The sequence below is a fragment of the Spinacia oleracea genome, chromosome 1 (genome assembly GCF_020520425.1).
Source record: "Spinacia oleracea cultivar Varoflay chromosome 1, BTI_SOV_V1, whole genome shotgun sequence".
NCBI classification, from domain to species: domain Eukaryota; kingdom Viridiplantae; phylum Streptophyta; class Magnoliopsida; order Caryophyllales; family Amaranthaceae; genus Spinacia; species Spinacia oleracea.
In genome coordinates, this window is record NC_079487.1 from 131,702,200 (window position 1) to 131,844,364 (window position 142,165).

The 142,165-nt window shown below is 35.0% G+C and overlaps 15 protein-coding genes, 1 long non-coding RNA gene and 1 other non-coding gene across 36 annotated transcripts in view; 7 read left to right on the top strand and 10 right to left on the bottom strand.

The window, feature by feature from the left end:
- Window positions 1-12,257: 12,257 nt before the first annotated feature.
- LOC110787211 (subtilisin-like protease SBT1.5) lies at window positions 12,258-15,015 on the bottom strand. The gene has a single exon (XM_021991796.2). The coding sequence runs from the start codon at window positions 14,897-14,899 to the stop codon at window positions 12,539-12,541; it is 2,361 nt and encodes a 786-aa protein (XP_021847488.2). The 5' UTR covers window positions 14,900-15,015; the 3' UTR covers window positions 12,258-12,538.
- Window positions 15,016-23,028: 8,013 nt separating this feature from the next.
- LOC110787147 (E3 ubiquitin-protein ligase RSL1-like) lies at window positions 23,029-24,321 on the top strand. The gene is made up of 2 exons (XM_056834539.1): window positions 23,029-23,816; window positions 24,136-24,321. Exons 1-2 carry the CDS (start codon window positions 23,029-23,031, stop codon window positions 24,194-24,196), a joined length of 849 nt encoding a protein of 282 aa, XP_056690517.1. The 3' UTR covers window positions 24,197-24,321.
- Window positions 24,322-25,900: 1,579 nt separating this feature from the next.
- Window positions 25,901-28,566, top strand: LOC110787146 (NAC domain-containing protein 1-like). The gene is made up of 3 exons (XM_056834920.1): window positions 25,901-26,166; window positions 27,199-27,554; window positions 27,934-28,566. Exons 1-3 carry the CDS (start codon window positions 25,971-25,973, stop codon window positions 28,297-28,299), a joined length of 918 nt encoding a protein of 305 aa, XP_056690898.1. The 5' UTR covers window positions 25,901-25,970; the 3' UTR covers window positions 28,300-28,566.
- Window positions 28,567-28,951: 385 nt separating this feature from the next.
- Window positions 28,952-30,765, bottom strand: LOC110787145 (uncharacterized). Its single transcript, XR_008926238.1, has 3 exons — window positions 30,528-30,765; window positions 29,400-29,737; window positions 28,952-29,234 (listed from the first exon to the last, which is right to left on the bottom strand). It is a non-coding gene; the product is annotated as an uncharacterized lncRNA (long non-coding RNA).
- Window positions 30,766-32,310: 1,545 nt separating this feature from the next.
- LOC110787210 (AT-rich interactive domain-containing protein 4) lies at window positions 32,311-43,294 on the bottom strand. The gene is made up of 15 exons (XM_021991794.2): window positions 41,155-43,294; window positions 40,872-41,060; window positions 40,143-40,196; window positions 39,921-40,009; window positions 38,496-38,772; window positions 38,368-38,424; window positions 37,693-37,724; window positions 37,351-37,486; window positions 37,090-37,263; window positions 35,783-36,403; window positions 35,205-35,342; window positions 34,955-35,053; window positions 33,284-33,384; window positions 33,087-33,177; window positions 32,311-32,975 (listed from the first exon to the last, which is right to left on the bottom strand). Exons 1-15 carry the CDS (start codon window positions 41,314-41,316, stop codon window positions 32,850-32,852), a joined length of 2,346 nt encoding a protein of 781 aa, XP_021847486.1. The 5' UTR covers window positions 41,317-43,294; the 3' UTR covers window positions 32,311-32,849.
- A 455-nt stretch (window positions 43,295-43,749) lies between these two features.
- Window positions 43,750-43,831, top strand: TRNAS-GCU (transfer RNA serine (anticodon GCU)). Its single transcript has one exon. It is a non-coding gene; the product is annotated as a tRNA-Ser (tRNA).
- Window positions 43,832-44,009: 178 nt separating this feature from the next.
- Window positions 44,010-45,883, bottom strand: LOC110787209 (FCS-Like Zinc finger 17). The gene is made up of 2 exons (XM_021991793.2): window positions 45,458-45,883; window positions 44,010-44,353 (listed from the first exon to the last, which is right to left on the bottom strand). The coding sequence occupies exons 1-2, from the start codon at window positions 45,712-45,714 to the stop codon at window positions 44,104-44,106; spliced, it is 507 nt and encodes a 168-aa protein (XP_021847485.2). The 5' UTR covers window positions 45,715-45,883; the 3' UTR covers window positions 44,010-44,103.
- A 5,486-nt stretch (window positions 45,884-51,369) lies between these two features.
- LOC110787165 (uncharacterized) lies at window positions 51,370-54,608 on the top strand. 4 transcript variants are annotated; one of them, XM_056834922.1, is made up of 6 exons: window positions 51,370-51,800; window positions 51,956-52,134; window positions 52,357-52,473; window positions 53,390-53,642; window positions 53,767-53,961; window positions 54,409-54,608. In XM_056834922.1, exons 1-4 carry the CDS (start codon window positions 51,788-51,790, stop codon window positions 53,516-53,518), a joined length of 438 nt encoding a protein of 145 aa, XP_056690900.1. In that variant the 5' UTR covers window positions 51,370-51,787; the 3' UTR covers window positions 53,519-53,642; window positions 53,767-53,961; window positions 54,409-54,608. The 4 variants fall into 4 exon arrangements, 3 of the variants coding, with proteins under 3 accessions (XP_056690900.1, XP_056690899.1, XP_021847431.1); XM_056834921.1 differs by lacking the exon at window positions 54,409-54,608 and having other exon boundaries at window positions 53,767-54,383; XR_008926240.1 differs by lacking the exon at window positions 54,409-54,608 and having other exon boundaries at window positions 51,373-51,856; window positions 52,357-52,480; window positions 53,767-54,380.
- Window positions 54,609-55,641: 1,033 nt separating this feature from the next.
- Window positions 55,642-58,388, top strand: LOC130466225 (uncharacterized). The gene is made up of 2 exons (XM_056834923.1): window positions 55,642-55,919; window positions 58,058-58,388. Exons 1-2 carry the CDS (start codon window positions 55,870-55,872, stop codon window positions 58,314-58,316), a joined length of 309 nt encoding a protein of 102 aa, XP_056690901.1. The 5' UTR covers window positions 55,642-55,869; the 3' UTR covers window positions 58,317-58,388.
- A 927-nt stretch (window positions 58,389-59,315) lies between these two features.
- On the bottom strand, window positions 59,316-63,540 carry LOC110787206 (uncharacterized). Its single transcript, XM_021991791.2, has 5 exons — window positions 62,685-63,540; window positions 61,635-61,787; window positions 61,411-61,552; window positions 60,340-60,581; window positions 59,316-59,756 (listed from the first exon to the last, which is right to left on the bottom strand). The coding sequence occupies exons 1-5, from the start codon at window positions 63,144-63,146 to the stop codon at window positions 59,550-59,552; spliced, it is 1,206 nt and encodes a 401-aa protein (XP_021847483.1). The 5' UTR covers window positions 63,147-63,540; the 3' UTR covers window positions 59,316-59,549.
- A 7,104-nt stretch (window positions 63,541-70,644) lies between these two features.
- On the bottom strand, window positions 70,645-72,305 carry LOC110787208 (protein LURP-one-related 11). The gene is made up of 3 exons (XM_021991792.2): window positions 71,785-72,305; window positions 71,211-71,441; window positions 70,645-71,077 (listed from the first exon to the last, which is right to left on the bottom strand). Exons 1-3 carry the CDS (start codon window positions 72,079-72,081, stop codon window positions 70,943-70,945), a joined length of 663 nt encoding a protein of 220 aa, XP_021847484.1. The 5' UTR covers window positions 72,082-72,305; the 3' UTR covers window positions 70,645-70,942.
- Window positions 72,306-82,613: 10,308 nt separating this feature from the next.
- On the bottom strand, window positions 82,614-86,485 carry LOC130465679 (uncharacterized). The gene is made up of 10 exons (XM_056834540.1): window positions 86,079-86,485; window positions 85,979-85,992; window positions 85,817-85,885; window positions 85,487-85,716; window positions 85,199-85,405; window positions 85,033-85,125; window positions 84,774-84,910; window positions 84,256-84,672; window positions 84,105-84,156; window positions 82,614-82,914 (listed from the first exon to the last, which is right to left on the bottom strand). The coding sequence occupies exons 1-10, from the start codon at window positions 86,483-86,485 to the stop codon at window positions 82,834-82,836; spliced, it is 1,707 nt and encodes a 568-aa protein (XP_056690518.1). The 3' UTR covers window positions 82,614-82,833.
- A 20,399-nt stretch (window positions 86,486-106,884) lies between these two features.
- LOC110787204 (1-phosphatidylinositol-3-phosphate 5-kinase FAB1B) lies at window positions 106,885-120,072 on the top strand. Of its 14 annotated transcripts, XR_008921437.1 has the most exons (15): window positions 107,006-107,272; window positions 107,607-108,606; window positions 109,092-109,838; window positions 109,950-110,103; window positions 110,201-110,545; window positions 112,395-113,273; window positions 113,362-113,693; window positions 115,555-115,678; window positions 115,756-115,914; window positions 116,311-117,876; window positions 118,018-118,284; window positions 118,417-118,780; window positions 119,373-119,439; window positions 119,513-119,625; window positions 119,737-120,072. XR_008921437.1 is itself a non-coding variant. In XM_021991783.2 (13 exons), the coding sequence occupies exons 2-12, from the start codon at window positions 108,014-108,016 to the stop codon at window positions 118,735-118,737; spliced, it is 5,487 nt and encodes a 1,828-aa protein (XP_021847475.1). In that variant the 5' UTR covers window positions 107,006-107,272; window positions 107,607-108,013; the 3' UTR covers window positions 118,738-118,780; window positions 119,513-120,072. The 14 variants fall into 14 exon arrangements, 1 of the variants encoding a protein (XP_021847475.1); XR_008921445.1 differs by having other exon boundaries at window positions 118,417-119,439; window positions 119,529-119,625; XR_008921438.1 differs by having other exon boundaries at window positions 119,364-119,439; window positions 119,513-120,072.
- Window positions 120,073-120,518: 446 nt separating this feature from the next.
- On the bottom strand, window positions 120,519-121,093 carry LOC110787205 (uncharacterized). The gene is made up of 3 exons (XM_021991790.2): window positions 120,938-121,093; window positions 120,727-120,851; window positions 120,519-120,642 (listed from the first exon to the last, which is right to left on the bottom strand). Exons 1-3 carry the CDS (start codon window positions 121,091-121,093, stop codon window positions 120,519-120,521), a joined length of 405 nt encoding a protein of 134 aa, XP_021847482.1.
- On the bottom strand, window positions 120,722-127,588 carry LOC110787203 (putative pentatricopeptide repeat-containing protein At1g77010, mitochondrial). Of its 3 annotated transcripts, none has more exons than XM_056829054.1 (4): window positions 125,077-127,588; window positions 124,666-124,768; window positions 120,938-123,966; window positions 120,722-120,851 (listed from the first exon to the last, which is right to left on the bottom strand). In XM_056829054.1, exon 1 carries the CDS (start codon window positions 127,273-127,275, stop codon window positions 125,239-125,241), a length of 2,037 nt encoding a protein of 678 aa, XP_056685032.1. In that variant the 5' UTR covers window positions 127,276-127,588; the 3' UTR covers window positions 120,722-120,851; window positions 120,938-123,966; window positions 124,666-124,768; window positions 125,077-125,238. The 3 variants fall into 3 exon arrangements, with proteins under 3 accessions (XP_056685032.1, XP_056685028.1, XP_021847470.2); XM_056829050.1 differs by having other exon boundaries at window positions 124,605-124,768; XM_021991778.2 differs by lacking the exons at window positions 120,722-120,851; window positions 120,938-123,966 and having other exon boundaries at window positions 124,531-124,768.
- A 2,694-nt stretch (window positions 127,589-130,282) lies between these two features.
- On the top strand, window positions 130,283-137,261 carry LOC110787201 (uncharacterized). Of its 2 annotated transcripts, none has more exons than XM_021991777.2 (5): window positions 130,283-130,591; window positions 133,881-134,532; window positions 134,943-135,468; window positions 135,561-135,642; window positions 136,918-137,222. In XM_021991777.2, exons 2-5 carry the CDS (start codon window positions 134,010-134,012, stop codon window positions 137,146-137,148), a joined length of 1,362 nt encoding a protein of 453 aa, XP_021847469.2. In that variant the 5' UTR covers window positions 130,283-130,591; window positions 133,881-134,009; the 3' UTR covers window positions 137,149-137,222. The 2 variants fall into 2 exon arrangements, with proteins under 2 accessions (XP_021847469.2, XP_021847468.2); XM_021991776.2 differs by lacking the exon at window positions 130,283-130,591 and adding an exon at window positions 133,285-133,734 and having other exon boundaries at window positions 136,918-137,261.
- A 3,157-nt stretch (window positions 137,262-140,418) lies between these two features.
- LOC110787200 (alanine aminotransferase 2) overlaps window positions 140,419-142,165 on the bottom strand; it is a 6,577-nt gene continuing 4,830 nt past the window's right edge. Inside the window, exons 13-15 of the mRNA XM_021991775.2 lie at window positions 141,571-141,645; window positions 141,284-141,487; window positions 140,419-140,814 (exon numbers count right to left, since the gene is read on the bottom strand). Coding sequence (XP_021847467.1) covers window positions 140,698-140,814; window positions 141,284-141,487; window positions 141,571-141,645 — 396 coding nt within the window. The 3' untranslated portion in view covers window positions 140,419-140,697. The remainder of the gene's footprint in view (window positions 140,815-141,283; window positions 141,488-141,570; window positions 141,646-142,165) is intronic.

A 142,165-nucleotide genomic window follows, 5' to 3' on the forward strand; every position in this document is an offset into this window, starting at 1 on the left:
TTTCCTTTAACCATGAGCAACCCTGTATATAGGCATAAAGTTTCAACTTACTAAACAAGGTCCTCCGCCCTTATAAAGTAGTGAAAAGATAGAAAGGGAACGACAACCAATTGATCCAACCCAATCATATAGAATAATCTAGTGTTCCCAACCAACATGTTTGTATCAAACATCCATACCAACATGTTACAGTTCTTATAGTGCAAAATAAGTTCAATAAGTTTGTCCAACAATATTAAACATGCACATTCAATATAACCCAGTTCGTCCATAATATCAACATCACCAAGTTCAACAATAATATCAACATAACCAAGTTCAACAATAATATCAACATAACCAAGTTCAACAACAAGATTCAACATGGTTTCATCAATTAGCACACATTCCAAGCACACAGGTATGTACGTACCTTGTGTAAACAAACTGATAGGCCACCTTAACACTTTCAAAAGTCGCCTAAAGAGAATTCTCCGCCTAAAACAACCAACGAGTAATACCAATCAATTTCTAATCATTGGTAACCATAATAAAGCATTCTAAATGCATCCTAAACATATTTAGAGCTCTCCCCAATATCAAAACTTAAACATTTGATTTCCTAGCATCATAGTTATTGAACCAGTGATTGAAATTCGTTGAAAACTTTGCAAACATCGTACTCTAAATTTTCAGCAACATTAATTCATTTGAAAAGCTTCACCAAGGTCAATCTACGTTCCTAGTATCTCAAAACAACCAATTCAATAATCCATACTCAACCTATCATGATTAAAACTCATAAAAACCTTGAATTTCGTACTTTAAACAATCCAAATTAATATTTCAAAGTAATTTGATAATCTGAAAATTAATAACTTTATTATATAATTTGCAAAAATCTGAAATTTATAACTTAAACCACAAGACTCCTAACTTTAATTCAAGAAACTTAATTCAAACTAATACATCATGAATAAACCCTAACTCAATATTTAATTAATCAAAACTGAAAATTAATTCGTTTTTTAATCTCAACATCAAATCTGAAAATCATATTTACCATAAAAATTACAAATTTAATTTAAGAACATAATCTAAATTAACAAGCTTTAATTTAAAATAATTAGTTACTTAGGGTTTAAGAAATAACCAAGGATTAAGGAGAGAGAGAAGGGCTGGACGGCGGTGGCTCACGGCAGGGGTGTTCGCCGGCGACGGTGGCTGGGCGCGGCAGAAATTCACGGCGACGGTGGCTGGGCGCGGTGGTGCTGCGAAATTGACAAGGCTAAGCTACGAAACAGAGGGAAAAGGAACGAAAAGAAAAGAAAGAAAGAACAAGGGGAGGAGAGATCGAATGAGAGGGAGAAGGACTCACCGGCGTCGAGGGAGGAGCCGCGGCGAGGAGGTGGTTGCTGGGGCTGCTGTGTCGAAGAGCAGAGCTTTGTTTCTTTTTTTTCTTTTTTTTTTGTTGATGTTTCACGTGAATGAGGAAGGAGAAAGAGAATAGGGTTTTATTTTTGTTTTACATGAATTAGAAAAGAGAAAGGAGTATGGTCACATGGGTTTTGTTGGTTTGGGCTTTGCCCAATTGGGCTAGGAATAGTATTTAGGATTTGCTTTCTAATTCCAATAGAACGTGATTTCAAAATCCGAATTCGTTTCAACGTAAAATTCAAAAATACATTTGATTTCGTAAATCATTTAAAATATTCAAAATGTAATAACATAATTATATTTCAATTACATATTCATTTCTAAAATTCGTAAATTTACATTTAAATATATTAAATATACGTTAAAGTATATAATTAAAATATAATAAAATTACGGGGGATTACAATCTACCCCTCTTAAAAGAAGTTTCGTCCCGAAACTTGACACGAAAATTCACATTTTTTTTTTTTTTTTTCCAAACTTCACAACTTATTCTAATTGTACTCGTACTTTGTGCCACTCTTGTGCACTCTTTTGCCAACCAAGCGTTACTTGCAATACTCAAGAACACATTTTCTTATGCGGAAGGTCTATTTACTGGCATCAACATGTAAAGGTTGCTAGAAATAAGCATAAAATGCATAAAATATCATAAAAATAGGTAAAAAGCGCGAATTTCTATCGCATTCTACCCCCTTAAAGAAAACGAGTTACGCCCTCGTAACTCACCTCAGAAAATAACTCTGGATACTTGATCTTCATGTCATCTTCGGCTTCCCACGTTGCCTCTTCGTACTCGTGGTTCGACCAAAGCACTTTCACTATGCTGACGTCCTTATTGCGTGTACTACGCACTTTTCTATCAAGAATTTTCACAGGCCTTTCTTCGTATGTGAGGCTACTATCAATCTGGATTCTCTCAGGCTCTAAGATATGACGCTCGTCATGGATATAGCGCTTTAGTTGGGAAATGTGAAACACGTCGTGCATCTTTTCAAATTCCATTGGCAAGGCTAACTTGTATGCTACTTTCCCTATTCGTTGCAGGATCTCATATGGGCCTACATACTTGGCACTTAGTTTGCCCTTTTTCCCAAATCTCATCACACCCTTGGTTGGTGATACTTTCAAGAACACTTTATCACCTACTGCAAACTCATCATCTCTTCTTTTCAAATCAGCATAACTCTTTTGCCTATCCTGGGCAGCTTGAATTCTAGCCTGAATTATTTTCACATTCTTGACAGTCTCTTCAATGAATTCCGTTCCCAAGACTAAATTTTCACTGAAATCATTCCAGCAGGTGGGACTTCTACATTTTCTCCCATATAGTGCCTCAAAAGGTGCCATCTTAATGCTTGCGTGGTAGCTATTGTTGTATGAAAATTCGATCAAGTCTAGATGGTCTTCCCAACTACCGTTAAAGTCAATTGCACAAGCCCTCAACATATCTTCCATAGTTTGGTTAGTTCTCTCAGTCTGACCATCGGTTGCAGGGTGGAAAGCAGTGCTCATTTTCAAAGTTGTCCCAAGGTTCAACTGGACTTTTTGCCAAAATTTCGAGAGGAATCTTGAGTCACGGTCTGAGATAATATCGGTTGGGACCCCATGCAACCTCACTACATGCTTAATGTATGTCCTTGCAAGCTGTTTCTTTTTCCAAGTCTCTTTAATCGGAATAAACACGGCTGATTTTGTTAGACGATCCACAATCACCCAAATGGTATCATTTCCGTTCTTTGATCTAGGCAAGGCAGTAACAAAATCCATAGAAATGGAATCCCACTTCCATCCAGGCACTTCTAAAGGTTGAACTTTCCCCATGGGTCTTTTGTGGTCTATTTTGACTTTCTGACAGGTTAGGCATCTAGACACAAACTCAGCAACTTCCCGTTTCATATTAGGCCACCAATAGATTTGTTTCAGGTCTTTGTACAACTTGTCACCCCCAGGGTGCACAGAATATGGAGTATTATGCCCCTCATCCATAAGACGTCTCTTGAGTTCTTCACACTTTTGTGGTACGCACCATCTCCCTTTGAACCTCAAACTACCATCTTCATGAATCTTGAAATCTACTTCTTTCCCTTGACCCATCTTTTCTTTGATTCTCTCTAGGCACTCATCCCCAGCTTGACTTTCTCTAATCTCCTCGAATATAGACAACCCCAATGATAATGCACTCAGTTTTGCTTTGGTTTCCCCAGGGTTTACTATTTCCAGGCTAAGTCTCTGCATGTCTCGACACAACTCTTCAGGCACTATCAAGACATTCATACTATGGCTAGATTTCCTACTCAATGCATCGGCAACTACGTTTGCTTTCCCCTCATGGTACTGGATGTTCAAATCATAGTCCTTGATCAACTCTAACCATCTTCTTTGTCTCATGTTGAGATCTTTCTGGGTGAAAATGTATTTTAGGCTTTTGTGGTCTGTGAAGATCTTACATGTTGCCCCATAGAGGTAATGTCTCCAAATTTTCAAAGCGAAAACAATCGCAGCTAGCTCTAGATCGTGGGTAGGGTAATTAGCCTCATATGGTTTTAATTGACGCGACGCATACGCAATCACCTTCCCATTTTGCTGTAATACACACCCCAACCCATTCTTCGACGCATCACTATATACCTCAAACCCTTCATTCCCATCAGGCAAGGTTAAAACAGGTGCTGAGGTTAAACGTTCTTTGAGAATTTGGAAGGCTTCCTCACATTTTTCGCTCCACTCAAATTTTGATTCTTTCTTCATCAAGTTGGTCATGGGTCTTGCTATTTTTGAGAAATCTCTCACAAATCTCCTATAATACCCAGCTAGACCTAAGAAACTCCGAATATCAGACACATTCTTCGGGGTAGGCCACTCACTCACAGCTTGAATCTTGGCAGGATCTACAGAGACTCCTTCCTTTGACACATAATGCCCCAAAAATGCTACCTTTTCCAGACGGAACTCGCACTTAGAGAACTTTGCATACAACTGGTTCTTCCTAAGCGTCTCCAAGATAACCCTCAAATGTTCGTCATGTTCCTTTTCATTCCTCGAATAGATCAGAATATCATCAATGAATACCACCACAAACTTATCTAGGAACTCATGGAAAATCCTATTCATCAGATCCATAAAGATGGCGGGTGCATTGGTTAACCCAAAAGGCATTACTGTAAACTCGTAATGACCATAACGAGTCCTAAATGCAGTCTTAGGAATGTCTTTTTCAGCTACCCTCAATTGGTGATATCCCGAACGCAAATCAATCTTTGAGAATACACTTGCCCCGTTCAACTGGTCAAACAGGTCATCTATCCTAGGCAAAGGATATTTGTTTTTGATTGTTACGTTGTTCAACTCCCTATAATCAATACATAGCCGCATACTCCCATCTTTCTTTTTGACAAACAATACTGGAGCTCCCCATGGTGATGCACTAGGCCTAATGTACCCCTTGTCGAACAAATCCTGCAATTGTGTCTTTAACTCACTCATTTCTGGGGGTGCCATCCTATAAGGTGCTTTGGATATAGGTGCAGTTCCGGGATTTAACTCTATGGTAAATTCAAGGGTTCTAGCCGGTGGCATACCCGGAATCTCATCCGGGAATACATCTACAAATTCTCTTACGATTGGGACATCCTCTATCTTTACCCCAACTTTCTTACTCACATCTTGGACACTACAGAAAAATAGTTCACACCCCTTATTGATCAGTTTCCTCACTTGTAATGCGGAGATCACCCCAAAGTTCCTAGACTTCCCAAAACGTCTATATGATATTGATTTCCCAGTAGGGTTCTTTAGGCTTACTTTCTGAATCTCGCAATCTATCCTGGCCTTGTATAAGCTTAGCCAATCCATCCCCAGAATCACATCTAGGTCCCCCAAACTAAATTCTATCAAATTAGATGGAAAAGTGCAATCTTTTATCTTCAAAGGCAAGTTCTTAAATAATTTCGTACACCTTATTGTTGCACCATTAGGCATACTAACAGGTAAATCAATTGCCTCAAAATCTACTAACTTCAAATTTTTAACAATAGAGGTAGAAATAAAAGAATATGTTGCCCCTGAATCAAACAATGTTTTAACAGGTAAGGAGTTGATAGAGAAAGTACCCGAAACTACGTCTGCAGAACGTTCAGCTTCATTTCTACTCATTACGAACAGCTTTCCGGGAGCCTTGTTGTTATTGTTGCTTCCATTGGCAGGTTTGTTTTGGTTTCCCTGGTTGTTTGGTGCTCCAGCAGGCTTCGAACTTTGGTTCCCTGAATGGTTAAAGCCTGGTTTCCCTTGGTTACTACTCCCACTACCATTCTGCTCTCTCTTCTGCTTTGTGAAGCACTCAAACTCCCTATGTCCCTTCTTATGACAATAGTTGCAAATTACCAATTCCCCCTTACAATCCTTCCCAGGGTGGTTGTTGTTGCACCTCTTGCAGTGGTACACTCTGTCAGTTTGGTTTCTGTTGTTATAGTTATTCCCCTGGTTGTTTCTTCCCTGGAACTTACCATTACCATTACCATTTCTATTCCTTTTGAAGTTCCCCTGACTTCCCCCAGCATTAAACTCTTTCCTTTTATCCCCAACAACAATATTCTTTTTGTCTCTCCTGGTCTGAAGGCCATAGATATGAGCAGCTCTCCCATAAACAATGTCTAAGGACGTAAAGGTTTCCCCGCCTAATCCCAGTTGGATCTCATCGGTTAACCCTTGCTCAAACCTCTGAGCCTTTAGTTCCTCAGTAGCTACCACCTCAGGTGCAAACCTCGACAAGGCTATAAACTTACTGTAGTATTCAGCAATGGTCAAATTCCCCATCCTAAGGTTGATAAATTCCTGGGCTTTCTGTTTCCTCATAAAAGGAGGGTAAAACTTCCCCCTCAAAGCAACAATAAAAGAATCCCAATTGAATCCCTCAGCAGCGCTTAGTCTAGTCCCATTTTCCCTCCACCAAAGGTCGGCCTCATCTTTCAAGTAGAGGACAGCTTGGCCTACTTTCATATGCTCGGGACAGTTTACCGCCCCAAATAGTTTCTCAAATTCCCTGATCCAGTTTTCAAGGAAGGTGGGGTCTGCCTGCCCCTTAAAGTATGGTGGCTTAACTTTCGCAAGCCTTTCAAACATGTCCCCTGCAGAATCGGGACGCTCAGTTCTTTCCTGGGTTAGTTTTTCCGCCAAGAGGCGAATAGCAGCAGCTAGGTCACTATTATTGGCCATCCTAGAGCGCGACCTGAAATTTATATGCTCTAATTCAGGTTCCAAACTTTACTTACATTGTCCTCTAGCAATGCAATATCACATTAACATTCAAAATGCACACGAAATGAACAATCATGCAAAACATTCAACTGAGAGACAAGGAATAACTTCAATCATCACGAATAATAAGTTAGAATAAAAGAAAACATTCCCCTTGCGTGCCCGTAAAACTCTGATCTTTTAGATAGTCAATAATCTAGCTTTTATTCCTCAGAAGAATGTCAATAACAATCCTAAATATTAACACACACCTGTTCTCAAAATAAAGTAAAAAGGTTCTACGATATAAACATAACTATGGTTGGGCGGATTGACCAACATTTTCTCACACACAACTAAATATGTAAGCAAAGCTAAAGGGAAACATCATCAGACTTGTCCTTTGACTCGCTATAACCTTCTAGGGTGAATAGCTCATATTTAAGTTCATCATCGTCATCCATATCAAAATAATAAGCTTCTTTTCTTGGCCTAGAGGATCTTCGTAGAGCTTGAAATTGATGATTAGCTTCCTCTGGCTCAGGCTCAGGTTCAGGTTCATGTTCGGGCTCAAACTCAAACTCAGGTTCAACCTCTAATTCATGTTCGAACTCAAACTCAAATTCTTGTTCGAACTCAAACCCAAATTCATGCTCAAACTCAGGCTCCGAATCGCTTTCAGGTCTCAAAACAGCTTGATAAATATCGACCCTAGTTTGCCCTCTAGCACGATCAAATTCACGAAGGGCTTCATCATCACTATCAGGTTCTCCTGCTCTTAAAACTCGACGCAGAACAAGTTCATGGCTGGTGTAACTGTTAATGTCAGACTCGTAATCCATTTCATTTTCATCATCGCTTAGAACAATAGGGTTAGAATTGCTCCCTATTCTATTTCCTTGTATGCCAGACATGATTAGTGATCTATAACAATTAAACATAGTTTCTATGTTAGTAATTAGTACTCTCACTTACCGTATGATCCCACAATACACGATAAGTAAGAATATATATCAATCGCAATGCATAGGAAAGACACAACAGTTAGCAGGTAGAGAAATTGCAATCATGTTGACATAATGCATGCACAATGCTTCTATTCTATATGCCCTTTCCTATACTACCCAACTCTCAAAATAATCATAGTATATGAAACATTGAAGCATAAAAGGATAAACAAGAATGATTTATAAGAATTAGATTGATTAAAAGAATAATTATTAAACGATAAATAATTAAATCATTTTTTTTTTTTTTTTTTTTTTTTTTTTTTTTTTTTTTTTACGGTACTGTAGCAGCAGCAGCAGTAAATTTTTTTTTTTTTTTTTTTTTTTTTTTTTTTTTTTTTTTTTTTTTTGAAATATTAATTTAAATTTCAAAAGAATCGAAATACATTTATTCGCATAAAAACGTATTTCAAAGCACGATTCAAGAGTCAATATTAAAATAAATTCAAACATTTCTAGCTAATAACTTTAAATTTATTCACTAGTGTGAAATTACTTTTACATAACTAATTAGTTGGTTAGGCGCCTAAGATATAAAAGGTAGACACGAAATGTCAGTGAAACCTTTAGCTCTGATACCACTTTGTAACACCCCGACAATTCCCATTTTCTAAAATAACCTCTTTTTAAATATAACTGTAGGGAATTATCAAAGTATTATCGCCCGTGTGAAAACGTTACGGCTTATTCAGAATTTTGCAGCGGAAAACATAAAACTAACTTTTAGGTTCATAAATAGTCTATTACATATTAGGTCCAAACCAATTAACTGAATTAAGGAAATACGAATAGTGCGACAAATTTCAAATCCAAGTTAACAAATTAAATCACTTAATTAAACGAACAGAACTACAAGCTCTCTAATCCCGATCCCAATGATGCATCATCTTCAAACCTGTAGATGGGCAACGCTTATTGATCCTTAGAGACTGCTCACCAAAGATGGGTCATCACAGGATCAATAAGGCATAGCCATGATCAACACACACAAACAAAGCACGTAATCAGCAAAGCTGAGTACTACATACTAAAACAACAACAATCCTAGCATGATACTATCAAACCAACAACCCTAACATGATACTAATAAGTATAAGTAAGGACAGACGAAACATAATAAATTGACGATTATACTTGACTAGACTAAGCTAGGCTTAATAACCATAATATTATTTTAGTTGAAATAGACAATGGACCGAGTTGACCATCCAGAAGTCTTCACTAAGGAAGACGAGGTACGGGCGCGACTCCGTAACCTCAGTGACCTGCGATATCGAGGAACGTTTAAATAAAAATAGGACACGGTGATCAATCCGGTCCCAGAAAAGGCCATGGGCTACCACCATGAACCCCAACTCCTGTTTGTCCGTCACTTCAGACGTGCACAGTCTAAAGCTATTGCTATTCAGTTTCACTTTACATGATTTACAAATTGAGATTCCGTTATGACTCAACCATTACATAAGACAGACAATTCACATTTGTTCACAACTGTTTTTATCTTGGAATTAAGTAAGTGATCATAAAAAGCATCAATCAAGACTCATTCCAACTTAACCAACCTTTCCTTTAACCATGAGCAACCCTGTATATAGGCATAAAGTTTCAACTTACTAAACAAGGTCCTCCGCCCTTATAAAGTAGTGAAAAGATAGAAAGGGAACGACAACCAATTGATCCAACCCAATCATATAGAATAATCTAGTGTTCCCAACCAACATGTTTGTATCAAACATCCATACCAACATGTTACAGTTCTTATAGTGCAAAATAAGTTCAATAAGTTTGTCCAACAATATTAAACATGCACATTCAATATAACCCAGTTCGTCCATAATATCAACATCACCAAGTTCAACAATAATATCAACATAACCAAGTTCAACAATAATATCAACATAACCAAGTTCAACAACAAGATTCAACATGGTTTCATCAATTAGCACACATTCCAAGCACACAGGTATGTACGTACCTTGTGTAAACAAACTGATAGGCCACCTTAACACTTTCAAAAGTCGCCTAAAGAGAATTCTCCGCCTAAAACAACCAACGAGTAATACCAATCAATTTCTAATCATTGGTAACCATAATAAAGCATTCTAAATGCATCCTAAACATATTTAGAGCTCTCCCCAATATCAAAACTTAAACATTTGATTTCCTAGCATCATAGTTATTGAACCAGTGATTGAAATTCGTTGAAAACTTTGCAAACATCGTACTCTAAATTTTCAGCAACATTAATTCATTTGAAAAGCTTCACCAAGGTCAATCTACGTTCCTAGTATCTCAAAACAACCAATTCAATAATCCATACTCAACCTATCATGATTAAAACTCATAAAAACCTTGAATTTCGTACTTTAAACAATCCAAATTAATATTTCAAAGTAATTTGATAATCTGAAAATTAATAACTTTATTATATAATTTGCAAAAATCTGAAATTTATAACTTAAACCACAAGACTCCTAACTTTAATTCAAGAAACTTAATTCAAACTAATACATCATGAATAAACCCTAACTCAATATTTAATTAATCAAAACTGAAAATTAATTCGTTTTTTAATCTCAACATCAAATCTGAAAATCATATTTACCATAAAAATTACAAATTTAATTTAAGAACATAATCTAAATTAACAAGCTTTAATTTAAAATAATTAGTTACTTAGGGTTTAAGAAATAACCAAGGATTAAGGAGAGAGAGAAGGGCTGGACGGCGGTGGCTCACGGCAGGGGTGTTCGCCGGCGACGGTGGCTGGGCGCGGCAGAAATTCACGGCGACGGTGGCTGGGCGCGGTGGTGCTGCGAAATTGACAAGGCTAAGCTACGAAACAGAGGGAAAAGGAACGAAAAGAAAAGAAAGAAAGAACAAGGGGAGGAGAGATCGAATGAGAGGGAGAAGGACTCACCGGCGTCGAGGGAGGAGCCGCGGCGAGGAGGTGGTTGCTGGGGCTGCTGTGTCGAAGAGCAGAGCTTTGTTTCTTTTTTTTTTTTTTTTTTTGTTGATGTTTCACGTGAATGAGGAAGGAGAAAGAGAATAGGGTTTTATTTTTGTTTTACATGAATTAGAAAAGAGAAAGGAGTATGGTCACATGGGTTTTGTTGGTTTGGGCTTTGCCCAATTGGGCTAGGAATAGTATTTAGGATTTGCTTTCTAATTCCAATAGAACGTGATTTCAAAATCCGAATTCGTTTCAACGTAAAATTCAAAAATACATTTGATTTCGTAAATCATTTAAAATATTCAAAATGTAATAACATAATTATATTTCAATTACATATTCATTTCTAAAATTCGTAAATTTACATTTAAATATATTAAATATACGTTAAAGTATATAATTAAAATATAATAAAATTACGGGGGATTACATTTTTAATGGTATATACACCATTTGTATCAAAGACCAATCACCCGTTGGCCTAATGATCAATATAGAGGGTCTTTAGGATATGTCATAATTTCAAATTTTAGTATTTTTTTCGTTCCAGTTATTTACGCTCCACTTTATTCCAATTTGGCACATAAAAGTTTACATTTACACCTTCATTTGAACCACCACAACATACAACTTGTAATAATTTATTACGGAGTATGAGAGTCCAACAAACTTACCCACTCATAATACTTTAATATTAATTTTCATTCACTTACATTGTTGGAAAATTTATAGCCACTTATTTTTCTACTTGTTACTCCCATCATCACATCCCAATAAAATTTCTTAATTACAGTGCAAATAATAATCGTAAAAATCATATGGAAACGGAACATTGAATATTCAAACTTCATTTTTCTGATGCTTTTGGTTCAATGGACATTCTATTGTCTTCTCAATTGAACCAAAAATATGATGAGGCTTGCTTCCAAAGTCCCACCATATACAGTTCAAGTAGACAACCGACTAACAAAGTTAATAATTCCTTCAACTCATGTCTACATACAATTTTCTCTATAAGCCCGGATATAATTAACATTTCATCGAGTTCAGATACTCTAAAGTTTTAATAAAACTTTACAAGGTACAGTTATATCTAAATCATACATTTTAAAATCAATGGCTCATATTGATGATAAAAAAATAGGGGAGATTTTGAAAAGGAGTATATGAGCCATTGATTTTTCATACAATGGTTAATATTACTCAAACTCTGCCTTGTAAAATTATTTTAGAACTCTAGAAGATCTAAACCCATTTCACCCATTATAACCTTGTTAGTCGCGGATTTGCGAAAGCAAAACAAACCCAACTACACAAGTCACTAAGTAGTAATGTTATTATTTTGGTCCCTAACCTAATGGTGTTGCATATTAATGTTAGTGGAGTACTCGTACTAGTTACTCACATGCAATGTTAAGCCAAATGATATGTTTTCCTCTTAACAGATGCAGCCAACCAACACAACACAACCTTCCACCAAACTCATTATTGTTAGCTTGCTACACAAAAAACAAGGCTGCTCCATATACACATAAAAATTTAAAAAACCACAGTACTTTGTTTTTTTCTATGTTTGTTTTTGCTATCTCTTCTAATATGCTTTCATACACCAAAAACAGAACTTTGCATAATTTTACACCAAATAATAATAAAAATACTACTCCATATACTCCATACGGAGTAGTAAATAATTATTGTTATAATTCTAGATTCTGTTACAAGTTACAACAACCAAGATACAGATAGAAACTCCTCTTCATTCACTTGTTTTCTGAAGTGGAAAACACCCTGCAGAGATTCTCATAATTATACTCACACTCACACTTACACTTGAAACTCCCATTTTTTTTTTATACATCAAACTTCTATGATTCTGACTTTCTGAGACCAAAAAATAAATACTCAACTAGAAATGGTACATATATACCTAAAGTGGCTCCTGCATTGTTACAACTATTGGACTTGTCACACTGTGTTTACCATCAGACCATATTATTGCACCACTTATTGTGCTAGATGATCCTGCTGATAGTTTCATCGCCTCCACTTGAACCCGAACCAAGAAGTTCAGTTTCTGACCCACGCGTCTGAAACTGAGCTGTTCGGGTTCTACTGTCACGTTTGTGCCTGTTGGTGGGATGATTTTGACACGATAAACCGAGTCTGGGTCGCCGACATTAGTGGCGATCCTTATTGAATGACTAGACATCTTATGTTTTCCATATTGTACGAAAACGTATGATAATGAAGGGTAATTTAAGTTACCCACATGACCCGCCCGTTTCGCGCCACGGCAATTGGCCTTTTTTGGGGCTATGAGTTCTATGTTGCTGGTTGTGTAATTGGAGTTGCAAAGGAAATCTATGTAGTCATAGGTTGTAAGGTCATAGATTAAACCCGGGTCCATTGCCTTTTGTGGGTGGACATGACCTGCCCCGATATCCATTACCGTGGACTCGTTTCCGGTCGACTCGTCTTTCATGATGCCTCCCTGGTTGTCGAGAGTGTATGCCGTCGTCATCAAGGCGGACCGTACGGCAGCCGGGCTCCAATCGGGATGAGCTGCTTTTAGCAACGCTGCGAGGCCCGATACGTGTGGACAAGCCATTGATGTCCCTGACAATATATTAAACTTCGCCTTCCGTCGGTCTGTGATTAAGCCCGACGGGCCAACCCGTTCGGTCCATGAGGCTAAGATATTCAAGCCCGGGGCAATTAAGTCCGGCTTGAGTATCTCAGGAGTTTCCGGGTTAGGACCACGAGCAGAGAATGCGGCCACTACCGGAGCGGGTCGGATTCCGATACGTGTCCCTCGGAACACGATTGTCGCTGTCGGCGTAGATAATTTCTTAGATTTATTTGAAATGTATTTTCGGATTATATCCCCATTGGCGGAGCCGACGGAGGTTGCGGGTACCACGTGGCAGTCAGCCACCAACCCTTCACCATCAAACACAGCATTAGCAATAATCATACCAATTCCACCAGCTTCTTTCACCACCTCTCCTTTAGCAACTCTAGAATTAATCCCTCTATCACACAACACTATCTTCCCTCTCACCAAAATCGGATCCAACGAACCATCCAAACACAACGAAGCAGAATATCCCTCCCCACCGCCGCCACCATCACCACTCTCCCTGTTACCCGCATACACTAACGGGTACAACTTTCCGGGCTCAAGCCCGGGTCCGCTATAAACACTCACCCCAGGAATCCTCCTTCCATTTCCTAACACTACCTCAGCAGGAAAATCCCTATCAATTGAACCTGCACCAACTGTAGTCACCCAAGGTGCTACATTCGTCACTGAAGAGCCCCCGGGCCCACCATTTCCGGCCGACGCCGACACGAAAACCCCGTTTTGAACAGCCCTAAAAGCAGCGATTGCAATAGAATCTAGATAATATGGCACAACTACACCTCCAACCGACAAAGAGATAACATCTACTCCATCTTTGACAGCTTCATCAAATGCTTTTAGAATGTCAGAGTCATAACACCCTGAAGTCCAGCATACTTTGTACACTGCCAACCTCGCCTTGGGAGCCATCCCCGCGGCCACCCCTTTAGCATAACCTAAAGTGTCTGCCGGAAAGACGTACCTACCGGCGGCGATAGAGGCAGTGTGAGTCCCATGCCCATCCGAGTCCCGCGGGGAACGGAACTCCGACGAGGCATTCATTCTACCATTGGTAGCTTCATACCCCTCTGAGAATAACTTAGCCCCAACAATCTTTCTATTACAAGGAAAATCACTAGGGCAAGAACCACGCCATTTTGAAGGAATAGCGTTAAGATTACGGTCATTAAAGCTCTGGTGTTCGGGCCATATACCGGTATCGATGACACCAATAACAAGGTCCGATCCGAAATCGGATTCTTCGAGTAGCGAGGAGGTGTTCAACGATGTCGTTTCGAGACCGAGGAAGAGAGGCGAGCGGGTAGTATGGAGAGACCGGACTTGTTCAGGAATAAGTGAAAGAATGTGAGATTGTTTGGACAGAAGGTTAGCTTCATAATTCGTAAGGTGAGCGGAGAAGCCATGGAAAACAGTATCATACGTATGAAGGACTTGTTTGGAAGGGGGGTTGGAGGTAAGGGAGTTCAAGGAGGATTGATACCAGTGATAGTGGGTAAGGAAAATAGATGGTTTAGCATTGTGATTAACACTAATGATGAAGGTTCTTTCCTCTAGTTTCGAAGAGGTTGGAAATGAGTGTACTGGAAGTGAGTTATGGAGGAGGGAAAAGAGGAGAGAGAAAATGGAGAAAAGAAAAATTGTCATTTTTTTTTGTTAGAGAGAAGATAATTTTGGGGTTATACGGAAGTTTTGGGTTAATTTAGAGTAGAATGTGTGGAGACTGTGGAATGGGGTGAATGTGAGTGTGTTTACTTAGAGACGACATTAGAATTTGTAAAGAGATGGTGGGTGGGATCCTCTGTTTCTTTTTATTTTACTTTGGCTCCAACAAATTTCATTTTCAAATTATTCTTTTGTGTAACTACTCTGTATTTGACTTAAGTTGGAGTGATTGAATATCTATACCTAGCATTTAAAAACCGAAACCACTATGTCCACGTGTCACACTCTAATTTCCTCCCTCCATTTCTTCCTTTCTTTTTCCAATTTCAACCAAGCTTTGGTTACTGATCTAATCCCTTCTTCTTCATTCCCCTTCTTCTACCTTACAAATCAATACTCTATTTAATTCTTGTATTAAGTACGTAAATCTCTTCAGCTTTATTTTAAGTTTAACCCCCTCATTAAATATTGTATTAAGTTTTACCCCAAATAATATAAAACGGTTATAATTTATAGGTTTAATTACTACGTGCTTATTTTTCTTAATAAGTCATATCATTGGTATTCCTAATCTTTTCATCTTTCACATTTCTTGATAACTTTATTGTCCTATATAAGATGAGTATTTGTTGATTTAATCATTCATGTTCAATGTATCAATCCACTTTTTAACTGATGGAATGACTATAAAATTTTGTGATTTCCTTCTTACTTTTGGTTTGTTTTATTCCTAAAATATAGGTTGTTCTTTATGAGGTAATGTTTTTTGTTGATTCTATCATCGTGATCGATAAACTTTATCGGTCAATTTTTTTTCAATTGCATACATGGTTATAAATGCGGGGGTGAGGAGACTTTTATAGGCTTGCAATTACTTTCGCAGCGATCTACATTTTCCTAACATTGAGGTGATGTATAATTGCTAGATTTTAATATTGCAAGTTAGGTCGACAACTCTTTTAGGATTTGCAAGAACATATGAGGTTATGAAGGAATGTTAAAGGATTTGATTAGATGGGTTGAGAAGGGTGTCATAATGTACATTTCATGGCATTAGCAGTTAGGTTGCGAAAAGTAAGAAGTATTGACATTGAAAAAATTGGGAATCAAATTGAAGACGATATTTTGTGATTGTTTCAAAGGATACTTTAACCGGTTGCAACATCGGGCTCGGAGATGACAAAGGATCGAAAATCGGTAGCCTCCAAACTCTAGCTTGCTTAATAGAGAGTATTGATGCATTGTATATTTGCATTTAGTACAATACCAAAAAAAGAGAGATTAAAATGGCAGCTTTTGGTACTACTCGTAGCATTTATTTCTTTAATTTCATAATCGGAAATGCATATGCTTTTGTAATTCACAAAGTAGTACTCCGTATATGTTACTCCGGAGTAAATATAATAATAGTAATTGTTTCTATTTTTCCTATTTTTTTAAAGAGATTCATTGTTCCTTTTATTTTCTTACAAGGAAAATATTGAGATTTAATATGAAGATCAATTCACTTAATTTTAGGATTGATCTTCTCGTATTGTGATATAATAGAGGAGTATGTTGTTTACTAATTCATCGCAAGTCCATGTAATTCTCCGTGTCATTCATTGTGTTATGTTGAAATTATAATTATAATTATAATAGGACAATTTATCATTTTTCTTTAGATAATTTTCCATAGAAAAAGCACGTGCGTAGAACGGAAAAAAAAAAACTAGTTTTACTTAAATGGAGTGTTACACTTTTACTCTCGTTCACCCAAATTATCATAGCGTATAATTTGAGTTGCTAATTTGATAACTTAATAGTCATCTTGATATAGCTTTTATGGCTTTTCTGAAGGGTCACTTAGCTTAATTTATTGTACAAAAGTGATAACTAAATTCAAATTAAATTACGAGTATATATACTACGAAATACTTACTTTAGCGTTGTACGGAATATATATTTCTAACAAGGTAATCATGTTATCCATCTAACCTTGTAAGCTTGTTGATCATTGTTGGTATACTCCGTATGTGTCAACTAGAAATTTAGAGATTAGGGATGTACATGGTCCAAGACCATTCTACTCAAATTTAGAAGTTCTTATTTGCTAGATTTTGATAGCCCGTTATGTTTGCTAGATTTTGATAGCCCGTACGTTATGTTTGCTAGATTTTGATAGCCCGTACGTTATGTTTGCTAGATTAGGAATGAAAATGAATCTAAGTGTAATTTTGCTGGGAATGTATCATCAATATATTGTACATGGTAAATTGGTAATGGAATCTCATCCAAAACTTGTGTTTTTCTTCATAAATTTTAATTTTCACGCATTTCCGCCCTCCAACTGAACAGTTAAGTTTATTTTTATTAGCATCATTTACCGTTGAATACCAAACAAACCGTAAACACTTTGGAAAATATGTTATTACTCAAAGTATAATATTACGTTGTTAATTGTTACGAAATGTTGATACAAGTAGAGCCTGGAATACAATACTAGCTAATATTTGATTCTTGAATGAACCTTTGATATAACTAGCAATTTGATTCTTGAATGAACCTTTGATATAACTCTGGCTAACTTTCTGTGAGAATATTCCGGTGTGAAAGAAATACACGGGTGCAATATAATTATCTGTACCCACAATTATTATGTTTGTTTATATGTCAACATGTGAAGTTCAAAAAACCAATTTACTATTCTAGATACCATACCTCATTACCTCATCTCCAAAAAAGGGAAGGCCAAAAGAAAAACCCAATGATTATTCACTACTCCTTTAATTTTCTTCCTCAAAATATATTTTTTTGGTCACATTTAGCTTGTTTCAAATTTGATAAATATTCCATCTATATATAAATATATTTTTTGGTTACATTTAGCTTGTTTCAAAATTGATAAATATTTTATCTATATATAAATATATGTTTTGGTTACATTTAGCTTGTTGTTGCGAACTGTACATACCTATAATCAGGTATGTATGAAACTATGAGCCATACAATAATCTTTCTCAACCGCATGTTAGAGTGATTATAAAAGCATGAAAATCATAAATCCGATACCTGATGCATTGTTCATAAACCAAAATTATGGTAAAAAAAAGAACTTTGTACTTGAAAATCACAAATCCGATACCTAATGCATTATCCACGTGAGGAACAACAGTAAAAAAAACTCTTATGGTTTTGATTAGTGGCTGCCAAATAAAGGAACAACTCGTACTCCATTAAAGTTAGAGGTTGACGACGACTACGCAAAAAAAATGCGCCAACCTCAAGAAACAGCTCACGTGTGCATAATGGACTTTCTTTAGTGACTGACTAACTGTGGACTGTGGACTGGTAGTGTGGTTAGGTTACTGCCATTGCCTATTACTCTCACGTGGAATTATACAACAAAAATCCAGTAAAAACTAAAAACCAGTTGTTTTGGGATCACACATTTTGGCTCTTCCCCGATTACAATCGAGGTTGTTTTTTCGGATATCAGATATGTGTGGCAACACACATATCAGCTAAAAGACAAATAGCTAAAAGACAAAAAAGGAAGTACCATTTATGTTAAAAAAGTACAATTCTGTAAAAAAAAGTACCATTCAGTTAAAAAAAATTACCATTTTTGTTTAAAAAAGTACAATTTAATTTCTTTTTTGTCATTTTTCTTATTTTGTCTTTTGCTATGATATGCATTTGTCCACACATATCTAATATCCGAAAATACTTCCCCATTACAATTCCCATTACCAAAATAAATAAACAAAGAAATATTTGTTGTAGCTTCTCCTTTTTGGCCCTAGCTTGTGCAGTTGTGCCTTAATAATTTAATTTCACAAGTATACGGATGTTCGTTAGCTTTATTATAATTAGTTTAGACAATACTTAAAACTTGGGCTGGATTAGATTGATTTGTCTATATTGATTAGTGTTTGGTCTTTATGATCGACAATCTATACATGCACCATTGAATTGCATGTATTAGTAACTTAGAAATAAGGTCCATGGTGCCAGCCTTGCTTTAAATTCACATATTGAATTGCATGCGTTAGAAACTTATTTTTACATCCACCATTAAATTGCATGTGTTAGAGCATCTTTAATGGTAAGCTAATTTCTAAATTAGCTTGTCATGTCACATAATATATCAAGCTATTTCTCTTTTTAACTAGTTGGTACCCCAATGGTTAGCTAATAGCTACTGACTTGATATTAATATAGTCATATTTGTCAATCAATATTTTAAATATAATTTTATTTAATATTATTTCTTTGGCCAATTTTTTTCAAGCAAATTAGTTAATTTGCTTGGCCAAGCTAATTCATCATTTGAACCCCAATGGTGAAGTTAGTAGCTTGGAATTTTTAAAAATTGCAAGATAATCCCTAGCTACAACGATTGGAGATGCTCTTAGAGCATCTCTAATAGTAAGCTAATTTGACAATTAATTTGTTATGCCACATAAGATTTCAAGCTATTACATTGTCTAGCTAATTTGTACTCCAATTGTTAGCAATTGGCTTGTTATTTAAATTGGTCTCATTTGTCCCACTTGTCAATTAATTATTTGGTAATCAATGGAGTAGTTGTCAAGCAAATTAGCTTAAACGGCCAAGCTAATTTATTTATTTCACTCCAATGGTCTAGCTATTAGCTTGAAACTTTTATAAATTTCAAGCTAGTCCCTAGCTACAACCATTGGAGATGCTCAACCATTGGAGATGCTCTAAGAGCATCTCCAATGGTTGTAGCTAGGGATCGACTTGCTTGTAATTTTTAGAAATTTCAAGCTTGACCATTGGAGTTGAAATGATAAATTAGCTTGACCAAACAAATTAGCTTATTTAAGCTAGCTAATTTGCTTCAAAAAACTTGGACAATGAAATAATATTAAATTAAATAAAATTAAAATATTAATTGACAAACATGACTACATTAAATATCAAGCTAGTAGCTAACTATTAGGGTATTAACTAGCTAGAAAGGGAAGTAGCTTGAAATATTATGTGGCATGACAAGCTAATTTAGAAATTAGCTTACCGTTGAAGATGTTAGAAACTTTTTTTTACCGACTACTTTTTAGTCGGAATTTGGCAAAACGCCGACCAGAATATCACCGACAATTCTTTACCGACTACTTTTGGCCGGTAAATTTTTTAACGACAAAAAACGCCATTTTACCATCTTTTGCGGTCGAAATTTTGACGCTTTCTTGAGTGTTTAGTTCATTTCATAATAGATCCAGTGGCGGAGCTAGATAGGTGCATGGGGGGTCCACCGAACCCCAAAAAAAACAGGGAAAAAAAAACTTATAGCTGAGAGCTAAGAGACCTGTTGTTATAGAGAACCGATCTCTTAGCTTATACATAAAAACACCCGCTCCCTACGTAAGAGCTGAGTTTACTATAGAGATAATCCTAAGAGAACTGTCTTTAGAAACTACCGTTCTGTTAGAATTTTGAATAACTACAGGGGAATTATCTTAAGGGAGCAGTATTTAGAAACAACTGGTCTCTTATAGTTTTGAATTTAAACCCCTCCCTTTAATTAAGTTATTCTTTTCAGTTTTCACCACACATATGAATATTGATTAATTTAAGGACGATACTTTTTTTAGTAATATATTGTGTGTTGTGGAGGAACCCGACACAATACTCTAAAAATCCTGGGAACGTCACTGCCGACACCCCAAAAAAAAATTCCTGGCTCCGCCACTGAATAGATCAGGTTGACGTCGGGTACTCTATTTCAGTTTCGATCTAATTTCATATAGTATACGGAAGCATAAAACAGCTTGTTGAATATTGACCATACTTTACCATGATAAGATAGTAAGATACATACCTATTAGTCGGAGGGAAACCATTAATCAGTAATGATGTAAAACATTGGTGGTAGGCCATGCGATATAGTATGGACGGACATATAAAGACCCCATCATGCAATCATAATATTCCTCCCATCATAATTCATAGGTATCCCACATATATTGTATTGCAACTTCAACCTTCCAATTCAGTTTCACATCACGCCTTACTATCGATAGATCTATTTGATCATTATTGATGACAACCCCTTTCAACTAGAGGCCCGATTGCATTCAAAATAAAGCACTATCTTTAAAGTTCTTGTACTAATTAAGTCCTACTAATTTATATACGTAGTACGTAGTGTCTAGGCTTTCGAGTTTAAAGTTTTAGGGAAGAATTTTTTTTATGTCGGTAAAACATCTTTAGTTACTACTCCGTAGCCCGTAGGTTCGGAGGCTATGAAGGGAGAAGATTGAAGAAACGTTTGCTTAAAATATAGGTTATAAACTTACAATTGATTTTAGATTCAACATTTTAAAAAGAACTAGTGAAGTACATACAATATACTCCCTCCTGTTACACTTTCTTTTTTCGTCCGTTCCAGATTAGTTGTTACACTTTTAAATTTGGAATGACCCTACAATTATTATATTGTCTCTCTCTTCCCACTAATTTTTTTTTGTCCCCACACCCCCTCTCATCAATTAAAATAATACCCCAGTAACTCCTATCACATCTACTTTTTCAATAAAATAACAATTGATAACCACACTACTACTTATCGCATTAAACTGTGTGCCCAGGAGAGTGTAACAACTATTTTGGGACGGAGGGAGTAAGAAAGATAGACGAAAATTATACTGACATATTAGGATGAGAGTTTTCTTTTGCCCGCCAAGAAAGTAGTTGTTTGATTGGATTCCCGGTGACAATGAATGATCGAAATGAATCTAAATTCGATATATTCCGGCTAGCGTCCTCGACGAGCCCCCTAAATCCCTAATCTCTCACGGGAACTGTCAAATCCGGTTTATCGAGTTGAAAACCACCCAATTATCCCCTTCAATTCAATAATATGATTTTTGCAACCCATCACCATGACACTTTTGGATCCTTCTCAGAGTGCCAAAGTTCTGCAAATATAGGGGAATTCTCCGGGTAAAGAGCCTTGACTCCCGACCTCCGTCAGTTAAGACGCTCCTTTGAGATAACGACAAATAACAAACTCCAAACTTGTGGCGGAGCTTCCTCTTTTAACACCATCAAATGAAAATTTAATTCGAAGAAACTAGAAGGGGATGAATTCGCAATGACGTGTTTATAAATGATAAATAAACTACCATCTAACTCTTTTACTTCTCGTTCCAAGTTTGAAGTAAAATGCTAGGCTTTGTAATGTGGACCGGCCCATATCCGGTATACAGTTAAACAAAATAATTCAACTAATCATTTTCTCCCTTTCTGCATTTTCCGCCTTAATGTGTTAATTTTATAATTTTTTATTAGGAGTAATCTATACCTAGTACTTCTAATAAAAGAAACACCATAAATTATTAGAAGCCATGTGACATCTTTCCTTTTATTCATCATTTTGTTTTTGTTTTTTTTTTTTTTCAATTTTTCTTTATTGTTTCTATGGTTTACAACTTTTATTGCCTCTTCCACTCTATTTTCCTTATTCAACATCAAATTCATTAGTCTCTTCCAGTCCACCCCTTTAACATCCAATATTTATTCAACATATAATTTTTATATTTTTCCAACTTTCAAATTATACCTTTATTTAATTCATATATTACCAAAAATCAAATGTACTCGCTAATTAAAACTTCAAAAGACAACTGAACAACTACTATATAACCGCCCGTTCTATGAACGGGCTCAAAAGCTAGTTCAACTAAACTAGATAGTTCTTGTCCCAAAAAAGGAAAAAGTATGCTAACGGTTTTGGGCGGGATATTTATATGAAAAACTTAAGCACAAATGAGTAAGTGAACAAAACACTAGCATAACGTTCATGAAGATTGAAGACTGAACATCTTATCTTCACCTATTCTCATTCTCCAAAAATCTCGGGTAGACAAATTTAAAATTGGAAGTGCCAGACATATTAAAAGCTGAAATTTGGAAGGTCACAAAAAACGTTTAGTGACCCTTTGATTCTTTGAATTGAATTTAAACAACCCTTTCCAAAAAATACTAGTCAATACAGAATTAATTACTCACTATGGAGTACATGGAAAATTGTACTACTCGTAATATTTATATATGTTTTTATATATTCTTTGAATTGGAAGTTAAAAACAAGGAAATCATCAATGGCTTCTTCATCAAATATGGATTTGTTTGTTGATGAAGCTTATCTTTTAGCATTACTCAACGATGAACCCCTTCCGATATCGGATGAGAAATACGCTGAAGAATTACACCTTCAAGAAGCTCTTTTCTCCTCTTCTTCAATTCCTTCAATTCATGAGAACTTTCTGTTTCCAACCACAAAAACAGAGGATGAGAATTATGAAAACAGAGAGAGGGGTGAATCGTCTGAATCCCAACTCATTTTCTGTGGAATTTGCATGGATTACAAGCAAAATTCAGATATTTTCAACGGATTAACAAATTGTAATCATTCATTTTGCACTGATTGCATAATCAAGTACGTCGCATCGAAGATTAGGGAAAACTGTGATATGGTAAAATGCCCTGATCCCAACTGCAAGCTATCTATAGAACCAGAAAATTGCAGGTCAATTTTAGCCAAGGAAGTGTTTGTGAGGTGGGAAAATGCTCTTTTTGAAGCAATGATTCCTGGGGGTCAGAAATTTTACTGTCCATACAAGAATTGCTCTGTTTTAATGGTGGATGATGGTGGGGTGGAGGTGAGAGAATCCGAGTGTCCCAATTGCAGGAGGTTGTTTTGTGCAAGGTGCAAAGTTCCGTGGCATGACGGCGTAACTTGCGAAGAGTTTGATGTGTTGGGGAAAGATGAGAGAGAGAAGGAGGATATAATGGTGATGAAGCTTGCTAAGGGTAAACAATGGAGGAGATGCCCTAATTGTAGGATTTACGTGGAGAAGACTGATGGTTGTCTTCATATTACTTGCAGGTTAGGTTTTCTAATCCATTTTGTAAAGTTGTTTTAGAAAATGTTATGTTGTTAAATGTCAATTTTATACTCCATGCTCTATATGAAATTAAGGTCTTGGTCTAATTAATAGTATTTGTTTGGTGATAATTTATAAGCAGTAGTAAGATTGAGGTATCTATCTATTTGATAGAATCATTTTATATACAAGGTCAATCACAAACGCACATCCTCTAAATTATTAATGTATTGCTATAGATTAACTTAATAGTCAGTATTTACTACGGAGTATGATCAAAACGGTTAATAAACAATTTTATTTTTCGTCTTTGTGATTCAGGTGTCGTAATGAATTTTGCTATCAATGTGGAGATAAGTGGAGCAGCAGTCATGCACATTGATGAATACACCTTGCAAAAAGAGGAAAATGGAAGAAATTAACTTTTTCTTGGGAGCTCTATCTCCATTATGGGGAGAGGGAGAATGGGTCATTCAAAATTTTATTGCAATTATTTACATGTATTTCTTTGTCTTCTTTTCAACTTCTTTTAACATTTGAGGCTTGATTTACTCTTGGAAAATACTATGCAAATTGATGGGACTTTTTTTTTTTTTTTTTTAAATTTTTTTTTATGGTTGATTAAAATAGATTGAAAATGAAGCATTTCAAGTTAAAATTTGCAATTTTGTTTAATTTCAAAGACATTGGAACATTGCATAAGGCCGGATTCTATTTTGGAAATTGGGTTTTTTAATCATCTCTATTTTCCTCGAGCCTATTTGTCGTTATAGTTGAAACTCAAACGATGCGACTATGCGAGTATGCGGCATTTACTTTTCTTTTCTTTTCATTTTTACAATTTTTTTATTTATTGACAAATGAGGATGCATTTCTAATAATAAAACAATAAGGTGGTAAGTAATGAGAGTTTGGAGAAAAATGAGTTTTTTTTGGGGTGAATTAAAGATTTGACCATTTAAAAATAATAATCTAATATGAGGTTAGGTTAGGAGAAGTTTGGAAGATAGTTAAGTAATGTTAGGTTAGGAGAAGTTTGGAAGAGAGTTTTGAGTTGAAAAACTAATTTTGAAAGCTTTTTGAACTAGAGAGTTGAAGAAGCGAGTGTAAAATAAAAATTTGTTTTAGTTTTGTCTAAAATTACAACCCTAATAACAACCTGCATCACCTTATTTTAATGTCCTTAATTGTCATTTTAGACATTAAACATCCAACAGTTAGTTAAACTAGCTAATATAAATAGCTAACAACTAATCCAACTACTTAAAAGCTTACAACTAACCTGCCAAAAAGGACCAATAGTTTTTTGAATGCAACATGTTACATACTTACCTGTGTACATTATTTAAACTTTAAGGCAATACATGTTTTAAAAAATGTATTATGCGACTTACATACATGTGAACCATTGCTTTAAGCTTGGTGGCTTCTTTTTACACTACAAGAAATTATACTATTAACGACGGGAAATCCCGTCGCTAAAGGTCAATAATTGTTGATTAACGATGAGATTCTCCGTCGCGAACCCGTCATAAGAGGGGGCCGTCGTTAATGGAAAATCCCGTCGCTAACCCGTCGTAAAAGACATTTGCGACGGTTGTTCCCGTTTTTGTTGGGTTGTTATCTCTGTCGCAAAAGCCCTTTTACGACGGGATTTTTACCGGTCGTTATTAGGTTGTCATAAAAGATATAAATTTTTGTAGTGTTATTTTATTTTATTTTGCTTTTTTTTTTTTGCGGAGTTTCTATTACTCCCTTCGTTTCTTAATAATCCTCACGTTTTCCCTTATTAAAAAATTTCAGTTTGTGTTCCTATATAAAACTTTATAGTTTCAATTTTTACCCAAAGTGTCACATTATACGATTTCTGCCGGTTCATTAATATTAAGTGCTTAAAGTTTTCCTTACAAGAAAAATAATTGTAATAATTAAATTATATCTCATAAATTAAATTATTAATGGTAGCCAAAGAATTTTATCTAAAACGTTGTCTCTTTCAAACCCTCAAATCCTAATCCGACTGTAACGCGAATAAATAATCCTTGCACATATAGGGAAAAAAAACAAATAAAACCTGGAGAACTCGCTCTATATGTGTATTTACCACTTTTCCTCAATCATATTCTGCTAAGTTTCGCATTAATTAGGCAAGTCATATGATCATGGCTGCATCTTCGATAAACGAAGAACAAGATTACTGGAATTCGATTCCTAGAGGTTTTCATTTTGAACCACTAGATGAAGAATTGATTACTCATTACCTAATGCCTAAAGTTAAAGGCCACCCATTGCCGCCAAATAAAATACACACCGTTCACCTGTACGGAGAACACGATCCCTGGGTGCTTGGAGGTAATTTCTATCCAGTATTCCGTGTTAGATATTAGAGATACAGAAAAATATACTATGTCATATACTTCATCCGTTCTTTGGCACACGATACAATTTGAGTTTTGACACTATTTACATATTTTATTTTGACTATCAATTGCGATTTTTATACTTGAGAATGCTATAATTGTATCATTACATAGATTTATTATATCAACCATAACTTTTACTCATTGATGATAAAAGATATTAATGATTGAAATTTTGAATCGGCAAAAGTGATAGAAAAATTGTGTCATCTTAAAAAGATCGGATGAAGCATTCTCCAATGTTTCTATACGAGTATCTCACATCTTTAGTAACCCGTATCCGTTTCTTTAATTAGCATATATCATCAATATCTTGATTTTTTACGACCCAATAAATTAAAGGGATAAGTATAGCAAAGGAATAAAGGTGGCAACTTGCTATATATAAATTATTTAGGTCTCCACTATTTTTTAATTACTTAAAAAATATTGTTAGCTTGTATTTTTTTATTTTTTATTTTTAATTTATAATTACAAGCTAGGAAATATATTTACTATAACTATAATAAAAAATTGTGAACCATCATCTATGAATGAGAATTTTTCTTCAAGAACCCTAATTCCCCCTCCAATAAAAAGTCAAATTCCGTAACTATTCCGAACCTTAATTTTGTTACGAATTTTCTACTTCATGAAAGTCAATCATGAACCATTTCAAAATACTTTAATGAATAGTCTGTCTTTATTACTTGAATCGTTTTAGACTTTTAACATTATGTGAAAAAGAGTTGTATTATGTCTAAATATTTTATTCTTGAATATGTGAATACAAATATAGCTGACCTTCTGGCTAATTCGCACCAAAAAGCCAAAAATACTTACAACTTCTCTTGGATATATAATTGTAGAGGGTAGTTTGATCAATACTCCGTACATTTGATAAAATTTGTTATTTCAAACTTATGAATTGAATCTAATCAAATTTTCATTATTTAACATTTATAAATTGCTGATTTGCATGCAGAGTTTTACGCAGAAGAAAGTGAAAATACCTGGTATTACTTTACACAACGAGAAAGGAAATATGAAAATGGAAAGAGGCCAAGTAGATCAGCAGGTAATGGTTATTGGAAGATCGTTGGAAAGGATGCACAAATCAAGAATACACAAGGAAATGTTATTGGTTTTAGGAATTCTTTAACATTCTGTATTGGGAAACAACCTCATGGTAAGACAACATCTTGGCATATGCAAGAGTTTAGACTGTGTGATACTTCAGATCAACAAGATAAGATCGTAGTGACGAAGCCGAAACCGAAAAAACCTAAAAGAGATGCTAGCCATAGTAATGAAACCGTCAAGTCCAGTCCCAAAAATATGGTAAGAAATCATCAAGTATATAATTTCGTAATCTAGTTCATGTAGTATAATATTTTCTCTGTTTTTATCTACATGACACAATTGGGTTTTGAACATTATTCACACAAGCTTATTTGACTTACTTTTGTGATATATACTTAATTAAGATAAAACATAGTCGTGTAAGGTCTTATTAGATTCGTCCCAATAAATATTTATTTTTTAAATAATAAACTTTTTTTAAAAAAATCTTATCCATAATTGAAAATACATTAACGTTTGAAATCGTGTACTGGGAAACATGCCTAAATAATTGTGTCAATTTAAAAAAGAACGGATCGGAGGAAGTAATTAATAAAATGCATATATAGGGTATAATTTGTTGTTGTGTTTTTGGCAGTTGGATGGTTGGGTGGTATGCAAAGTTTATTACCTGGAAAAAGATAAGAGGAGTACGAATTCGAGCCCGGTTATTGAAGAGGAGCACCAAGGGGTACAAATTTCAAGTGAAGAACATACTCAATATAATGAAGAAACTCCCGAATTAAACCATGAAATTGAAGATACAATTACAAGTTATTTTCCCACTAGTATAAGCAACCAAAACAATATGTTTCTCCAACAACCAGACATATCGCAGGTAACACCTTTTAATTTGATAAATGAACAAGATATGTCATATGTGTGTGGGTACATTGTTAAGTCCGAGACTGGAAGAAATTCCCAGGCAAAACATTCAACAACCAGAATTAACAAATTTGGCTAGTAATTATACGGCGTTGTTAAGTTCGACACTCGAGTATCTTCATGAAGATGAAGATGAAGATGAATCTGCATTCGGAAAGTTTTTTTGATGAAATTTTCCAATCCGGTCAAATTTGTGTATGGTTTTGATGAACTCTCTGCCATTTTTAAGAAGAATTAATAAGTATTGTTGAAGTTTATGACTATCCGACCACACCACCCGATTCTGATAGCGGAACTAGGGGTGAAAGTTTGGTAGAAAAAAATCGAAAACGGAACAGTACCAAATCGAATAAGAAATTCGGTTTGGTTTTTTTCTATTCGGTTCGGTTTGGATTGAGATTTTTAAAAAATTTGGTTTTATGGTTTGGATTGGACTGAAAAGTCTGAAACCGAATAAACCAAACTAAAACCAAATAAATCGAACTTGGCTAAAAAGTAAAAAAAGGGCCAGAAAATTGGCTAAAAGTAGGTATAATATAGGCCCAAGTGAAAGGCCTATGAAAATTCGGTTTTATGGTTTGGATTGGATTGAAAATTAAAAATCCGGTTTGATTTGGTTTGGATTAAAATGTTATTTGGTTTGAATTCGATTTCAAAAAATGAAAACCGAATTACTTCGGTTTGGATTCGGTTTGGGCCTTAATCCAAACCGAAAACTGAACTTTCACCCCCTAAGCGGAACACTTGGAAATTTGAGTTATGAGACTCCTTTACAACAAAGGCCTAAATATAAGATTACGGAGTAATAAATTAAAATCTCTTGAAGAAAGGAAAAAACTAATCATGGAACAAGTTTAATTAGATTTCTTAATCACGCTCCAACTCGATCAATCATCTTGTAAGTTGTAGTAATAATAGCTTTCAAGAGTCATCCTCTCCGGCCCCTAACCACATGCTCCATAACTGCATATCTGAAAGTCTAATCCACAACCATAGCAAAATTCAAAACGACACCTGTAATTTCCATAACAAAGAAAAAAGTTACAAAAATCACGTTACGTTGATATTTCACGTACCATAACAATAATAGGAATAGGAATGTATGTCGAATAATTTTACAATAGCTATAATAAAATTAAAATTAAAATTAAAATTAAAATTGTATGCTAAACAACGTACCTACAGACGATATGTCGACAACCTTGGGTTCTTTCGACGTAAAACTTACAATTAGGGCATCTTGCCCAAAGCTTATCCTTAGCGAGGTTTCTAAGCATAACATCTTCATTAGCCTTCTCATTATCGCCTAATTTCTGAAATTCTGCGCATTCCATCCCATCCCATTATGCCATGCAACGTTGCATTTTGTACAAAAGTTCCTTTTGCAATGCGGACACTCTGCTTTCGACGACGTCGTTTCACATGCTGCAGATAGGAGTGCAGCAGAGCACTCTTTGAAAGGGCAATATAAACCCGTAATTGATGAAATCTTAGCTTTCGATAATACTTCCTCCCATCTACATAAACAAACCAAGAAATGAGATTTAATTCAAAGTTAGGTACAATTTTCTCTCTAAATAGTGGTGGAATAGAAACAGTATTTAGTGACGTGGGATCAAAATGAGATTGTTATTTTTAGGCAAAGTTTATGAGAAAAAACTACCAAAATCTAAAAATTGTATTGATAAATTTCAAAATTGGCAAATTCAATCAAGTGGGGTCAGTTGACCCCCTACACTTCTCTATGTGGCTCCGCCTCTACTCTAAATACTAAATAGGCTAGAGCGGACTATACTTTATATGGACATTTTGATTGTTACACTATAATTCTATAAATAAATTCAATACTTCTTCCGTTCTTAAATATTAATCATGTTTTGACTTTTTAATTCGTTTCAATTCAATATTTAAACGTAAATAACTCCAAATACGTATGTTAGAAAAATATAAAAATTTGATATTGTTAAACTACATGTTAAAACGAATAAATTAAAATCTCACATGAATATATTTTGAAGTACGTGTTGGAAAGAAATGAGAAAATTGTCTTCAATTGTGAATAGTATTAAGAATCCAAAAGGAATTAATATTCGAGAACAGAGGGAGTATTTTAGTTGTAATTTGGTGGCACATAAAAAGTTACACTATTTATCTATTTCCCATGACATTAGACGATAAAAATTAAATTTACATGCAATCCTTGATGTATAAGTTCAAAAAACTACAAGTACACATTTGATTAACTATACAATATAACATAAAATGAAAGATTAGGCCACATAGATCGTGATACTAATTTTAACTAACCTTTCCAAAATTTGGTTGGGGATGATGGTAATGCAAGAATCAAAATCGATAACCTCCTGGCAATCGACATCTGGGCATTCAACAATAGGGATGTTATCGTCGACCTTTGCAATAATGTGTTTAGAAATGCAATCAGTGCAACAAGAATGTGAACATGTCGTAGTAGTTGACTTGTTTGTTTGGAAGATGTCCATAATTGGTTTGGAATCCAAACAAATAAGGCAGTTAAAAGCTTCAACCTTCCTTCTCTTTCCATTATAACCCCTTCCTCTTCCTCTACCTCTTCCTCTTCCTCTTCCTCTTCCTCTTCCTCTTCCTCTAGCCATTTTGACAGAAATGTAATACCGGCTAAAGTCAAGGAGAGATCAATAATATGTAAAAGCTTTTCCAAAGAAAGACTTTTGAACTTCTTTTTGATTTTCCTATTTTCTAGATTGAAGGTTTTCCAAAAAAATATTCAGGGAAAGAACAAAATAATTAAAGAGCCGGAGAGATTAGATACCCTTCCAATACGAAGTTATATCAACTCCAACAATGGTACCTAGGAACTTGTTGTGAAAATATTAAACTACTAGAGTTAGTTACGTTCAGTATCATGGTCAGTTTTCAATTTTTAATTATTTTTTTTAATCTTGAAATTCATATGATTAGATTAATTGGATGAACAAAAAAATAATCATACCTATACTAATCGTGTTAATTTAAAAATCTGGCAATACAAAACTGAAAACCTTTGTGGTTTACATATTTTGGTTTTTAGTTTTTTATAAAAATTAGAAAACTGAATTAAAAAAACGAAGCAAATTAAAGTGATTTTGGTAAATAAGTTTGACCAAGCAAATTAGCCTTGTCAAACTAATTTGCTTAGGACAAAAAAAAAAAAGTCCAATTGAGAAATGAGTTATAATTAGAATAAATTTAAAAACAGTCCATTAGGGGTGCTTACCCGGTTCAAACACAGACTGAATTAGACTGACCTATAGCTGTCAAAACTGACCCAACCTGAAGCGACTGAACCCTAGGCCATAACCAACCATGATCCGAAATTTTGGTAAAACATGTAAACCAAAACCCAACTTGTATGCGACCCAAAAAAGTCAATAACCGATTTTAACCCCGTATTGATTGACCCGACACCCGATCAAAAGATAACAGATAACTGAACTTACCCGATCGAACAATGATCTGAAACCCAATTCAATACTCGACCCGACAATGACCTTAACCCGATTTTTGCCACATAACCTATTAGTGACTCGACTTGTGGAGTAAATATTTACGCTTTAATATTTTGAGATGACCAAAATAGTTATTGACTCAATCTTGATTCATGTCTGAGAGTGAACCTGACCTGAATTTTAACCGACCTGAAAATTATCGATCGCACTTGACCCCAAACCCGGGGTTAACTGCTACAAACCCAATTTAAACCCGATTATATGAGACCCAAACCCGAAATTGAACCCCTCTCGAACATGACTCGACTTGTACCCCAAATGGTAAAAAAAAACCAACATGACCAGACATAATATAGTGACTCAAGACGACCCGACCTGATCATGGCCCAAAATGAACCGACACAGACCCAACCCGATGACATGTTTTAACAGCTCTGCACCGGACTGAAGATCTGTAAGTAAGAGAATACAAAATGACTACCTTAACTTAAGCAACTTGTTACAAGTTCACAATAGCTACTCATTACAAAATCAGCAAAATTTAAAGGAGCTATAATATCAAAACACTAATAAATTCCTTCACATCAAGGAGGGAAGAAGAAAAGGGAAGCAAGGAAGTAACAAAAATGGTAAAAATGACAATAAGGCGCTTTACAATGTTGTTAGGCACAGCCCGGACAGGGACAACAATGTCAAACTCCTTCTAAGAATTGAATGATCCATCTCTTTGATAATGCTGCTACCATCTACCTAAATACAAATCTCATATGCTCTAATTATTTTACACTACACCTTTTCTCCTGGGATCCATTTCCTATACCTGTAGTAAGTAAACTCTGCTATCAATCATTTCACCTCCCTTGATAAGGAAAAAAGGACTGCTAAAAGGAACATAAAAAAGCATAAGTTATGTCACAATTAAGCTTTCGTGTTTCACCTCGAAACTGTTTCTCCATCCGTTATCTGCCTGCCTGCAGAAACACCCTCAATTGGTGTATCCTCCGTTTCCAAATATCAGCAGAAACGCCCTCAATCGTTAAACTCCTCCCGCCAGGAATTATCAAAATAAATTTTCAACCATGGTAGCAAATATACTACCCGGGGTAGAAAGGAAGAAAAGAAATGGGAAAAGTAAAGACTATTATCACACATGTCTTGAATATGCAAGATTCTCTGAAAAACCGTTTGAAGTCTTCTGCAACTTCTTTCTGAAATTTGTGACACTGCAATGAGGACAAATATACTCTAATCCGTCTGTTTTTGCATAATCCTGCAAAACCAAAGCAAAACATACATTGTGGTGAAACTAAATAATAATCCAACACATTTTTCCACTTTTAACAGACTTGTACAAGTACTTTATTAGACACTTTTAGTTTACCTTAAAGGCGCCAAGACCTTGCCGTCTATCACAACCAAAGTGGGCCCACTCCCCGCATATGCTACAGTTGACCCAGTCACCAGCTGCGCTACTGTTAAAGGTGGCAGGGAACAAGTGAAAAACTTGTCAAAAAAGAGAAAAGAAAAAAAAATAACACGTATGGTCGTGATGGGCACTAATGGAATTCAAGCACAAACCTGTGGCATAGCAAGCAACATTCTCCATCTACATCTTCGTGAGATAATTCGTATTCCAGCAAGTATGTTTCGTAATGTCGTTTAAGAGTGTTTCCAACACCCTGCAACATTTGCAAGCAAACATCAATACAATCTTACAATTTCAAGTCAGCAATGGATAATTATGCATATGAAGTCATAGCAACTACTCAGGTAATAGGTTCAACTATGCAGTTAAGGTAAAGGAAATGACCTAAATAGAAAGGATGGCTAAGCATTATACATAAAGCACAACTGGTAACACTTCAACAAGATAATAGCCACATGCCCACCTCCAATCGACAAAGAGATCGGAATCAAGGGAGATGGTGATCAAACAAAGTTCACAAGGAATATGTTGGACAAAAAGAGTGAGTTGTTCGGTCAGAAGAGCAAATTCACAGGAACAGAAATGGGTTGCAGGAGCAATGATTCACATAGATCAATGAATATATGATAAGAACAATGACGGTGCTGATAGAGCAAAAACTGCATACACGCTAATAGTTTTGTACTTCGTCCGTTTTTTTATTGCACCATTTCCTTTTCTGTTATTCTTTCACATGCTATTTGCCTTTTTGGTGTGTTCACACACCAGATACCTATTATACCTTATACATGTTTTATATTTATCATTCTTAGATTTCTTACCTAATGTTTTGGAAAGGAAATTGACGACCTAAGAGAAGGCAGTGGATATTTTACCTAAGGGCTGCAGAACGAGGAGGAAAAAGGAAGATAAGGAAAGAATGAGACAAAGAGGAGAGAAAAAGAGAGAGAATCAAAGAACTCGGAGGGAAATTTGAGCCAGACTTCAGACAAGGGTTGTCAACGATTTCTGTCAAAATAGAATAGCAGAAGCCACCATTTTGCATATTCTCAAATTCGGGTTTTTGTGATTAGAGATTTTAATTTAGGGTTCAAATTGCAACTGACTAAGGGATGTTTGCTTAAATTTGAATCTTAGAGCCTCTGTTATTTGATTGAAGAAATTTTGATTTATTTTGGTTTTAAGGTCAAATATCCTCCCTCTAGCACAGTGGTTGCATACTTGCACACATCTCTACCCTAATGGCGCCCTGCGCCTCTCCAGAGCATCCCATCGTCGGTCGAAGGTTGCCACCCCTCTCACATTGATGTTTCCAAAAACTAAGTTTACATGACACATTGTAAAAATGTTTCAAAAGCTGATAAACACAATTCTGGAGAAAGAAGCATTTCTTAACCGGACTATCTCAATTTGGAGAAGTTCTGCGATTCTCATTTTGGAAACTGAAATGTTAAAGAAACTTTAAAAAGGCAGGGTTTTTTATGGCTTCAGGGAAGAGATAGGGTGGAACAAAGTCATTATGCCACCAATGAGAGAGAGGTAAGGTGCTTGAAATTCCCAACCACAAGCCAAGGAAGTAGGCAAAAACCCAACAAAAGAGGATAGCCAACTAATAAAAGACAGAGAGATGACAAAAAGCACAGTAAAATCCCATCTGCAGGGTACTGTAGGTAAACATATTTTCTATCAATTCCAACTCAAAATTATGCTGTACAAATATAGTGAACCTCACAGAGTCAAACTGTTCCCTAAAAGTTCATATGCTATGGGAAAAGATAAGCCACAAACTAGAAGCAAGAGAGAAATGTAATCAGAGAACATACAGTCATTTTATTGGTTGCGGTGTAATTTCGCATCTTCGAAAAAACTTGTCCTTTCCAGTTGATTCCATTACCCACATGAAAACCTCCTCTTGAAACAACCTGAAAGAGGAAAAATTCAGCTTATTCTGTAATGAGAAAAAGATTCAATCAAAGTAAGATAACCCCTATTAAAAGGTTTTTACCACATCTGCATACTGCATTGATAGCATCAGATTACCAAATTACAGAAACAAAAGAAACTGCAAAGTACCTCTCTGTACAAGTTGTATAGATCCAGACGCTTGGAGTTGAGAATGGCATCAGGGAACTCTGCTAGCCCACCTTGAGGGATGAGCCGACTGTGTCCGCGATGCATAAGAAATTGCATTACATCCTTTAAGAACTCGTCCTGAAAATGAATGTATTTAGCCTAATGTGACCCGAGAATCAGAGTAAATAGTGAGGCAGGAATGAACTGGAACAAACAAGTGATTTAATATACATCAGATTGCTGAAAAACTTTCAACCCTGGACAAAACTAACAACATTCTTTCAACTTTGAACTGTCAATTTAAATAATCTAATTTCCAAGTTCGCTTCACAGACCCAGCTACGAAAAAGTAATATGGTATTCACAGTAATGCTTTTGTCTGACAGTATTGCATCTTCTTACTTCTACAGATTTAACAGCCAAAAGATGCAACACAGACCACCTGATGGATATAATCTAAGCTGATACGTTGAAAATTGCTAATATCAATCCATATGTGCCTCAAAATTTAGGATATCGAGGAGAATAAGAAAAGCTGGGTGAAATAGTTGTGATTTTGAGAAAACGGGAAATGTTACCTCTGAGCATAACTGGATAGGTGATCTGCCACAACCATGCTTCTTCATAGGTATTGGATTTAAGGAAATGATCTGCTTAGCCTGAAAAGTGTTAGATGACCTTCTATTTGGTGCAGGATTTGATGCCAAAACACTATGCTTGGTTGATGGAAGAGCTGGCGAGCTGAGCTTCAGTTGGCCAGTATCGTAGTTATCTGCTTGCACTATCCCCACAAAAGGCATCATTTTTCGAATATTAGTTTGAGGTATGGGCCTCATTGCTGCTACTTTTAGCTTCTGCAGGATGGGAAAAACTGGACTATTACTCCCATTAAAGAATCTAGTTTCTTTATCTTCTTGTTCAGCTTTTGTTGTAGACAGGTGACAGTCATGTGAACAAGGGCTTGATCCTTGACCTATTCCAGAAATCTTTCTGCTTGGAGGAGGTGGTCTAAGCCACCTAGGTGGAGCAGAGAGATCATCATTATGTGGATGCCTATCTTTCTCCTGTCTTGTGCAGAAAAAAAGAAGACGATCAGCGTCATCTCTCTGAAACGAAGCAACTGCCAGTCCTTGAATGCTTGCAATTCCAAGGGCTACTAGACTACGGTAAGATGTCTCCGGCGCCAGCTGCCGCAATACCTATGACCATACAAGAATTAAACAAAGAATGAAATCAGGAAAGCAATAGTAAAAACAAAATAGGCGAGGCAACCAAGATATTGTAAAATCTTTGGACGAAATTACAACATCAATCTCAAAGAGAAATAACGAAGCACACTTCAACGAAGAGATATTCAATGCTACACTCCACGAACCAATTATTACTCCATTGATATCCACATCAAGTTGTTAACCATGTTAAAAGCCTATCTATCATATATAGCAGCCAGAAGCACTTCATTTAAAAGTCTTTTTCGATACATCACCATCAAAAACACAAATTCCTGTATCTAAGCGCGAAAATTTGTAACCAAAATTTCCAAAATTGGAAACAGAACCAGTGATATTTTCTTGGACCTCAAGCTATATGACGGATGGAAACTCGGGAACAAATGCCTAAAATATATAACAGCTTCTTGCATAAAAATTAACAGAAACTGAATGCGCTCTCTCCTCTCAGTAAATAAATAGAATTAAATGATTTAAGTTAAAACATAAGGAGTACATTTTAAAAACACAATAAGGCAAAAGGAAAATAGGCAGTCATTCCAAAAGTTCACATACCAAAAAAACGTGTGTTCTCCTTAATACCTAATCAGTACAATACTATACTAACATCAATTCCAATAGAAAGGGATATCTGAGCAAGGGTCTGAATCAAGAACCTGCAAAGCCCATGACGGTGCTTTCAAGCATACTTCAAAAACTGTTGCTCCGCAAGCAATTGAGACAGATGTCCGAGGCTCTGATGAAGGCATTTTATTTTCTTCTGAAGAGGGCAGTGCCTGTATGAGCTGACTTCTTTCAATGGCCTCCTTCTTTATATGATTTTCCAATTGCTGAGCATTAATTTAAACAGAGTATTAATACATTATCCTACTCAAGAACTATCAAGAGAGCCAAAAATAGCAAAGAAAATAGATCACCTGATCATCGAAGCACGTTTGCGCACTCCCAGATACCAGGACAGAAATATGGGCAGCAGTACAGGTAGATATATCACATCTCATGGTCACAACACCACGTGAGAATGTACCTGCTTGCAGTGGTGGTGGTGGGGCACTGCAACACATTGAAGTAGCAAAATTCATTGATCCATCAAAGGTTCGAAGGTTATCTATAACTAAATTATGAGAATAAAAAGCAACATTTCTTAATAGAACTCAATCAGCCTTATCCCACCCCCCCCCTACCCCTCTACCAAAAGTTCTGTTTTTTTTAGCCTTCACCAGGGAAAAATAAACAACAACATTAGCAACAGACAATACCTGAACCGGTTCTGAAGCTTGCTCCCTCGCATCTAAAAGAAAGAAAGTAAAGAACTCATTAGACACTATGCTGAGAAAAAAATATACCATAACTGAAAATAAGAAAGAACAGTCATGTCATTGGATTCAGCATCATTCAGTGCGTAACTGCTAATTTAGTCACAATGAAACCACCAAACTTTAGGACAATCTTCTTATCTACAGGCATCAATTATAAGTAAAGAGGCATGACATGCAAAGAGCCATGAAAACTTGCAAACACTTATTGCTTAACCAAGTGCCTATATGCAAAAGAGTATAAATGTTGGATGACTGGAGACTGAATCTTAAAAAGTTCACCATACATTAGAACTAAAAATGAGCTCCATGCTTATACAAGAAAAATGCAGGGAAACAAGGTTAATTTAGCTTACATAGAGAAAAAAAGGGGTAGTCAATATACAAGAACAATAACAACAACAAGGCCTTAGTCCCAATATGATTTGGGTCAGGCGTCAGGCCCTCAGCTAACATGAACCATTATAAGGAAATTTCCGCAAAACGTGAAGCAAGAAAAGTAAAAGGTTATTTTAAAGAGAGTAAAAACGCAAAATTGAGAAAGTGAAGGTGAGGGACTGGGGTATTCGGAACAAAATATACATTATCTATAAATAATAACAAAACAAAAACACTTACTTCTATACCCAAAAGTGCGTTCAGTCCATCCTCCAAACATCCCAACAAATATGCATCCTGAAAAAGGGTTCTCTATATAAGCACATGTCCTTTTTAAAACCGTGAAACAAGAAGGTTTGATAACTCACCAACGAGCATGCCACCCCACATATCAAAAATCTCACGCTCACTTCATCATCATGGATCTTAACAGCAGAAACATTACTCCCGGAGCCTTCTTCATCATCACCCTCATCAACCTCGGGCAGAGCAACTTCAATAACAGGAGCCTCGCCAAGAAGAGATGGACCCAGCTTACCACCAGCCTTTTGGCTGTTCCTTGGAACCACTGCATCGTTCCGAATGCAATAAAGCCCAAATGATGCATGAGCCAGTTGGAAAGCATCCCAGGTATGGCATGGCGTACTGCATGGAAAAAACGTTACATCATCGTTTCTCAACACAGCAACATGCATAAGCAAGGAGCACCACACTATCCGGTATTCTCCATCCATTAATTCAGTAAAACAGTGACACAGGCCATGATAATCTTCATAGATATACTTAAATAAGTGAGTCTCCCTGAAGCCCATTGCGAAATTTGCATTTCTCTGAGTTGTACTGATAGTTCCTTAAATTCCTTTGGTTCCTTAAATTCCTTTTCAATGGACTTATGGACTACTATCTCCATTTTCATATAGTTCAGCATGATGCTATAAATATCTCCCTCGAGACGGAGGTGAGACCACCCATATGGGGTATTTCAACTTTTTAGAGAAGAGAGAAAGACAAAGGTACATTTAAGGGTTTAAATGGTTTCATAAAGTGGATCAACGGAGGGAAAAAAGGAATAAAGTAAAAGTAAGTAAAACAAAAAGAAACCGACGTACGGAACGTGGGGAAAACATTAATATACAGTATTTTTTTCTTTATCCTTCAAATTTCAGCCACACTAAACTTGAGACAATTTTTTTAATGTAAGGACTGTTACCTAATTCTCTAAGCACCCCACGAACCGCGAACCAAAATAAGCGAATTATAACATGAAAGTAGCACAATTTTATCCCAGCTCAACAAATTAGGTAGCGAACTGCGACCTTGTACCCAGTCTCATACTAGCGAATCAAGTAACTATATCACATCCTAATTACTTCAATACACGCACATGATATAGCTGACGCCTGACGGATAGGAATATGCAATGTAATCATGTCAAATTCCAAACTTACGGGCTCATCGCATACTTAAAGGATCTCGTTCACTTTATCTAAAGTAATTAGGTACCTTGTTCTAATACTATATCTGGGAATTAATATGGTAAAATGGGTATGGAGAGAACTCAAGACAATCTAAAAAGGGAAAAAGATCACTTATTACATTAAAGGAAGCAAATCTATGGGAAGAGTTCAAAATGGATTAATAATCAGAATTCCAATAACAAGAAAAGAGAAAGCAATAGCCTAAACAGCTTGTTCACAGCTAAAACAGCTTCCTTGTCTCACAACACAATTATTCTCCAAACCACATAGGGCTATGTACCAAAAAATAATAATTGCTGCTGGTGAAAGTAATACCTCTGTACAACTGAAAATAATGCATATCGGAAATGATCAGCAGCATAGCAAGAAAATGGATTCCGCCAAAATATAACATAGGGTACCCCCTGCCAAAAAGAGGAGAACAAGCCTTAGTCAATAAAAAAAATTATAAATAAGACCGATAGTGGCGAAGTTACATTAGCCAGCTCTCTGGACAGACAACAATAACAAAATGATGAAATTGGGCTTTTCTCTCACCTTAGAATGAATAGCATCTGCCAAATTTTCACCATTTGGGATCTCCAAATAAACCTGAAAATTACATTAATCACTATCAAATTTTCTGCAATGACATAATTCCTGTTTCACAAACTCGGGTACATTACATGACACAATGCGCAATAAAAGCCCTGAAGGAGACATCATTTACTTTCCAACTTAGAGCAATAGTTTCCTAAGCTACAAACCACGCAGGAGAAAAAGAAGTACATCATCAACAACAACAAGAACTCATAGTTCATCAAGGACCAAGGGAGTCTAAACGCGTATAACCTTTTCCATGAACTGCTAGGGTCGTAGTTAGACTGTTTCCAAAACTACAAGCAGAACATAACTTGCTACTATAATTACCGAAATTTGATAATTCTCACACAGCTTCCAAGTGAAAACACTACTTCTTGGTACTTTCATGATTACACTCGACACTACGTAGCTGCTTTTTCTATATATACTCCGCGCTAGCATAATCAATCAATGCCTCTCCCTAATTTACCCAGCTTTATGACTCAACATGCATAATAGTATAATACTGATTCAATCATCAAAATCAAGCTCCCCATAGGTCTTTTGGTTAGTTAATTGAGAACTCTCTCTTCATCCTCATCCACAATAAATATCATCACAGCAATTCAGTATACAATCATAAACAACAATGCATTCACATAGGAGCACCACATAAAAAACTACAAAACCGGGCAATTCACTTACCGTGGTAGGCAATACATGATTAAAAAGCTCAGATATCACTTCAGCATCAGATAAATCAACACCATCCCACACTATAGACCCGATTTCATCATTTGGCAACAACTGCCCTTGCAGGTACACAATATTCGGCTTCAACAACTCAAGGGTCCTCCCAAACTCATCCAAGCTCGGATTTCTAAGTGTCCTAACCTGCAAATTATTTTTAAAAAAAAAAATCAACCTTTCGTCCCATGAATACATAATTGCACAAACTGCCCACATGAAGTATGAATTCAGTACATACCTCTAAGCGGCTAAAAGATTCAAGCTCAGTGAAAGGGTATTGCAGCCGATCCTCAGTTTCCCACTCTCTAAGCTTACTACTATCACATAAAACTGCTAGAACACTACAACTTTGCTTCAAACTTCCCTGAATATTACCATTGCTACTGTTATGCAACATCATTCTTTTTATACAATTATATGACACCCAATTAAAAAACTTCTCTATCTGCAAAATTACAGCAACTTCACAAAACCCTTCTTCCCCAAAAAATTCGTTCCCTTTGCATACTGCCAGTAAAAACGCAAAACTCCTCCATTACCCAGCTTAAATTAAACAAAACCCGGAAAATTCCAACTTGATCCAACCCCAGAAATTCTTCTTTTAGTATTGATCAAATTGGGGGAAATCACAATTTATCAACCTAGGGTTTGCAAAACTCGCAACTTGGAAACAAATTGGAGGGAACAAATAACAGAAACAAAGCCGGTGAACGGTTGCCGGCGATTAAATCCGGCGGCAAAGACGGTGGTATCGAAGAAAGGGAGAAATTAGGGAGATTTGAGGAGAGAGAAACTAGAGGAAAAAGGAAATTGAGATTAGGGATGGTGGATTGGAATTGAAGAAGAGGGGATTTGAGTATTGCGATTTTTTGTTTGTGTGCTTTTGATACCCGAACCCGATTAAGAAAACCCACTTGATAATGATTTTGATTGATAGAATTTTGATTAAATTGTTGTAAGTAGCATCTTTTTTTGGGTAATTTTGATTTGATTTTGACCGAATTTAATTTAAATTTAAGATTATTTGATCCTGTGTAGTGTAGGAGTAGAATTTGTTGGAATTTCATTGATTCGTCTGCTCTTCTTTTCCTTTTTTCTTTTCTGTTTTTTTGTCATCAAACCCTATGCATTATGCAATCCTTTGATGACTTGGACAAGTCCGTACCTTTTGTTTCATAGTTTTAAGGTTTTTAACTAGCTTCTTCAACCTCATTAACTTAAGTATACAAAAACTATCTAATTATGTTATTGGGAAGTTTAAACACACTTTTAGAAGTGATCAAGTGAAGAAATTGATCCATTTTCATTTCTTCTTACAAAAATTTGAAACTTTGCTAGTATATTGACTAAAATACCCCTATAATTACTAAATTTGTGAATTTTTATTTCTGCATGTTGTAAGGTGCAATTTAAACTATAAGTTTGCTTAAATCGTGATCTCGTTACAAAACAATGTCGTTCTTGGTGCACGGATTCTTTTAATATTATTCTCTCCGTTCCAATTTAGAGTGTCATTTTCCTTTCTTTTTTTTTTTGATTCAAATGAGGATTACATCCAAAGAATGTCATTTTCCTTTCTAATCCATTCCAATTTAGTTTTACCATTTTTTGTTTTTTGCAGTACTCCCTCCGAATTGTTTTAGAAGCCACAATTACTACTTGCGGACATTTTTTTTTTTTTTTAGTCACAAATTCCATTTTTTTTTTTAACTTGTACACCCACTCCGCAATTATTTATTATTTTTACTTCCCTAAGAGCCCACTTAACTCATAAATAATTTCATTTTGGGTAACTTTTACACCGCCCTTATTTTTTTTATATTTCTTTATTGTTAACTACCCCCATTTACATCATTAGTATATCAAATTCAATTATGATCCCTTAATACTTGTGTCGGTTAACATTGACTCCTAAAAAAATACGGAGGGAGTAATTTAATATTTTATTACTTCTCTGAGTTCTCTCTTCCAAATACTATCGTTCATTCTACCTATTTTTCAATAAAATAACTAGTGTGTGGCCCGGGCGTTGCCCCAGATTTTTAATTTTATTCGGGTTTATTTTTCGTAAATATGTGCCCATAGAAATGGTGTCATCGTCGAATTGCGATGAGGACACAAGATTAGCTTTCAATCAACAAACTTCCCAATCTAAAACCTTACCTTCGAAAATCAAAACAAAGTCAAATCCTCTTCTTCATCATCAATTGATTAATTACTCAATCTCCGTCAATGTTTCCTCTCTTACGCATTGTTACACTTGATTACTCATAACTTTTTTTTAGGCTTAAGCTAGGAAAGTAATAATTATACATTTATAAATTAAGTAATCATTCACTTTTATTCAATTTATTATTTATTGTAGAAAGAATAAATAGAAAGATATAACATAGTTTGTAGTCGGCTAAGACGGTAGGATGTGTAACTTTTAACAAATGAGGTTTGGTGTTCGATCTTTGCTATACCCGTTACCCAAAAAGAAACAAAAAAATAAATAAAAAGACTTTCATTACCAAAAGTATCAAATCAAAAGTGAATAACAAAACATATATAGTACGTATATTAATGAAGTAGCTCATTTCATGACAAAGTCATCTCATTCTTTCTTAAGATGTGAAGTAGTTTATATGGAGGATGGTTCTCCAGATATTTTACCACTTATCTGGCCAACAAGGAGCAAATTGAATAATGAATAGAACTGTAGTGAAAATCATTTAGGGGTCGGGGGGACACCTTAATGACATTAATTACACATTTATATTGTTGTTGTTTCAAAGAGTATGAATGACATTCTAAAATGATGCCTGTTTTATAATTATAAAAAGATGAAATAGTCGCTTTGGCCGAGTGGTTAAGGCGTGTGCCTGCTAAGTACATGGGGTTTCCCCGCGAGAGTTCGAATCTCTCAGGCGACGTTTTTAATAGGTTTTGTCATATAACAGATTGTCAATGTATAGTTTTGTGTTGTATAATTATAACAAGGAAGCTGCAGTAGCGCATTGGTTAAATCTTACATGACATTAGATTCCAGATTCAACTCCTGGCTGCAGCATTTTTTATTTTTTATTTCTTAATTTTTTTGTATTTCCAAAGTAATCCATACTTAAAACCATACTTCTCGTATATAACCACCAAACATCTACATCACCAAAAACCTAAAATATCATACGGATTACTACTATGTAAGCTATGAAAAAGAGAGTAAAGGTTGTTGGTGTCTAGTAGAAGAGATTAATGGTTTAAGGTTATTACTACGGTGTTGTCGACGCCGTCGAAGATCCTCTAATAGCCTACAAGTCTCACATCCAACACAATCTATAGTAGGAGTTGGACCCGCAATGAGCCTCTTGTTGGTGATCTTGGCATCGATCTCTTTCATCTCGTCAACCATTATCTGCCTGCTCCTACATTCTATGCTACAAAATCCCTGCTCACCCCTGCGTACATATAATTACATCACAATAATTTCAATTGCTACTACTGATAATATATGGGACACTTAAATCAAACTAAATATAAGTACTCGTATATAATAATAATTAGAGTAGGTATTTTATATGACTTTTATAAATTAAATACCAGTATTACATCTAGGTGTATCATGCACACGTTTAGTGCATTCACATAAATTATTATAGTTTCTAATTTGGAGCTTTCTCAATTGAGTAAATGTCTCAATTGATTGGTCTTATGTGGGATATGTGGCCTATGTTTATGTGGCGGTGGACTTTTATAATGGGCATGATTCACATGCTCCTATTTCATATTTTTGTTGATTTTTGCTAGTCCTCAAACTTAAAAGGTTGTTTTCCTTGTTTAAAGCATTGGATCTTAAACAAAAAAGTTATGGTGCGTTTTATTTATCTGATTTTATCTAAACTTATCACATTTTATTTTAGTTATAAATTATATTTAGATAGATTTTTTTTCTCACTAACTTTGAACTGAAATAAGTGAAAATTAGATGAATAAAACAAACTATAGATTAAAACTTCTACTACTAATTATCTACTCCATACCATATATTGTGGTAAAATGTTTGATTTATTACCAAGAATTAATAACCAATATTATTGCAGAAGCAGGCGTAATCCAAACTTACCAAATTTCACTTGATTTTGTTTTGGATATTTTTGATACTTTATGGATAAGCATCATTTATAGCATATTTGATCCATGTGACATTAACCACTACTAGCCCATGACCAACTTTATTAATTGCCGAGGTACAGAGATTATTCAACGGGCTAATTAATTCACTAAGCCAATTAAAAACTCCCAAACCCAATAACAATTATACAAATCATACATTTTTAAAAAAAAAAAAATTAAACAGCTTATACACAAATTTACTTAATTATTGCTTGAAAATGACATAGATATATACACAATGGTATCATAACCGCACCAAGATCATCCAAAGTGGTATATTGGATGTACCATTTTAGGTAGTCGCGTGATCTCAGGTGCATGAAATAATTTACACGCATAAAACCGGACATAAAACTAGAATCAAATTTGTGTTGTACGGAGTATATTACCTGTACATGTAAACATCTTTATCAAGGGAAAGAGGCTTCTTGCATAAATGGCATGATTTGAGAAAACCATGATCAAAATCACTATATGATGAACTGGTGATGGGTGATGATGAACTGATGGGAGTTCTAGTTAACGACCTTAATCCAGATTTAACCACAATATTAGAATACTCAATCTCTGAAACTTGCAGCATTACAATTCGTAGCCCTGATGAAATTTCACCCTCTTTTTTTCTTCCTACTGATGATAAAACCATTTTTTGGGTCTTGATTTAATTTTCCTTTAATTTCTCTCTCTGTTTTTGTTTTTGTTTTTTCCCCTCTTTCTGCTCTAGTATTTTCTGTTTATTTAGAGAGTGATAGTAAGAGAGAAAGAAAAAGGATGAGGTGTTAGATGTTGAGGTAGGAATGATGTGGGGAAATGAAATCAATGTTGATGGATATATAAACCAACAAAACATGTTGGATACTTTTTAAATAAAAAATTATTGTAGTAATATGTACTCCCTTGTCTCTTTTTATTCTTACGTTTTCCGTTTTGGGTGTCCCTAAATGTTCTTTACATTTCCTTTTATATTATCACATAAATATTTTAATATTCTATCAAAATTCATGTCCAATGATTTTTTTAACCAATTAAATTTATTGGGTCATTTAATTTCTCACACCTTTTCATTGGAACATTAAATTTTTCTCATTTTCTAAATATCAAAATTTTGATAAAAGTGAAATATTATAAATAAACGTAATTTGACTTATTTAAATAAAAAAAAATAGATGAATCTCAATACACTTTAATTAGTCGTCAAAACGCGTGCAAAATACAAACGTAAAGAACAAAAAGAGAACGGAGTAATCTCTTTGTTTCTATTTGTTTGTCCGATATTTTATTTATGGGCTTGCCTTGCAAAGATTTTTAATTTATGTTTTTACATTTGGTCCCACTTGTTAAATAATTCGAAGACTTGCGAGTGAGAGGTCACGTACATATTAAGTCCAATTCTTAAAGGCTAAACAACTTATAAGCCCAAATGAGAAATTTACTACTTCCTCTGTTCCACAATAGATGCATCATTTCTCATTTGCGCATTATTTATCAATCATTTTTTCACTGTTGTGTAAGAAAAAACATAGTTAAGTGAGATCTTGTTAAATTCGTATTAATGCAAGGATTCCAAATATCAACTTTTTATAATTTGTACTTATACGCATTTAGAGATATTAATGTTCAAAGAAGCGTATTGGCATACGTGCAAATAGAAATGATTCATCCTTTGCGGAACGGAGGAAGTATGTAGTACTCCGTACTTAGCTTGACATGCTTATATGAGTTCAATTTTTCTTTCATTTTTCTTTAATGTGAGGCAGGTAAAGTTGGTCATGACTGGACACGATCTTGATACGACACGATTTTCTATCGACCGGCCTGATAAGATATGTACGTACCCAACTCTAAGAACATTTCACATATAGCTAACAATTGGGTTTAAACATAATTACACACAGAGTAGTAAAATACGAAGTACTTACTCCGTTACGGAAATATCGCACCATTTATTTTTTACACTATTCACATTACGATTTTGGCCATTTTATGTGATCCGTACGTAAAGAAATTTTAGTCATGTAGTGGTCATGTTAGATTCAAATCGATATATATTTTCTAAATATTAACTTTTTATAATATTACTTGCACACACCGTGAGACATTAAGAGTCAAATTAAAACTTAGATGAGTAAAAGTCAACAATGATACTATATTTTCAAAACGGATGAAGTATTTGTTTTGTTTATTTTGTTTTGACTATGTGGTAAATAAATGTGGTTTGTTTTCTTCTACCAAGTACCGACCCACGTGTTTAACTAGTACGTGTGTTTAGTATTTAGCTATTGGAATGTGTTACTCCATAAAAGGTACCGCGTTTGTTCCCTTTGGAGTTTGGACTGATAAAAAAAAACATGAATCCGTACAATGTTGTTTCTTTGGTTAATTTTTAAAGTGACTTATAAGGGAATACTCCGTATATGCCAATGGTTTACACCAAAATAATAATAATATGCCAATGGTGATGTAGTGGTAATACTTTTATGTCCACACTAGAAAGTGACTACTTAATTGGTGCGTTGGTGGTCCTCAACATTTTCAAGGGATATTTACTTATTACTCCCTAATTTTTCTTCTTTGAAAGATAAATAAATTTATCATAAATGAGTTAAATAATAAATTTTAAGGAGATGATGATAGTACTAAGTGCAATTTATATTACTAAATGATTTTTTAACACATGTTTTTTTTTAAAGAAAAAAAAGAGTCTATACAAATTGTTTATTTAATCTAAGTAATTTAATTTATAACTGAATTGAAGATCAAAATCAGAAAATGTACACAATATAATCAATGTTTTATAATGGAGAAAACAGAGAGCAGTGAACTGGTGGAGAGCTGCAATGCATCAGTGTTGAACTCAATATATGCTCAAACTACGCAACATACATTTTGGAGTAGATAGAGATAAGTAGGGATGTCAATGGGTTGGATCCTACTGGATTCAAATCCGTTTTCCACGCATGGATCCAAATTCAGATCCGGATCCGCGGGTCCAAAATTTTGGATCCAGATTCATATCCGCCGAATCCGACATGTAATTTTTTTCTTTCAAAAAAATATTATTTTTATGCTACTTTTTACAAAAAAATAAAATAAAATTATGCATTCACCCTATGATGCAAAATATCTTCTAACGGAGTAAAGAAAATAAACATCAAAATTATGAAAAAAAATTAAATTCATATTATTTTATACATATTTTTTAATAAAAGTAAAAATTTTATATTTAAATGGATCCATGGGCAGGATCTGGATCTCAAAAAAGGGATCCAGATCCAGATCCTATCAGCCAAAAACGAATCCGGATCCACCGGATCCAGATAGGGTCCAAATCCATTGCAATCTCTAGAGATAAGACATCGATCACTAGCTAGTATGTTTAGCTTCAAATTATTACTTGACACTCTACTGCGTAATCCAAAAACTCTTCATTTTTCAGTTAGGGCCATATTTGGATTGAGAGTAATGCATTAAGGGTGAAGATAATGAAGAGGGATGAAGTGGTGACAAATAGAATAAGTTAGGGTTGGTAAGAACAAAAAAGAGAGGAATAAATACCCTCATTGTGGGGGTAATAGTTACCCACCATTTTACTAGGGTGCTTATTACTCTCAATTGTAGGGTAATAGCCACCACTTCGATCTCATCTTAATACCACTCATAATCCTTTTACAATCACCTCAATTCACCTTTATTTTCCTTTTGTTAATGTGGTTTGTAACTTTTATTATTTCTAAATCCATTACACTAAATCCAAGTATATCCTTAGTGTACGTTTTTTATTTGATGATTTCATATGAATACTTTTTTGTTAAGCATATAGATCATAAAAATAAAAAAATGAAAGAAAAGTTTACAAAATAGTGGACCAAACCGACCAATGGCACCAAACAATGGGCGGAACACATAGGTTAAGAGTTTGTAAGTTAAGTAAACCGAATTAATTATTGTATCAAAAGCATGGTTGCATTACTATATAATTGTGTCCATGTAATTAAGCATGTGCTAACATAATAACCCTTTGTGTCTCACTGTATTTCGCAAGATAAATGACACAAAATTGTAATATTAGGTACAGCTTGGAGAATCCTATTTTGGGTTTATATCTCCGTCCTTTTCTTGTGTCCCACATTAGTAGATTTAGTACTGTAGTACACATTGATAACGTGATATTTCGTAATTTTTGAAGATAATGTTTCCTTTTCTCGTTTTGAATCACTAGTTTTTCACTTTTCATTTGGCATTCGCACAATTATAAATATCTCTAGTGTACGTGATATTTATGATACAACTAGATCTCTTCTTTGAAAGAAAACTACTACGTATGATATACGGAGTACTCATATACAACCCTTATATATACTTGTACTACGTACGGAGTATATTGCTAGCCTATTTGTAAGTTTGATTTGTACCCTAGCCTATGATTGTTACATCAAACCATTAGGATGAACACATTTGGAGTGGACCGGAGATTTCCTAACGTACCCTCCCCGAACTTCACATAACCTTTCTTACTATCCCGGGGTGGGTTGACCGGTGACGGGTTTAGCCATAGGAGGACCTTTAGCTCCTTACAAATAAAAATAAAAATATAAATTGAATGCATGTGCCTTTAGCTAGTGTAGATGTCTTATATGGGATACGATCCAAATTTTATGTTTGAAATGGATTTTTTAAAAAAAGCAATAACTTAGATCTGCATCATTAATTAATTAAGATAAGAAGTTCACTTCATAACTGCAAGGAGGTCCCACAATTAAGAAACCATATGTAAATAAGGGGAGTGACGCAACTCCTTAGCTGTATAAAGTGATGGACGTAGACTCTCTCATTTTTTAAATGTGGGTTATGCACGTGTTATTTAAAAAGGCTATGCTTCAACCGACGAGAAAAAAACGAAACTGTTATTTCATGTCAAGAAGTTTATAACAAAGAAAGATTGGTAGCACTTTAAGAGTCATGCAACAAACAAGTCACTTATTCAATGTACTATGGGGGTGTTTGGCAATTGGCTGTTGGCGGTTAGCTGTCGGCTGTTTTACTTGGCTGGTTTGACTGGCTGTTGGTTGTGGCTTTTAAGTTGGTTGTTTGACTTATAAATTAAGATGTTTGGTAAACTCATTTGTTGACGGTTGGTTGTGACTATGTAACATGATATTTATGGACACTATTATGTTTTATTAACCATTTATTACATTCTTAGTAATTAATTAACCAAATTAATTAACCAAATTAATTAACCAAGTTAATTAGTATTTAAATAAATTATTTAATAAATTATTACATTATCTAATTATAAATAATAAAATCAGTAATAAAATAAATGAATAATAAAAATAACTATTAATTATTTCTAGTTAAAAGAATTATTAACTTAAATATTAATTAATTAGTATTAATTATAATTATAAGTTATTAGTTAATCATTTTTAATGCATGGTTAATCATTGAATACTCTATATTCATTATTTAATAAATTATTAAATAATTTAATTAGTAATAAAAAATATATTAATTAACATTACTATTTAAATAAATAAATTAATTAGTTGTATTTTAAATAATCCCACTGTAAAAAAATTAGTAGTAATTAAAAATATGAGTTAGTAATTAGTAGTTCCAATGCATAATTTAATATTTGATTAGTCCGTATTAATTTTTTAATTACTAAATAAATAATAATATCATTATTCATTGTTATTAGTGAAAAGTTAAGGATAAAAAAGTATTGAAGATTTAAAAGCTAAAAGCCATACAAAAAAGTTAGTAAGACTAGCTTTTCATTTTTGGCGAATAAGCTGGCTTTTCAGCTAACCAAAAAGCCACTTTACTAAACACTTTTTTTGGCAGTTTGACCAACATAAAAAGCCAACAACTAAAAGTTAGTGAAAAAGCCACCAAAAATCCATTTGCCAAACATCCCCTATATCTTTACAATTTGTAAGTTAACATCCATAAATATTTCCCTAATTATATTTCTTAATTTACCAGGATCGAGTCGAGGAACTCATGTTACAATGGAACAATAAAGATCAGCGGTGGATCTTGAACAGACGAGGCGGTCAATAGAAAAATTAAGCAATTTAGTATGGAATATATACAACTTTACACAAATTGTAGGGGGGATCGGACGAGGTGGAACTGGAAAAACACATGTATTTTTTCGCTCAGGGGTGTCGGACCCACCCAGGCCACAAGGAAGATAACACCACTGATAAAAACAATATGTTTTAAAGCAAATTATGAATGGTGCAAATGAAGCCTTGACCTTATGATTAAGATCGAGGATATGTATGTGTACAATAAATATCAGGTTTGAACTCCCCTCTCATTTGTAACTTATATTGTGGATCGATGTGCCTCATTTATACCAAAAAAAAATTATGAACGAACTGTGATGCTATCACTTGGTCCGACACATATACATAGTCATGTAGATCAAAAACCTCAAAACCTAATGGTCATTCGATCAAAACTCAAAAGTGAACGTACAATGTTAGTTTGTTTGCCGTGAACTCCAAGTCCAATGCCCTTTGGAATTTAAAAAATCAAAAAGAAAAAGAAAAAGAAAAAGAAAAAGAAAAAGAAAAAGATGTGCCCACCGATTTAAATACCTTGTGAAATACGGAGTATAAATACCAATTATTCCCATTATCTAACTAAGAAGGCGGCTAGGTCATTGACAAGGTATTGGGACGACATTTCAACAGATCGATCAAATGGAGTTGCAAGGTATCGTACCTCGATCACGATTACGATTCATCATTTTGTCCGAATAAACCACACGGGTATTACAAATTATAAATCGGGAATGGGTAAAATGATTTTAGATTTAATTATCATGATAATTACATTTTTCAATTTTGTTGCATAAAATGAAAATTCAGGTAATGTAGATGATGATGATCAACCGCCAAGTACGCTAGTTCGTCAATTTTATTTTCCCAAAGTCGATATGTTTTACCCAGATCCTGATTTGCTAGCAAAGCTAAACAAGGCCAAGGAGTTAAAGAAACAACTTCTTGCGGAGAAAACAAGTTTGTCCCGAAAAATACGATCTTTAAAGGTATTCTTTGTGTTTTTTTTTTTTTTGTTATCGTATTCTATGTCGTCTCTAACAACGCATCCAAATTTGATTAGGTTTTAAATAAAATAAATTCGTAGAATTTATACTCGTAAATTATCAAACCATTTTTTCTAAAAAGAAAAATTGATCGGAAGGAGCCGAGTATGTTGTTTAAGATGCGCCTTTAGTTTGAAATGGGTTTATGTTTTTAATTATTTGCAGCATAATATAGAAGTATTGTATCTGGGCGATAATGGTCGTCAATATTGGTACCAAGATGAAATCCGCACGATTAAAGAATGCCGAAGTTTACTTTTCAAGCATTGGCCTGAAACCATGGTAACTGGTAAGAACGTAGTAATATTGTTCTTTACACTTTGCATTTTGCATATTTATGACTTTTGCATTTTGTTAGACATGAAAATCGCTCGTAACCCCCACAATATTTATAAATTTACACTCACTTTTTATTCGTTTATTAATTTTTTTTCTTACCCCATCCAATTTTCCATGCATATAGCTCACTTTATTCACATTTATTATGTTTACGTAATATTCATATAAATAGTAACGGTAAAAATCATTTTGAAACATAGGTTGTGCGGGTGATTTGTTAAGATTTTATTTAGACTTCATTTGGAATAGTGTTTTTCAATAAAAAAATGTTTTTGATCTACGAGAAAATATTTTAATTTCAAAGAAAAACACTATTCCAAACTAAAATTGGCGAAGAGTAGCATATCGAGCCATGGTGGAGTTATCTTTTACGTATGAAGTGTTTGATATGGCATAAAAAGTTTTCGATTTTCTATCATTTTACTTTGTTATTGGTTCGATAACCATTTCAAAAGTGGAAAATTTGTTTTCATTTGAAAAGAACGGAAACACTACAAGAATTTGTATCTTTAACGACAACCTAATTACGACGGGTTAAAAATCTCGTCGCAAAAGCCTTTTGCGACGGGGCTAACAACCAAACAATGACAGGAATAACCGTCGCAAATGTCTTTTACGACGGGTTTACGACGGATTTACGACGGGATTTTCATTAACGACGCCCCCTTTTATGACGGGTTTGCGACAGGAAATCCCGTCGTTAATCAACGATTATTGGCTTTTCGCGACGGGATTTCCCGTCGTTAATAGTACAATTTCTTGTAGTGAAACCACTTTTCCAAAGTAGTAGTACGTGTTCGATCTACTATTTAATCCTTACCATTGATTATTGTTTATGGCTATATGAAAACGAGTACAGAACGAAGACCTCGAGGAAGAATCAGATCCGGCAATAGAGTGGGGTGAAATCTCAGAGAGAATTGAGTCTCCAATTAGGTCATGGGAAGACCAATTGGGCAGAGGAGAAACGAATTCTGAAAGAGTTTGAACCTCTTCAAACAAGGAGGGTTGTTATTGAGCCCAAAGCTAAACAATCGGAAACCACATTTTATTTGAAAGGAAAACGTTTTCGTTGGCATTATTCTAAGTCTGATATGAAACGCATGTATCGTGTAAGATTAACAATAATTAATTTCATTCCTTTTCTTTCACTAATTAATTAATTAATTAATTAATTAATTAATTGTATACTACGAGTGAGTAATTACTGTTTTTTCTTGAATTGTCTGGACGCAGGAATCTTTGAAGCGTATCCGAAAACATGATCCATATTTTTGGGATGAACAAAAACAGGAAGAACGCGAAAAACAAGTCAATAAAATTCAGAAGCAACTTACATATTTCACGAAGTTGCACGACATTGTCATGGAAAAGGAACAAAGGGCTACTACATCCATTTCCAAACTTAAAAGTCAAATAAAATCAAATCAGGTTTAGGTTACATTTAATTGTTAATTGTTATTAATTCATAGATTTATATACTTCATAGGAAATGAAATCAGGTTTCTCTGTTGATACCGTTAGATAATAGTCTTTCAATTTTTACTTGTGGGACACATGGAAGAAATATGTTATTTTGTATATCCTTAAATATACCCATGTGCATCATATAATGAATATGTGGTGGCTTGAGTTATTAGGCCAAGCGGGGCTTTGGGCTTGAGATTAACGTTTAATATTTTGCAATATGGTTATTTTGGTATTTGCCTATTATTTTCCTATTTAACCAAAGACATGAGATTAACGTTTGAGTAAGTTTTATCATATTTTTCACAATGTCAGTTTTCTTCAAAAACACATGTTCATGGAAATGGTATTTAACATATACTATGAGATTTATATATGTTGTACTTAATTAGATGATTTTGTTTACGACAGAGTGTTCTTAAAGATAATTATTGCAAATTACAAGAGAAGGTCCAGGAGCTCATTATTGATCCCTCGGAAGTGATACTAGCATCTACGTAGATAATTATGGAGAACTTTGTGCGATTCTAGTTGCATTTTCTTGTATAATTAGGTACTCTGTATGTTTTTTTCCTGTGAATTTATGATATGCACGGGACATCCGTACACGTGATGTGATATTGGGATGGGTGAAATGAAAATGACAAAACATTTTTATTAACCTCAAAAAAGTAAGTTTCTGCAAAATTATGACGTAGTATGATGCATATTTTCACGACGTTTGGATCATACGTAGTATATTAGTAAACTTTAATCATGAGGAATTTGGTGTCCACCTAAAATACATTAAGTTCTCTTACTTTTATGCGGTCTCTTAAAATAATTGCTGTTCATGTTACTCTAAAATAGTAGTATAAAACATGCATCACGTATATTTACATCCAACTATTACTGCATAGCGAGAAAGGGCTAAATGATAAAGCAAAGATATGCTTGGCATATCCAATTAATGTTCCACCAAAGTAGTGTTGAAAAGCATAGAAATGGAATGAGCTGAGATTATGTTGTAGTACTACGTAAGAGAACTACTAATCCATATTTAGGAATTGTGACAAGATACAATATCGAATATTCTAGAATATCTTGTGAGGCTTCTGGCGTTATTCGATCTCTCAAATTTCTACGATAATGCATGCATGGAGATCCATTAATCATAAACCAAATAGCCAATTTGAATTACGTGTATCATAAGTAGGTATATGGCATATGTCTCCAAATTATTATTCCATTTTAATTCTTATTTTTATTAATTGGATTGTAGACAAAATTTACATGAATTCAATTTACAATTAGCCGACCAAAATACAACATCTTCACTAAGTTCTTGAAACATTAATCTAATATACATTCAAAAGGTGTGGGATAATCAAATAAATCAGCTCATGATCTTCAAATTTGTTAATTCATTAAAGATATGATGTGATTAAAAAACTGTTGAGAAAAATAACCCACATGGAAGATGGGATTAATTATCCCACATGGAAGATGGGATTAATATGGGCCGAAGAGCGACTAACATATCACTAATTTATTTTACAATAGAACCCTGACAGACTTATATTATCTTGCCAGAGTTTTATTTTTTGTAGCAGATTTTGCGCGAGATATTTTCCTAAACACTTGCAACTTCCCTAATGCAAAATATATCCTCTACCGCAAGAAAAAAACTAAAAATTAAACAAAATAAATAACAAGAAACCCTCTTGACAGAAATTATTATCATATATTCATATGGTATAATAACAGAATAACCGGGTTTCAAAGGCCTATAAATATACAAGTGTCCCAAGCCCTTTTTTAATTTGTCTAAAGACGACTACCTTACGGCCTTCTTAAACCTCTCAAATCGGAAAAACTCCGGTGTATTCAACTATGTCTATGGCTAGGTTTTCTGTCATCAACAAGAATCTTCTGCTTTTAAGGTGAGTATCATATTTAATCTAGGTGCTTAAACCTCTAGATATCGATTTTACATTATTTTACTCCTTCCGTCTCAACTAGGACCTGAATTGTTATTTGGAAAATTTGTCAAAAACTACCTTATAAAATCGTATTTTGCGAAATACTACCTTGTAAACAAAACAAGTGTTGTAGTTAATTACTTACATAACATAAAAAATTTATTTTGTAAAATTATTAAGAGCATCTCCAATCAACGGCGGATCGGCCGAAAAATTTTGTAGTGTATTTTAGTTACGGCCCCCCTAAAATTTGTGCATAATTGTATAATTAAATAGCATATTGCTTAATTTTTTTTCTACCGGCCCCCTCATAAAACCGTTCAAGGTCCGCCGATGTCTCCAATGGTTACATATAGGGACTAGCTTGCAATTTTCTTAAATTTTCTAGCTACTAGCCAACTATTGGAGTACATATGAACAATTAGCCAAGTTAAGCAAATTAGCTCTACAAAGCTAATTAGCTTAGGAAAAAAAGAACGGAAGAGAAAATTTGTTTATTTGATAAACATGCGAATTGTAATATAGATAAATTAAAAAAAATGGTTTAAAAACTCAAGCAACTTGCTAACCATTGGAGCAAAATACACATGAAAAAATAGTAGCTTGAAAATCTGATGTGGCAAATACCAATTAGCTTACCATTAAAGATGATCTAAGATACTACCTTTTCCATGTTAATGATTCCTAGCATAAATCCTTGTTATTATGATCGATAATTTAAACCGCTAACGCCATAGCTAAATCTAAACTTATACTTCCTCCGTCTTTTAATACTCGCAACGTTTCCGTCTTTTAATACTCGCAACGTTTGTTAGTTTCACGCATGCCGATGCACAACTTTGATCATTTATATCTAAAATTCTCTTTATGCAAAAATTATAAAAAGTTAATATTTTGAAAATACACATTGACACGAATCTAATAAGATACCACATGACGTACTATGTTTTATTTTGTATAAAAAACACTACGAATAGTCAAAGTAGATTATATGAATAGTGCCAAAAGTCCAAAATTGCGAGTATTAAAAGACGGAGGAAGTATATATTTATTTTACGTACGCATAGTAGTAATAAATAAATATTATTTTTTTGGGGTTAAATGTTTTTAATTGTTTTTATTTATTTATTTATAAAAGATAGACAATGGAATTTTTTTTAAAGCTTTTTTGGGGGCTAGCTAAGTCAATCAAATTACTCCCTTATCGGGCCGTCCCTTAATACTTGACCTGTTTCTAAAAATGAAAATATTCTAACAATATTATATTATTTCTCACTCCACCCTTATTAACCCACCTACCCCTACTCCATACAAAAAATAATTAAAAATTCAACCTCTACTCTCCCCCAACCCCACCTCTTAACCCACCTCCCACTAACTACATTAAAATAATACACCACTATCAACTACTACCTATTAAATTGAAACTTTGTGCCGGTCAAACCGGGTCGAGTATTCCGGGACGAAGGGAGTATAATTTACTCCTCGAAAATAGTAAACATATATATGTATCAAGTATGTACAATTGTAACTTTAGACGTATTGTGTATAATTGTAAACCGGTTAATTGTTGGATCGCGTCAAATTTGGATAAAATCATATTCAAGCAGTCAATAAATCGTTAATTGAATAATTTTTGAAAAAACGATCAATTTTAATTATATTTATAACCGGGTTGAATTTGATTAGGTTAATCTAAATCCGGTATAATCGTCTATTCATTCACAATTGACTAACGCATACTCCATCCGTTTCGAAATAAATAATAGGGACAGTGTTCCTTTTTTACGTTTGCCAATGTAAATGTTTGGACATTAATATCTCTAAATTTGTATTCGTAAAAATTATAAAAAATTATTCCGGGAGTACATATCGAGACGAATCAAACCAGACTCACACGACTATATTTTTCTTTACCCATAGATTACAAATGATAGTCAAATTGAAATTTGTAAATAGTGTCAAAAGTTAAAATGTCTCTATTATTTCGAAGCGGAGTTAGTATATACTTGCATGGTTGCACCATATGTCCAATTACGTCGATGTCATGTACGTTGTAGTTTCTTGTATTCGTATTAATTTGTGTTTGTGGGTGCTAGAAAATGCAGTAGACAAACATATGCGTCAATTGCAAGTGATGGTATGAAAATTCAAACTACAACTAGTTCTACATTAAAGAACAAGGCATCTGAAGCAAGCGAGAAAATAGCTGAAAATAATAATAATAATATGCCGAAAAAAGAACAAGTATATTGGATGAGAGATCCTAGAAGTGGAAACTGGGTTCCAGAGACTCACTTTGATGAAGTTGATGTGGTTGAGCTTAGGCACAAACTCCTTTTCAACAAACAAGGATAGCTCGAGCTTCGAGTTGCTTGTTTCAGCTCGTTTATTACTCCTTCGTTCCATAATGATGTTTCAATTTCTATTTTTCACGTTTGTTAATACATATTTTACTCATTGAGACGAATCAACTAAGATCCTACATGAATATGTTTTTTTATTTCTTATGTGTTGGAAATGATTTAGAAGAATTCTTTCAACTGCGAAAAGTGTCAATTAGTTCTAAATTAGAATATAACTATAGAACGGAGGGAATATTTCAATAATGATCAACTTATTTAGGTCGGATATGTAACAAAATTTTTGCAGTACATATTTATAACCTAAAGTCTTATATGTGACCACTTGTAAATAAGCGCGTGTTTAAAAAGGGTATTCGAGTGGGTCTTCTTCTACAAAGATTGAGAAAGAGAACGAGATTGAGAAATGGGAGGACAAACATTGAGAAAGAGAAGTAGAGAACAGAGACCCACAAATGGAGAACCCTCTTGGTATGAGAATCCATTCCAAAAAAGCCTAACCAAACAATAAAATGGATGGAATGGGTTCTAACTCTATTCCAACCCATTCCAAAATGCCCAACCAAACGACCCTTTAACGTTTTTTGTTACAAGGTGGTGTTAAAAAGTTTTATAAGATAATAATTCACAAAACGTCCAAATATTAAGGTAGTATTTCATAAAATTTCCCTAGTTTTATTGTTGGGAAAGTTGATACCAGTAGTCCCAATTGTAGATGGTCCGCTTTAAAGGTTCCATTTTTTGGGATATCATCTCAGAATAGTCCTCAATCCTCATCCATAATTAAGCTCAATCAGTTAATATATCCATTTGAAGGTGGGCAAGAGTGCAAGATGGTTGAGTGAAGAAAGAAATGAGGGTGGACATGTTTTTAGAATGACGTACAATGGGAGTTTCTTGTATGTACAGTGTACATTTATACATCCACTTATGTTTCAATGACCCTTTTTTTCTATTCAACATTGAACTCAAACAAACTGCAGCCGCACCAGAATTCTCTACACAAACATTGACATTGTATAATGCAAGCAGTAACAACAATGCTTATGACTCTAAGCATCAGTTGATGACCAAAGTTAAGATACAAGCTTTTTTAATATAAACTTCCAACCAAAATATTTCAAAAATTGATCCCCTATATGGGATTTCATCATTACAGTAACAGTCATGCAGCTGTATACCGCAGATACATCATTTGCCGGATAATCAAAATCCAATCTAGGCACCACTACAAGTAAAGCTGAATGAGCTCATCACTGACCACAGATGGTGTTAAAACACCAAGATCTGTGAACAGAAGAGTCAGATATTGTGGAGGTGTATAATCACGGGCTGATTTTTCAATCTCCACCTTGGACGGAACAGGCACACCGAAGTCGATAGGGCGCAAGGCAGGAGCCATATCTTTCTGATCCAGAGGATAGAGACGTGCAAACTGCGACGGCCGGAAAAATGTCAGTTGATGCCAACCCAAACATATAATTGTCCAGTTACAAGTAGCCAGTGAATTTCATAATTTTACTCAATGTTGTTGTATTACAGAGCTTAAAACATTTAGAATAGGAATACTTTCACATATAAGGAAACAGGAAAAGAAAAGATTGAAACATGAGAGTCTGCAACTATCCACTGATTTTCACATACACGGGAATTATATTTGAACATTTAAAAAAGACCGAACCAATAAAAAGAAAATTCATCTTCAACTTACTCATATCAAAGAAAGTAAGAAATACATAAGAGACCTTTTGACCTTGATTTCTAGCCTATATTACTCAATACTAGTATATACCTCCCAAGTTCTAAAAAGCCTCTGGTACTCTGGATATTCAATTAGCATTGCAAGCTTTGCTTAACTACGCGACTACAGCAGATACTTCTAGCAAGTCAGAGATTTCTTAAGTCTCAAGAGTCTGTGACTCTGAGTAACACAGACAGACAGCACATTTCTTTGTTTCTGCAACTCCGCCAGCGTACAGACAGACAAAACAAGTTAAAGAGATGGAGATGGGACATACCTTGTAACTTTCAGCAGCAACATAAACTGGTTTGTTCAAGCTGTGAGCAACCAATGCAATCTGGTAAGTTCCCATCATGTTAATTATGCCACCACTTTCAACCACTCCATCTGCCCCAACAAAAACCATGTCAACCTCATCCATAGAATATGCAACTGCTGAGTCAATTAGGAGTTTCACAGGAACATCAAGCTTGGCCATTTCATTAGAGAAACGTAATCCAGTCCTGTCGGGTCTTCCCTCTGTAAATTTAACACAATAGAAGTTGAAAGATATTAACAAAAGAAAACAAAATCAAGCAAACAACGGAAAATCACCAACAAAAATGTAATCATATGCACACATACAAAACCAGAGAGAAAAACTCCACAAAGGTTCTTATTTTGAGGAAGAGAAGTAGTTACTTCCAGTATATAAAAAAAAAAGTATTATCCAAGTTCACAATTTTTAATGAAAATCCAGTCCACAGAACAAACAAATCCCAAAGGAGTTTAATAACAGTTTTCCACTCACTTTTAGCACATTCAAACCTCCCAAGAACTCTAACCTAAGGCCGTCTACAATATGAATCAACACTGAAGCCTCTCGGTGATACAGGGGACAACTACTTCCACCAGCGTGAACTCATGGGCAATTTACAACAGATTTAGCTATTTGAGGTTGACTCCATAAAGTTAAGCACAAAAATGAAGAACCCTTATAATCAAAACTTGCCACAAGTTAATAATTGCACACATTCTGAAGAGGACCTGAAAGATGGAAGTCATGGAACAATACTACAATACCACAGCAAACAACAAAAAAGAAAAGTAGATAACCACACGGCAATTGACAAGTACGTAGTATGATTCCCATTTGGCTCCATATTAACAATGTTCTATCCAAAATAGTCCCAGGCATGACATTTGAATGAAAAAATTGTTGAAAGACTTGCATCAATACAACTTAATAGGTAAGTTTGGCCATTAATTACACGTCAGCAGTTCGGCTCGTGCACTTGTTTGAAAATGAAGAGTAGATGGTGCCCAAGGAAAGATGAGTTAATTCTAAAGAGTAGCTCGAGAAGAAAACCTGTGCAGAAAACACGAAATGATTTTTTATTTTGCGCTGCTGTCTTCAACACCTCCAGTACAACTCGAGAGAAACCGTGAACCAAAATGGTGCATCCATCAAATATAAAATCTTGGCTAAGCATTGAGATAATTCTACGTGCCTGCAAGATTGAACTTGATTGAGTTTTCTAGATTTGCCACCTTATGACCTTAAAATATCAACTCATTGATAGTTGTACACACCTTGTAAGATATCTCCCCAAACTTCTCTGCACGCTCCATCAGACGAGACCTGGCGGAATTAAAATCTTCATACTCTAAGGCTGAAGTTCTGGTCACATATCGCATAAACAGATCACAAGCAGCAGTTAATGAGATGGACGTTGCATCCCATGACTGAAAATTTGTGATCAGAAATGGATAGAATTAGAAAATATGATGAAGAAGGAAGTTGGCAATCTCAAATCCTATTTCTGTTAACAAGCACCGGAAAGTAACAACTAAAACAAACAACTCTACACCTAGCAGGCTAGCAGTCTAGCACAACCATAGCAAGGTTCATAAACAACTTCACATCACATAAAACAGGAAACAAAACATCACTTCAAACAAGGGCAAAAGCAACACTAACATTTGTACTTGATCAAGTTACTACGGCAATCCAGCATAATAACCTGTGATGCACTGATGCACAATCACTTCAAACAAGGGCAAAAGCAACACTAACATTTGTACTTGATCAAGTTACTCCGGCATAATACCATGTGATGCACTGATGCACAATCACTTCAAACAAGGGCAACGCTACACTAACATTTGTACTTGATCAAGTTACTCCCAGCATAACACCCTGTGATGCACTGATGCACCTGTACATGAACCTACCTTCCCTCCATGTTCAAATGGCGCCGTTAATCGATAATCACCCCAGTAATACAATATTTCATTACAAGCCATTGTGAATCAAAATCACCCATATGAGGGTCCCTATTCCATAACAAATTCTTAAGCTATACAATCATTTGAAAGATACAATTCGCACTTGCTTCACACTACCTTACCTTAAGCTATACAATCATTTGAAAGATACAATTCGCACTTGCTTCACACTACATTACCTAATTAGACAATAATTCCCAAAATTCAGAGATTGAAATGATATATGCATGCCCTTTTTTCATTAACAGAATCATCTAATATCAACCTAGCAGAAAGGTAAGGGGTACATGATCATCATAAAAGAGAATTTCACCCCAAATTTTTAAAATAATTGAAATATTAATCAAAAAATACCTTCAGAGAATCGGAAGCCTTCTTAAGCTCAATCTCAAGTTCCATCATAGTAGTAGCTTTACTGGACCTAATCACAGAAGCCAAAGCCCTAATTGCCGCAACCGCCTCTGCCAAATCAGGTTGTTTCCTCCAACTATTAAACTCCTCAATCACACTCTCCCCTTTCTCCACCACACGATCATCCTCCTCCACCTTTTCCACCGTATCCTCGCCGGTAACTCCACCAGAAACGGCGGCCTGAGCTTGCGCAAGCCAGTCGCTCGTAACAACAGCATGGTGGGCCGCCCTTGTTTGGTAATACGCCGAAATATTAGGGTTAGGGTTTTGGATGGATATTTCCGACATTGAAGGCGGAGGTGGTGGGTTTAAAACGTCGTCGTTTTGTTGGTCCAGTTGTTGTCGTAGTAAGAATTTCTCTTGCTCTTGGTTATCAAGGATGAAGGAAGGAGATCTATACCACATTTATTCTCTATTTTTTTTTTACACTTTTTTTTTTTTTTTTTAATTATTTTTGGGTTTCTTTCGACAAAGTAATATGAAGAACAAATTCGAAATTTGTCGGAATAATAGAATTTTCAGGCGCCGGATTATCGGGTTCGACGGGATGAAGAAAAAAAATGAAATGGAGACAAATGAAAATTGCAGATTCTGGGAATATGAAAATGCATTACCAGATTAATCACGCAAGATTGGGCTTCAGCTTCTGTTTTTTTGGGGGCTTTTTAGAGATTTGGGCTGGCTTATTGAAAACTGTATACGGCCCATTTATTTTTGGATAGTACTACTCCGTAGTTTACTAGACTACTAGATATATCAAAATTGACCCAAGGTTTTCAGATAATAATCGAAGTGAAATGGATAATATTTTACGCATTCAATGTGTATGTATAGGATATATGATATTTATATTTATCTTTTTTATTTTTACAAAAGTTTGTTAGTGAGTTTGTTGCAAGTTAGTTAGGGTTAGTTGCTTGCTTGTATATAAAGCAATGTTGGCTTCTCTTCCAAGCCAAGAAACTTAATCAGTAAATTCAAGTTTTCTTCAACTATTTTCTCTCTAGCATTCTGAAACTCTCTTAGATTCTTCATGGTATCAGAGCTGAATCTCATTTTCGAGATTTAGGTTTTCGATTTAGTGAATCAATACTGCACGAATTGCTTGGATTGCTGCGAAACTTCTTGCAATTGCGAAGTTTCTTGCACAATTTTGCGATTTCAAATCTGCGATTGTGATTGTATTTGATTGATTGTTGATATAATGGCGACTGATAGCTTTGAAACTCATCAAGATTCTTACCAAAACAATGGTGAAAATGGAGGTAATCTTGATCCTTATTTCATAGCTAATTCAGACAGTCCAACTTCTTCTTTAGTTTCTGCTGTTTTCAATGGTTCGAATTTCTTGCGATGGAAAAGGAATGTTATGAGAGCATTGATAGCTAAAAACAAAGAAGGTTTTGTGAATGGAGGAATTATCAAACCTGCTGTGAATCACAAAGATTATTGTAAGTGGAAACGTGCTGATTTCATGGTAGTGAGTTGGATTTTAAGCTCTATGAACAATGAGTTAGCAGATGATTTTGGATACATTGATAATGCTGGAGAATTATGGAAGGAATTAAATGAGAGGTTTGGACAGTCCAATGGACCTTTGATCTATCAACTGAAGAAGGAAATTGATAGTTTAAAACAAGATAATATGACTATTGTTACCTATTATGGTAAGTTGAAGAAGCTGTGGGAAGAAATGCAGAGTTTGAGGGCATTTCCTACTTGTATTTGTGGTGCTTTGAACAGCTGTAGTTGCCAAATCTTGAAGAAAATAGCCGAGTTTGAAGAAGAAGATAGAATGATGAAGTTTTTGTTAGGGTTAAATGGAGGATTTGAAGGAACTGTGACAAATGTGCTATCCATGGATCCTTTACCAAGTATAAACAGAGTTTTTGCTATCACTCAACAAATAGAGAAGCAGAAAGAAGTCAGTGGTGCAGCTGTTGAGGCTAGTGCTATGAGTAGCAGTGCTATGGGTGCTCAATCATACAAAGGTGATCAATCTCAGAGGTTTGCTGGTGTAAAGAAAGACTGGAAAGAGATAAAGAAAGAAAAAATGCACAAGATATGCACACATTGCAAAGGTAAGGGGCATACTGTGGATCAATGTTTCAAGCTCATAGGCTATCTTGATTGGTACAACACAATTAAGGCCTCAAAAGGGTCACAATATCAAGCAAATGGAAGCAGACTTGTTGCTAATGTAAACTCAGCTGCTGATGTTAGAGATAATCCTCTTGATGATCAGTTGAATGGTTCTGTTGGTTCTGTGAACAATGAAATGATCAATACAATTTGCCAAGAGGTTTTGAAAGCAATGAAAGGCAAGCAAGTTCAGTATGGTGATACTTCTGGAGTTTCTGGTTCTTATGCAAACTATGCAGGTATCATTTCTCACTCTTTTAACTGCACTGTGAATAAAATGCTTAATTGTGGATTATGGATTGTGGACTCTGGAGCTTGTGATCATGTGACATATGATGAGAGTATTTTGATAAACAAGAGACCACTTCAAAAGACAATTAAAGTTGGCTTGCCTGATGGAACACAATTGAATGTTGACACAGTTGGTGATGTTGTTCTTAGTGATAAACTGGTTTTGTCAAATGTGTTATTGGTCAAAGGTTTCAAACACAATCTGATGTCTGTTGGTAGGTTGATTGAACAAACTGGCATTCATGTTATATTTACTGGTGATGGGTATTCTTTCCAGGACCCTTCTAGTTCAGCTATGCTTGGTGCTGGAAACAAGACTCAAGGTCTTTACTACTTTGCTAAACACACAGATCTTCAAGATCTTAAGTGTAGTGGAAACACAGCTGCTACTGTAGTACAGGATGGTAATACTCATGTAAATACTGGTGTTTTGCCAAATAAGACTGCTACTAGTATGTTTCAGTCTAAAATGGATAACATGAATAAATTAGATCTTTTACATGCCAGATTAGGACATCCTTCTCTGTCAAAAATGAAGTATGTTGATGAAACATATTGTAAAGGATTTACTGAATATAATTGTGATGTTTGTTTTCATTCAAAGCATCATAGATTTCCATTCAAAAAGAGTGACAGTAGAGCATCTGAATGTTTTGAACTGATTCATCTGGATTTATGGGGGTCATATAGGGTCAGAAATTTAGATGGTTCAGCTTATTTCTTGACTGTGTTGGATGATCATAGTAGAGTTACATGGACCTTTTTGCTTCACAACAAGATGCAAGTAGAAAAGGTGGTGGCAGATTTTATCTCTATGGTTGACACTCAATATCACAAAAGAATAAAAAGAATAAGGTCTGACAATGGAACTGAAGTAGTGAAAGGTTCTTGCAGAGTTTTGTTTGCTAGTAAAGGTATCATACATGAAAAAAGTGTTCCTTATGTTCCTCAACAAAATGGTAGGGTTGAGAGGAAACACAGAAGTCTTCTTGAAATAGCTAGAGCCTTAAGATTTCATGCTGGATTGCCTAAGTTTTGGGGAGAATGTGTACTTACAGCCACACATTTGATAAACAAAATTCCAGTTAAGGTGTTGAATTGGAAAACTCCATTTGAGGTTATGTTTCAGAGTGTTCCTGTATATGACACACTAAGGGTCTTTGGCTGTTTATGTTTTGCTCACAACACTCAAGTCAAAAAAGATAAGTTTGATTCTAGAACTAGGAAGTGTATTTTCCTAGGCTATCCTGCTGGTTATAGGGCTTTCAAGCTTTATGATATGGATACACACACTGTCTTTGTTTCTAGAGATGTCATCTTCTTTGAGGATGTATTTCCATACAAATCTCAACCTACACATAATCCTGATCTTTTGAAACCTGTTCAAACAGTTCATTTTGGTTCTGAAGCCAATTCTCATTCTGTTGATCTTTCTTCTGATATACAGAATCATACTCCCACTGAATCTCCACTTTTATCCTTAAACACTTCTCCACCACTTTCATCTCAAAATTCTTTACATTTTGCTCCCAATTCTTCTTCTTCTTCTCATAGTTCTGGTTCAACACACAATACTGAACCTGAAATTCACATTACTTCTCCTAATACTCAACTTAATCAGTCTCCTAATATCATACAACCTATTGTTCCAACTCTTGTTACCAGACAAAGTTCCAGAACAATTAAACCTTCCACTGCTCTCAAAGACTTTGTTGGAGCATATATTCCACACAGACATGACACTTCTTCTTCTGAATCTGTTTCTTTTGCTGTAAAAGACTGCTCTCTTGACAATGATTGTGATGATCTTTGGTTAACTGATTTGGCCCTCAATAGCTTTGACACTTGGGAGTTGGGAATCATTAGCTTTTACTGTGTTTCAGTCTCCCAATGATCCCAAGCATTACAATCAAGCTAAACATGATGCTAACTGGTTAACTGCTATGGATAAAGAAATCCAAGCCTTGGAGAGTAATGATACTTGGGAACTTACTCAGTTACCCAAAGATAAGAAAGCAATTGGCTCTAAGTGGGTTTACAGAACCAAACTCAATCCTGATTACACTATAGATAGGCATAAAGCTAGATTAGTGGCAATTGGTTATCAGCAAGTGGAAGGAAAGGATTTTACTCAGACTTTTTCCCCTGTTGCTAAATTAGCTACTATGAGAATTGTCATTGCAATTGCTGCTGTAAGAGGTTGGCCACTATATCAGCTGGATGTCAATAATGCCTTTTTACATGGCTATATTGATGAGGAGGTTTACATGAAGCCACCTCCTGGTTATCTTAAAGCTCAGCCTGGACAAGTTTGTAAACTCAAGAGATCCTTATATGGTTTGAGACAAGCATCTAGGCAATGGAACAAGGAATTGAACAAATTTCTGATTTCTCTCAACTTTCAGCAATCTAAGCAGGATTATTCTCTGTTTACAAGGACTTATGATGCAGAATTTCTTGTGATTTTGGTTTATGTGGATGATATATTGATTACTGGTACTTCAAAGGCTCAAATTGAAGAAGTGAAAGTTGCTTTAGACACTGCTTTTACAATCAAGGATCTTGGTCTGCTTGCTTATTTCCTTGGTATTGAAATCCACAGAACTGACAATGGTATTTTTCTTTCTCAAAGAAAATACATTCAGGACATTCTAATTGATGCTGGTATGGAAGAATGTACTCCTGCACCAGCTCCTCTTTCATGTGGTCTAAAATTGTCCATTGCTGATGGGGTTTTGCTTGATGATCCTGATGTATATAGAAGGCTTGTTGGTAGATTGCTTTACCTAGGCATCACAAGACCTGATTTGTCCTACTGTGTGCAGCATCTCAGTCAATTTGTTCATTCTCCAAGAGTTCCTCATCTCAAGGCTGCTCTTCATGTCTTAAAGTACTTAAAGGGTGCAATAGATAATGGTTTATGGTATACAACTGATTCTAATACAGAGTTAAGTGCATATAGTGATGCTGACTGGAGTGCCTGTCAATACAGCAGCAGATCTTTAAGTGCATATGCTGTCTTCCTTGGCAACAATTTGGTTTCTTGGAAGACTAAAAAGCAGCGTAGTGTGAGTAAATCTTCAGCTGAGGCAGAGTACAGAAGCATGTCTGCAACTGCCAGTGAGCTTGTTTGGATTCAGGGATTACTTGAAGACCTTCAAGTTCACATTTCATTGCCTGTTAAGTTATTGTGTGATAATACTTATGCTGAACATCTTGCCAAGAATCCCATGTTTCATGACAAGACCAAACACTTGAAAAGGGATATGCATTACGTTCGTGAGCAAGTAGAGGATGGTTTCATTGAAACTGCTCATGTTTCTGGTGCCCTACAACTTGCAGATTTGTTAACTAAACCACTTGCTTCTTCTCGACATCAGTTTCTATCTGCCAAGCTTGGACTTGTGTCTAAAGTCCAGCTTGAAGGGGGAGTATAGGATATATGATATTTATATTTATCTTTTTTATTTTTACAAAAGTTTGTTAGTGAGTTTGTTGCAAGTTAGTTAGGGTTAGTTGCTTGCTTGTATATAAAGCAATGTTGGCTTCTCTTCCAAGCCAAGAAACTTAATCAGTAAATTCAAGTTTTCTTCAACTATTTTCTCTCTAGCATTCTGAAACTCTCTTAGATTCTTCAGTATGGATACATTTACCTCGCAAAAAATATCACGGAGTATTGAATATGACTAGAACTTATTATCAATTTGATAACCTTACGTATATTCGGTCCGTCGTACTCCTTTAAACACTTTGTTGTCGGAATGAAAATTAAGCGGCGATTAATGAGGAAATTAGTGTGTGGCCCGGGCGTTGCTCCGGGTTTTACTTTTAGTCGGAATTACGTTTTCGAAAAATGTGCCCAATTTTAATAGATTGTATTTTACATTTATATGTGAAAATATGACAAACATTGTAGCTAGTTGAGATGGTAGGAAGTGAAACTTTTAATCCATGAGGTTTGATGTTCGATCCTTGCTACATGTTTTTTGGGTTGTCAATAACATACCATGATGTTTATGATGTTTATTAGTGGTGAATGGCGTAATACGGAGGGAGTATACGTGACACATATACGTTTTCATAAACGTCTTTTAATATATTAGTATAGATTAAAACATAAATCATGTTTTTGGACAAAAAACATATTTTTGAATTCCTACAATGATAAAGTTTGCAAAACGCTAATTCAAATGCCAAATGTTTCCTCAAATTGTCGTTTGTCGAACACTTATTTGTTGTGAAAAAAGTAGAATTATTTTAAAAGTTACTATCAAACACGTCCTATATAAAGCTAGTCATACAATTATTTCAAAAGTTATTGTCAAACACGCACTACACTCTATGTACCCCATAAATAAATTGAAGAGACCTTTTCTTAGCCCGACAAAAGGGGCAAACAAATCCTTGAAAGAGAAAGCCACCCAAAACTAAACTATAACTACAAAACAAACCAGCCAAAACTCTCATTTTTAATTTAGCTTAAGCCACCTTTTATAATTAAACTCGGTGGAAAGGGCATATACCTTATCAGCTTTGATGATATTGTTGAATGAAAATTATCTAATTGGGACATTCATCTTCTTATGGAATCAGTCTTCGCGAACTATCCCATTTAATCCTTAATTACTTCGTGTCATGTTTGATGGTTTAGTTCATGAGTTACTTAGTTGTGTCGTTTTTGTGCATTAAATTATTTGTTCGAGTCCATATATGTTTCTTTTTTGTGTGAATAAACCACAAGGGTAATATAAATTATAAATTGGGGTGGAGGATTTGAAGTTGAGACCTATTATACGCAGACCCTCAATCTTAACCACTAGGCCAAGACATCTTTGGTTTCAAGTCTATATCATTGTATAATCTTGTTCATCAAAAAACTCAAATAAAAAACATAATATTTTCATAGAAAACAAAATTCTTGCATCCTTTCTAGCTGAATGAATCAACATCTTAAATAAAGGCAGATTTGGGGCATATACATACTCATATTAGAGAAGAGATTAACCATATATAAACATTGCGATCAATTGATGATAGATACAGTAGCCAACCAAGTTTATATACTCCGTATTAATTAAATCTCTCTCAATTTCTTCAATGTAGGATAACTAGTCTAATATTCATGTGTGGGGTATAATCTTCACTCTTGACATCGATCATTTAGATTTTCATTAAAGTAGTGCATGAGTAGGTAGTGGTACTATAGGAGATCTTGATATGCGTACCAATATAATTGATATTGGATCTAAATCAAATTAGAGTTTTAAATAATACAAGTGACAAGTCTTCTATGCACTTGTTGTTTGTTTCAATTGGTAACATAATGCAATTTCACTTTGAGATCGATAAGTAAACAAGACGGAACAAGGTTACAAGATTGTACCATGGAAGTGTATTTCTTGATTTCAATAATTTTACGAAACACAAAAACAAACAGAAATTAGTAAGGGAACAAAAATGGAAACGAGAATTAATCAAAGAGAAAGGAAATCTTTAAAAACTAGGAGTACATATATACACGGACATTAGTTTTCTTTTTTTGTTTTTTTAGGAGACGAACAATAGTCATTTTTACAAATCGAGTCCAATAAACCCGTGTCATTTACATCTCAGTATCATTTTTGACAGCATCGAGTTGTAAATTAAACAACTTGTCCAAGAAAGGGGGAAAAAAGGTAAAGCAAGATAGATTATCTACAATCGGATCAAAATCCCAAAAACATTGGGCACTCTAAGTACGTACAAAAAGAAAAAAGGAAAAAAAGTCTTCACATTCTACAGTGAATAAGGTTGTATGCAACCATTAATCCCATGATTAGAGAATGATCAATATTAGGCGCAACCACTAACGTAAGCACGTCATTTCCCAATACTACCCCTCCTAACGATTGCTTTTGTTTCATCTGCATGATAAAAACAACACATATAAGACAACGCCATTGTGTAATAATCTTTTTAATAATTAACAAATAATAATATTTTTTGAAAATTAATTAAATTTATGAACAATTTGATCTGAATTTAATTATATCTCACCTCTGCAATGAGACCTCCCAATCTATCTACAATTTTACACGATGTAACGTCGCTTTTAGCCTTCTCGATTTTGAACGCCGGTGACTTTTTATCGTGGAACAAATTCACCACGACCTCGTTGCACAAGGGCATTTTGGGAAGTTTCCAACTCTTTCTTACTTGAAACCACCACGACTCTCCTTTCTTCATTTCATCCTTGTATCCTTTCCAACGTGCCATGAGTCTAAATTTCTACACAAATGAAACAATAATATTAGGGCCTGTTTGATATCGTTTTTTATTTCCAGTTTTCTTTTTTTTATAAAACTTAAATTAAAATAAGAAACCACAAAAAAGTAATTTTTAGTTTTTTATTGTCAGTTTTCAAAATCAACATGATTACTATAAATATGACTATTTTTTAGTTCATGATTCAATCTAAATCATATGATCGACTTTCAAAATCAAAAAATTAAAAACTAGAAACCAGTAGTGATACCAAACGAAACCTTAATAAACTTGGTTTAAGACTCTACCATACTATATATAGAATGACTAAAAGTACCCTTTTAAAGTAAATTTTTGTTTTCCTTACCTTTCTAAGGATTGTAAGGAGGATTTGGCCTTGAGAGTCCATGAGAAAAACTTGATTACAACCTTTAGAAGAATAATTATCCACCCTATAAACAACTTCACCATTGGAGTTGAAAACGGTGCAACCTTTACCCCCAAGAATTAGAGATTTCATCCAAATGGTGAAGATCTCTCCCTCTCCCGTAGTCGAGAGGGAAAGAACGGGTGGCGAACTCGAAGGATCCGAAACCGGTGCCGCCGATGATGATGGTGGTGGTGCTACGAGTGCTAATTGGTGCGGATGAATTTTTATCGACATTTTTTCTTTTTCTTTGATATATTGTGTGTTTGAACAAGTATTAGAGTTAGAGAGTTGGTGAGTTTTCCTACTTGAGGTGATGGCCTTCTTATATGGGTATTAAAGTTTTAAGCAACCTAATTATGCGCAAGTCAAAACATTAGTTTAAGATATCTAGTTTTTAATGGTGGAGGTAATGGAGCTTTGTGTGTTTATTTAGGGACTTGTATATTAATGATCTGTGACAAGGGTAAAAGTTTGCAAACCATTTTTTAATATACTCGACTTGTTTTGACTGGACACGCTTGCCAATGCACAACTTTGACCATCAATTTCTTTAACTACCTATTATAAAAACTTATAAAAATATTAATATTTTGAAAATATATATTAAGATGAAGCTAACAATATATTATATACTAACATTTGTTTTCATATACTATAAATAAAATAAGGTCAAAGTAAATTATGTGAATAGTGCAAAAAGTCAAAACAGGTCGAGTATTAAGGGACGGAGGGACTAGTTTTATACCCGTGCGATGCACAGAGTTGATTTAGTATTTTGTACCATTTTATATGTTAAACATTTCAAACAAATAAATTTATCAATTTCTAAGTCCATTTAATTAAATTGTTTTAGTATTCGTTTAATTCACTTTCTATGTAGATCTCATTATTATGCCGTAGCTTTTAATTGGCAAAAACCATTAGATTTTTTTACGTGGCGCTCTAATTTAGATTAATGTTTGACTTTGGATTGAATTTCATTTTAAATTTATTTTTTTCATTATTAGAGTATTAAATTAGAAATCTTTTTTTTCATTGGCCGAAACTAATAGATTTTTACGTGGCACTCTAATAGTTCAGCAAATATGTCTCCTTTGTATATATTAGATAGATTTATGCATGTTATGTTTAATTAGAGGTCACTCTCATGAAGGCAACTTCTATGGAATTTTATTGTATAAAGAAGACTCGTGGGAGGGTATTTTGGGAATTAAGATGACAGTCATCACATAATCTACATATATGTACACCATAACGAATTATAATGCTTCGTTTACCTTTCATTATCAAAAAAAATCAAAAGGTAGAACGATTTGTAGCCAAGCAATTTGGAAATCGATAGTTGATTATTAATTATAGGAATAAAAATCATTGATATTTTCTCCACTTTGATATTTTATTTATTTTGTTACGTAACTTTCGTACTACTACTAACGCTAGTCTATACTTGTTGGAAGTTATTACCAAGTCCCGTCGGCTCATCCCTTAAGGCCTTAATGATAGAAGGGTTAAGAATTAGACTAGACACTAGTTATAGCATCTAGCTAATTAATGTATACACTATCGCAAATTCTGTTTTATCCCTTCAATCCAAAGAACATGATTGAATGCCAATTTTGTTTTTGTTTCACAAGCCACATGCCATTTATTACGGAGTACGACTTATCATAAGATCGAGTTGATGTTAGCAGTACGTCTACTATGCATTGCATGGCGTGTTGTACACTATACATTGCATATCGTGGTGTACGCATAATTAAATTTGTTCACTTGCACTCAAAGTTTTTTACTATGTTTGTCTCATTCATCCCAATTGGTTCAAGGATATAAGTCATTATATTACAATATACGTACAGATATACTAGTAATTTAATTTGTAGACTATAGTTTTTTTCTTTAGGTGAAAATAATGGTAAATTAGGTGAAAATAAAGGTACATTAGGTAAAAAGGATTTTTAATTTCTTCAGCTAATTTGAATTTGAAAATTTGTATTAGTAACATTATATTCCCGTAACTAATTGAAATTATTTTCGGACTTATGATCCTTTTTTAAAGTTTATATTTACAGAAATATTACATTTTCAATTCATTTTGCATAGTAATTTTATCTGCTATACAACATGGATTTTCATTATTTGTTAACAAAATAAATAAAATAAAACTTCAAAATTTCAGATAAGTTCAGATAATATAAGTTCAGTCAAGATAAGTCCATTAGAACGGAGCCTAAGAGAAATATTTCCTCCGATTCACAATAGTTGCAACATATTGACTTTCAAGTTTCAACACTATTTATATACGAAGTATATATATTAACTTTGACCATCAATATTTTTAATTAAACATTAATAAAAATAACAAAAACTAGATATTTTGAAAATATACGAAGTATATTGAACCCAATAACAATTAAAATACAAAGAATTGTCTTTACATGCTAATAATAAATGTTGTCAAATTTAGTAAATAAATAGTGTGAAAAGTCAATATAATACACTTATTTTAAAACGAAAGAAGTTGAGATTAACTCATATCTAAATTGTAGATTTTTCCTCCCTCTAGAAGATCCGGACGCGGGAATTGAATATTAGCTGTTGATTTTAATTATTGGTTGAGATTAACTCAAATCTAAATTGTATATGTTCCCTCAAACTCTAGAGGATCCAGTCGCGAATTATTATGCAAATAGTATTCGATCAATATGTTTGAAATTTCCATTCCAACTATTTCTCAATAGTACTGATAGAAATACGAAATCTCGTCAATCAACCATGCCTAAATGCATCACTATATATAATCGTAGAATAGGTTTCGATCACAATGCGCATGATATACAATAGGCAATTGTATATATTGTACATCAACAACACAAGAGAAGTCGGCGTTAGAGCCACGTGTTAACTTGTGAGAGACGTGCGCTAGAAGCTCAAATAATATGTTGAACAATAGACGGTCTGTTTGGTAGCCGGTAATAGATAGTGGAAAAGAGAATAAATTTAAGTATTATTTGGCAAGTTAAAAGAATAACCTAACAATGTTCATGCTATTGAAACCTTATCTCAAACTTGGGGTTTTTCTGTATAAGTTTGCATTCTCACTCAATAACACTACCCAACTTGTAATGGATGGTAAGGAAATTTATAAAAGAAAAATAGATAATGTGAGTGAACTAACAATACAATGGGAATAGATATTTCTTTACAAATTTACATATAAATCCATTCTCATTAACGATATTTATAATCTGCTACCAAACAGGCCTAAATGTAATATCTTTGGTCAATGCTTCTAGGAGCACAAACGTATAAATTTGATCCCATTAAACTCTACATTTATCTTTGTCTAAAAACAAAAACTCTACATTGATTTTTGTCTAAATAACACCAGAAATGAGAGTTTGGAACATTTATCACTAAGTCAAGATCTTATCGATGATCCGACAAAATCTACATGACTCAACAGTGAATCTTCAAATATCTAATCGAATGGCTGCCGCCCAAAGATGTATAGCCTGTATTTTGATGTATTAATTAATTGTTTAGGTCTTGTAATTTGGCCAATTGTAGCCAGCCAATTAGCATAAATGCATCATCTTGGTTGTAGATCGAATCTAACGACCCTCGCCCCAAAATAGGCAATAGCTAGGCCACCAACTAACGAAACAATAACGAAATTAATTAACAAAATTCGAATTGTGTGGACAAGAATGTGTCCCAAAGATTAACACAACTAATTTAATTAAACTAATCCTAATTATCATGATTAGCATTTAGCAATAGGTGGTTCTTGTTTTACCCTAAGGTGTATTACATGTAAGCATCCATGCATTTACATTATTAAATTCAACCAGTAATTTCTAAGGTAGCTAGCTAGCCAAGGAGATTTTTATAACTAACCAACCCCTATTATTTAAATGTAATGGGTTTTAATTCCATTTTTCTTTATTAATTATTTGAAAGCTACGTTGCTTTCTTGACTTCTTCTTAAAAACCAATTAAAAATGGAGGTATATAGGATAATCATCGAGATTAGAATATAAGCAAAGGCGGTCGAGTTTCTTAATTAATACAAAATTCATGGGTCTTAATCTTATCAAACTATACTACTATATGTACAATGTATTTTATATTACTTGCTTTGGCAATCCACTATTGCAATGTGGAATTCAAGTCACCCAAATGCTATGTATGTGGAAATTGATGATTTAGAAATTAATATTGCTAGGAGCTCGCTCTATTCAAGGGTTTACTTCTGTTCCAATAGTATTATTATTGGGTGATGATAAAGGTCGCAAGTTGCGACAACATTTAGTTGTCACAATCTTACGTGTCGCAGTTTAATTGGTACATATAGGCGCCACGTAGGCTATGTGTCATCAGGATATTTTTACTATCAATTCAATATTTTTACTATGAAAATATGTAAATAGATTAATCGATATAAAAAAAGAAACAAATTAGAATATTAAAATTTTCTTACCTTTTTTGAAATATGTATAATAGATTATATAAGTTAAATATTTTAGTTTCCAATTTAAATCATGACACATAAGCATGTCATGTCATCATTGTGACACGGCTTAAAGGTCGCGTGTTGCGACCTTTATCATTTTCGTTATTATTATTATTATTATTATTATTATTATTATTATTATTATTATTATTATTTTTGTACCTTGATTTTTGGAGGATTACGTACTTCATAATGCTGATTTGAAGTATTGCATTCCCTTATGAATTGTCATATGGACTGACCTACATTTTTCTTTAAGGAGAATGACTCTAATTAGCTCTCAATTTTTCTTGGTCTGTAATTTATGTGCCATCACATACCGGGAGTATAGGGAAAGACAAGTAGCCGTCATTCCCAAATACCGGCTATTTACAATAGGTACTGCATGCATAACGTGTACAATAAATTTATTTTGTTACGGAAAGATAAGCATACACAAAGTACAATAGGTATTGCACGCATAACGTGTACAATAAATTTATTGTACATTGTGATAACTTTTATCCTGTTTTTGGTAACTTTTAACATGTTTTGATTAACATTTATATTATAAAAAATAAATTGAGGGATATACATTTTAAAGTGTTTAAAGGTTACCTTTTAGTAATTTTAGAATAATGTATTTTGTTAAGATGAAACATTTTATCACTAAAAGAGTAGCTAAATATTACATTATATCTTCACTCAAAAAAAAATTAAAAAAATTACATTATGTCTGGGTAACTTTTAAATATTTTGTGTTAATTTTTACTCCAATATACAATATTTATTGTACAACACTTTTAAATAAGAATTTGTGAATTATTTATCTATTGGTCAAGTCATCTTAAGTTATACTACTCCGTATAACTTGTTGTATTGCAGGCATGCATCTTAACTACTCCGTAAAAATAGTTCCTACGTCTTATTTCATACTACGCTATTTTGTGTGTACGTGGAGAACGGAGAGAGTCATCAAGAGCGAATGATACAGACGGAATTCGATCACACATTAATTATATAATTTATAAGCACCACTAATTAATCTTTGCTGACATCTACGGGTAAAGGGCATATTGTAATTCCCAATAATTTATTACTCTTATTTTTAGATAATAAGGTAGTAGACTTTTTTTGGACGAATTAAGGGCATATTGTAATTCCCAGCTAAGTTTAATGTAGTCTAAGAATTGTGGCGATGTGGCAAAATAGTTGTACAAATAAATCAATGGAAGCAAGTAATAAGTCGGCAGAACCGCAGCATCGATTCATCTAGTCATACATCCGATTACCCGATTAGAATTAGTCGAACAATAGCTGTATATAATTATATATTAACCTAATCGATAATTGGAATATAATCCTTGTATTAGAAAACACCTCTTTTAAGAGAACTGCACCTGTTGACTATCTAATTGAACAAGTTTCCATCTAGTCAACGCTGAGCAGTTATACTTAAAGAACAACCATATACTCCCTCTGTTCCATAATATTTCTCATGTTTACTATTTACATGGTCAAATTAAAAAAAATTGACCGTAATTATTAGTACTCCGTATAAATAATATAAAAAAATATTAATTTGTGGGATGTCATTGAATTTCTTTCAATGTAAATTTTCTAAATATCATTTTTTTATACTTTTTACTAATGCGAAATTAAAACTATCAACGGTCAAAGTAGTGCTTTGCAGACCATGCAAAATAGAAAAATGAGGAACCTTATGGAACATATGGAGTACTTCGTATAATATAGTCAGTGGCGGATCAAGAATAACATTAGCTTGAATAATAGAAGCATGTGTATACTATATGTCTAAACTGAGCTAACCTAAAATCCGAAATAAACACATTTTGAATCATTGAATGTTCTTATAATAATTTAATTAAGTATATAAATCAGCTCCTGGAAAATTTGGCGTCTATTCAAAACACCTAAAATCTCTACTTTGTATTCTTTATGTTAAAATTTAAATGTTAATATACTATACATTGTGCCGCACATAGTTTTTTGGATATGAATAGGCATCGCGTATATGTATTTAGAATTTAGATTTATATATGCATGAGAAAGTAGAAAGTAGAAAGTAGAGCTAACTAGCAAGAAAGTGAAAGCAAAAGCAAATATATATATTTATCATCGATCAATTCATCATGTAGTATTATATAGAATGAGAATATGAATTGGAAGAGCACCAGCTTGTTAGTTGTTACTCCCTCCGTTCCAAAATGTTTGTTACATATTCCTTTTAGGTTGTTTCAAAATGTTTGTTACATGGGGGAATCTTTCCTTTTATAAACTTATTATAATATTATTTTTTGTGCCAACTTTTAATTTTAATTGGTCCAATTTTTTCAACTCATTAAATTTCTTTACAATTTCCCAAGTATGTTAAGTTAGCAATCTTTGTGCTTTTCCATTATTGGTTCATTTTGATAAATAAAACAATCTTATTGGTTGTTGTAATTATTAGTGGATTGAGGTTTTACTTGGTTTATTTTTTTAATAAAAAACCAAAAGAATCTTTATTATACGTTAATAAACGTGCAAAAGTCCAAACGTAACCAACATTTTGGAACGGAGGGAGTAGTTGTTACCAAATAGAAAAGTTACAATAGCATTATCTAAAATTTGTACATAACATACTATATACTACTCCCTCCATTTCTTTTTGATGTATTCATTTCAAAAAGTGGGGAGTTTTTAAGAAAATTGAAATCTTGGTTTGTATTGGTATAAGTGTAATGATTGGGTGTAAGAAAAATGATTGTATGTAAGAGATTATAATAAAAAAAAAGAAGGGAGAAATTAATAAAGAAATAAGGTAAGAGAGAGGAGTGATAATGATGGGTGATAAAGGAGGTGAGAGAGTGGGTATATGGGGAAGGGAAAAGAATTAAATAATAGGGGTGGGGAAATTTAGGTGGGAATATGGGTAGAATCTTTAGGTATTTTGGTAATTAGATAGAAATGTAAGGGTATTTTAGGATAAAATGTATGTCCAAAAATAGAAACAGATACAACAAAAAAAAACGCTTAAAATGGAAATGGATACAACAAAAAGAAATAGAGGGAGTACTTCGTACTTGTTGCATATAACTCGATCTTTGGATTTTTAATTATGTTTTAACAATTAGATTGGGATTCCATCCACTAGCTAATTAAATCATGACCGAATTTCTAGCAAAATCTATACTATAAAGATACTTAATTATCATGTTCAATCTCCAAAGTTAATGCATGGTTAAGACTCTTAATTAAGAGTCGACAACCATGCATAATCTAAATCTACACACTAATAATTAGCCCCACGTGCAATACTATTTGTGACAGGTGGCTAATTTCAACTACGAAGATAAGGGCACTAGTTTAACAATTTGTACGTCATCTCTTTGAATAATTGCTCAATTGAGATTTATAGAACATAGAGGTGATACATGTGTCCTCCGGAGTGGACACACAATCCATTTTAAAGGCTTTTATTTTGTTGATATGTTTTTCGTCAAATAACTTTTAACAATTTTTTTTTTTTTTTTAAACTTTTATCCGGTTATTTGTAACTTTTAGTATGTTTTGATTAATTTTTATATTATGAAAAAAAAGTTGATGAATAAACATTTTAAAGGGTTGAATAACTAACTTGATACATTATTAGTGATTTTGAAGGAATAATATCATGTTTACATATATCGGAGTAATTTTTAAGCATTTTGAGTTCAATTATGCTCAGGTATACAATATTTATTGTACACCACTTTTAAATAAGAATTTGTGTTTTCTATTTTAATTAAACTAAAATCTCTTTTCTTTCCTCAATTTTACTTCTCCACAACTTAGATTTTAGGTACCGAATGCAAATTTTATCTTTCATTCTCTTCCTTGTCTAAGATTTGTTGTGTAATATTTTCCAACGTAACATTTTTTTATTTACATTTATGTTTTTATATATATATGTTTATATTTAGGGTGGATTTTGTTATAGATGATTTAGTAACATGAATGAGTATATATCAGTACTTTGATCATAAGCTTTTGGTTTAATTTGTGTACTGTATACGATTGGTCAGTATCCGAGTCTGGCGTCGCCCCTGTTTGTTGCATCCGAAACTAAATCTTACAACACTCACAAATCTTTACAAAACCCACTACAAAAATATATAGTCACGACTCACGTGTAATGAAGATAGTTATTCCAACAACAATCTCTCTGTAACTCTTTTACGAAATTAAAAACTAAGACTAAACAAATACAAAAGTTGTCGCTTCTAATAATTAGGAAGACTAATTAACCACGCGGATATAATCGAATATCTGCGTGGTTAATTAGTCTTCCTAATTAATTATTAGAACAAGAAATATGTACGTAGTAGCTATTAACTTGGACGAAACTATACGCAAGGCAATAACATTATCTCTGATCTCTGGCTGATTCCTTCCTTAATTGTTTTATTTAGATGTAACTATATAAGAGATGAATTGATCAAGTAGGTTTAACTTAATATCAACTTGTGAATAACATTGGCTAAGCATGACTTAATGACCAAACTTTTCAATCTTGTACCAAATTATATACTATTACTTTTGTGATTAAAGTTCATGCTTAAGTTAATTAGCATAACCTTTTAAACCAATGATCGACTAAACCAAATACGAGAAAAAACTATATATTGAGTGACGAATTGACGATCCATGCGGGTTGTCTTTGACTAAGAAAACAAGGTGTACGTACTATTGTACTAATTAAACATGCACCTTCTACGTACACACGTCATGTAATTTGGCTACATATATGCACGTATACCTCTATCGATGTGTAAAGGCCAATACGTAATTCATACAACTAGCTACTATATGTCTTTGGCTAGCTTATTCTATAGGTAAAGGGCAACGTCAAAGGGCAATATTCGTATAAATCAATTCTACAAAAGTGATATCAAAATTGAACGATAAGTAGTTCTTGAATGAACGAGTATCACATAATTGTATCCATGTTTGGGTAGTTCCAAAATTGAATAAGTATTGATAAGTTTCAATTAAGTCTAAATAATAGGTTTATTTTTTTACAATAAGTTCCGGTAAATCATATCCAATAAAGTCCAATAAGTTGAATAATTTAAGTTTAGAGGCTAGGCCCACCGCTCGGTGCTGGTGCTGGGCCTTATGCCTAGCGTTGGCCTGTCGAGCTTGCGGGCCATGCTTGTCGAGCGACAGGCCGACAAACGAGCCAACCCATCGCTCGACAAGCAAGGCCCGTAAGCTCGACAGGCCAGCGCCAACACCGAGCGCGATATATGTTTTGTAGATTCCGGGTGAAGAGAACACACCCTATATATATAGTTTGCTCAACGAAGGATCTTCTTGATGGCCTAGGTGGGCCCGTTCTCTGGGCTAAAATTCCGTAGTGTATTTAGTTCTGGACCTCTAAAATTTTAATTTTAATGTATAATTTACACACTAATACGTATATTGCTTAATTCTTCTATTAACATCCATCACTGAGTCCGCTTGTTCTATATTTGTACGGTATTACCAGCTATTAATTGGATTTTTTGCCTTAGAGGGTTATGTCTCTGTTTTGATCGATGTTTACTTGTTTAGACCTTGTTAGGAATAGTACGAGATAACAATCTAGACAAAGCACACACAATATTAATAACGTGATATACCCACGTCCCAACTTGTATTATTAATCAAAACCGTTATTACACTACAACAAATCACATCTAAAAGGGCGAGTTTTGTCGCCATTTTTGGTCAAAAAATCGCCTTATTTGATCTAAGAGGGCGATTTTTAGTCGCCCTTAGGGTCGACCTGTTACCTCCGACGCCGTAGATCAAAGAGGACGATATTAGTTGTCGCCTCCTTTGATATGGACCAAATAGGGCGACTAAAAGTCGCCTTGCTAGTAATTGATCAAAAAGGGCGACTTTTTTCGCCACATTTGAGCACCTCAAAGAAGGCGAGTTTACTCGCCATTTTAGATTTTGTACGTAAAAGGGCGATTTCTGTCGCCATACTTAAGCACTTCAAAGAAGGCGATTCTTCTCGCCATATTAGAATGTGTACCTAAAAGGGCGATTGAACTCGACTCCTTTGATTGATTCAATTAAGGCACGTGAAAATCGCCTTTATAGATCGTAACTCAAAAATAACGATTTTACTCGCCCTTTTAGATACAATGTAATAGAATAACAATCGCCTTTTTTGTTTCGAGACCTATGTACGTAGATCTCTCTTTCTTTATATTGTTCCTGTGTGAAAAGGGTCTACAAAATCTTTTACAACCTGTATAGAAAATTCATCAAAAGTTTCAATACCATCGATATTTCAATTGATACAAAGCACTTATATGCATCTTCTTTTACATCCATCAGCAACACCCAAAAGCTGTAACTAAGTTATGTTAAATTAATACTACGAAGTATACTTTATAAAAAGTTGTATTCACGTCTTTAATTATGCATCTCCTTGCATCTCAAAAATTTGTATAACATCATATCTTCTCCTTGCATCTCAAAAAAATCAGCGCCGACCAAGTGCCATCACAAAACAAAAAATGGGCGTATTTGCTTTCCTGTGACAATTAGACCAACAAACCAATACAAACTATAAGTATTATAGCCAAACTCTATTGTGAAACACCAATTGAAAAGTTAATTATTCTTTTTCTATTCCATATGTACGTAGGTTGATATCGCATGAATACAATATCCTAACATTTTAAGTAACATATGAATTCAAAATTTATGAATGAAAATAACATAAACACTCCCTCCCCGACCCCCAATAAAACATAAATAATAATAGTACACTAAATAGACTGATTTAAAACTTATGTAAACTTGCAAACTAAATCATGCTAGTCCGAAGTGGTCATATGCCTCTCAATTAAAGGAGTGTAGCACCCTGAAACCACACCCATTGGCAAAAAAACCAGCCACAATACTGGGCCCCTCATTACATCCAACTTTAGACTGCATCTTCAAAGCAATGACCACATTTCACCTTAACCAGGTCTTAGCACATGTATCGGTGTATGAAATAACTCCCGTCCCCGAACACCTTAGCCTACGGACTACAGCTTTACATCCCAATATCTTATTTCTCTTAAGACATTCAGCATGGTCCAATAAAGATATGAAACAGATTGCCACAAAGATAAAGGAATATGTGGTATTCATCAATTATACCCACCCAGAAACAAACAATTAAATTCAGTACGGAGTATAACATAAACTTCCAGTAACCCTACAACAATACCTCACAACCGGAATGTTGGACGACCACATACCTGACAAATGTTTAATTATATAGTGGCTCTTAATAACTTTGGTACACACAAAAAAAGTGCATTAGTAGTCCTATTCTTGAGCTTTAAGTCATCTATTCTCCCTTCACTAAAGAAAAATTTAAAACTAGCATACACATGGAAACATCCCTAAAAAGGTATAATCACACAACCAAAGCATCAACATCAAAATATGATAATATATGCAGATACCACATCCAAACCAAACAGGTATAAATCGTATAATCAACAAATTGAAACATGCAAATACTATACTAATAAGTAAAAACACAATTGAAGAAAATGACATACAATCTTCAGTCCAATTAATATACAAACAAAAAAGAATAACATAGTGATAACTATGTGATAACCAGAATATCACAAAATTTATGAGAAGTTACAAGTTGGAACCCTCTAAGGATGCTCACTAGGTTGTATGATGTGCTTAGTTTAGAAATGAATTGCTTATTTACCTGGTTACATTGTTGTGTTTCCCCAATCAGGCATGACTCCAGATGATTGAAACTACATAAAATTTATGAAATAAGATTCTATATATACAATAGTCTCAGGTTGAATATATTTCAGAGAAAAAAATAAGGCAAGTCTCAAACGTTTTCTTACCATTTAGCTTGCAAGTTGTTCATGAAAATATCCATCTTCTTTTGACACTCATCATTAAGGTCAGCACGAAGTTGTTCCTCACGTTTCTTCATCTCCACTTCCCTTTGTCTTTCCCTTTCTCGCGCTTCATTAGCTTCATTTTCTAACTTTTTCATAGCTTCTAATAACTCAACTTCGCGGTTTTGAAGATGTTGCACATCAGATTCAAGATTTGCCACATTCTTCTTTTTCTTGGGTATCACTGGAGCTCCTTTACCCAAGCCCCTAGCATAGCCTGAACGGTATCCAAGTACATTTGTAAATGCTTCAGGAATTGACAAGTTATCAACCCCTTTTTCTTGAATTTCTTTCTCATGTAACTGTTGGAACTCCAGAAGCTTTACTTCAGCCTCATCACATAGATTCCCATCTGCATGCCTTATTTTTAACAAACATTAGGATAACAATCGAACCTTAATTTCCCAAGATTGTTATACCAACTTAGAGTACACAAAATGAACTGTTTCCCAAAATCTTACCTCTTTAGTTTAGTCCATGCTTTGATATATAATGGTTCAGCATTTGTGTTATTCTCCTCCGTGTTAGGTACCATTTCAACATCAGGATGGAAATCAATTTCTCTTTGCGTTTGCATATCAACCTCTTCTTCAAGTTGCTTTTAATAATGCAGACCATAAATATTAATCACCATTCAGATAAAATGAAGGCTAACACAGAAAACCATTTAAATGAAATGAAGAATACTAAAGATAATCAAAGAAAATACTAAGTTCATACCATATCAAAGAGGATTCGAGCAGAAGATTTGGCTCCACAAGTTGACTTGAGTTTGTTAGCCTTTGCATTAAGCTTATTTGTTTCACTCTTTTTCTACAAATAAAAATAGTTTACATGAACCAACTGACTTATACATGTAAAATACAACTTCTTAATTCTTTTATACATTTTGTTTATCTGAATTCCAATGATGACAAAGCCATTCCCACTGATTAGGAGGCACGTTATCAGGAACATTAGATATCGCTGTATTGAGAGCTTTACCCGTAAAACGTTTTTTCTTCATCCTTTCCCTCCAATGCCTAAATAAGCTCATACATTGGACCTCTAACGCTCTATCTATGTGATCACCAGGGGGGAGGTCATATTTGTCCTATCAAATATTATAACATCATAAATGTAACATCACAGTATTGATATGACTTAAAGACTTGAAGATAATTAACTATCATACCTTGATTGTTCCATACAGTCGATCTAGCTTGTCTTCAGGCATGTAGTGCCAAGATACAACATTAATAGGGCAACATATCTTCACCCAGTCAGAACATTCTGCCACAAATTGATTAGCTTTGTCACCAACAACAGCCCCAAGTTCTTTTGGAATACAAATCTTCAGCTTGCGTGGTTGACTAAGTCGTAATTTCTTGTATTTCTTAGCTCTGCTTGGACCACGAAATGGACCTAAGTAAGAAGATAAAAAATAGATACATATTAATAGTATGAATTATAGATAGCGTGCAACGCGTATTTATTTTTAAAGTCAAGCATGAAACTTGTTTACCATTTCTAGGCCTCCGTAGGTGCAAATGTTGTTGAATATCATGAGCCTCCGAGTCCATGAGAACAAAACCTACAATTAATTATTATAAAATTAAATAACATTTACAAAACAAGTAACAATAGTAACATCTAACACAAATATACAATCAACCGTTACATATACCACATTGTAAAACACTTCAAAGCGTAATTCATTTAAGATACCACTAATAATACTTGGTGATGTAATTGATGATAGTTTTTAACCATCGTTTGTTACTAACTATTCTGAATTCTCCGAGACACTATCATCATGCATTTCATCATCACAATCTTCTTCGTCACTTATGTCATCACAAAATTCCTCCTCTTCCTCATCCTCTTCGAAAGAATTTTCTTCATCATCATCTAACATATCCTCCTCCTCACTTGCACTAATAATTGTAGGTGAGACGTCAACCCTTGGATCAAGGGGTATATCATTGTCATCAGCTATGTTAACTACTCCAACATCTATTCCCTCCATATCCTCATATCCATCTTCATCCGAATCATCAATTTCCTCAATAGTAAAGTAGTAAAAATTGCGAGGGATTGTTTTTATCACGACACACCATTGTGGTTCGTTATGTGAATGCACATAATAAACTTGTCCAACTTGAGATGCTAACACTACTACAAAAAAGGGCATAGAGTACTGTTGAAATACACTTTATAGGACGCCTTAGAGGCGTTCTCCAACTCAGCGCACTATAAAGTTTATAAAACGGGTAAAATAAGAGTTTTATATACCTAATCATAAAGTACAGTGATAAGAGATACGCGTCCTCTATTCCCTTCCTAAAATCAGAAAATGAAGAAGGAATATAGAACGGTTAACGTACATAACCGTCTCCTATACACTATAATAAAGCGCGCCTTTCGTACATAGCCGTCCTCTATTCTTCTTAAAATCAGAAAATACACAAGGAATATAGAACAATTACCTTACGTAACCATTATATTTTGTGTTTACAATAGAGGACGATTTTCTATGATAACCGTTTTCTATTATTCCTTTTTTTTTAAAAAAAATAATTTTTTATTTAGGAATTAATAAATGAAAGTTGGATATTCTGTAATACAAAATATTAAAGAAAAAGTCAAAAACAACCTCCAATTTCCAAATACAAGTTGTTATTCACATTTAACAATTTGAAATACATTACAGTCAACGAAATTTTACTAAGTTACAAAAGTTACAACTTAATTAACATAAACGAAAGTATACAACTCCTAAGAACAATTTAGAAAAATGATAACCCTTATAGCACTCCACAACACGACCAACACCCGGAAAAACTACATTGATCTGCAACAAAACAAACAAATGAATTAGAAAATTTTGATAGTCTAGACAAATTAAAGACAAATAAAACAAAAATTTACTAGAATAATTTCAGATTTGTTGTCAAAGGCGTAATAAGTTGTAACCAATTTATGGTCAATGGGATTGGGAGCTATCTATTCGTAGCCCATTGTCTTTCACTTATGGTGAGTAACTGTAACAAAAACCAAAAAAACCCACATTCCCCCACTGCAGTACAACGAAATACAACTAGCAGACAGGTATTTAGATGCTACGTAGTACATGACATTAAGCAACCACCAACGATGGTACATAATAAAAGTTAAAGAACAGACCATTGGAACCTGAAACAGTAACATAAAAATCTTAACTTACATTTCTAAATCTAAAAAATGTCTAAAACTAAAACTTAACATAGTTCATAACATGTATCAGATCTGAATTTGTGAACCGTTCAAACAATCATTTTAGTCCTATCAAAATAAACAATCTAAGAATTCATAAATTAACAAATAAAAATCTCGCATATATGCATAGTCTAATATCAATTTAAGTTTATAATTATAAATTAAACATTGAGATAGTTAATTACAATGTGCATTTGCTCTACACTTAATCGAACTTTGTCGGCCTGATTAAGCAGCAGCAACAACAACAAAATCGGTAAATTCTCTAAGGCTTTATTTGGTTGGGAGGAATTGGAAGGAAAAGAAAAGAAAGGAACCTGAACTGAGAAGAAGCTGAAGTGATAGAAAAGGAACCTTGAGAGCAGAGAGGGATTCGACCGCGAAGAAATAACACGTTATAGATCAGAGACCTAAAGAAGAATGAGATATTAGGGAAATAAAAAATATCATCTATGGAGGCGGTTTGCTAATGTGGCTGCGTGAGTAGTATAGTGTGAGGGTTAGGTTTTCATTTGAGGGGAAATGGAAAAAGCACGCCGCCATCACTCTAATTTGTTTATTAATTTATTTTGGTAAAAGATATGAAGCGGATGTATTAGAACACCGTTGAGTATTATAGATATTTTATTTGGTGAAGTAATTTCTTATTGCGAGAACATCACTAAAATCAGGTATCAACATAGGCGCTTTGTATTCTTTTTCTCAAATAACAGTGAACTAAGAAAAGCGTACTGTATACTTGCAGAAAGCGCTCTTCTAACTTAACTGCTCTATATCTTGCGTTTCTTATTCCAACTTTTGTAGTAGTGTAAGACAAATGGCTCATTGGTTTGTAAATGCCTTCTAGTATTAACACTAATAGTGCCATCTTTGTCCCTTTTTATGCCTCGCCCTTCACTATAAACATCGAACCAATCACATTTGAACAACACCACTACAGGTTGCATGCCACCATTATGAGGAGCATCATATTCCAACTCTATAACATCTCTCAACACTCCAAAAAAGTCTTTTTCACCACTATTATCATCCCCTTTCACGACAATCCCACTATTTTGTGTCTTTCGTTTCCTTTGGCGTCGTTTAGTATGAAAGCGGTACCCATTCACAAAGTACCCCTGATAGCTTCTTACAGATTTAGTTGGACCTCTAGACAAAGATAACAATTCATTTGTTGCTCTTTCGTCCCCCTCATTATGAAGGTGCCATACCTGAATATTTGAAATTAAATCAATTATCATACTTTAAATCAATTTAAATATGAGCAGGAGAACGCAATAAAAAGGATGTATTTATTTCTTACTTTAGATTGAAACCATTGCACAAACTCTTCCTTGGGTTCTGGGACCCTTTCGTATTCTCTGCCAATCAACAAAATAATCAACAAAACAGGGTCAGTATACATTTATTTGACGGAGAAACAATCAATACTTGTGAAATTAAAAAAATTACCCTACAAAAGTCTGCACTTCGGGGCAATTCAAAAGAATATACATCTGAGCTTGTTGCCACGATAAATGAGTTAATTGCACAAAGTCTCCTTTTCCTAAAGGTTTTCTCTTCTTTTGAAAGATGGATATCTCAAATTTTGTTGGTTGGTCATCTTTGTCATTTCTATCCTTAAAGTTAAACTTTGTCTTCATTCTACTCAAGTACATTGAGCAGAAATTATAACACTCCCATTGAAAATATGCCGATGCTATAGAACCTTCGGGTCGAGCTTTGTTACGTACATCTGTTTTCATCGTGCGCATTTGCCTACAAAAATACAATACATGTTGGAAGTTATAAGATACAATTTATATTTCAGAACTTGTATACAAAAATTAGTCTCCCTCCTTGATACAAAATGTTGTAGTATTAATAATACAATCAATCAACCTCACAGGTGTTTCTCTCAAACTATGCTCAAGCTCTGGATCTCAAGCATATCAAACATAATGGTATATAAATCCCTATTTATGTACCCCAACTTCCTACAACAACTTTTGTGTAAAACCGTTTTACCGAAAAGACCACTTTTACTGCTTAACTAATTGGTTTCATTGCTTAACTAATTAGTTTCAGTGTGTAATTAACTAATTAATTTCATTATTTAACTAATTGGTTCTAGTGCTTAACTAATTACTTATAGTGCTTAACTAATTGATTCCATTACTTAACTTATATGACACCAAGGGGTGTTTTGTTTAAGACCGCCTTGTATAAAAATTTGTAAACTTCCTAACCCTAGCCCTAGTATTAGGAAACACAATATTACTAGAATATTACAATTTAGGAGAAACCAATATACTAACAAATCTATCCCTAAAATACAACTCGTAAAATAGGAATACAATAACATAATATATCTCCTAAATAAATATTTAGTAATATACCATAATTGAAACTCATTGCCATATTGAGTTTAATATTAACAGACCTTATCCGACGTTTCCGCGTTTGGTACATGAGAATGGGAGTTTAGGTATGTGAGAGTACGATGCTATAACATTGCAACAAATGGCTAATGGTATGAATTAAGGGCCTAAACCAAAACATTTGGACCTCGGTCCAGAAATCCATCAATTCGGCTTTGGGATCGGACAAGTAAGAAGAGACAACAATAATTTACTTGAGTGAGCCGACATTGACAACCATGGAATGAGTTCTCCATTACTTTGATCATGCAATCTATTATTGAATATTGACCCATTTTTCTCGATTATTGGATTTGATGGAATATGGGATGGACCATCCAACCCATTACATCGAGCAAATTCCCATTTTCATGTACCATACGTCCAAACACTTCTATTTTAATTCGTACAACAGCTCAAAATAGATCATGAGTGGAATGACTAAAACTATGATTTTGAGTGTATTATTTTGAATTAGTGTAGACCTGTCAAAAATAGACCAAATATGAAGCCTCTTACAAAATCAACTATAAATTATTTGGTCCTGGCATAATTTTGTGACCCAAAATCCGATTTTATATGAAACTCGATAAACCCGAAAAATTATTAGATCAAATCAGGTCGAACCCAATTATCGACCCAACCAACCGAAAATCATTGTATCTAAATAATTAATTTTAGTTTTATTTATACACCATTTTATAATTGAAGATTGCATATTAGCTTGTGTATGATACTTTGTTAATTTGTACGCATGTTTTCAATTTTTTATTGAGATAAAGTTAAATTTTCACACTAATTAGTGAAATTGAAAACACAATAGGTGTTTAAAAATTACTCAACCTATTTGGGCTCTGTTTGGCAACACTAGCTCAAATTGAGCTGAAACTAATAAGGTAGTTGATAAACTGGTACCTGAAACTGATACGATGCTGAAACTGATAAGGTAGTTGTTTGCATTGCGTGTTTGGTAGAAGGTTTTTTAAGCACCTGCTGAAATTCTTAGTAGTCTATATATTTTAACATCTATATTATTTTCTTTGTAAGAGAAATTATAAATAAAGTAAATATACGTATTTTAATTTTTGAAATATTATTACATAGTGTTATATGAAATTATAATGTCACTAACACGAATATCTACATCCTCCGTTTTTAATAAATGCATTTTACATTGTTACTCTGTAATACAGAGTAGCAATTAACTGCTTTTCTTCAGATGTCACTCTATCACGAATCAACATACCATATAATCCTATATCCTGTCCTTGAAGAATTTAAGTCACAAGGATGCTATCATGCTAATCACAATAATTATTAACCATCTTTAGAATTTGTATATACTCTGGAAAATGGAAATAGCTTTAATCAACCCATCTCTCTGGGAAGGAAAAAAAAGCCTAATACATAAAATTCTGTAAAAACCCCATCCCACGTAAAATAGCATTGTATAAGTATTGCGCCATCGTGGGCCTGTGGCATTATTCTTCTCATAAATAAAACTATTGTACCCCTGAAACACAACTTTCAATCATAGCGCGCTTTTCATCTCTCTTAATTCACAAGTGTGTTTTTTTCACTATATATACTCCAACCCTCAATATAAGCAATAATCAAACTCAAGGAAAACTAATAATAATAAAAAAATATATTAGAAGAAAGAGAAACATACCAATACGTTTGATATGTTGATAGGGGAGAACTTTTTTCCCACCCTTAGAGAGATATGGCGTTGTATTATGATATTTCCCATTATTTAGGATTTTAGACTTTTATCATGTTTTTATAAAAGGAAAAAAATAAAATTCAACAGCTGAAACTCAAACGTTAGTTGAGATAATGTTTCAAAATCAGTCAATCTATCCATCTTATATTTTACTAGATTTTAGCCCGTGCGATGCACGGATTCTATTAAATTGTTATTTATATACCAATTTTATATACTTCGTATTAGATTAAATTAGTTTTTGATTTTGTATTAAATTTCATTTTAGATTTAAAATAATAATAATTTATGAGTGTTTGTTTTTGGATGAAATTGTGCGTAATATTATTAATTAATTATTAAAATATCTACGTGGCGTTTAATTATTTATCTACGTGGCATTCGACTTTTTTAATTCAATATTAATTTTGAAATCTTATTTTTCATTGGCCGAAACCATTAGATTCCCTACATGGCGCTCTAATAATGGATAATGAATTTTGTTTGTTTTATTTTATTTTAGATTAGTGTTTGATTTTGAATGAATTTTTTTTTAGATTTTTTTTTAAAATTATTATAGTGTTTGATTTTAGATGGAGTTGTATATATTAGTAATTAATTAATTAACTTAAATATCTACGTGGCACCTAATTAATTATCCACGTGGCACTCGATTTTTTAATTCAAAAATAAATTACAAATCTTATTTTTCATTGGTCGAAACCATTAGTAATCCTAGGTGACGCTCTAATATTTCAGAAAATATGCCAAACAGATCATTGGTCGATCCGAGTCTAAATGTTCTGGGTTATGAACAAGTATTTGCAACTTCAAGGTTTGTGATATACTTTTTTTTTTTTTTTTTTGAGGATTCAAGACTCGTGGCAAAACCCGACGATATGAGCAGAAGCCCATTTTGAGGCGATGGGGTCTTTCGAGACAAAACCAGAATGGCCCGTAACAAATTTGAGGCCCATAACATCAATGAACTTTCGTAACAAAACCAGAATCACAAGAAGCCAATAAGGTCGACGATATGAGCAGAAGCCCATTTTCGCGATCCGCGGGAGCTGCCAATCTCTCAAAAACCCTAAACACACAGTCATTCTCATTCACGTTGATAAAATCCCCAAAACTTGGGTAAATTCAACCCTATCAAAAAAAAAAAATTGTTCAGTTAATCAGTTATTATCATGTAATTTTCTTTGAATTTCTTTTTAATTGATGAATACTGGAAAAAAAAATTGATGAATGCAATTTACTTTTAGATTTATATTGTACAAGAATTTGTGGGTGTTTCTTGATTTAATTTTTAAATTACAGCAGCTGGCCGAGCTAATTGGCATAAGTACTGCCAAATTAGTAAGTTATACAGCGGCTTAAATTGAAAATTTGGGGCATAATACCAGCTCTTGCTTGTGATAGTTTCAACACGACAAGATTGATGTTGCTCTATATTTTTATCTTATTTTTAATAAATTTGTTAGAGGTTTTCGAGTAAAGATCGATTCCTCGAGTTTCCGGTTTAGAATTTCAGATTACTGGTTTTTCTGGGTTTGATGGTGAATACTGAATAGAGTAGGGTATGTGTAATATGAATAATGTCATATTGAGCTGCTGAATTCAAGATGGCAGTGGTCAAATCCTGGTGTTGTATTCTGAAGTTGATTATGGCGTTGTGTTATGTAGTTATATTCTACCAGGCTTCTGGATATGCAGTATATGTGTTTTACCATTTACACTTTCAGATTATTTATCTACGTGGCACTTAATTATTTATCTACGTGGAACTCGACTTTTTTTAATTCAAAATTAATTTTGAAATCTTATTTTTCATTGGCCGAAACCATTAGATTTCCTACGTGGCGCTCTAATATTAGATTAATGTTTGATTTTAAATTGATTTTTATTTATTTTATTTCAGATTAGTGTTTGATTTTGGATGAATTTTATTTTAGATTTATTTTTTAATTATTAGAGAGTTTGATTTTAGATGAAGTTATATATTAGTAATTAATTAATTAAAATATTTATATGGCACCTAATTAATTATATACGTATCAATCGATTTTTTTAATTCAAAAATAAATTAGGAATCTTATTTTTCATTGGCCGGTACCATTAGTAATCCTACGTGGCGCTATAAGAATTCAGCAAATATGCATATTGGATTAATGTTTGATTTTAAATTGAATTTTATTTATTTTGTTTTAGATTAGTGTTTGATTTTGTATAAATTTTATTTTAGATTTATTTTTTAAAATTATTATAGTGTTTGATTTTTGATGGAGTTGTATATAGTAGTAATTAATTAATTAAAATATCTACATGGCACCTAATTAATTATTTACGTGGCAATCGATTTTTTTAATTCAAAAATAAATTAAAAATCTTATTTTTCATTGGCCGAAACCATTAGTAATCCTATGTGGCATTTGGATGAATGTTATTTTAGATTTATTTTTTAATTATTGGAGTGTTTGATTTTAGATGGAGTTGTATATATTAGTAATTAATTAATTAATTAAAATATCTACGTGACACCTAATTAATTATCTACGTGGAAATCGGTTATTTTTTAATTATTAGAGTGTTTGATTTTCGATGGAGTTGTATATATTAATAATTAATTAATTAAAATATCTACGTGACACTTGATTTTTTTAATTCAAAAAGAAATTAGAAATCTTGTTTTTCATTGGCCGAAACCATTAGTAATCCTAGGTGGCGCTCTAATCTTTCAGAAAATATGCCTCCTTTATATATGTATATTAGATTAAGAAGTTTATGATCCAGACTGTGTAAATATTTTCAGAACGCTGTCAGATGTACTCCCTCCGTCGATAATTAATAAAATTGAATGGTGTGTAAGAGGTAATGATTGGAAATGTTTTTTTTGGCAAAGGAAAAAAGGTAGATAATTGTTTATTAATAAAATATATATAAAAGTGGATGTGGTGATCGAAAAGTAGTAAAAGTGTAGAATGTGTAAGAAAAAGTAATAATGATTTATATAAAAGTGGGAAAAGTGTGTGGAAAAGTGTATGGAAAAGTGGGAAAGATGTATGTCAAAAAAATGGAAACTAGACACTTAAAAGGAAACGCTATTTATGGGAACTGGACACGTATTTAAGAATGGAGGGAGTATAAATTTAAGCAGATGAGTATAGAAGTCGCTACTCTCTGACTGTAAGTGCAGCGTATCAACAATGCTCCTGAATTTTGGTGGTACATAATTGCAAAGCGTAAGAACTAAGAAGTGTACTCCAGTGAGTTAGAACTGTTTGTAATTTACTGATGTGGTCAATTGGTTGCTGGTGTAGCCTTAGCTTCAGGAAACATCTGATTCTTAGCCGATTAAAGATTGCATTGATTCTTTTATTAGCAAATTTGACAACTTAAACTTCAACTTATAATAGTTTAAAAATCTTTCTAAGAAAGTAAGTCAAAATACTCGAATTTAAAAGGCTTTCACTACTCTTATATAGAGAAGAGGCTTTACAATAATATTGTACATTAGAATTAAAGTTTAGTTAAGTTATTTTATTTTTATTTTTTGAATGGAAAATAATTCATTAATAAGAGAAATATAGATCTAACAAATATATGATAAATTGAAAGAATTTCTTCGTCAAAATTACGGTTGTTGAATAGGTGTTGTACGGTAGAACTTCTCTTGTATATAATGCTGGAACATATAATCTCTTTAAATTGAGGTACCCATGCAAACTCCCACGGGAGATTACCTCGCTTTCTCGCTGAAGGCGGTGGGAACTCCTCGTAGTAGAACCATAAAAAAAAAGAGTCAATACTTGAATTAAATGAAAACAGGTGGTCTAAACCCTAGAAAATGAGAGCGAGAGAGCGGCGAAAATAGTCATACTATAATAAAGTAACTTGATAAACCTTTTGAATATTGGTCCATATTAAAAAACTATGACATAAAAAGTTAAATTAAACATGTTAATCGTTATCAAAAATTGAGTAATAGATACCCTGATATGTAATAAGTTTATTGTACACCCACTATAATTCAACATAACTTTTCGCACGTGGCAGATCTAGATTATTATTATGTTTATTATTTTATCCGATTTTGATAGGTAGGTTCTTGTATTAGAACTTTAGAAGATAGTAGTAATTTGGTATTCACATGCATATCTGATAATTTGATATAATGTAAGATAAAACGAGAGGTTCTCTCTCTAGTTTCTCACTCTAAAAGTGTATCTGCGTCCTGGAAGAATCTTTTCGCCTATTCTCTATTCCACCAACAATCTACTGCTTTTAATTCTCAAATCTTTCCCGATAAAGCATTAAATCCTTGTTTCTGGTGTTTATCTTCGCTGATCATTAATAACTCTACATAGGACAGTTTCCTAGTGTTTAATACTACTCTACCTCTTTATATTCTGCTTTTATTCCTTTGTTCTGTTTTCCTGTTTTTTCACCTCCTAAGTTCACTCTTTCTTATTTTAAAAATAATATTATGCCTCATGTGGTCCTTCCAATCTCCCTGAGCGTGTGCATCTGCTGTTCTAGATTCTGTTCTTTTTTCTTCTAGACGTTTACGAAGATCTGGACAATTTAATTAGTATTTTTTCGTTGACTCCACTTAGGGTTTACTATTTTGATATTGTTTGTTTATCAAATGGAAATTGATTCTCCAGTTGAGTTTTTGAGAAAAAGGGGACCTTATGTGGTTCCGCCGCAGGAATACAACAATCCATCTGACATGCAATTCAAGAAGATGGTGGTAGGGAAGTTCCTGCATGATCGAGATTTTGAGGAAGAAGCTATTAAAGCCTGGGTTTTTACTTGGAGCACTCGAGATCTGGTGGAGGTATGGAAACAGGATGGCCTTTTCTTCTTCATAGTGCATGAGGGGGAAGATTATATTGATCTGATGGGAAGATACCACACTCTTAATTATCAGGGTGCCCTAATGATATTGAAGCCATGGTTCCCGGAGGCATCTTTCAAATCCTTCAATTTTTCTGAAGCAGCAATCTGGGTAAAGGTGGAAGGCATACCTCTAATCTACCACACCCCTTTAGTGGCGAAGTTAGTTTTGGAGAAAATTGGGAAATTTATGGCCTTTGATGAAAAATCTCAAACTCCTGGGTTTAAAAAGTGGATGCGTGCACTTGTGTGGGTTAGGGTATCAAAGCCACTTATACCAGGATGTTTTCTAGAATATCATCCAGGGAAGTCGGTCTGGGTTGACTTTCGCTATGAGGGTGTGTTCTTTTTCTGTAAGAGATGTGGGAAGATTGGGCATGAGATGATGGAATGCTCAACTAAATGGAGCAGAATTCACAGGGACATAAATAGAGCCATTGTAGAAGCCAGTGACTTGAGAATAATGTATGGTCGAGAGGATGCGCCGCTGTATTCTAATAAAATTAAAGGGCTCCCTAATTGTGAGAAGTTTAGAACGACAAGGGTTGCTTTGGGGAACCTTCCTGCATTGAATTTTTATGATGACTCTAGTGGAGATAGTGATGATAGGGGAGATGATGATTCGGGTCGTCGAGATGATGATGAAGCTGGCCCTAGCCGACGGCGACGGCGCAGATTCATGGAAAAAACTGAGTCTGAATCATCAAGTTCGTCGAAATCTGGGGGCGACGGTAACTCCCAATCTCATTACCATCAGAAAGATTTTGTAGAAAAAGGGAAGCAGGTGATGAAGGCTGCATTCACAACTTCGCAAAAACTCACTGGCAGTTATGGAATTGGAACAGTTCCTGATGCTACTGTAGCAAATATGCAATCTCAGAGTCATGCACGACGAAAGGGAAAGGAGAAGGTTGATGCGGCTCCCAAGACAGTTCCATGCTGGCAGTTACGTGTGAAGGGGAGAAGAACATTTAAGAAGAGGCGTGCTGGAAATATCAACTCCATAATTTATGCATCTTATTTAAACAGACACGTGGAAGGCAAGAATTTATGTTCCAAGTGTAATGTACGAACTCCAAGTAAGTTTTCGTTCTCCCATCCGTATTATAGGAAGCCCATTAGGCCATTTAATAAAAGGCCAAAGCCAAAATCTGCACCCACTAACCCACAACCTTTGCCCATATCATCTTCTTCTGTAAGTGAACCAAACTCACTCAAAAAACCGAGCTCTTCGTCCAATACCCCCAATTCTGGAATGAGAGAATTCATGCCATACTACTGGTCCGATGAACCTGAGCCAGCCCAAACAAATGTCCTTGATCCAGTCCAAACTGATGTTGTTGATCCAGTACAGGATACTAATGTTGAGCTGGCCCTACCCCCTTCTCATCCTATTAGTGATGATAGGCAACAATCTCACAATCTTTCTGGGGGAATATTTGATTCTGTAAATCAAGACCCAAATTATTCACTCATGGATCATGACCACATTCCAGATGTACCTTTCAGCCCAATTCCTGAAATTCCAGAACTGCAGGCCCATCAGGATGGGGAGTTTGGATATTATGGATATATTTCAGAAGACACGCTTCCAGAGTCTGAATCTTGGTCATAACTATGGCAAGCAATGAATAATATTGATTCTCCAAAGTCACCATTGAATTATCCTGGTTCTCATGCTTCTCTTCAATCAGGCTCCTCGAGCTCCTATCACTCTCCTTGTCGTGACATCCCAAGAGAAGAGTTTCAGAATTTGTGCATCTTTCAAGCAATAATGGAGGACCAGATACAATACATTGAGGAAGCTAATAAGGAAGACAGTACCCGATTTGAGGATGTGCAAACTGCACATAACCTTGCGACCACTACTGAGTCTTGCGGCACTGATGAAGAAATTACAAAGAAGAAAGCTCGGAAGGGAAAGCAAAACAGGGGCAAGAAGAAGATGCGAGCTAATGCAAGGGCGTATTTGTACTTTCCCGAAGGGCGAGTAAACCCTGAAGATTGGAAGATCAAGGGAGAAAAGCGCAACACAGTTCCTGTTCCTGAGCCATACAATGTTCGGAAGAAGATGGGTCGACCACCAACAAAACGCAAAAGAGAGAATATCCTTTGTTCTTTGGAGGAACCGTGCAACACACAGAAAAGGTGCAAAGTTCATGAGGAACCTGCTGCACATATTCCTCATCTCAACACGATGGTGGATGAATTCTATAAGGCGTGCTTTGGTGGAAATTTTGTTTTGAACAGAATTACAGACAGTGTTGAAGCTCAGAATAGGGCTTTTGACACCCCAAATGAAGATCTGATTGCTGCTGATTCTGACCATAATGGCTTAGAGGCTGAGCCAAATCAGCCTCAACAACATCAATGAAGATAATGGCATGGAACTGTAGGGGATTGAACAATTTGGATGGCCCTACAGTTCCTTTTCTCTCTTGGACCATCCATCAATTTTCTCCTGAAGTTGTTTTTCTAATGGAAACGAAGGCGGATTGTAATGTTGTAAGTAAGGTAGCGTACTCTATTAATTATGCTAAATTTGATCTAGTTGAATCTGTCTCATATGTTGGAGGCCTAGCTATCTTTTGGAAGCCAAGTGTTAGAGTCTTGGTTGTAAAGAAGTCTAAGAACTTCATCTTTTGTAAGGTTACTGATGTAGAAAAAGGTGATCTCTATGAATGGAACTTACTTTTGATTTACGGCTCGCCTTATGTTGAGGAACGATTCAATGTGTGGAATGATATAGGGGGAGTATTGGCCACTGCTACGGGGAAGGTGCTCATTCTTGGTGATTTTAACCAAGTTGAGTTCTTGAACCAGAAAAAAGGAGGGTCTGATAATATCCCTGGTAGAGATTTCTTTATGTTTTGGCGTAATTATTGGGGCCTTATTGATCTTCCTTTCCAAGGTGTGCAGTATACTTGGTGCAATAATAGAGAAGGGAATGATAGCATATATGAAAGACTTGATAGGGGCTATGCTACGGAGGATTGGTTGCAGCAATATCCAAACTCCTGTATTCTAAACTTACCTATTCTTGTGTCTGATCATGCACCCATCATCTTAGATACATCACCAAAACAAGAAAAAAAGAAACGAATGCATAAAATTGATAGTTGGTGCTTAGACTTTGAACGTCCTCAACAACTAATCAAAGAAGGTTGGATGCGAAGAATTCAAGGTTCTCCGATGTATGCTTGTACTAGGAGATTGGAGCACATAAAAAAGGATCTATTCAACTGGACCAAGGAGTTCAAAATAGCGAATAACATCATCTGGGATGAAGTAGTGAAAAAATGTTCTGCACAACAGAGCAATTTAGAGGAGCTGAATGCAAGGGAGGAAATACACAGCAGACGTGATAATCTGGATCAGGCTATCATAAAACTTGCTTACTGGAAACAGCGAGCAAAGGGAAAGTGGTTGGCATTGGGCGATTGTAATACTGCGTTCTTCTACCGATGTGCAAAAAGCAGGAAAGCAAGAAATGAAATAAAATTGCTTCAACGCTCGAATGGGGAATGGACTTCTGATAACACTCAGATTAAGCAGTTGATTATGGAGCATTTTAAATCACTTTTCAAATGTCATGAATCAGAGGTTCAACACTGGCAGATTCCTCATGAGTTGAGTGGGCTCACAGCTAAACTCACCCAGGCCCATATCTCACACCTGCAAGCTACTTTTACCCATGCTGAAGTACAACAGGCAGTGTTCCAAATGGGCGGTTTAAAAGCCCCGGGGCCGGATGGTGTTCCAGCCATTTTTTTCCACAAAGCTTGGGATGTGGTGGGTGCGGATGTGACCGAAGCGGTTCTTTATTTTTTCAGAACAGGCTACTTACTTCGTGAGTGGAATAGAACACTTATCGCATTGATTCCAAAGGTAGAACGTCCTGAACATCCAGCACAATTTCGGCCAATAAGCCTGTGCAATGTCATATACAAAATTGTGGCCAAATGCATTGTGAATCGTATGAAGACAATACTAAATGATCTAGTTAGTCCATTCCAAAATGCGTTTGTTCCAAAACGCCTCATGGGTGACAATTGCCTGCTTGCCCATGAGATCATTACTTTTATTAAGCGCAGGAAGAAAGGTCTGGAAAGATTTGCAGTTCTGAAGGTTGATATGAATAAAGCGTATGATCGAGTAAAATGGCAATTTATAGAGTGGCTTTTAGACACTATGGGCTTCCCTCCCACTTGGAGACACTGGATTATGCAATGCATCACTACAGTCTCATATGCTATTCTTATTAATGGGGAACCCACAGAAGCATTCAACCCAAAGTGTGGATTGCGACAAGGCGATCCATTATCGCCCTACTTATTCATCCTGGTTATGGATTTGCTTTCAAAAATGATACTCAAACTGGAAGAGGAAGGAAATATTAAAGGCATTAAGATTACTAGAGCATCACCACCAATATCACATCTGTTTTTCGCTGACGATTCACTCTTTTGTTTTACAGCAAATGCGCAATCATGCAGGAAATTAAGGAACACAATTGACAGATTCTGTCAAGTAACTGGGGAAGCGATCAACTTTGACAAATCTAATGTGATTTTCAGCCCCAACACTCCTGAAAGGACTAAAGGAGAATTAAAAAATATACTAGGTACTCCATGTACAACTACACTGGGAAAATATTTGGGCACCAACGTAGAGATTGATGGAAGATCATCATATGCTTTTGCTCCTCTTGTGGACAAAATTCAGAAAAAAATCTCATCTTGGCGTTATCTGTCATTGTCTCCAGCAGGACGACTTCTCCTTATAAATAGTATTCTGGCAACTCTTTGTTCTAATGTTCTAGCCGTTTTCCTCCTTCCAAAATTAATTGCGAAAAAGATGAACTCACTTCTAATGTGGTACTGGTGGAAAGCTACTAAAACTTCTAGAGGTGTCTGCTGGGTGAAAAGAAAGATACTTGAATTACCTAAAGGAATGGGAGGTCTGGGTCTTCGAAACATTGAAGCATATAATAAAGCCCTTTTGATTAAGCAGGCATTACGCATATACAATAATCCAAACTCACTCATTGCTCGGGTTTATACCTCCGCCTATCACACAAGTCCTATTGAAGCAGGAATGAAGCAGAAAATCCATCCTCGTGCTTCGTGGGCTTATAGAGGTATGTGTAGGAGTATTATAGATGCTAGGGGAGGATTTGGCAAAAGTATTTTTGGGGGAGATACACTATTAGGGCAGGAACAATGGTTGCCAACGGAAAAAGTGGAGTTTAAAGCCCGAAGTAATCAGGAATTTCACGGTCAATGTGTTAGAGACCTGTTTAAACCCGGGGAAAGAGTATGGAATGCACCACTCATATGGAATACCTTCACTCAATATACGGCAAAGGCAATTCTGAGCACTCATATTGCGTGTGAGGATAAAGCTGATCAATACCATTGGAAGGGTATACACGATGATCCTTGCTCTGTGAAAGCAATATATGCTTATCTAGTGGATAAACAGGATGTGAATGGGGCAAGAGTGCAGCAGTCCCGAATGTGGAAAAAACTTTGGCATTCGCCTATCATCCAAAAATGGAAGATTTTTATATGGAAAATAATGCACAGGTCACTGCCACTTCGAACAAGGTTGAAGAAAAGAGGTATGACAGCTGATTCAACTTGCCCAGTTTGCTTACAGGAAGACGAGTCTGAGGAACATATATTTAGAGATTGCTGGATTGCTAGCACGATATGGAAGGCGAGTTCCCTTGGCATTACAGTTGACTATGCACAAACAATTACTCTACAAGAGTGGATTAAGAACTTTCTGAATTTTTTCTGGATTGAAGATGGAAGGGAGAGTAATAGAGCTATGGAATTTGTTGTGGTGTTATGGGCTTTGTGGATCCACAGGAACAATATCGTATTTAAAGGAAGCAAGGTTAGTCCGAATGGTATTATTCAACATGTAATGGAATTAAGAAAGATGGCGAACAATGCCATTGAAGAACGTAATAAAATAGAGCTTAGGATGAAAAGAGGTCATTTGCAAGGGGAACAAAACTCACAGCAGCAGCAGCATTGCATTACTGGAGTTGTGGGTGCATATAATACAGTAATCACTGTTGATGGAGCCTGGAAGATGAATAAAGAAGTTGCAAGAGTTGATGCTGCTATAGGCTGGACCATTGAGGTGAATGGAGAGCTTTTATGGGAAGGAGGTGATAAAGTGTTAACTCATAATGCACTTCAAACGGAAGCATTGGCTATTCTCACAGGTTTGAAAGAGGCAAAAAATAGGACGCTGTCTAGTGTTATTCTCAGAACTGATTGCAGCAACATAGTGGCCTCCATCAAAAGCTACCCTAACTGTAAGATGGAAGTAGCTACTTTGTGTTTTGATATTATTAGTATAGCTTCGACCATGGATAATGTAGTTCTTATAAAATGTGATAGGAATGATGTTAGAAGAGCACATGATCTAGCTAAGAAGGCTAGACTAGGATGAATGTGCTTTAGGTGTGTATTTTCCTTGTTTTGTTGATTGTATCCACTGTCAAAAAAAAAAAAAAAAAAAAATCTGATAATTTGATAATTTGGTATTCACATGCATTTTAATGATGTATACGAAGTACGATTTCTCACCTTGGCTCACCTTCCTTCCGCCTTGGATTTATTATCATAACCTTCCTGTTTATTGTATTTGAATTGGTTGTCATATTAATGATTACTTCTTAATTTGCATTTAATGTTGATGATTACTTTTAGTTTACTATGAGGATCCTTGATGACTTCTTTTTTTCATAGCGATGAATAATATTAACTGGTATTGACCCCGTTATGTTTAAATGTGTGTTTAGTTTTTTAAATCATTAAAAAAGAGTAAATATATTTTATTCGTGTTAATTAAGAAAATAAAAAACAAAAAAAAATCCTGAAAAAACAAAAAAATAATTTCAATTGATAATGCAAATTGCAAACAAAAACTAATTTGGGGAGTGGGGGTCTGACCGTCTGATAGGGAGTTTCAGAGATGGAGTTTGAAGAAGTATTGGGTTTCCATTAGGTTTTTCAATAATATGCTTAGACATTTGAAGCGAAAGAGATTTCACTAGCATTCGACACAGAATTTCTGTCGTTAGTTTCATGGGAATACAAAGAATTTTTACCCGACCAAGAGAACAACTGGGATTTTTTGTTTTAGGGTTGTGAGCACATGCCTCTATTTCTGTTATAACTAGATGTCATATACTTCGTATGATTTCTAAGTCCTATAGACTTCTACGGAGTATCTCATATTTTTTTTTTGGTGCGAATGAGCCACAAGGGCAATATAAATTACAAATGGGGGCGAAGGGATTCGAACCTGAGACCTATCATACACAGGCCCTCAGTCTTAACCACTGGGCCAAGACATCATTGATACAGAGTATCTCATATCATATAACTAACTCTATCTCATGTGATGCTCTATCTTATATGATGTTGGGGTGTTAAAATGGGCCCACCATTTTAACCTAAAAGCCAATAAAATCCACTCAAGCCCAATATCCCTTACAAGGCCTCAAAGGCCCAACAAAGGCACTATATATACCCCTCAAAGGGCAAGGTAAAGGGGTGATTCTCTAACCCTAGAGAAGCCACCCTACTCTCTCTCCCTTAAACACCTCATTTTATACATCAATTGTACTGACTTGAGCGTCGGAGGCTCCGCCTCGGGGACCCCCCTTTGGCCCGGAGTTCATCTTGCAGGCACCATACGTGATCGGAACTCAAGACATCAAGGACGCTCCTTCCATCGTTTCAACCCCGGAACATATGATATCTACGTTATTCTCAACAACAATGAGTATCAATAATCACTTACCTTGATCATAACAACGTAACCTATATATATTCCACTTGTTCTATAGTGGAAGTTTTTCCTTAAGGGTTATGTCTCTCTTTTGATCGATGCTTAGACCTTATCCGATGTTTTGGCTTTTGGTACATGAGAATGGGAGTTTAGGTATGTGAGGGTCACGATGCTTTAACATTGCAACAAATGGCTAAACCATTTGAATACAATATTAACAGCTAAAGCCTAAAGGTATGAAGGGCCTCAACCAAAACATTTGGACCTCGGTCCAGAAATCCACCATCTCGGCTTTGGTACCGGACAAGTAAGAAGAGACAACCATGATTTACTTGAGTGAGCCGACAAGTACCATGGAGTGATTTCTCCCATATTGATCATGCAACTTATTATTGTATACTGGAATAAAGGTTAAGTCAAAATTATTACTCCGTATAAAGTTACTTTTTGTATTTTGGAAAGGAAAATTAATTCATAATATAACAAATACATGATAAATTGAATCAAATAAAGGTTTTCTTCGTCAAAATTGCGGCTGGTGAATAGGTGTTGCACTGCGTCTCTCGTATATAATGTTGGAACATGCGTTTCTATCAGAGATAGGTTTAATGATTTGTTGTAGCCGCAAGTATGATTTCCACCTGGTTCATTTTAATGTACTCGGAAAGTTTATAACTGTTGCGATTCCGCATAAAACTTTACCTACGAACCAATTCTACATAATACACTACGAGTAAACGACAAACGAAACATACTAACACTAACTCCACCATAGGGAGACTAAAACATATTAGGTGCACCCGGGTATACGGTGCACGACTAATGAATTAGGATAAATTTCGCCTATATGGTGAAAATTTATTGAATTTAAGAGACAATAGTTGAATTAAATAAAAACAGATGGTGGGAAATAGTTTCGGAAATTATACTATTTTGATCTACGACGGCCAAGAAAAAATAAACCATAGAAAAGGAGAAAGGGAGAGATGATGGGAGAGCGGCGAAAATAGTCCTACTTTGTATAAATTACCTTGGTATAATGAGGTTACTATATAACCCTTTAGAATATTTGTCCATGTAAAAAAATTACTCTCTCCGTCCCAGATTAGTTGTTACACTTGAAAAAGTAGATGTGATAGGAGTTAGTGGGGTATTTTTTTAATTGAATGAGAGAAGGTGTGGAGACAAAAAAATATTTTTTTAATTAACTGAGAGAAGGTGATAGGAGTTAGTAGGAAGAGAGACAATATAATAATTGTGGGGTCATTCCTAATTTAGAAGTGTAACAAGTAACAACTAATCTGGAACTGACGAAAAAGGAAAGTGTAACAACCAATCTGGGACGGAGGGAGTATGATATAAGAGTTAATTAAAACATATTACGGAGTAGTCGTTATCAAAAATTGAGTAAAAGTTATCCTAGTATACAATAAGTTTATTATACACCCACTATAATGCAACATCGAAAATGATAAAGGTCGCAACTTGGAACGTTTAAGCCGTGTCACAATGATGCATGACATGTTTATGTGACATGAACATAATTGAAAACTAAAATATTTAACTTATAAAATCCTTTTGAAAGTAAATTGAAACCTGAGTTGCTTATGAATGGATTTGGGGTTTTTGGATCTTGTGGTTTTGCCATGGCTTCTGTTATGGCCGCCATTGTTGATGATTAGAATTCTTGATCTGGGTAATTGAGATTACGAATGGGGGGAAAGGAAAGTGAAATTAGATCAATGGGTTGAATATTTAGGCATTAATTCAGCATTGTGATTAAAAAAAAGGAGGTTGTATTGGGTCTGTGTTGTTAGGCCGCTAATCCACAATGACATTTCTCTAGCTACGCCGCTCAATAAGGTCCTTCCTCTACTTCTCTACCCCCAAAGACCTTAAAGTGTGGAGATATTTGGTGAATTTTGTTAAACCTCAGGTACATTTCATGAAAAAAATTGAATAATGAATAATTTTTTTTTGTTTTTTGGTGTTAACACCCGGTCCACCCTTAGGGCTAATCCGGATTCGAGGTGAGTTCTTGGTGGATAGGTTCCAGTCCCTTCTCAATTGTTGTTGCGGGGGATTGAACACGGGCCCCCCATCCCAAATTCAGCCCCAATCACCACCGAACCAGCAGACAATTGGTATAATGACTGATTTTATTTTATTATCTTTGAAAACACGAGGGTATTTTGTGTATTTCGTTAAACCTTACGGCCATTTCATAAAAAAATCATTTTTTTCCCGCTCATCTATTTTTTTCTCACCCTCGTATAAAAAGTTTGGATAGATCCAAATAATAAATAATCTCATTATATTATCTTCATCCAATGTTTGGATTTTAGAAGTGAGTTGGTTTAAAGTGATTAGATTAATATAAGACCTAAATTATTTTTTGTGCTAAATTTGGTTCAGGATAATTTTGACAACTCTAATCCAACGACGATATTAAACTTATGTTTGACTGTAGATTGTTCTTGTCTCCCACCCTCCTTCCTATTCGCCCTCTCTCATTTTTTTTTCTACTTTCAAATGAAAAATAAAAATAAAAAAGAAAGAAAAGACAAAAAAGGAAATTAAAAGCCGATGCACTCTGTAATACACCAAGCAGAAGAAGAAAGGAGCGCTGAAGCCAAACATTTATAAAAACCCATGTTCATAATGTAATACTCCGTACTTATATTTCTTAATTATATTAATTGCGAATAATAAAATCCTAATTTCACCCTAAAATTACGTAATTGGTGAAATTAAATATCTGTACTTGAGTTCTAAGAAAAAAATATCCAGCTGCCCGTCAAATTTTTGAAATTCAAGTTTATCGTTTGATCAATTTCGAAGATAAGAAAATAAGATAAATTTTTGAAAGGCGGCGATCATTGTTTACATCTCAATCAAGGTATACAGAGTTATACGATTTGGGATTTTTAATTATAATATTTTTGAGTTTATATTTGAGTTTGTATATGATTTATGACGTGAATTTGAATTAATTTGGTAATTATCTGAAATGTTTTTTTAATTAATATTTTGTTTGAGTAAGAGGTTTTTTTATTTGTATAATAATTGGAGGTTTTTTTTTTTATTATTGATTTCGCGTCAAGAAGGTTTTGATGACAGATTGAAAGCGTGTTTATAAGAACATATATTTCTGGGTTTTTGAATGTTGTTTTATAAGTTCGAATTTGTGTATATTGTGAGTTTTTAGGGTTTTGTGTTTATTTTGATTGCAGGCGAGTTTACTTTTATAGCTACATTGTTCAAGCATCTGGGTATACATTTGAAGTATTACTCTGAAGAATCCTCATTCGAGTCTCTTCTGATTCGGGTTTCTTTGGTTAGAGACCTTTGGAGGAGACAACGGTGCTGGCTTGGTAGATCATTCTAGAGCTTGAATGCAATTATTGCTTGCTGCTGAAACTGGGATTTGGCATTTGATGCGGGAATTGTTGTTTGTGTATGGGAAGTTTGAATTGTTTCCTTGACAATCTTTTTCTTGGATTAATTACTCCTTAGTTTTTAGGCGAATTTGAGTTCGTTCATTCTCAAGGCATTGCCCTTTTGATGTTGGATGGCCAACAGGTCATTGTGCATCAAAATGTGCATTGCAGAATGAGTTGGGAAAGAGGATTTTCAGTAAATGGACGAGTCAAACAAGAAAGACTTTGATCTATTTGCCTTTCTGAAATCTTGGTTTCCGTGGCAGAACAAATCTGCAAATGTCCCGAGGGACTTTTGGATGCCTGATCATAGTTGTAGGGTATGCTATGATTGTGATGCCCAGTTCACAGTATTCAATCGTAGGCACCATTGCAGGATTTGTGGCAGAATCTTTTGTGGAAAATGTACAGCAAATTCAGTTCCAGCTAATAGTCTCAAACCCAGTACTTTGCTGGATGAGTGGGAGAAGGTAAGGGTTTGCAACTATTGTCTCAAAGAATGGGAGCAAGGTTCCACTAGTATTGGTCGTGGAGCTCACCAAGTTACAGAGCGTTGTAGCGATACCAGCTCAAGGCCCAGTGAATCTGGTTATGATAGCACTATTACTATTTGTTCAATGTCATTTGGTATCTGTGAACAATCTTCTGATTGCCTTTCTCATAGTCCATATCAATCAGCATTGATGGATCCGTCTGTAGATGTTCTGGGCACAGATGGATCAGGAAGGAGCAATTATACTGCCCCCTATGCAGATGATTCATCTCTAAATCAATGTGCATCGGGTACAAACAGGTTCAATCCCTTCTCTTTATTGCTTAAAGAAATTCCTTGATGTTTGCTGTTGTGTGTAAATAAGTTGTTCAAAATGTCATCTGGAAAAGAAAGAAAAAAAGAAGGATCAAACACTCTTGCTCACTCTTGTCTTTGTCATTTGAGATCCATATTTCAGTATGTTTGCTTGAACTTCAGATTTACAGGGCAACACATTAGTTCTTAGGACCTTTTAGAATTCATATTTAAAGAGTTACTGTATATTGTTTCTTTTGCATCTCTGAAGAGAAAATTGATGTTGCAATTCTCAAACTAGTTGCCACTGAATTTTAATAACCTGCAAAACATTACACAGTTTGCATTTCTTTCCAGTCGCTTGAAGCTAATGTCATTTCCCCTTTGAACAATGATGCTCTTACTCTGTTGTATCGTTTCACTCCAACATAATGCATACACCTTGGACATATATTGCTTGATTGGTGTTGATAAAAATTTGTATTTTTTAGGAGTGATGATGATGACGACAATGATGATCTCTTTGATGTTTATGATATGGATTCAAACTCAACGCGTTGTTCACAGGCTAATGACTACTATGGTCCATTGGAATTCAATGCGATGCAAAATGCCTATGAGTCACAAAATCATGTTCCTGATATGGATTTTGGTGACACAAATTGCTTTAGTAGCTCTGGTTTTCAGGGAAGTTATGACTTGCAAGATTATGATGAACACCAACAGGTTAGGAAGAAGGAAGATAATGGTTTTGGCGATGAATGCGAAGCACCCTCATCTATGTGCACTGTTGAGGATGTTAGCAGTGAGCCTGTTGATTTTGAAAACAACGGACTTCTTTGGATTCCGCCTGAACCTGAGAATGAAGAGGATGATAGAGATGCTGGCTTGTTTGATGATGATGATGATGATGCCTCAGGAGAGTGGGGTTATTTGCGCACTTGTAGCAGTTTCGGAAGTGGTGAGTGTCGTGAAAAGGAGAGGTCTGGTGAAGAGCAGAAGAAGGCCTTGAAGAATGTAGTCGATGGGCATTTTAGGGCTCTAGTATCACAACTTCTGCAGGTTGAAAACATTCCAGTTACTGAAGATGATGTCAGAGAGAATTGGTTAGAAATTATTACTGGTCTTTCCTGGGAGGCTGCTACACTTCTAAAGCCTGACACAAGCAGAGGTGGGGGGATGGATCCTGGTGGTTATGTGAAGGTGAAGTGCATAGCCAGTGGACGTCGCTCTGAGAGGTAAGAGAGTTTTGTTAGCTTAATGATACAGAAGATGTATATCTTTGTGGAATGCATTACCTTATCCTTTTCCTTGTTTACTACTTTCCTGATCCACATTGTTTTTCTTAGTATGGTTGTCAAAGGAGTTGTGTGCAAAAAAAATGTGGCCCATCGTCGGATGACTACAAGAATTGAGAAACCTCGTCTCATGATCCTTGGTGGAGCTCTTGAATATCAGCGGGTTTCCAATTTGCTGTCAAGTTTTGATACTCTTCTACAGCAGGTTCTGAACTTCTTTTCTATTTTTATTCCGCTATCAGATGCGATGATTGCTGATTTTTTCTAGCCACCTCTCAAATTGTTACATTTTTATTTATCAGGAAACGGATCATTTGAAGATGGCAGTTGCAAAGATTGGTGCTCATCATCCTAACGTCTTGTTGGTAGAGAAGTCAGTTTCTCGACATGCACAAGAATACATTCTTGAAAAGGATATCTCTCTTGCTCTCAATATCAAAAGACCACTTCTTGAGCGTATAGCACGCTGTACAGGAGCTCAAATAGTTCCCTCAATCGATAATCTTTCTGCTCAAAAGATGGGGCATTGCGGCCTTTTTCATGTGGAGAAGTGTTTTGAAGATCATGGCTCTGCTGGTCAAGATGGGAAAAAATTGACAAAGACATTGATGTACTTTGAAGATTGCCCAAAGCCCCTGGGTTTCACAGTAAGTCCTGAAATTTGATGCAATAGTTGTCCAAAAATTTTGCTCGTTAGTTAGATACTTTGAGCCTTTAGTTGTTTAAAGCTGCAATGATCCTTCAATTTTTTGGAGATGAAAAAATCTCTTATGTGATTTTCAACATGCTTGCTCAAAGAAGCTAAGCTCAAGTCTTGTTCTTAATGATATCTGTTTTCCCCTTATCCCTCGAATACCACTTATTTTAACCTCTTTTGAACTGAAAAGGTGATTAATTATGGTCTCCACACATGTTTACTATGGTTAATTTTCCGTATTCAGTGTGGGACCCACTGTTGACGGGGTACAGAAAGGTCAAAAGTTCAAACTTCAAAGCTACATGGGCTTCCTTCTAAATTCTAATAATTAGAAACTAGTTAAGAAATTACTTCCAAATTTGCAGAATACAAATAAGAACTGTTAGTAACGCAATCATCTTATCACCCTAGGTTCCTATCTTTGAAGAGGGAAACTTCTCCCTCCTTTCTCCCTAATCGAAGGGCTACTTCTTGATCTCATAGCTAACTCCTCCCTCTTTTTTTGTATTTGTTGGTTGTCGCTCTGGGATAACAGTTGCGATAATATGACTTGGATCTTCATACATGATTTGAACCGAGAGATAGCATAACACATTCCTCACTGTGGCATATTCTTCTAAGCTCTCTCATATCACTCTTAAATCATCGAACCTTTTAATTCCTATATGGATGATAGAACTGCCTTCGATTTGTCTTCATTTATGCTACACATTTATTTCAATAGTGAATCTAAGAGCTGTGAGAACTGTATTTTCTTAACATCTCAAGATGGACTCTGTCTCAAGCTTGATAATAGGTGTGTACATGCTACCCAACATGCCACAAGTCGGCAAGGTTGGTGAAGTTGCTGTTGTACATGAAAATTCTGTACAAATGATGTGTCTGCTTTCAATTGTGTTTGTGTATGACTGTATGTTGGAAGAGGTGCTTGTTTGATACTTAAACTCGTTAGTGGCCCGGGCGATGCTCCGGAGTGTTGGATATAGTTTGAGTTTTTTTTATTCATTTCAAATTCACTTATAAATTTCTTTATATATGCAGCTTAGAATAATATGAATTTCATTATAAATGCAGTTTAAGAATAAAATTGGTTAACCAACTGCCGTCAAACTAAAGTTTTGAGTAATTTACATTATTTTTGTAAAACTTTATTTTTCATACTACTTTACTTATAACTTATAATAATACGTTACCTTTGTATAATTGAGTTACAAAGTCGAAATATATTTTGGGGGAAAAACACATTTGATTAGCTAAAAGAAAGCGCAAAATTATTTTTTTCCTATTATTTTATCTGTTAATTTCATGGTTTATGTTTGATTTAAACAAATTTCTAGAAAATATATATGATTTCATTAGTAAATGAAATAAAGATCAAGAAAAAAAAGTTACTCAAATACATAAATTTGGGCCTTAAGTTTTATACGTTCTTAAGAACGAGTTTTCTTTTTTCTTAATTGTTTTGGAGTCATTTGTTGTATCGTCGAAGTGATGGATAAAACTTTGCATTAACATATGAGAGGTCATGAGTTCGAGGATCGATAACAACATTTTCTTTGTGAGGACACAATAAACAATAATGTGTGCGTCTGACATGGCACAACGACGCCATGTCACTTGCCAAGTCATCACGACGAAGGGAGAGATGTCATGGATTGCCTTGTAGTTTTAGATTGTAGATCAATTTTAATTTTTGCATGTATATTCTAAGTTTCTAACTCTTTACCTTTACACGGAGTTTTTAGTAGATGATTCTGGGAATATCATTTACTTAATCTTTTAAATGGTTCATGTTTTAGATTTTACTTAGAGGTGCAAATGTAGATGAATTGAAGAAAGTGAAGCATGTGGTGCAATATGGAGTTTTTGCTGCGTATCACTTGGCTCTGGAGACATCTTTTCTTGCAGATGAAGGGGCTTCCTTACCTGAGCATCTATTTAACGAATCAATAGCTGTAGCACTTCCAAATAAATCCTTAAGTACTGAACGGTCTATTTCAACAGTACCCGGTGTTGCAGTTTCTGCACATGGAAAGCAAGAAAACTTTGGGAAGCCTGAAGTAATAAATGCTATTGCTACTGCCTTACTAAGCGGTACTGACATGCATAATTCAGAACTGACAAAGTCATTGTCTTTACCTTTAAGCACCATCATTCAAAATGCTGGATCTACGTTTAGCTGCAGTAGTTTCAATAGTAAACCGTCAAACTATATGTCTAAGCTTTGTTGTGATGGGGTTGCTTCTCAATCAGCAGCTGACAAGGAAATGCCTATAGGGGACTTTATGCATCGAGATGCTTCTTCAGTTATTTATGATGAACTGTCACATGCTCACCCTAAAGAAGAGATTTCTGGCTCACCAGAGTCGAAGGAGCATGCATCTATTGCTGAGGATGCCTGTAATACTAACACTATTACTGGCTTAGTTGAGACAGAAGTTTCTGAGTCTATCTCTGGGCAACAAGATGCTAAAAGTATTATCCAAACCGAGCCTGAATCATCAGAAATGCAATTTCCTCCAACATCATCGGATGTTCAGAACATCTTAGTTTCCTTGTCATCACGATGTGTGTGGAAGGGGACAGTGTGTGAAAGGTCTCACTTGGTTAGGATCAAATACTATGGAAGTTTTGATAAACCTTTAGGCCGGTTTTTGCAAGATGATTTATTTGATCAGGTAAATTCACCTTTGCTTGCATGTGCATAAATCTTTGTTTATAATATTATTAGCAAAATCTGTAATGGGTTTCTCCTGTTTTCACCAGAGCTACAGGTGCCGGTCCTGTGATATGCCCTCTGATGCACATGTTCATTGTTACACTCATCGGCAAGGCACACTCACAATTTCAGTTAAGAAGTTACCAGAGATTCTTTTGACTGGAGAGAGAGAAGGAAAGATATGGATGTGGCACAGGTGTTTGCGTTGTCCAAGGATTAGTGGTTTCCCTCCTGCCACTCGGAGAGTTGTGATGTCAGATGCTGCATGGGGATTGTCATTTGGGAAATTTTTAGAGCTTAGCTTTTCAAATCATGCAGCAGCAAGCAGGGTTGCTAGTTGTGGTCACTCTTTACACAGGGATTGTCTTCGATTCTATGGGTATGTCATTAGTGCAGCAGAAAATAGTTGTATCCTTGTCTCTCTCTAGTTGTTGCTTACCATGAATGAGTATGAAAGAATGGTATTATTCTCATGAAGATGGTTGCCGATTCAACTAGACAAGTTTTGCCTCTTGCTCATAACTTTCCATAGAAATTGTTGTCCTGTTTGAAGTCGACCCACTCACTTGTATATATATATATATATATATATATATATATATATATTGTATATATATATATATATATATATATATATATATATATATGTATATAAGTGCATACCAGTCTATTTTATTGTTATATGCATGCTTTTCTGGGTTCTTTATACATTATGTTATTGGATGCAAGACTCTAGCATATACGTTAGTCAGATTGGGATTTTGTTGGGGTTAGTTGAATTGGGTAAAATGAGCTCGATGAAATATTGATTTGGTCTGATCATGTATGGAATTTTTTAGTTCAGATCATATTTGTGTCTAATGTTGAGTAACTTGTTATGAAAATCTAAAACATTATCCATCATATTGATTTTAGTTGGTTGGGTTAGTTAATTCAAGTTTGGGTCATATCAGGTACTTTGTTTGGTGACAGTTGTGTCTTGTTCCGCTAATTTGTTTTAGGTAATTGGATACAAATCAGTCATGCTAGGAGTAAGTGCAAGTGGGCAGCCTTGGTATGACAGGGAATTGAAGTTAAATATGTCTAGTCTTGGGTTCTCAACTTCTCATGATGTGGTTACCTCACAAATGATTTTTTTTAATGACTTATAATCTAGTCATCCCCAGAAATCATCTAAGCAATTATGAGAGAGACAGGGAGAAACTAGTCATAGTCTTTCTTTATACTGAAAACTTACAAAGTATTATGAACTCTTTAAGAGTTTAAGCTTGGAGACATGATGGTCTCATGTTTATGTTGTTGAATTCTCCTCAATTCATGCAGAGACATAATTTACCAATTACTAAGGACGTTTTCTCTATTTTCTCTCCCGCCTTCGAAAAGATCACTTTATTATTACTATGTGGGGGCTACCTAGAATAATAAAATTCCTGAAAGGGGTAAAAATTTCAGGGGAAAAATTTCTGAGACTATTTATTAGGGGAGCTAATTTCTGCTTTCATAAGTTTGGTATTATTATCTGGGCAAGTTTTTGGGTTGTTTCTGATGATAAAAAGACCTTTTATGTTATGTTAAGTTTTTGAAAACCCTAAAAAGCTCATCCTTTCCTTTACTGTCTTTCTCTTTCCTCCCCTGGAGCATATTTTCCTCTCCTCCTTTGCAGACTCCAACTGCTGCGAATTACTATTAATCACAGGCACTGACCGTGCTGTCCTTTGCCTCATGCCGTCATCGGCGAAGGATTTCAACCATGGATTTCTTGCAGGGAAGAAAACGCTAGTGAAGAGCAAGTTTAAGTTGCTGACACCGAAACAGAAAAAAAGTTCCAGAATTATTACTCCCTAAATCTTTCCCTTCCAATATCCCCCACTCCAAGCAACCTCTAATTGTTCGTGCTTGGTTCCAGAAGTGAAAATATCTGAATTTCATGGAGGATGATAGCATGTTATTGATTGCATCTTGCACGCCAGGGACTTAGCCACAATATTATTTGCAGCTGCGTCCTAGACTGAAATTCTTATACGGAGTATCTTTTTCTTGACATGGCAATGGAAAGTTGTTTGATATCTATCTGGTTATGGATATTTTCTTATTTGCCTTGGAAGTGAATAAACGCTGTTTCCTTGAAATAGGTTGTTTTTTAACGTTTGAAATTGATATGGTTATTTCATTAGTTAATTTGAGTATCAGAGGCCATGAACTCATGTTTCTTTTAGTTAATAATTGTCAATATTCTGCAGATGTGGTAAAATGGTCGCTTGCTTCCGTTATGCGTCAATCGATGTTTATTCAGTATACCTTCCACCTGCTAAAGTTGATTTTACCTATGGGGCTCAGGATTGGGTACAGAATGAAGCATATGAGGTACTACTATTGTAAGATATTTCAGAGGTTTTGTCCCACAATTTCATATTATGGTACATTGAATATCTTTGCTTCAGGTTATTGAACGAGCAGATTCCTTGTTTTCTGAGGTGCAAAATGCCATCTGGCAAATTGCAGAAAAAAAGTATGGTGGATTGTGTCCTGGAACAATATCTTCTGAATCAAGTCTTGCAGAACTTGAAGTACTTCTACAGAATGAGAAGACAGAGTTTGAGGTATTATATCCAGCATCATCTGAGTTTTCTCTTTTTTGTGGTATTTTGCAGAATCCTCTGGAAGTCATTAAAATCATATGTCTGACTATTACTGTCGTACATATGCGTTGGTTGCATCTTACAGTTAATTTCAGTAACAGTCGTCAATCTTGTCATATATTGGCAACTCTTATCGAGTTCTATATCTTGCATTCATACATTGTGTGTTTGGGGGGGGGGGGGGGGATTTATTCTATGTGGCCTGCTTGCTTGTGTTTTTCTTGTGGTTAATTTCTGCACAAGAGAATTCAAGGGCGTGCATGTCAATTACAGCAAAATTCCAATGTGTAACTGTTGTCGAATATGTTTTTTCTTTTGTGTGTGTTAGCTTTTAGTGAGACGATTAGTTTTTTCCAGGAAACGCGTCAAAGATTGTCTAACAAGGAGGTTCATCCATCTCAAGATATTCTGGAGATTAATCGATTAAGGAAGCAGCTGCTCTTCCGGTCTTTCTTGTGGGACCACCGCCTTGTTAATGCTGCCAAGGAAGGCAATCAAGATGGAGAAAAAGCTGTTCCTTGTGATTTCATGGGGATAGGCATTCTCACAAAATCAAACAATGCTGTTACAAATGGTGAAGCTCTCCCTGCGGACCAAAAAATTATTAGGAATTGTAATCTGGAAGGAGCTAGGACTTTTGTGAAACCACTAGATACAGCTTTTAAAACTAGAGCTAGTCCAGAACGTACTTATGACTTTGAAGACCAAGCTGATCCCTCCATTTGCACCGAGACTGAGAATTATGTACCTCTTGACCCATTGGAGTGCGGATCTACTGTTCGAAGGGCAGTATCTGACAGTCAGTTTCTAAATCTGTCAGATACCCTTGATGCTGCCTGGACGGGTAATACTCAGCCGGGGGTTGGAATACCAAAAGAAAACAGCTTGATATTGACGGGGTCTGTTTCAGTGGATTCTTCATTGGCAGCTATGGCAGAGAGGTTGGCACTGGAGATCCGAGCAGAAGAAATAGGTGTTCCCGCCAAGGCAACATCATTGGCAGCTATGGCAGAGAGGTTGGCACTGGAGATCCGAGCAGAAGAAATAGGTGTTCCCGCCAAGGCAACATCATCGTCTTCACCAATTGCATCTACCAACTCGAAAGGCTCAGATAGTGCTGAAGACAACATAAGCTGGTTGGGGATGCCTTTTCTCAATTTTTATCGCTCCTTGAATAATAACTTTCTTGGAAATGCTCAAAAGTTTGAGGCATTAGGTGGGTATAACTCCATGTACATATCATCAGCTCGGGAGTTAGGTGGGGCCAAGTGGCTTCTGCCTGAAGGTCCGAATGAGACTATTATTCCAGTTTATGATGATGAGCCAACCAGTATAATTTCTTATGCGTTGATATCACAGGATTATCACACTCAATTATCTGATGATGGGGAAAGACCAAAAGATATTGAGTCTGCATCTTCATTGCCACTGCAAGAATCAGCCAGCTATCATCATTTTGTTTCACATGATGACTCTTTAAACGAATCAAATAGAAGTCTTTCAATTGATGACATCATCTCATCCACATCGGTAGCACTCAGTCCCTTCATGTCCGATCCGCTTTTGTACACAAAGTCATTGCATATAAGAGTTACTTTTACTGTTAATGGCCCTGTAGATAAAATGAAATATACTGTTACTTGTTACTGTGGGAAGCATTTCGACGCCTTGAGGAAAATTTGTTGTTCATCTGAGCTGGATTTTGTTAGATCACTGAGTCGCTGTAAGAAATGGGGAGCACAGGGTGGTAAAAGCAATGTCTTTTTCGCAAAAACTTTGGATGATAGGTTTATCATCAAACAGGTCACGAAAACAGAGCTTGAATCATTTATAAAATTTGCTCCCGAGTACTTTAAGTATCTAATGGAAGCAATTGACACAAACAGCCCCACATGCTTAGCAAAAATTTTGGGTATCTATCAGGTATTTCTGACCCTTTCAGATTGCTGTTGCATTTATTATGTTTCTTCAGACCTTTTTTTACCTGGGAAGAATGCATCTAAAACTTTTTATTCTAATAGAGTAATACTCCGTTACCAACATATCATTTGCTATTCTTTCCAGATTACCACAAAGAATCTCAAAGGAGGTAAGGAAACAAAGATGGATGTTTTGGTGATGGAGAATCTTTTGTTTAGAAGAAATGTGACAAAGCTTTATGATCTGAAAGGATCCTCAAGATCACGATACAATCCAGATTCCAGTGGGAGTAATAAGGTCCTTTTAGATCAAAACCTTATTGAAGCAATGCCTACCTCCCCAATTTTTGTTGGCAACAAGGCAAAGCGCTTATTGGAGAGAGCTGTGTGGAATGACACCAATTTTCTTGCTGTAAGTCCCTAATCAGATGTCCATTTTCAATTAGAAGGTTTGATTTTTTTTTAATCAAATGATGCTTGTAGATTACAGTATTGAGCTCATGTATATACTTGTTCTCACTATTAATAGTTTCTGTTGATGCAGTCTGTGGATGTAATGGATTATTCCTTATTGGTTGGAGTGGATAAAGAGAAGCATGAACTAGTTCTGGGGATCATTGATTTTATGAGACAATATACTTGGGATAAACATTTGGAAACATGGGTCAAGGCTTCTGGCATTCTTGGCGGTCCAAAAAATGTATCTCCAACTGTCATTTCACCCAAGCAGTATAAGAAAAGGTTCCGGAAAGCCATGACTACATATTTTCTCATGGTCCCTGATACTTGGTCTCCGCCTACTATTATATCGTCAAGCCAGTCGCAAACCAGCCTTTGTGAAGAGAAACCTCAAGGTGGCTCGTGAATCCATTGAAGTCTGTAAATTGGAATTTAGTAGGTCGAAAAAGGTAACTTCAAGATAAAATCTCCACCATAGTTTTTCATTTACTTGATTCACCAAATTTTCCCGTATCTCATTTTTTTTTTTTTTTGTAGAGAAATTTGATTTTAGTCTTATTAGAAAGCTATAGATCATATTATTTGTGAAAAGAAGATGCATGAAAGAGGCAGACAGAAAATTTGAATGTCTCATGGGGGGTATATATTTTGATCGCCAACCCCATGTTGTATATTTTCCTTTTAGAAATTTTAACCCCCCTTTTTTTTGGGGTTCATTAGCATTACAAGCTGTAATTGAATTACACATTTTTTTGGGAAGTGTAAATTGTAAAGAGTTTCATATGATTAGTCTTGAAGTTTGATGAATGTATGGGGTTAATTACCGTTGTGTCATTGGTGCCATTGATGCATTTCCAAGTGTGTACGCACTTTTTAATGGTTGTTTTTGCCTTTCAAGTTGGGATTGTTAAGATGCTTAGATTCCATCCCTTATTCCATTGATAATTTGCTCCTAATTCTTATTTGGAATGAGAATTAACTAGATGTAGCATCCTAAATAATAGTTTATCTCACTTTTTCTTTCTTAACGAGGTATGATAGGTTAATCTCGAGATATCCGTGGCTTCAGCCCGAAGGTGTCATGTACCTTCACTTCGTCCTACAGAAGGTCACTGATTAAAATTCAGTTAAATTTGTTATTTTGAATTTGGTTGTGTAAATTCATTGATGCCTTCTCACAGGGTCCTACAACAACAGTCTTGAGACGAGAATAGAAACCGCGACCATGAAGGTGAAACGTGGAAGGGATTGCCATCACTTCTTGCTTGTACTTCGGTTGAAACAACCAACAAAGGTGCATTGTTTTGTTGAATATATGAAAAAATAAAATATGACTACTAAGTCTATAATTTTCCTGCATTCAAAACATTACAACAGAACCAGAAATTAACCAGCACTTAATTAGGCATGAATTGGCTCACGATGTGGGGAGATGATGTTCAACCTCAAAGGAGGAAATGCAGAAAGGTATTTTGAGTTTAATTCCATGCATTGACTTTGAAGATCAGATGCAGATTAGCAGGTTAACAGATCATGTAAATATTAGAAACTAGTAAGAGAGCTACAGAGGAAGAGTTGAAGCTTGTATTCTTGGCTCAATTGCTCAATTATACATGCAGGAAACAGAGCTAGTTGTAAAAAAGCTCTGATATGGACATAGATGACTGATTGTACTAGAGTTGTAATCTATACTAATTCGACGAATTTCATCAATATATTGTAGATTTGTAGTTTAATATAAGGATGTCAATCGTTTTTTTTTTTGACAGTATCAAAGATACTCTGTTTTCTGCAGATCCTTAGTTTGACCATACTCTTGAAGTTCTGTCTAGATAAAATTTTGGTTACAATATTTTAGGTCTAAAAATGGAAAAGGGAAATACATACAGAAGTGATCATCCGTCTTCTGCGGAAAAAAAAAAATACAATAATATTCCCTACAGAAAATGCTGATCATAAAGTGGATCCAATATAATGATCATATATTGAATAATAATTATATGGGTGTGGAAGTACTTCATTTACATCCTACACAAGTGGAAATTACATAGTTAAATTCTTTTAACTTAGCAAAAGTCTGGGTTTTATGTCACAAAAAAAAAAAAAAAAAGAGAAAACTAACAGAGGTCTCAAATTAAAAGACATTTATACAAAGTGATCACTACTATAGTGTTGTTTTGCATTTGGTCAATGCAACGTATTGAATCCATTACAAGACTTGTTCCCTAACAAGGCGTTAGAGTTTGCAGTTTCTCCATCCAAAATCTGCAGCAATCTTTGCTGAAGACTGTCATGGATCTCGGCGTCATCCCTGTATAATTTCATCTGTCAGATCAGCTAATATCACATCACAAACTACAAAATATTTTCAGAGAATTAACAAAGATGAACTTGCCTTGAAGGTAAGAGTGTTGAAGGATACTGTGGTTGTAGACGAGGACCCTCATCGAAACCTTCACATATAATCTCTCCTCTGTCATTTTTATAGCAAATTATACCTGCTGAATGATCTTCAAAAACCTGCAAATCAGCCAATTAAGTCTCAAATCAGAAAGTGAGATGGGAATGTAAAGATGGTGAGGAATCGAATGAAATGGAAATAATACCAGGTCTTTTATGCAGCATGTGATCTGAAATCTGGTTGTTTTCTTGACAGGAAGCCCAGTTTTTCTAAGCATCACCATTCCAGAAAGAGGCTTTCTGAGGGGAGCAGATTGGTGAAATATGAAATGGGGTGAAAAGGAGCAACCTTGTATAGCCATTGATTCTTTTGTAGATCAGAAATAAGGGAGCACTATAACAAGATGAAACAGTATTACAGGACTACAGGCAGAAGCAGCAGAAATGGAAGAAGAAGAAGAATAAGAATGTTATGAGTGGGGTCTTTTATATTTCAAAAAACAAGGAACTCTTAATGTTTGAAGTTGAGGCAAATGCAACTCTTTTAGCTAGCTTAATATAACATTAAAAAACTAAACTAGTTTAATATATCAAATACTTACTACTATTATTATAAATTAAAATAACGCATTATATGATAGTTTTGCCAAACAAAGAACGCATTATAGAATGATGGAATCGTTAATAATTTGTCTAATCACTGTCCATCATGTTTGGTCAGAGGGCCCCATTCAGCTTATCTTCTAACTATTGCTGTTTGTGCAGATGAGAGCCATTTCATTATTTGGTAATACCACATCTTGTAGTTAATTGATTGGCCTTGCTCCTCCTTGAAATTTTTGAAAATAGATGTCCAGATGAACTCATCTACTAATATTTTAATCATTCAACTTTTGGACACACCCATAAGTCTAATTCTAGAAATAATTCCTTTTCTTTTAAAAAATAGCTTAGGTGTTCTTGTATAAGCTAATCAGTACACTGTTATCTATTTATCTTTCTTTAACTTGAAGGAAACCTTTATTTGATTCAATTTGTCATGTATTTGTTAGATCTATATTTCTCTTGTAGATGTCGTATGACTCTTTATTAATGAATTAATTTTCCTTTAATTAAAAAACTTTCTTTGCCCGATTTCTCAAAAAAAGATAAAATATTCAATTAGGTACGGAGTATTTCAAGGCATTCCTAGAGTATCAAATATTCACAAGGTAACTCCATTTCGGAACCTTAATGTTTGATTAACCTAGCCCGTTGGATCCCGGAGTAGGGATTTGCGGCCATTTATTTCTAGATTTAGCAGCCTTAAAATAAAAACAACTGTACATTGAAACACAGTTTGATAAAGCACTAAAAAGGAAATCTACTTGGAAGTAAATAGCTACTTGAGCATGTAAGTATGTTCTGTGAATTAAACAGGTATTTAGGAGTTTACGGTTACCTTGTGAATAACCTGGTTTTCCTGATAAACTAAACCCAACAACAACAATCAACACAACCACCACCCGAATGGATCCGCATTAACAGGGTAAAAGGTTTGAGACATGCATACTTTATAAATCTAAATTTTCTTATTTCAAACAATTGATCAAATTTTTTAAACAAAACTTTAAGTGGAAAAGTATTATGATCCACACTAAAATTACATGTTGAAGTCAGCTAGACTTGTAGTCTAGTACTAATAGACATTGCTGATCAATATCAATCCTCCTCCAATGACCTCTCTTCCACTTATAAGTTATCATATTAATTCTTCCTACATCTCAGAACTTATAGGTTATCAGAAATTGTTAGGCTTCAATAAGTAGATAAGCTATGCAAAGTCCTGCATATTCTTTAGGAATATTGTGTCACCTTATATGTTGTATAAATTAATAATAAGGTGTTTGATCTCATGAAACAACATTTAAAAAGATAATATATTAGATTATCCTATGATTAACAAGGAGTTTTAGTATCTAATTATTTATGGAAAGCCAATACAAGGTTTTTTTTTAACTTGAATATTCGTACTACCATGGGGACCATGACAAATGAAAGGGGGTTTTTTTATTGCAAAAACAAAACATCTATTCATCTAAATAAATGAAATGGCAAGAAAGATCATTATTTTGCTGTGCAGAGTCCACCTCAGAAGGACAACTACTAAATTGATCAAACTTTGATGTAAATTTTTTAGCAGTTAAGGTTTAGAAAAGAAAAGGTGTCTTGACTTACTAATTATCTAAAAATAGATAAAGAAAATAAAACTTTTACAAAGTTACTTTAATCGACAACATAAGACACATTAGGTCTAACTAGTGAGTCACAAGGTGAATTTAAAGAGATACTTATAATACTTTATTGTCTTTTATTTTGAAATATTAAACAATGATATTACGAAGTATATTAGATGGTGGTTAAGTAATGAAGTTCGTACTTTATATTTCAATGATTCCTATTAGAAATTTTTATTTAATTTAATTGAGGGGCTAACATGGAAATGGAGTTTTGCACAAGAGGAGAGTGTCATGTGTCACATAGATTTTGTAGAAGATAAAAAAATTATCAGGATATTCAAGAAATAATTTTCATCGTTTGGGGTGGTGCCTGAGTGGCCATGATTGCTAATTGCCTAATACTATAATCTTTGTGTTACCAATTAACACAGTCACTTCGATAATATTATTACTAGCACAACAGTAGAATTGACTTATGACAAACAATGTGTTGTCAAATGTGTGGCATAAGTTCATTCATTCCCACTTATTATAACTATCGTCAACTATACTATCATTATCAACCACAACATTTACAATTTCTTAAATGTTAAATTTCCTTATCTTGTTGATTGGGGGCTATATTTGTATAGAACAAGTCTAACTCTTTCGGAAAAGAAAAAAGAGACTGTATTCGTTTAAAATAAGCCTGAAATTCTTTCAGAATTAGCCACAAATCTTCTTTGGATACGATCAGCAAGACCAAATGAAAGCCTATTCATTATTTAAAAATATAGAAAAGAAAAAGATAAACTTTCAATTGAATAGTCACAGGAAACTATATGGTGATCACGGTAAACATTACTTTCCAACTAGAACACTAGACCACCATTTGTGAAATCAAAAAATGCATCTTCTTCTTCTTAAGTTCATTGGCAATAAGAATAAGAGTTACCTCAGCTGAGTTTGCTGTTATAGGTCCACCAAGTAGTGTCTTTAAGTTTTAGAGAAACCACAAACTATCCAAGCAGAACTTCCTGCGAGAAGAACACTTTTATAAGACCATGGAAAAGTTCAGTCTCTAACCTGTAACTATTCGAAACTGCAAAGATAGGGAAGATAATGACACCAAAATTGATGCCAATGCATAATAACGCATTTAATATTCCAGGGTTACTATTATCTGAAGGTGCCAAGACTTTCTGGCTTTAACCAGCAATGCAGATATTCCTTACAAGTTTGAAATGAAATAACTCGTAGATAAACTTCTGGAGGGAAAAAGAAACTAAGAAAATACACCCAAAAAAGTTCATGAAAAATGAATTCACCGTTAAAGATTTAAGGATTAACATTTAGAAGCCAATCAGCATTCACAGAAACACAACACTCTGTGTGTAACTTCTGAGAGACCAATTCTTCAAAAACAAAAAAACCAAATCTCCGGAGAGACCATATACCTTCATGTTATCCGTACATCTGTATTCACACAAAAAATCTCTCTTTTCATATGGAGTTATGTGCTGTTGAGGCTAAGAGGACATAAGTTTTAAGATCTAATGTATAACACTATAACCGCCATGATTCTCTGAACCAAGTAAAAATGAACATAATAGCAGAACATTGAATTTTCAAAAGTCTGAGCAATGATACATCAAATGAACAAAAATGCAAACACCTCAAATTTATTTACTGAAATATTTCTCCCAAACTGCGGGAAGCAATTACTATATTCAAACCATTCTAATATGCTTATCTTCACCAAGCAACAATGAAATGCACTATGACAACCAACTGGATGCCGCATCACTTTCTCTAATCTTGATCTCGTCTCACCAAAACCTGGATGCAGAAAAGCCAGTTAAAGTCATTAGTGTATCTATCCATTCAACAATTATGACAGAAGTAATAACTGATGGGGATCAATAAGGCGTGACCACTGGCCACTGGTAATGTGTATTCATGTCTATGCTTATTTGCATACACATTCTCAAACTAGTATTATTATATGTGCAGAGAATGGAAGTGGTAATATAACAAACGAAGTAACTTGTAATGAATCTTTCAGTGAGAGATACACAGGCTTCAGCAACATATTTCTGCTACCGCCTCTTTTTAGTTACAGCAATTTATTCTTCACTAATTCTTACCAACTTCTGAATTCCCTTTACAAGAAACGTAGTCTGTTTCGTTTGGCAGTGCATTCTTCCAAGGAGCTGACTCCTGAGTCCTGATGCCGTGAAACTAGTCAATGAATCTCCAATCAAGGGGCAAAAAGAGGCGGATGATGAAACTTATGACTTTGAGGCACATCACCAGCTAATACCAGGAATACTTTCTGTGCAATTATTTCTCATCATATCTCTAACTTGCATTGATCCTTCCCAGTCACCCGAAGTAGCAAATATTCCAGACAATTGCACATAAGCACCTGAGTTTTCAGGATCAAGTTGAATCATCATCTCTGCAACCTCCTTACCCAGATTCTTATTTCCATGGGCCACACACCCTCTCAGTACTGAAGACAACAAACTTGCATCTGTCTTAAATGGCATTTGCTTAACTAAGGTTGTTGCTTCTTCAAGGCAACCACCTCGAGCTAAGAGATCAATCATGCATGAGTAGTGCTCATATCCTGGTTCTATGTAATAATCAGATTTCATCAAATAAAACCACTTTCTGGCCTCTTCAATCAGTCCACAATGACTACAAGCAGACAGAATTACAGTAAAAGTAACATCATTTGGCTGAACTCCAGCATGTTTCATGGCAGCAAACAATTCCAAAACCTTCAATCCTTGACCATTCGTAGCATAGCCCGTTAACATTGAATTCCAAGAAACTTCATCAGATTTAACCATTTCATCAAATAATTTCCGACCCAAGTTAATGAAACCACACTTACAATAGAAATCAATTAGGGAGGTGCAAACAATTAAGTCAGCTTCTAGGCCAAGAACAGTAACTCTTGCAAAAACCTGCTCACCAAATTTAAGTGAAGTGATGCTGGCGCAGGAGCTGATAACACTTGCAAGGCTAAATTCGTCCATTCGAATTCCCAACGTATTCATCTCACAGAAAAGATCTAAGGCTGAAAGGGGACAGCTATTTTGACTAAAACCTGATAACATCGAATTCCACGAGATCAAAGTTTTATCATGCATCTTGTCAAAGATCTGCTTGGCTTCTTGCACTCTTCCGCAGTTACAGTAGACACTGATCATAGAATTAAGAAGAACAATGTCATGAAGCTCAAGCTCGTCAAAGAACTTACAGGCATCATTTGGATTTCCGCATTTGGAATACATATCAATAAGAGAACAAGCAACAACAACGTCCATTGAAACCCCAACTTTGCAAGCATGGTTATGTAATTGTTTTCCATATTCATGAGCAACAATACTTGAGCAGGCATTCAAAATGCTAGCAAATGTAGAGAAATCAGGCTTAAAACCTTTATCCCTCATCATGTTGAATAAAACCAGGGCCTCTAAAGGTTGATAATTAGCAACATACCCAGAAATCAACGAATTCCAAACAACTACGCATGGATTAGTTATACTATCAAAAATTCTTCTAGCATCAGCCATTTTACCTACATTGGCATATCCCTTGATCAATGCAGAAAGTGAAAAGTCATCAGCTTCTTTTGTCAGCTTAAAGACCTGTTTTGCATTGTCTAAATCACCACACTTGCTATACAAATTAACAATAGAGCTTCCTAAAAATGGATCAAACTCCACCCCATCAACAATTATCCTAGCATGAATTTGCTTCCCACAACCAAGAGCCATCACATCAGTACAAGCACCAACCATTGTTGTCAAAACAAAAGGGTCCCTCTTCCCTGACTCAACAGCATCAAAATTCAAATCTTTAAACAACCTCAAAGCTTCTCTGGAACACCCACGACGAGCATACCCATGAAGCATAGAATTCCAAGCAATAGCATTCTTCCTAGGCATCTCATCAAACACCATCCTAGCTAAACTCAATTCACCCAATTTCACACATCCTGAAATAACAACATTCCATGAAAAATCATCCTTATAAGGCATAGAATTGAAAACCTCTAACGATTTATTAACGTTCCCAGATTTCATAAATCCCTCAATTAGGGTATTCCAGGTGAAGCAGTTTCTTTGGGGCATTTCGTCGAACATCTTAACTGCATCCCTCATGGTACCACATTTTGAATATACCTGAAGAAGGCGATTTCCTATGCTCAAAACCGAATTAAGGATGCCCTTTCTTAGGAATAGCAGATGAATTTGCTTAACTTGATTGATGGAATTATGGGTATTGTACGATTGTAAAATCTGTGCATAATAACGAAAATCAAAGTCCATGAGTAAGCTTCAAAGTAATGGAAACACCCACAAATTGGATCCTCTCTCTCTTTTATCTTTCCCTGTCAGATTGAGAAAATTTATTGAACTATTTGGCGCCTATTTTCAAGAGGTGGGATGGTTTGCTTTCCCGTATCATTATTCATTAAGGCTCTATTTGGTTCATTATTAGTAAAGGAAAGGAAGAGAAAAGAAAGGAATGGAAAAGAAGGAAGAGAAATAGATTTTATTTTCATGTGTTTTGGTTTAAGGGAAAGAAGTGAAGGGAAGAGAAAGGAAATCTAAATGACAGCTTTTAATTTTCCCTTTTCTTCCAAATTCCTCCAATTTTGGGAGGAAAGGAATTGAAAATTTTATAAATGAGCTTTCCTTTCAATTCCCTTCCTTTCCTTCCACTTCCCATATAATTATTTGTACCAAATACAAGAAACCTTATTTTACCATTCCTTTCTTTTCTTTTCCTTCTAATTCCTCCCCACCAAATAAAGCCTAAGGTTTCGTTCTCCTTGCCTGATGCTATTGCGGTTTCCTTTGGATATATTAAGGTCTGGTCTAAATCGTGTAAAATTCGATTTTATTAGTGTTTTCAATTATCTAGTAAAATTTCAATTTATGCGTGTTTTCAATTACCTAATAAAATTCGATTTTATTCGTGTTTCAATCAATCTGTGGACTATGGACCATGGTATGGTGCACCAAAAGAGCATGGTGCACCAAAAGAACATATGTGCATAAGCAAAAGAATATGACACTACGGCAAAAGAACATGCGATATAATATTTTACTTTTTTGTTATAAAAATAATATATTACTTTACTACTTATTAAAAACCTAAATAAAAAAAATACGCATGTTCTTTTCTCGTAACCAGATGTTCTTTCAATTATATACTAGTGTTTTTAAGGTGCACCATGCTCTATGTGCACCATGGTCCACCTTCTAAATTGCGATTATCAGCTAGTATTTAAAAACACGCATAAATTGAAAATTTACTAGGTATGATGTAAATAATTAGTACTTCGTATTCGCAATTTAGATGGTGCATCGTGTCCATGGTGTACGTACCTCTACGTGCACAACTATCAAAACTACGTCGTTTTGGTACCTTTTTGCATTTTATTTTTTTTAAAAAAAAACTGAAAAGAAAAAAGATTTTCACTTTTTACATATTTCGACCTTCATCAATTCCTATCCTTTTTACGGAGTAGAATTCAGCAACATCCACTATTTCTTCCATTTAAAATATTTGAACCAATAGATTGCAACTTCCCATTTCATCCTAACGCACTCATAGATGGTTATTTCAAGGCCCGATTGTTAATAGTCTGTATATGTTGTTCTTGGTGTAACAAAAGCATGTTCTTTTTCTTCCTTTCATATAGACCTGATCAAGATGAGCCTGGCCGTCGGCCTGGCCCGGCCCGCTCGAAATTTTTGCGGGTTTGGGCAGAATTTTCTGGCCAGGTTTCCGGCCCGGCCCGAAAATATTATTTTTTTGGGCGGGTTTGGGAAATACAAAAATACACTTTTTAGTTATAAATTTGGCCCGGCCCGAAAATGACCCGAAAGCCCGATAGGCCCGCCCCGAAAATAACGGGTTTGGGCACAAAATCCCAGCCCGAACCCGGTCCGGCCCGCCATTTGATCAGGTCTACTTTTATATGTTCATTTTGAAGGATTATTATTAGCTAATATTTTTTGTATTAGTGAAGCAAGTTCTATTATCTAAATCTTTACTTTGTATGTTCTTTTTATTCGCGTTGTATGTTCATTGGAATCAATTAGTTGTTTTTATTTTTCCAACTTTATCAATGTTCTTTGGGTTATTGAATCATTTGCTGCTAATCCTGTGAAATATTGGACATGTTCTTTTAATTCCTTTGTCTTGTTCATTGTGGAGTCATTAGTTGTTCGGTATAATCCAACTTGATTAATATTAACATTTGTTTCTCTGTATTAGTGTAGTGAATATTTTGTCAAATTAACTTGCTTTCATCCTGTTCTTTCATTTCTCTTCCTCCTCCGTTGTTGTGTCGTTGTAGAGCTCAAAATTTTAAGCAATTCAATGAGGTTTTACTTTTTTGTTGGAGAAAAGTGAAAACGGAGAGCTAAGTTGGTTATTTAATTAAAAATAAGTGATTATAACAAAAAATTAATTAAAAAGAAGCCAAGATTCGCAGTGAATTTCCTGCAAGATTTGCTATTTATCCTCCATTTTTGGTGGCATATATTCAGGATTTAGTTATTTCAAAATTTTAATAAAAATTAGAAAGACTCACTTGAAGTCCTTAGTATCGTTTAATTACAAAATCAATTCATTTTCATCTGGGTGCACGGTCCTTTATGTGGACCTGTGTCCACCTTCCACGAATTGGCTTCGTATTACCTTTTATTTGTCTAGTTTAGAACTTTTATCCTTTTGGCTTATTCCACCATAACAAATAGAAAATAGAATGTTTGATTCTAGGATGGAAAAAATTTGACCAAGAAAGATCTTTGATAAATATAAGAATAAACATACTTAGTTTGGAATTATGTTCGATTTTAATGTATAAACTATTATACGAAGTAATTTATCTACAATGTATAATCCATACTCATACTCTGTAGCTATTTTACTATAACTTTTGTAATGAATTTCAATAACATTGAAGTTCGATGAATGTGACTCAAATTACTGTGCAAATGCTAAAGCGATAATTATTTAGGAACATAGAGAGTAGACTATTCTCTAATCTAAATCATCTGTACGAATAATACAAAAAGTAAACCACTGAAACATGTAGGGGGTTATAACTTATAAGTCTTATAACTCAAAGAAACCGTCTAAAAATGAAGAAATTATATTTTAGTATCAACAATTAGATTATAAATTGACCAATGAAACTTCCATTGACAACTCCATTGCATCTGATGCAAAAATTATCTCCCTACATTGCGATGTATTTAACACCAAAGAAAATGACCCGTTTAATACCTTCACGAAACGCCAAAGTCTCTCTAAAAAGAATGGTCGAGTTGTAGGCTAGCTACAGTAATAAACTATGTGCCCACAAACTTTTCCGTCAAAATTAATTTATGTACCTAATTATTATTTTTAGGATTAGGAAAAGTTTTTACCTTTTCTAGTTTATTCCTTAAATTCGGAATTGAAAATTCCACCATTCACAATGGAGATCATCAACCACGTTGTGGTAGCTGACATTGAAGCCATTGAAAGATGACCACTTTTCCAGTGCCAAACAGTTCACCATGACACCATACAGTCCATGCTCACAAGATGTTTGTCAAAATGTCCAAATGAACATTTCCACAGGTAACCTCCCAAAACTGGGTTGTTGTATGTTGTTCAATAACACAAGTCTTGATTTCCAATTTGGGTTAAGCTTCCTAATCTGCCTCTCATTATTCATTAAAAACAAAGTAGTTACATAAAAGATCCTTAAATCGTAGGTTGATTTATATGTACCCCAATACTACAACGTTCAAAATTTAGTTTTCTAGCATTTCTTACTCAAACCATGGCGAAATCTGATATGAGACCATCTCACGACAACTTATTATAAAATGTAATACTCTGTATTATTGTAACTATTTGTCTGAACCATGCAACTAATGTATGGTTATCATCTAACGAAATGCTAGGGAGAAGGAAAATACAGGTATATAGGGTATAGCCGTATAGGGGCATGCTAAAAGTAGAAGGCTAGAACGAACAATATAACATGACTACTTTAGTAGTTTAGGCTATAGGATAATAGGATTAATGCATGGTCCAAGTCTACTCATGACAAGGACCAACAAATGATTAAACATTAAGTTATACACTTGTATTTACTCCATTTTTGTGTGAGGTGTAGTTGCACAAGATTTGTCAATTTTTTTTTTACCCATATGCTTGCATAGTGCGGAGTACTCTGTAATACTCTCGTGGTTAGAGTTTGACTATACTTGTCTTTCTCCGTATTTAATACATTGATTTACTCGTATGAGTATCATTTTTCTTGTGTATCGCTATTCGACGTCCTCGTACGCTAATAACGTCCGCGTATTTTACATGAAAGGACATTTTTGCCCTTATAAAATTTACCGAGTCCGGCAGCTCCCTCTCCACCACCATCCTCTTCCTTCACCTTCTCCACCGCCATCTCCTTCACCTTCTCCACCGCCATCTCCTTCACCACCATATCACAATCACCACCACCTCTTTCACCACACACCATCACGCAACAGCAGCACCACCGCAAAAACAAGCCGCACCACTACTCAACACCACCACGCAGCCTCGTCGGATGATTGAATTTTAAAAAAAAAATTAAATTTACACTTGAATGCCGCCTGGAAATGGAGGAACAGAGTCATGGTGGCCCGCCCAGAACAGGCGGCACCCACCATGGCTAAGCCGCAAAACTAAGGTGGGTGTGTCATGGTGGGTGCCGCCTATTCTGGGCGAGCCACCATGGTTATGTACCGCCATTTCTGGGCGGCAAGCTGTAGTTTTTTTTAAAAAAAAAATTGACCCTCAATTAATTAAAAAAATTGTTTTAAATTTGTGTTTTAATCCACATATATCTGTTTAAAAGAAATTTGTAAAAAATTAGGTAGGTTTACAATTAAAAAAAAACATTAATTTTTTTTTTAAAAATACATGAATGCCGCCCAGAAATTGCGGGTGAAGCCGTGGTTGTGCCGCCCTGGATAAGCGGCGGCGGCCATGGTCCACCCACCCAAGATCTGCGGCAGAACCATGGACGCCACCGCTTATCCAGGGCGGCACAACCACGGCTTCACCCGCAATTTCTGGGCGGCATTGGGATAAAAATGTTTTAAAAAAATCAAAAACTTACCACTCGCAGCCGCGACGCAGGCGGAGGCTGGGACGGCGGGGTCATTCTTGGGGCGGCGCGGTAACTGGGTCGCAGCAACAGAACCGGCGCGGTGGTTGGGGTTTTGTCGAGCAGCGATGATGCGGGGGACAGCGGCAGTGTGTGCGTTGATGGTGGTGGTGTTGTTGTGCGGTTTGTGGTGGTGGTGGTTGTGTGGCGCGGTTTCTGGTGGTGGTGGTGGTGTGGCGCATTTTCTGGTGGTGGTGGTGATGGTGAGGTGGTGGTGGTGATTTACAACAGAGAAATAAGGTTGAGGTGAGAGAAGGGGAGAGGGAGGGAGGGAGGGGGGAGGGGGTTAATTTGTTTAGGGGTACTAGCGTAATTTTACCTTTGAAATGAGGGCGTTTTTAGCGGAATAGGACGTCGAATAAAAACCCCTTTTTCTTTTGTGTTTGACGTTATACTCCGTATAATGTAACTTACATAGATTTCTGGCATGACTTTTTTGAAAATCTAACACCGCAACACTCCGTCTCTATCCTTTTAACAATCTATAATGGTGTAATCGTATTGGTAGAAGGATCTTACTTTAGTGTTATATGAAAAGAATGCCATCAAAGTCATATTATTATTATGCACCACTTCGAGAGTTGTTACATCCATGCTTAGATAGTTCGTATTTGAAAATGTATTTTCTTGCATACTCCGTACTTTGTAACATCTTGAAAATCCAAAACCGATGCATCCCATTTCCATTGACGCGATTGTCATTCGAGGTAGTTCGAACTTGGAAAATTAGAAGTACGGGTATAAAGGAACATTATAGTCCTATAGTTATATTAGGCCTATACTCCTATTGTATTAGTACAATCAATCATCATTCAAAAATCAAAATGAATACTAGAGCCCCAACTCCCCAAGTACACATGCTTCCTTAGAAGAGTAAACAAATGATTCATCATTCAAAATTTACAAGTTTTAGAAGTACACTTTGTTCTTCCTTTGTCATTACTCACGGGGTTGCTTTTCTCTCTTTCCAATGCAAACCCTCTTCTTTTCATAAAACACACATTTATCATTTCATTAGCACCTTAACAATCCTCCTAATCTTCCATTTCTCTCTCTCTCTCTCTCTCTCTCTCTCTCTCTCTCTCTCTCTCTCTCTCTTTCTTGACTTTCACTATTGCATCGTTTTAGCCACAGAGAAGCCAGTAAGTGAGAGGTGGTCCAATTATACACTACTATAGAAATGAAGAAAAGCCTCATTTTGTAAGAAAGACATCATTCTATGATTCTACTGCATCACTGAACTACTCTCATCAGTATTTCTTTGGATGGTCAATTGGTCATTGGTCAAATATCTCCCTAGTCCCCACAAGGCCAAACCCTCTTCAAAGTACCTAGTCTGCTAAACTTGGGCCGAGTTGACACGTGCCGGGTTTCGATCCCGTAAAATCCTTACCATATAAAATTATTACTCCATAGTAAGAAATTAAGTTACTACTCCGTACCATTTTCATCTTTTTTTGCACCAAAAGAAACCATTCTCATCTTCAAAGAATCACAACAAAAAATGGATTTTACTACCCAAAAATACTATCAACCCACACCTTTATTTGCATCATCACAAGTGGTAAGCTAAACTAACTCAAATATTTGTTCTTTTCAGATTTTTTACTATTTCTTTGATAAAACCCTTGTTTTTCACTGTTGATTTAACCCTCTTTGGCACTTACTCAACTTTGGAAAGGAAAAATAATTTCAAAATTTTCTATGCAGGAATCACAAGAAGGAAAAGCAAAGGGAAACCCATTTGCAGAATCAATATTAAACAGTAATCACAATGCAGTGGACCCAATTTGCAAGCTCAATCTGAGAGAAACATCAGATTTTGTCAAGTCATTACCAATGAGTACTCACAATGGGACTCAATCAGCACAGAGAAGAAGAGATAGTTTTGGGAATTCAATGACAAGGAAAATGGAGGCTCCTTCAACACCAGGCAGACCTGTTTTTAGCTTCAGTGTTTCAAGAAAAAGTGTTCCTTCTAAATGGGAAGATGCAGAAAAATGGCTTTTCAGAGGCGGCAGCGGCGGCGGCGGCGGAGGTGGTGGTTCTTGCCATGAATCACCTGCTCATCATGCTTTCAATCATCATAACAACAATGATAATAAAATGATGATTAAGCAAAGTGATGTGAGTTCAAATTCAAAAGCAATATTAAATGAAGTAATAGCAGAGAAATTCAGGGTAATTGAAGAAGAAAAGATTGCAAAAGAGACAGTTCAAAAGTTTATTAATTGCCCTGCTTCTGCTACTGGTGCTTCTATGGAGGACCACCACCATCATCAGCAACAGCAACAGCAACAGAAACTGAGTTCAGCTATCACTTTCAATGGGGTCATAATTCCTGCAGATTTGCCTCTAAAAGGTATGAAATTTCTCTCAAATGTAGGCTTTTTGGTTACATTTTAAACAATTTCTTCCCTCCTTTTCAACTTTTTAGTTGTAAATTTCTTCACCTTTTTTGTTTTTATGGTGGGTTCCATTTTAAATGCTTCATAACTGAAAACCCATTTTCCAGAATTCAGGGGAACTTGATTAAAAAAAAGAATTTGATGTTTCAGTTGAACATGCAGATTAATTTACAGATGAAATTTTGCAGGTGATACATAAAGGAAGGATTTTTCTTGCAATTCTGCACATTTATCTGCATTAGAATTATGATTTTATCAAGTTTAGAATTCCTTTTTCCTGACAATTTGATTGTTGTTAAATGTTGGTTTATCAATCTGTATGTTTATAAATTTGACAGTAAAAATAAATGTTGTGAAAATGCAGACAAATTCACAGATGAAATGAGTCCTTATATCACCAATTTCAGATACTCAGAGCCTACAAAAGAGGCATTTTTGTTCAAAAGTCACAATTTTGACAACAATAATAATAAGGCTATGACAGATGCAAGTACAGAAGTGATCCCATTTGAAGAGGTGAAACACAGAGATTTTGGCACTGAAATGACCCCTTTAGGCAGCTCCACTACCTCAAGGTGCCACACACCCTTCAAGAGTTCCTCACCTGCCCGTCACAACACTCCGGCTAGCCGGTCCGGTCCATTAGCATTGATGGATCAACCCACTAGCCCAATTAACATGACTCAATTACAAGAGTGTCATTTTGCCAAGCTCCAAATTGGATCAACCCCATTTGATTCGGTTACGACCAATTGGAGCTCCAAAGAAGAGGAGGAAGAGGAGATATCCAAGAGTTTAAGGCATTTTGAAATTGGTAGGAGGAGTGTTTCTGTTTCTGAGTCCAGGGCATGTGCTTGGGAAGAAGAGGAAAAGACCAAATTTTGTCTTAGGTGAGTTAAATTACTAATAGAAAAAAGAAATTTTGATTGTTTAATGGATGTTATTATTGTTTCTTGAACTTGGATGTATTGGAATTTGTTAGGTACCAAAGAGAAGAGGCCAAAATTCAAGCATGGTTAAATCTTCAAAATGCCAAAGCAGAAGCTCAATCAAGGAAACTAGAGGTACAATTCTTGACCAATACTCGTATTTGTTATGAAATCTATCATCCCTTAATTAGGAAAATAGGCAATGAACTCGGGTCTTAAACTATACGGAGTAACTTCTAATTAGTGCATACAAAAGTATCTAAGGTTTTATACTTTGTATTTGTTATTGGACTAATATTTCAGGAAGAAGTTCCTAAGATGCATAACATGTTAAACCATTTCTAGAGTTTTTCAGCATACAAATACCCATGATAAGTACAATCTCACCCCCCGACCCTAAATCATGGGATCAAGCAAAGAATAACAAACACATACGTCGTATACATAAAGCAGTTGCTCGTGTCTATTGCTTTGAGTTTGTTGTTTAGCTCCATGAATTAGGTCTTAAAGTTCGGGGATCATTTAAAATAATGGAAACCTTGTTTGATTGCTAATAAACAAACACCAAATCCCAAGTTTTAAATAAGTAAGTTGCTGTGTTTTGTTGACTGTTCTTTAGTTAGAAGACTGTGTTTTAGGGCATTTTTAAACAAACATGCATTATCCATCTCGAGCGGAACGCAACATGCCAATATCCTTCCTCAAAAATTTTCTTTCTCGCCTCTTTTTAAGCTGTTTTTTTACCTGCTTTGTCTTCCTAAGTACCTTCCAAAACCCAATTGTTACATTACATTAAATTGGTCCTTCAAAAGTTAAACACATGCATGCTTTAAGTCTAAACAATGGAAGAAGAGAAAGAAAGTCAAGCAACTATGCATTCTTAAAGTTTAGACCCATGTAAAGAGTAAAAACAGCTGTTTTTATATTGTTAGTTGTGTATACCCCATGTGAGGTTCTTGTATCGAATGAATATAAGTCTGATTTGGAGGACATTGTTATTGGAAAACGCTAGTATTACCAATTGTAACTGCTTAAGATTAGAAATTCAGAGTGCTTGTTTTGTCCATTCGTGATTATATGACCCTAGCCTGCTCGTGAGCTACTTGAACTCGGCTCAATCTAAGCTTCACTCAAACTCAGCTCAATATACTCGTGAGTAGATTCATAGCATTAACAAAGGTTAGAAATTGAGATATTTCAATCAAGTATATTTCTTGATTGAAGCTCGTTTTGTGAGCTTGATTCGCTCAAATTCAAGTTGATGTATAAACTGACTTACTGGGGTTAGCTTTGAATTGACTCGTGATCACCCCTTGTTTGTTTTCTAGTCAATCGTTCTATATCAGTAAACTGGAATTCTCTATTATTTTGGAATAAGTTTTTATATAAACTTACATTGGTGTAACACAGGTGAAAATACAGAAGATGAGGTCAAATTTAGAAGAGAAGTTGATGAGAAGGATGTCAATAGTTCATAGAAAAGCAGAGGAATGGAAAATAGCTGCACAAGTTGAGCACTCAGAGCAAATTAGGAAAGCAAGTGAACGAGCCCAGAAGCTGATAATGAACCACCACCAACACCCCAACTCCAATCTATCTCCTCACATTGTATCATGTGGTTGCTTCCCTTGTACTTCTTAATAGTAGTAATCATAATAATACAACATTCATACAAGTTATTAGTTCAAACACATGTTCTCAAGTTACTAATTTCCTCCACCTGAAAACTAATGTCACATTTGCGTACATTGTTACGGGTCCCAGAGTATACAGAAGAATGCATCTCCTTGTAGACTCCTACCTTCTAGGTAACCTGTAGTTTATTGGAGGGATCTGTGAGAACCTACTTTTTGATGCCTGAATTTATATTTTTGGGGGGTAAAAATATATCAGTAAGTATTTCAGATGAAAAGTGGTTACCATTTCAGATGTTCCAATCTAAAGAACACTGATTTTTCGTACGAATCTACTAATTGTCTATTGGTTTAGTGGTAATTGAGGCTGAATTGGTAGGGAGGACCCCGTGTTCGATCCCTCGCAACAACAATCGGGAGGGGACTGAAACCTATCCACTCAGAACTCGCCCCGAATTCGGATTAGCCTTAAGAGTGAACCGGGTGGTACACCAAACAAAACAAAAAAAATCGTACGAATCTATGAGAAAACCACACATGAAAAGATGAGGGAGAAACGATTAAGTAGCCGGACAAAATACGAGTAATTTTGATATTGAAATCGGACTAGTGGATTTCATTCCATGCCGTTGAGAGCACAAGAAGACTTTACCAACTAAATTAATCAACATCTCTATGTTAAATGACTACTCGTGCCTTATTTTACTAAGTGATATCCACTTACTAGACTAGAAATTCCTAAATAATCTTTGAGATTGGCGAAATTTACATATCGGGTGGCATTTTCGTAAATATGTTGAAAACAATATACAATCAAAAATATATACACGTGGTAATTGCTACTTTAAAATAAATAAAAATAAAATAAAATAATTTTGTATTATAAAAGAAATTGTATAATTATCAGACGGTATATTTTGACAATTTATTTATTTACGAATATGTCACTCATATAATTTGCTCATTAATCTTGAAGATGAACCGGGCAACCCTCCCTCTCTGAACATCTGAACATCTAAATAACTGGAGGTATATAAAGGGATACACACTGCATTGATGTTCAAAGATTGTAGCGAGCATTGGAAATTGCGCTGTGAAAGAAAAGAGAAAGAAGAAAGGGATGTAACAAGGAAAGTGAAAGTAATGCAAGTTTGACAAGGAAAGTGACTAACAGAAGTCACCCCCAAATCTAAAAGGAGGTCAATTATTCATCATCTTTTTGTTGATATAATGACGCACTATTTTTTTTTTTTTTGGTGTTAGCACCCGGTTCACCCTCAGGGCTAATTCGGATTCGGGGGTGAGTTCTGAGTGGTTAGGTTCTAGTCCCCTCCCAATTGTTGTTGCGAGGAATCGAACACGGGTTCTCCCTACCAAGTTTAGCCACAATCACCACTAAACCAACAAGCAATTGGTTATATAATGACGCACTATGCATTATGCAATGCAACCCTTTATAGTTTATACCAAGTACTCGTATAAGGTAAAATTATAAGAAAGGGATTTGGGATCAGGTTAGGACTCAGCCCTCAGGTGGTAAGTTTTCAGAATTGTGTTGGATATACAAGAAACATTAGGGGACCTAAAATAAAACAAACTACATAATACCAAAACACCACAAACAAATTGCACTGACCATACATACACCTTTTGATTTGATTTGTGTACATTGTAAAACAAAGCTAATAGTAACACACTTCTCTATTTAGGATGGCTTGTTTGGGTTTGATTGCTAGAACCCTAGAATCCCCCTGTTTGTTACGGAGAATGCACGCCTGAAACTATGTTATTACGAGTATTGTTTTTTCTCGGGTTAAAAGAACAACTCTATTAGACTGTGGCCTCTCACAGTCATCTCATGGCCCCAAGAAAAGAGTGAATATTTAGTCTCGTAGTCACAACTGGCTTAATGCACAGTTAGTCTCAAACACAACTTTTCGGATAACAAGTAGTTTGTGCATTGTTTTTTCAGGTTACGTGTGTCATATCTTAAACACAACTTTTCTCAAATTCATGACCTCAAGGTTATAAGGTGAAATCCCTACCAACTACAGTATCAGATAAATATGCTTCATCTTGCCCCATGTCATTTGCCTAATTGTGCATTTAACCAAACTCAAGTTCTAGATCGAATTTGTACACTCCATGGGTGAGTTTTGGTAGCGTCGTATTGTAGATTTGTAGGTTTATGAAAATGCATACCATTCCTATGTCAAAAAAGAAAAGAAAATGCATACCATTTTAAGAAAAATTCTGCTAATACAAATTTGATTGGGGCATATCGTGGCTATTTAATTATTTATAGATTACATCAGAGCCCTCTGCCCCGTGTTTTGTCATATCACAATACTCTTTACATTTAGATTAGGCGAAAACTAGAAAAGGTTTGGGAGCCAATTATAATCTTCACGTTTTTCCGTATTTATTTAAGGGACACACTTGTCTTTTTTGGACGTATTTATTTAAAAGATACACTTGTTATTTTTAGTAACTCATCAACCCCACCATCTAATTAAATAATCTATAATTTCAGAACTACACATCACCTAGTAGAAATTATTATGAATCTATTGTACTCTACATTTTATAAATCATTTTTTAAAAAAAATTAGGTAAGAAGAACCACCCTACTTGACCAGCACCTATCACACGTTAGCCATTCCACTTACTCATGTCAAATTTGAGCCATTCTGAAATATTTTTGCAACTGATAGGGCTAGATCCTATGACTTTCAAGTCACAAAATAAGTGTTCCCACCAACTCCACCAACTTATGTTGGTTATTCTTTCAAATCAAATGTGGCATGTATTTAAGGGCGGAGAGAGCATACATTATACGGGGAATGGTAGCATACGAAAAAGTTGTCAAAACAATCAAGCAAATAATCAAACTAGATACACGTGAACTAACCCTAATTTGAACTAATTTTCTTAAAATTTAAAATCGGGAAACTCCATCTACAAACATGGAACATGAAACGAAAAGAAAGAACAAGAAACACAAAGACAAACAAGTTAAATTACTCTTTACCAAGCCAAGTAGAAGAGTAGTAGTTGTAAACATCCATAAAATCTCAACAGTCTTCCTTCATCTTCCTTTCTCAACCTGCTGAGCAAATCAATACTGTTTTTAAAGAATAAAGAAAGAAAAAAGAAAAGTGTTTCAAAATCAAGCTAAAATTTCAAGGAAACTTTGGCTAATGAAGCCAATAAATACCCTTTTCTAGCATTAAATTAACAAAATCAAGCTAAAATTTCAAGGAAACTTTGGCTAATGTAGCCCATAAATACCCTTTTCTAGCATTAAATTAACCAACAAAGTGTATTCAACAACTATGCTTCTTTCCCTGATAGCTAACCAGTAACCATGATGCTAAATGTAGCTAATGAAACCTAGAAAACAATGTTTTCTGCACAAATGCAGATAATTTTATGTATGAGGGAGTAAAGCCGAATACTATAGTTCCAAAATAATGATACAGAAAACTACATCCGTCTTCAAGATCACCAAACTTTTGGGCAAGAATGTCTAACAGGAGAGGTTCGTTGGATGTTCTCAATCACGGTACTCATCCATGAACTTCTTGTGAAACGCTGTTAGACGCTCAACAATGGCTGGGATTTTATCTTCTTGGGGAAGAATTGTGCACCTGATATGCCAAGTGCCCGGAACCTTCAAAACCAATCAAGATGCAAGTTAAGGCATTACCCCATAAAACATGAACAAAAGAAACCAAAGAGAAAATTAAAAAAATCCATCTTACAAAGAACTACCTCTAAAGTTAAGGTTTTTACCACCTATTTGTTCCTACTTTCACAAAACAACTACTGTGATTTAGGAAATTTTCAAATTTACCACATATTCAACATGAAAACACCGGTCTACCGTCACCGAAATTACATGAGATTGCTTGGTAATTCCAAATTCCAACAGCAGTTTTAATATAATTGGATATAGACTTTGGCAATGTGCAAAAAGAAAGCCTGAACTCGTTCTATTCATCTTACAAAGATAAATTTATGAAAAACAAGTTCAATTAAGTTCGGATAGAGGATATCGAGTTCATTTTACAACTGAAAAATAATTCAGTAAGGGTTTTTCAGGTGAAAAGAAATAAAACTACAGATACTCATAAACTAACCTGTCCAAAACCAGATCCTGGAACGACCACGATGCCAGTCTCTTCCAGCAGGCGGCGAGCATAGAATGCATCAGCGGCAGCATGCTCTGCTTCAGCTGCTTGTATCGCCTTCTGGGGAAGTTGAAGGCGAGGGAACAGGTACATGGCTCCCTCTGCTTTGTTGCACGTCACACCTTCTAAGCTGTTGAATGCATCTTCTAGTGTCTGTGTCAATACAAGAAAACTAGAGTTACAAAAATATTTACAATGAAAATATCAATGTTTCTGAAATCCAGTGTCTGGATTACCTGTGCACGCCTGGCCAAGGATGAAAGGATTCCCTCTTTCTCCGCAGAATACCCTTCATAAGATTCATCTCCAACCTAAATCACAGAGTGCATACATTTAGTTTTTTCTGAAGAAAAAGAAGTCTCATCCATACCAAATACTTCCAAGTTTGCATGCTGTCCTACAAGATAGAAGTTGCAGTGATCTTCTCCAACCCCCACCCCACCCAACACACACTACAAAATAATCTTTTTATAGAGACGAGGAATTCCGTCTCCAAATGATGATTAGAAATAAATTTGAGACAGAAATAGGGCGTCTCTATAGAGGGCGTCTCAAAAAGTTTGACACATAATTTTGGTAAATCCATTACAAATTTGAGACGAACTTTTTGAAACTCCATATACAATTCCATCTCAATTTTAATTTAGAAGGAAATTTTAGTAACCTCACATTTGAGATGCTTATAGTATCCGTCTCTAATAATGCATAATTTTGTAGTAAAACACAAACACCGGGAAAAAAATAAAAATAAAAATAAAACACCCCTTTCTCAATAGTAAAGAAATAAGGATAACAAAGCCAAGGGAATGAGGTTTATGAAAAATCAACCAC

What these genes read in the sequence shown, in the direction of transcription:
- LOC110787211 (XM_021991796.2), bottom strand. Translation starts at nt 14,899, where the DNA reads ATGACAATTTTTCTTTTCTCCATTTTCTCTCTCCTCTTTTCCCTCCTC.
- LOC110787147 (XM_056834539.1), top strand. Translation starts at nt 23,029, where the DNA reads ATGGCTTCTTCATCAAATATGGATTTGTTTGTTGATGAAGCTTATCTT. An exon ending in TGTCTTCATATTACTTGCAG is followed by an intron (nt 23,817 to 24,135) that starts GTTAGGTTTTCT and finishes TTTGTGATTCAG; the next exon opens with GTGTCGTAATGAATTTTGCT.
- LOC110787146 (XM_056834920.1), top strand. Translation starts at nt 25,971, where the DNA reads ATGATCATGGCTGCATCTTCGATAAACGAAGAACAAGATTACTGGAAT. An exon ending in CGATCCCTGGGTGCTTGGAG is followed by an intron (nt 26,167 to 27,198) that starts GTAATTTCTATC and finishes ATTTGCATGCAG; the next exon opens with AGTTTTACGCAGAAGAAAGT. An exon ending in AGTCCAGTCCCAAAAATATG is followed by an intron (nt 27,555 to 27,933) that starts GTAAGAAATCAT and finishes TGTTTTTGGCAG; the next exon opens with TTGGATGGTTGGGTGGTATG.
- LOC110787210 (XM_021991794.2), bottom strand. Translation starts at nt 41,316, where the DNA reads ATGATGTTGCATAACAGTAGCAATGGTAATATTCAGGGAAGTTTGAAG. An exon ending in AAACGTGCTTCGATGATCAG is followed by an intron (nt 37,264 to 37,350) that starts GTGATCTATTTT and finishes ATTAATGCTCAG; the next exon opens with CAATTGGAAAATCATATAAA. An exon ending in CTATCCAGTTATGCTCAGAG is followed by an intron (nt 35,343 to 35,782) that starts GTAACATTTCCC and finishes ATTCATTTTCAG; the next exon opens with GACGAGTTCTTAAAGGATGT.
- LOC110787209 (XM_021991793.2), bottom strand. Translation starts at nt 45,714, where the DNA reads ATGGTTTTATCATCAGTAGGAAGAAAAAAAGAGGGTGAAATTTCATCA. An exon ending in AAAGATGTTTACATGTACAG is followed by an intron (nt 44,354 to 45,457) that starts GTAATATACTCC and finishes ATATGTACGCAG; the next exon opens with GGGTGAGCAGGGATTTTGTA.
- LOC110787165 (XM_056834922.1), top strand. An exon ending in GAAAAATACGATCTTTAAAG is followed by an intron (nt 52,135 to 52,356) that starts GTATTCTTTGTG and finishes AATTATTTGCAG; the next exon opens with CATAATATAGAAGTATTGTA. An exon ending in AGCATTGGCCTGAAACCATG is followed by an intron (nt 52,474 to 53,389) that starts GTAACTGGTAAG and finishes AAACGAGTACAG; the next exon opens with AACGAAGACCTCGAGGAAGA.
- LOC130466225 (XM_056834923.1), top strand. Translation starts at nt 55,870, where the DNA reads ATGTCTATGGCTAGGTTTTCTGTCATCAACAAGAATCTTCTGCTTTTA. An exon ending in AAGAATCTTCTGCTTTTAAG is followed by an intron (nt 55,920 to 58,057) that starts GTGAGTATCATA and finishes TGTGGGTGCTAG; the next exon opens with AAAATGCAGTAGACAAACAT.
- LOC110787206 (XM_021991791.2), bottom strand. Translation starts at nt 63,146, where the DNA reads ATGTGGTATAGATCTCCTTCCTTCATCCTTGATAACCAAGAGCAAGAG. An exon ending in TTGGGGAGATATCTTACAAG is followed by an intron (nt 61,553 to 61,634) that starts GTGTGTACAACT and finishes TCAATCTTGCAG; the next exon opens with GCACGTAGAATTATCTCAAT. An exon ending in TTGCTGCTGAAAGTTACAAG is followed by an intron (nt 59,757 to 60,339) that starts GTATGTCCCATC and finishes CGGCCGTCGCAG; the next exon opens with TTTGCACGTCTCTATCCTCT.
- LOC110787208 (XM_021991792.2), bottom strand. Translation starts at nt 72,081, where the DNA reads ATGTCGATAAAAATTCATCCGCACCAATTAGCACTCGTAGCACCACCA. An exon ending in TCCTTACAATCCTTAGAAAG is followed by an intron (nt 71,442 to 71,784) that starts GTAAGGAAAACA and finishes TCATTTGTGTAG; the next exon opens with AAATTTAGACTCATGGCACG. An exon ending in TGGGAGGTCTCATTGCAGAG is followed by an intron (nt 71,078 to 71,210) that starts GTGAGATATAAT and finishes TTTATCATGCAG; the next exon opens with ATGAAACAAAAGCAATCGTT.
- LOC130465679 (XM_056834540.1), bottom strand. Translation starts at nt 86,485, where the DNA reads ATGCCCTTTTTTGTAGTAGTGTTAGCATCTCAAGTTGGACAAGTTTAT. An exon ending in GGAATTCAGATAAACAAAAT is followed by an intron (nt 85,126 to 85,198) that starts GTATAAAAGAAT and finishes TTTTATTTGTAG; the next exon opens with AAAAAGAGTGAAACAAATAA. An exon ending in AACAACTTGCAAGCTAAATG is followed by an intron (nt 84,157 to 84,255) that starts GTAAGAAAACGT and finishes AATTTTATGTAG; the next exon opens with TTTCAATCATCTGGAGTCAT.
- LOC110787204 (XM_021991783.2), top strand. Translation starts at nt 108,014, where the DNA reads ATGGACGAGTCAAACAAGAAAGACTTTGATCTATTTGCCTTTCTGAAA. An exon ending in TGTGCATCGGGTACAAACAG is followed by an intron (nt 108,607 to 109,091) that starts GTTCAATCCCTT and finishes TGTATTTTTTAG; the next exon opens with GAGTGATGATGATGACGACA. An exon ending in TACAGAATGAAGCATATGAG is followed by an intron (nt 115,679 to 115,755) that starts GTACTACTATTG and finishes TCTTTGCTTCAG; the next exon opens with GTTATTGAACGAGCAGATTC.
- LOC110787205 (XM_021991790.2), bottom strand. Translation starts at nt 121,093, where the DNA reads ATGGCTATACAAGGTTGCTCCTTTTCACCCCATTTCATATTTCACCAA. An exon ending in CATGCTGCATAAAAGACCTG is followed by an intron (nt 120,852 to 120,937) that starts GTATTATTTCCA and finishes GCTGATTTGCAG; the next exon opens with GTTTTTGAAGATCATTCAGC. An exon ending in TCAACACTCTTACCTTCAAG is followed by an intron (nt 120,643 to 120,726) that starts GCAAGTTCATCT and finishes GAAATTATACAG; the next exon opens with GGATGACGCCGAGATCCATG.
- LOC110787203 (XM_056829054.1), bottom strand. Translation starts at nt 127,275, where the DNA reads ATGGACTTTGATTTTCGTTATTATGCACAGATTTTACAATCGTACAAT.
- LOC110787201 (XM_021991776.2), top strand. Translation starts at nt 133,675, where the DNA reads ATGGATTTTACTACCCAAAAATACTATCAACCCACACCTTTATTTGCA. An exon ending in AAGACCAAATTTTGTCTTAG is followed by an intron (nt 135,469 to 135,560) that starts GTGAGTTAAATT and finishes GGAATTTGTTAG; the next exon opens with GTACCAAAGAGAAGAGGCCA. An exon ending in CTCAATCAAGGAAACTAGAG is followed by an intron (nt 135,643 to 136,917) that starts GTACAATTCTTG and finishes GGTGTAACACAG; the next exon opens with GTGAAAATACAGAAGATGAG.